Raw genomic sequence first — 142,676 nt, 5'->3', positions numbered from 1 at the left:
CACAGCATCTACAGGGTTAAGTGACCCATACGTCACAATCCCCCCATCAATCAGACAGTATATTTGCTCTCTGATTATCAAATATGGGAAGTCTTTTTTTCCAGAAAATGGGCGCTCTAGAACATTGATTCATTGATGCCACAACCCAGAAATCTACCAGGTTCTGGATCATGGCATCCTAAGTTGCATCAAACACAGATGCAGACAAACATCAGTAAAGCTTACATTTACACTGTGCCTATCCTGTCTATTCTGGATCTTTAGCGTAAAGGATGCCGACCGCTTCTCTAGAGATACCTGTTACAAGCTACAGTAATAGCAATTATCACTACAGAGGAATATCTAATATATTTCTGACAGATGGAAAAGATTTCTGACAGTCAGAAAATACACTTTCTCTCTCTGACGGTCGACAGAAACAATCATTTTCAATTCGTTTTACAAAACAAACCAGTACGACAAATCAGGGCAAACTGGGCTCCTGCATAGGGCTGCACCAGGGAAAGCACTGAAATGCTTCCTCTTAAGGCTAAATGCACACGATCAGGATTTGCGTGCGGAAAAAAATCCGCACCGTAGGTCATGTACATTGTATTCTATGAGAATTTGAAATTCTCATGCACAAGATGCAGGTTTTTTCCGCGCGGATTTTGACCTACGGTGCGGATTTTTTAAATCTGCAGCAGGTCAATTTATTTTATTTTTCCTGACCGGATTTTCTTCATTCACTTAGTAAAATCAGCATCAAATCTGCACGCAAATCCGCACCAATTGATGCAGATTGACCGCACAGATTTGACTGCGAACACCTGCGGATTTCAGTGCGTATTCATCGCACCTGAATGTGCATGTACTCTTAGGCTAGGTCTACACGACGACATTTGTCCCGCGACAATTTTTATAATGGCAGTCTATGGTGTCGCACTGCAACATGCGACATGCTGCGACGCGACAGTCACAGAAAACTCCATCTCAAATGGATTTTCTGCGACTGTTGCGTCGCAGCATGTCGCATGTTGCAGTGCGACACCATAGACTGCCATTATAAAAATTGACGCGCGACATTGGTGCAACAAAATGTTGCAGTGTAGTTGTGCCCTATCTCGCGCGACAAATGTCATCGTGTAGCCTTAGAGGTCATTCAGTTACACCTGTTCACACATGAGGGCAATGCATAATATTTGCTGCATTGTATTTTAACCCTTTCAGGCCCAGAGTTATTATTTTTTTTTTTTGGGCGTTTTCGTTTTGCGCTCCCTGCCTTCCCAGAGCCATAACTTTTTTATTTGTCTGTTCACATAGCCATATGAGGGCTTGTTTTTTGCGGGACAAGTTGTACTTTCCAACGCCACCATTTAATATTGCATATGATTTAGTGGGAAGCGGGAAAAAAATTCCAAATGGGAATGATACTAGTCGTGATACTAGTCGTGATACTAGTGATACTAGCCAGTGATACTAGTCGTGACGCCACTGGGCCTGCGGTAAAGAGTGAGAAGGTCGCGGCGCTGCTAGAGCGCCGCTGCCTTCTCAAACAGCTGATCGGCGGCAGGTCCCAGGTGTCAGACTCCCTCCGATCAGATGCTGATGATCTATCCAGAGGATAGATCATCAGTTTAAACAAAGTGCAGAAGCCCTTTAAGTGAATGAGGCTGAGCTGAGATACCAAGCACAGCCTCTATACAATGTACGGCACTGTGCTTGGAAAGCTGAGAGAAGGCCGCAGCGCTACTCGGATATCAGACCCCCACCTATCGGATACAGATTACCTATATATATTATCAAGGCAGCGGCTCAGCTTTTCCTAGGCCATGTAGTGGCACGTTCATTAGTCATGTGGCTTAGGTCACATGACTAATGAACGTGCCATCACATGGCCTAGGAAAAGCTGAGCCGCTGCCTTCTCAAATATCTGTTCAGTGGGGGTCTGACACCCGGGACCTCCACCGATTAGCTGTTTGAGAAGTGTCCTGGGTGTTGGACCTCCACCAATCAGACCCTGATGACTTATCCAGGGGATAGGTCATCAATACAAAACACTCTCGAAAAACCCATTTAAAGAGGACCTTTCACACTGAGCTTTTTTTTCTCCCTGTGACGCTCTCCGCTGCGACTGGACAGCTCACTGCCAGGGAGAAGGAGACGCCCCCTGAGAAACACCGCCGTCTCCTCCTCCCTGTACCGATGCTATGAATTTACATACCAGGCGGGCAAACGGAAAAGCAAATACAGGAAATAGTAAGCCCTGTAATATGCCCTACACTACCCGCGAGTTATATTATAATGTCCGAACCCGTGAAAGGGCCTCTTTAACCCATCAGATGCCACAGTCAATAGTGATTGCAGCATCTGGCTTACATTCGGAGCCCCCACAGCAAAATTGAAGGGCTCCAATTGGTTGTCATGAGAAAGTTCCCAGGTCTGTCATAGCTGAATGCCTGAAAAGCTGAGCATGAGGAACGCTTCTCAGACAGGCAGTGAAAATCCCATAGACTGCAACAGAATGCTAAATAGATTCCCATAGATCACATGTTCAAGTTCAAAACCATGTGAAAAGAACAAAAATAATAAAAAATCAAATCACCCCATATAAAAATAGACATAACAGGCATTGCTGCCTCCAAAAATGTCTAAACTAATAAAAATATGTTTCCTCTGTGGTGTATATCCAAGCTCTTGGAAGGAAAAACGAGAAGCAAACTAGGCCGTGTCCCGAAAGGGTTAATGTTTGTCATGTTTTGAGTTAGTAATGTGGGCCGGAACTAAGGCACGGCTTTCTCTGTTTCTCGCCGGAAGAACCTTTGTGCTGCACCGCTATTCACGTCATTGCGCGACCGCAGCTGTTGGGCGGGGACAGGTGGAAGAAAGGGGAGGAGTCTTCTGAAGAGCGCTGTTTGACAATAGAAGGCCTGCGGCCGGTGTCCGGTCGGAGACATGAGCACCAAACACGTGACGTGCCGGTGAGTGAGGAGACGGTCCGGGGGGCAGGGGTGCGCCGTGTACTGACCGGAGGAGCCGGGTGCTGTTGTGTCGGTGGGCGGGACTCTGCGCTGTGTGGGGGTGTGTGTGTACGACATGTGTGTACAGGGCTCTAGACTGGCGGAGGGACCCTGCACTGGAGACGGTCAGGGTGTAGGCCATACCTGACCTATGTGCCCCTCTACTGACCACTCATGTGTTTGTACCCAGCTCATACCCTCACCTCAGAGCCGTGGATGTGCTGCCATATCGTGCACGCGAAACCGCAGCCGTATTACATTGATCATGTAGAGAAAGTTACTACTAATCAGGGGCGTAACTAGAAGTGACTGGGCCCCACAGCAAATATTTGTAAGGGCCCCCCCCCAGCGCGCTTCGCACCTTCCTCCTCCTGTGTAAACCCCACTCCTTTGGCACAGTGTAGCGGTATACTGTATATTGTGGGGCACAGTGTAGAGGTATACTGTATATTGTGGGGCACAGTGTAGAGGTATACTGTATATTGTGTGGCACAGTGTAGCGGTATACTGTATATTGTGTGGCACAGTGTAGAGGTATACTGTATATTGGGTGGCACAGTGTAGAGGTATACTGTATATTGTGTGGCGCAGTGTAGAGGTATACTGTATATTGTGTGGCGCAGTGTAGAGGTATACTGTATATTGTGTGGCACAGTGTAGAGGTATACTGTATATTGTGTGGCACAGTGTACTGTAGAGGTATACTGTATATTGGGTGGCACAGTGTAGAGGTATACTGTATATTGTGTGGCACAGTGTAGAGGTATACTGTATATTGTGTGGCACAGTGTAGAGGTATACTGTATATTGTGTGGCGCAGTGTAGAGGTATACTGTATATTGTGTGGCGCAGTGTAGAGGTATACTGTATATTGTGTGGCGCAGTGTAGAGGTATACTGTATATTGTGTGGCACAGTGTAGAGGTATACTGTATATTGGGTGGCACAGTGTAGAGGTATACTGTATATTGTAGGGCACAGTGTAGGGGTATACTGTATATTGTGGGGCACAGTGTAGGGGTATACTGTATATTGTGGGGCACAGTGTAGGGGTATACTGTATATTGTGGGGCACAGTGTAGGGGTATACTGTATATTGTGGGGCACAGTGTAGGCTATATGTGTATAACATAAACATATTTCACATAGAAACTTAGTTACTTGGCTTGGCCCTTCAGGATCTCGGACACCACTTCACCACTTTGGCCGGGGGCTCGGCGGAGCTGATGTTGTGCTTTATCCGAATGAGAAAGATTTCATAATAAGGATTTGGAGAAGGGGCAGTGGGGTCGCAGAGCAGGGAGAGGCTGGTGCTGCTACTAGGGGGTCATACCATGGGGGAGTAATAAAGCCCACCATAATACCCCCCCCAGTAGAAATAATTCTCCTTATAATGTGACAGTGCAAAAATACCCCCTTGTAATGCCCCCAGTTGAGCTAATGTCCCCATAGTGCCCCCATAATGTCCCAGTATAAAATACCCCTATATAGTTCCCCCAGTAAATGCCCCTTAGTGCTCCTCTCCCCCCTTCCTGCTAGTGCCCCCCATAATGTACCAGTATAAAATGCCCCATATATAGTGCCCCAGTAGATGCCCCTCAGTGTCCGGCCTCTGATAGGCTGCCGGCCTAGTGTCCCCCATAATGCCCCCCCATCATGTGCCAGTATCAAGTGCCTCTCTCCTCCCCCCCCCCCCACATGTCCAAGTATCATAGTGCAATCTCCCCCCCCCCACAAAAAAAGTGCCAGTATCAAGTGCCCCCCCCCCCCCCCAGGTGCCAGTATCAGGTGCCAACCCCCCCTTCCCCCCAGGTGCCAGTATCAGGTGCCAACCCCTCTCCCCCCCATGTGCCAGTATCAGATGCCTCTCTCCCCCCCATGTGCCAGTATCGGGTGCCAACCCCCCCTCCCCCCCCCCCAGGTGCCAGTATAAGGTGCCTCCCCCCATGTGCCAGCATCAGGTGCATCCCCCCATGTACCAGTATCAGGTGCCAACCCCCCCTCCCCCCCAGGTGCCAGTATCAGGTGCCAACCCCTCTCCCCCCCATGTGCCAGTATCAGGTGCCTCTCTCCCCCCCAGGTGCCAGTATCAGGTGCCTCCCCCCATGTGCCAGTATCAGGTGCCTCCCCCCCCCCCCATGTGCCAGTATCAGGTGCCAACCCCCCCCCCAGGTGCCAGTATCAGGTGCCAACCCCCCCTTCCCCCCCCCCAGGTGCCAGTATCAGGTGCCAACCCCTCTCCCCCCCCCCCCCATGTGCCAGTATCAGGTGCCTCTCCCCCCCCCCCCCATGTGCCAGTATCAGATGCCAACCCCCCCCCAGGTGCCAACCCCTCTCCCCCCCCCCCAGGTGCCAGTATCAGTTGCCTCCCCCCCCCCCCCCCCCATGTGCCAGTATCAGGTGCCAACTCCCCCCAGGTGCCAGTATCAGGTGCCAACCCCTCTCCCCCCCCCCCCATGTGCCAGTATCAGGTGCCTCTCCCCCCCCCCCCCCCAATGTGCCAGTATCAGGTGCCAACCCCCCCCCCGGTGCCAGTATCAGGTGCTTCCCCCCATGTGCCAGTATCAGGTGCCAACCCCCCCTCCCCCCCAGGTGCCAGTATCAGGTGCCTCTCTCCCCCCCCCCCCCCCATGTGCCAGTATCAGGTGCCTCCCCCCCATGTGCCAGTATAAAGTGCCCCCCGCTCCCCCCATGGCAGTAACAGTCGGGTATTAAAAAAATATATATAAACACTTCTACTTACAGGCTGCGATGCGATGCATCCTCTTCCTGTGTCCCGCCCTCTATGTCCATATATGGAGTCAGTGCTTATATTTCAGAAAAGGTTTCTGCTGGGATTCGAACCCACAACCTGCTGTATCAGAGGCAAAGCATCTAACCACTAGACCATAGGAGACACCTTGCTGCTGACTGAAAAAATTTGAGACTTCTACTGTTATAGCTGGCTAAGTGTACATCTATACACATGACAGCTGCTCATTTATAGAGATATAGCAGAGCTGAGTGTGCTGGGACAGCTGTCATATAGAGATATAGCAGTGCTGGGTGTGTTGGGGCAGCTGTCATGTGTATAGCTGTACACTTAGCCAGCTATACCAGTAGAAGTCTCTTTTTTTTTTTTCAGTCAGTTGTAATGAAGCCTTTATGGTTGTGAGGGTTAATGCTTTGCCTCTGATACACTCCGACTTTGGAGGTTGTGTGGGTTCGAATCCCAGACACATCAGAAGACTTTAGGAGACAGAAAGATTAGATCATATTAGCGAGGGGGCCTGGTCAGCTGCTGTGAAGGGGCCCTGAACAGTTAAGACATCGATAGAACTTGAAAATAAACTGTCACACGCTGCCGACGCCGGGCCCCCTTGGCAGCCCGGGCCCCGAAGCAGCTGCTTCCCCGGTAGTTACGCCACTGCTACTAATGTATTGTGATTGTCCACATTGCTCCCTTTGCTGTCTGGATTCATGTTTCCATCGCATTATACTCTTTTCCAGCAATCCAGCAATGGCGGTCGTGTGTGTACACTATAAGAATAGGAGCCACCCTCTCTAGTGGAGTAGACCGGCACTTTTTCCTGGATTTGCTGGATTGCAGAGTGGTCATAACCATGGAAACGAGCAGTGTAGGATGAGATGGGAAAAATGAATCCAGACAGCAAAGGAGGCAATATGGAGAATCACAATACATTAGTATGTGACTTGTAGTAAACGGGTTAGGGCTCTTTCACACTTGCGTTGTCCGGATCCGGCGTGTACTCCACTTGCTGGAATTACACGCCGGATCCGGAAAAACGCAAGTGAACTGAAAGCATTTGAAGACGGATCAGTCTTCAAAATGCGTTCAGTGTTACTATGGCAGCCAGGACGCTATTAAAGTTCTGGCTGCCATAGTAGTAGTGGGGAGCGGGGGAGCAGTATACTTACCGTCCGTGCGGCTCCCTGGGCGCTCCAGAGTGACGTCAGAGCGCCCCATGCGCATGGATGACGTGATCCATGTGATCACGTCACCCATGCGCGTGGGGCGCCCTGACGTCACTCTGGAGCGCCCGGGGAGCCGCACGGACGGTAAGTATACTGCTCCCCACTACACTTTTCCATGGCAAACAGGACTTTAGCATCCTGGGAGCCATGGTAACCATTCAGAAAAAGCTAAACGTCGGATCCGGTAATGCGCCAAAACGACGTTTAGCTTAAGGCCGGATCCGGATTAATGCCTTTCAATGGGCATTAATTCTGGATCCGGCCTTGCGGCAAGTGTTCAGGATTTTTGGCCGGAGCAAAAAGCGCAGCATGCTGCGGTATTTTCTCCGGCCAAAAAACGTTCCGGTCCAGAACTGAAGACATCCTGATGCATCCTGAACGGATTTCTCTCCATTCAGAATGCATTAGGATAAAACTGATCAGGATTCTTCCGGCATAGAGCCCCGACGACGGAACTCTATGCCGGAAGAAAAGAACGCAAGTGTGAAAGGGCCCTTATCCTGGAATTATCACTGATGTCCAACACCCTGGGCCCCCTGTCGATGAGCTGTTAAAAGAGGCCAGGCGCTCTGTGAATGGGGCTGAGCTGCAACTGGACCATGTGACCGATGTCCGGTGATGTTATGGGGCCTAGTTGCAGGTCAGCCCCAATTCAAGTCAATGGGGCTAAGCTGCAATACCAAGCACTGCCACTATACAATGTACGGCGCTGTGTGTGGTGAGCGCAGAGACTCCCTGGAACAGTTGGTCGGCGGGGGTGCCAGGACTTTGATATTGATGACCTATCCGGAGGATATTTTATAAAGGCCTGATGACTATGCGTCCATGGTCTCTAAACCTTGTTCCACAGTACCCCTGGTTCCTCCTCAGTCTGAATGGAGCGGTGGTAGACCACGTCTGGTGCTGCTTAGTGTTTATAGGACACAGATGTGCCCTTCGTGTGTGACCACTGGGCCAATCACTGGCCAGAGCAGTCACCTGTGTATCCAGATGAGACCTGATGATCATTGGAAGGGGATTCTGGAGGGTACGGCTTCTTTTAATATTTTGGGGATTCAACCCCTTAAAGGGGTTTTCCCATCTCAGACAATGGGGGCATATCGCTAGGGGCCTATCTCCTAAACGGAGCTCTGAAAGTAGTGGGCGGCGCACTAAGCATGGGCAGCTGCCCTCCAGTTATTTCTATGGGGCGGCCGAAAATAACCAAGCGCTGGCTCGGCTATTTACATCTGTGCCATAGAAGTGAATGGAAGCGGTGGGCGGTGCGCTCCCTTTCACTTTTATAGAGAGAGAGCTTGGTGGTGGCCGGACGGGAGTCCTCCAGCCAACACATTGGCCCACTCCGTTCTTGATATAGTCGGGGCGTATCCTAGCGATGTGCCCGCATTGTATCAGATGAGAAAACCCCTTTAAAGCAGTGTGTCAGACCATAATGTATGATCACAAAGGCCAGCTCCATTTTTAGCATTTTCTCTTAGTGCACGTCACACTCCATTTCATTTTTGCTCCTCTGTTTTTTCAGGTATTTCATACATGGCGTGTGTCGGGAAGGAAACCGCTGTCTGTTCTCACATGACATGGCAAACAGTAAACCGTCTTCAATCTGCCGATTCTACCAAAAAGGACAGTGCGCCTACGGATCCCGCTGTAGGTATGGAGCTTGTTATACCTTCTTCTTTTTTTTTTTTTTTTTTTGTGGTAAGTTGAAGTAAAAGTAAAGCACTAACTTTGGGGCCGCAGTTGAGAAAATATTAAAGGGGTCGTGGTAAGTTTTGAAGTTATCCCCTACCCTCGGAATAGGGGATAACTGATCAAATGGGGTCAGATCGTTGGGACCCCCACAGATGCCAAGAAAGGGGGTTCTGTTCCCCTGATCTGATGGCAAGTTAAGAAGAAGGCCACCCTATTCATTCTCTAGGGAAATGCCGGAGATACTGAAGTACAGCGCTCTGCTATTTCCGGCGGTCCCATAGAGCAGAACGCATGCTTGACTTGCAGCTCTATTAGATCAGGTGAATGAGATCCCCATTCTCAGGATTGGTGGGGATAACTTCTAAACTTGGCACAACCCCTGTAACCCCTTAGTGACCACCCATACGTGTTTTTACGGCGGCCACTAAGGGGCCTTAGGCTGGGCTGCTGCTTTTTTATGGCGGCCCAGTCTAAGCGCTGCACTGGTCCCCTATACAGCGGGGACCCGGCTCTCGCAGCCTGGACCGGCGGGAGTGCCCATCCGGGCTGTTTAACACTTTACATGCCGCGGGCAATGGCGTCCGCCGCATGTAAAGTGCTGACAGAGGGAGCAGACTCCCTCTGTCTCCCATCGGCACCCCGCAAATGCGATCGCAGGGTGCCGATGCGTGTGAAAGCTGCCTGGGGTCTGATGTAGGCCCCAGACCAGCCTTGAGTAATTTCCAGCAGGCTGCGCCTCTCTGGCACAGCCTGCTGGTCAATGTTAGAATAGCATTGCCATTAAAATGCAATGCACTATAGGGATAGTGCAATGCACTATAGAGTTTTATTGCAAAAAAGTAGTAAAATGTAAAAAAAAAAAAAAAAACTATATGTATTTGGTATCACTGTAATTGTACTGACCCAGAGAATAAAGATGTTATTTATACCGAAAAATGAACGCCGTAAAATTTATAACGTAAAAACGCAGTGGCAGTATTGCTTTTTTTTCCCCATCTCCCTCCCAGAAAGAGTTAATAAAAGTTAATCAAAATGTTGTGTACCCCAAAATGGCGCCATTAAAAACTACACCTTTTCCCGCAAATAACAAGTCCTCCTAAAGCTATATAGACGGAAAAATAAAAAAGTTATAGCTCTTGGAACGCGACGATGAAAAAAAAAAGGAAGAAAATGCTTGGTCAGTAAGGCCCAAAAGAGTCTGGTCACTAAGGGGTTAAAAGAGCAACGTATTTATTAAAATTTCCAGTGGCCATGGTGAAATCTGTCTTCTGCGTGGACGCTACATATATATAATTGTCTTTTACAGATATGATCACGTCAAGCCTTCAAGCCCTTTAGTTACTTATCCTCAAGATGTCCCAGCAGCCATGGCGGACGCCCCTCCCATGTCAGCATCTGCAGTGGAAACTCCTCCGGTTGTCACCAAGGGCACCCCACAGAAGCGTGAGAAGAAGTCCATTGTTTTGAGAGATCGTGGTACGTACAGTAGTTTATAGTAAGCAGCATCTCATTAAAGGGGTAGTCTCATCCCGACAAGTCCCTTTTGAAATGGAACCAGTCCTGCCGTCTCTGATCCCTGTTCTGGAACCTCCAGTGAGCAGCGATGTTGCTGAGGAAAGTTTGTTCATACACTTTCCCGGCACCGGATTGTGTAAGGCCAGGAACGGATCTGGCTTATGGTTCAAGCACCCGAACGCAAATTGCGGTGCGCAAGGCAGGGGCATTAGCTGCGTGCCTGTTGTTTGTGGATGTGGACCCATTCACTTGAATGTGTCCGCGATCCACAAGAATCAGTCCACACCGCAAAGTACGGACTGAAATCCCACAAAAGCGCTCCGTAGTACTTCTGTGGGCTTCTGCTCCACTCCTTATTTTGCCGATTCACTTGAATAGGTCTTCATCCGTGATATGGAACGCACACGTCCGCTGCTGATATATTGCAGACAGCAATACGGGCACAGGCCGCACACATTCTTATTCATAAGCCCTTACATTGGGCGATAGCGAAACCCTCAGTCCATGAAGAGATCTCTGCCCTGCCGGATTCTGAGCCTTTTCTCCTAAAACCCACATTTTTTTCTTCCAGTTGATGGGAAGATCGTGGTCTGATATTTGCTGTATCTTGTTTTTTTTTTTCTCACTAGATCTATGTGGACAGACAGACGACAAAAACAGAGTCGATCCAGTTGACAACCCACAATCTTGCAGCGAAGCACAAGGCGGCGATGAGTTAGTAAAGCCACATTCTTACCTTGAAGCCATCTGTACTGGATTAGAAGACGTGGAAACAGCCGCCCCTTATGAAGACCCATACCAGCTTTGTCCCTATGCAGCTGCTGGGACATGTCACTATGGGGAAAGCTGTGTCTATATCCATGGAGATGTGTGTGAAATCTGCAGTCTGCAAGTACTTCATCCCTATGACCAGGAACAGAGAAAATCCCACGAAAAGGTGCGTGGGAGGTCATTGTCTTTATTTCAGTTAAAGGTTCAGTAACACCTCAAGGTTAAAGGGTTCCGTCATGAAATACCTCCATAGTAATACAAATCAGGTGCCAGGCGTGCTTTTGTCTCCTGATACCACCGCTTTTCCCCCCAATCCATGCCTGCATTCCTGATAAATCAGTGATTTTTCTTTTATATGCAATTGAGCGGTTTGGTGCGATTAGGACATCACCATTGCATTTCATCGCACCAAAGGCTCTGCTCCTTACTACGCAGCCCTAGCAAGCGTGTTGATCCCCAAAGCTCCGCCGCACATGCGAGAACACAGGACCAAGTGAGATTAAAGGGAACCTGTCATCAACTTTATGCTGATGTCACTGAGGGCAGCATAAAATAGTGACAGAAATGCTGATGTCAGCGGTGTGTCACTCATGAGCTAAAAGTAAGTGGTTGCCGAGAACCAGAATCATAATCATTGCAGCCCAGGCCTTGAACAGAGTCAAATCTTCTTGAGAAGAGTCCTGGTTATTCATAGTCTCCTGCTCTCTCGCCCATCTGCTGATGATTGGCAGTTCTCTCCTAGCCAGAAAGGGAGAAAACGAGGTAGAAGACGGTCAGTCATCAGCGGGTGGGCGGGAGAGCAGGAATTTATGAATAACCATGACTCTTTTCCAGGCCCAGTCTGCAATGATTGCAACCACTTACTTTTAAAGGGAGCCTGTCACCGGGATTTTGTGTATAGAGCTGAGGACATGGGTTGCTAGATGGCCGCTAGCACATCCGCAATGTCCAGTCCCCATAGCTCTGTGTGCTTTTATAGTGTCAAAAAACCGATTTGATACATATGCAAATTAACCTGAGATGAGTCCTGTCCAGAGGTCGCGCTACATTTTTTCCGGAAGAGTAAAAATACTCCTCTGATCATTTTTGAGGAGTATTTTTAGTCGAGGAGGAGTACGTAATTTGCGGTAATTCATATATATAATACACAGGCCTAAATAATGTTAAGATGTTGCTATTTCGGCAAGGAAACCATTACCAGTCTCCTCTATAATGTCTTCCATGCACAAATAGCTAATTTTGACCTTTTTTAATTTTATCTCTCAGAAGACTGAATCCCTACCTTTCTTGAAGCACCAAATCTGTCACGTAGAGATCAGCGCGGTAGACTGTGCAAAACACAATGCAATAAGAATTGAACAGGGATGTCTGGTGGTTGTGGCAGGGAGCAGTGGCTGGCGGTCTGGGACGTCTGGTGGTTGTGGCTGGCGGTCTAGGACGTCTGGTGGTTGTAGCAGGGAGCAGTGGCTGGCGGTCTGGGACGTATGGTGGTTGTAGCAGGGAGCAGTGGCTGGCGGTCTGGGACGTATGGTGGTTGTGGCAGGGAGCAGTGGCTGGCGGTCTGGGACGTCTGGTGGTTGTGGCAGGGAGCGTGGCTGGCGGTCTGGGACGTCTGGTGGTTGTGGCAGGGAGCAGTGGCTGGCAGTCTGGGACGTCTGGTGGTTGTGGCAGGGAGCGTGGCTGGCGGTCTGGGACGTCTGGTGGTTGTGGCAGGGAGCAGTGGCTGGCGGTCTGGGAGGTCTGGTGGTTGTGGCAGGGAGCAGTGGGTGGCGGTCTGGGACGAATGCACAGGGGTCAGTTATAGGACAGTCTTATACACGGTATATTGGACTATTGCACAGTATAGTGTACTTGGCGTCTCTGTACTTTACATCTATGAGCACTGTGGCTTTCACTATAAGGTCTGAAGCACACGACTGTATCCATTTTGCGGTATGCAAATCACGGATGCGGTCCGTGTGCAATCCGCATTTTCTTGTGGACCCATTGATTTTAAGTGGGTCCGCCAGAATAGGAGATGCTCTATCTTTTGCAGCATGGAGATGTGGATAGCACACGGATGTCCATATTTTGTGGATCTGCGATTTGCAGACCTCAAAATGGATACAGTCGTGTACATGAGACCTAATGGAGGCAAAATGGCGGCCCCTATATCTGGGACAGTCTATTGCCTATTTGCCAACCCTCCTTGGTTTCTCTGGAGTCTCCCTAAAAATGTAAGCCCTCTTAGATCCCAGCAGGACACATAACATTGCACCAATCACATATTGTGCCGTCCAATTGGGAGAAATGCATTTAATGTGCTCACCAATCATTAGTCTTGCAATAGTCACATTCACTTCATGTTCTGGACGGTCGGGCTGCGGGTCACTTTCTCCATGTGCTCACCGCGTCCTCTCCAGTGAAGAACGTGCGCCCAAACTCATAGCCCAACACATCACCATCAGCCCCCCCAGTTTCCATGTCAACATGCGCTGCGCCCGACTGGCCTGGCACGGACCCGATCATTTTATTCATCCGACCAGGGAAAGCATGCTCCGGCACATAGTGCCCTGGGGGGAGTCTGTTGGTATCTAGTTGCTATGAGTTTGGGCGCACATTCTTCACTGGAGAGGACGCCGTAAGCACATGGAGGAAGCGACCCACAGCCTAAGACCGCTTACGCCGCCAGGCGCCACCCGGTGAGAATCTCGCGCCGCTGCAGGACTCCTCCTCCTCACTTCAGAGCAGTGTGCCGAATGGTCCGGCTGCCCGCTCAATCCGACCAATAACAAAGCTCCTTGCTGCAAGGAGCTTTGTTATTGGTCATTTCAGGCACAGGCGGCATCGCTGCGCTGCCCGTGCCGCTCACTGCGCTGATGAAAGGCAGGGAAAGTCTAAGGCGTATTGGTACGCCTTAGACTTTTTTTAAGGAGTAAAATCGCCTGAAGACGCGTCTGACGCTTGTACAGGCGTTATTGCGACCTCTGGTCCTGTCCCTGACTCATCTCACGTACAGGACACATCTCGGGTTAATTTGCATATGTATCAAATCGTTTTTTTGACACAATAAAAGCACACAGAGCTATGGGGACTGGGTATTGCGGATGTGCTAGCGGCCATCTAGCAACCCATGTCCTCAGCTCTATACACAAAATCCCGGTGACAGGTTCCCTTTAACTTTTAACTGACAGACCGCTGAAATCAACTCACCTGTCTCTACTTTATACTGCTGTTAGTATTGCCAGCATAAAGTTGATGACAGGTTCCCTTTAAGGCCCCTTTCATACGAGCGAGTGTCGCGCACTGTACTCACAGCACAGCACCGTCCTGAACTCCCAGCACTTATTACGGGGTCGCATATCATTAAATTGATTTATCATTCTATGTAACCCTTACAGTTCTGGAATGTATTGGATAACCCTGACATAATGCTGTCAGTGTTATCCAACACATTCTAGACCTCTAAGGGTTACATAGCATCATAAATCAATATAGTGCTATGCAACCCCGGCAGTGCTGGGAGTTCAGGATGGGTGCTGCGCTGTGTCCACAGCGTGACACTCACTCGTCTGAAAGGGGCCTAAATCTCCCCTGCCCCGTCCTGTCACTAAGGCTGGGGAGGCTGGGCTGGACGCAATTAGGCCCCTTTCACACGAGCATGACTGATTAGGTCCGGGTGCATTCAGTGAAACTCGCACCATTTTGCAAGCAAGTTCAGTCAGTTTTGTCTGTAATTGTGTTCAGTTTTGTTTTGATGCTTTTTTCACTCGCGTGATAAAAAAACTGAAGGTTTACAAACAACATCCCCTAGCAACCATCAGTGAAAAACGCATTGCATCTGCACTTGCTTCACTGAAGCCCTATTCACTTCTATGGGGCCAGGGCTGCGTGAAAAATGCAGAATATAGAACATGCTGCATTTTTTACGCATTGCAGAACTGCTGCGTAAAAAAAAGCTCATGTACACAGACCTATTGAAATGAATGGGTCAGGATTCAGTGCGGGTGCTATGCGTTCACGTCACACATTGCACCCGCGCGGAAAACTCGCTTGTGTGAAAGGGGCCTAAGGAGTGAACCCTTTGACGATGCCCTTTTCACACCAAAAACCTATCAACATCAATGATTTCTCGGGAATGAATTACTATGGAGGGAACCTGTCAGGACAATAATGCTACTTCAACCACTGGCTGCATGAAATCCCAACAGACCCCCTCATTACAAACAATTGGGTTCTACTCTGAAATGCTGCTGCAGCATAGTTTCAAAAGGAGTCAGAAACGCTGAGAAGTTGTTTTGGGGGCAGCCCTCTAATGGTTTCCCTTGGCCTGCTAGGCTTGACTGACCGTTCTCTCTCCATAAACAAACAGGGAGTCCGTCTAGCTAAGCCATGGAGGAAGAAGCCACCCCAGTGACCCTACTCCTTATTCCCAACTTGTTTTTGAACCTTTTTATCTCTGAAACACCAGCATCTAGTAAAACATATATGTAAATTAAAGGCCCCTATATGTTTTGACAGGACCGGCTGACAATCTAATGTGTATCGGGGATTTTGATTGTCGCCCAACAGATGAGAGAGAGAAATTCATGTAATGTAAAGTGGAAAACCACTTTAAAACTGGAGAAACGAACTCTGCATCGGTTCCGAGGTACCAGTCGGCACCGAAGCAGAGTTTGTTTTAAAGTGGTTTTCCACTTTGAAAATCAACTACTGAAGTTATTCAACGAAGTCTCGTGCGACTTCGCGAATAAGTGACTTTGGCTCATCGGAGCCCATACATTTCAATACTGTACGGAGATGAATCTCTGTACAGTATTATTCCGAAGTTTTAAATGAAGCGACTTTGGCTGTAACATCTGAAGCTCGCTTCACTCATCACTAGTTACGACTACCCTACAACCCAGTGGCCATGCTTGCATATTGTAGGAAAAAGCGCTGGCCTCTTGTGGACGGGACCATGGGAGTGCACATAGGCATGTGTGCACAGCAGTCCCAGTCCTAGCAACCATGTATCTGCGCTGCAGCAGTGGCCCTAATCCCTGGATATGAGCAGTGATAATGTGATGGAAAGATGAATCTAGTCAGGAAAGGCAGCAATATGGACAATACATTAGTAAGTCTACATGATAAATGCCATTTGTTGAAGTGAGACAACCCCTTTAAGCCCAAGTGCTGCTCTCCAGGGGGTACAGTTATTGAAATGATGTTACCCTCTTTCCAGAGAGACCCTTTACTGTATTATTTTTTTGTTTTTTTACACTTCGTAGGACCATTCTTTATCACTTATATATTTGCTTTCTCCTCCAGTTGTGCATGGCGAACTTTGAACACGAGATGGAAAAGGCTTTTGCTTTCCAGGCCAGTCAGGATAAAGTCTGCAGTATCTGCATGGAGATTGTGTATGAAAAAGCTTCCCCCTCTGAGCGAAGGTTTGGGATCCTGTCGAACTGCTGTCATACGTATTGCCTCTCCTGCATCAGACAGTGGCGATGTGCCAAACAGTTTGAGAACCCGGTTATAAAGTGAGTGTCACCCTGAGACTTTAACAAACATAGGAGTGGGGTATGGTAGTGACCCTTCAATATTCTTATAAGGAATTAGAGAAACTGTGCTCAGTGCTGCCCCTCTTGTTACACAATGTACTGCAGTGATTATTCCCCAAATCCAGATGTTCTGTGGAAGGTAGCAGCATCAAGAGTGGTCACTTGTTCACTAGGGATAGCAAACCGACCTGAGTCTGGACTAGCTATATAACGATCTTGTTTCCTCATCAGGTCATGTCCAGAATGCCGTGTCATATCGGAGTTTGTGATCCCCAGCATATACTGGGTAGAAGATCAGTGCAAGAAGGATGAACTTATTGAGGCTTTTAAGCAAGGAATGGGGTGAGTGTGATAATTGGGTAAGGCTCTTTTCCCAAGATCAGGATTTGATGAGGATTTCTACCATTTTGCATCTAGTGCAAGAGAATGTTTATGTCCAATCCCATTCACATGCAGGGGGGCGAAATCTGCATGGATTCCACAGCACACTCCACAATGAAAAGCTGCACATTAGCCCCATGGATTGTTAATGGGGCCAATGCTTGCACGTGTTTACAGCACACTAGTGGCCGAAATCGGAGAGTCTGGTTTTCTGCTGTGGATCCTCTTGTAATATACATGTCAGATTTAAAGGGCTTCTGTCACTCCACTAAACTCATTATTTTTTGTCTCCTTAAAATCCTTATGCTGCGATTTCTCAATATATAGGGCTATTACTCAGTTTGGTTCAGTAGTTATATAAAAAAAACTGACTTTTATAATATGCAAATTACCTCTCTAGCAGCAGGTAGGGCGGCTACCTGCTGCTAGCAGCCGCATCCTCCATTCATAATGACGCCCCCTCCTCATGTTGATTGACAGGACCAGCCAATGCGCTCGTCCTCTGACTGGACCTGTCTGCGTTTTAAATCTCGCGCCGGTCTTCATTTGGCGCAGGCGCACTGAGTGGAGGACGCTCGCTCGGCCGCTCCATCCTCAGTGCGCCTGCGCCAGGTGTACATGTGACGTCATTGGCGCAGGCGCACTGAGGATGGAGCAGCCGAGCGAGCGTCCTCTCCTCAGTGCGCCTGCGCCGACTGAAGACCGGCGCGAGATATAAAACGCAGACAGGTCCAGTCAGAGGACGAGCGCATTGGCTGGTCCTGTCAATCAAAATGAGGAGGGGGCGTCATTATGAATGGAGGATGCGGCTGCTAGCAGCAGGTAGCCGCCCTACCTGCTGCTAGAGAGGTAATTAGCATATTATAAAAGTCAGTTTTTTTATATAACTACTGAACCAAACTGAGTAATTGCCCTATATATTGAGAAATCGCAGCATAAGGATTTTAAGGGGACAAAAAAAAAAATGAGTTTAGTGGAGTGACAGAAGCCCTTTAACCCAAGAACAGCCTTTCTACAATATACACTGTTATGCTTGGTACACTGTAAAGAGGCATCAGCGCTCGTCCATGCTCTGCTGCCCCTCCTAAACAGCTAATCCATGGGGGTCCTGGCAGTCCACCCCACTGATCAGATATTAATGACCTATCCTGAGTCAACATACTGAATTATTCTGATACAGATGACAAATACATGCAACCACGTGCAAGAAATCTAACTTGAAATATGCTACAATAGCGCAATCCTAAACATAGAAACCACAAGAGTCAATGAAATAGGAGACAAAAACATGATCTAAGGTGGCCATAGACATGTAGATAATTTACCCATCTGAGAATGAGTGGAGAAGTCTGGGGACAATCTGATGGGAATATATTGTCAATTGAGGGTAAATTGAAAAAAAAATGGACCTTCGTAAAATGATTCCTAGTGATTAATAATTTGTTGCACTGTCATCAACTGAGAGTGTTGGGTAATGTACAAAATGTAAACGTAGTAAATATCTGTACAATATGCGCATATTCTGCAGTACTGTACAAAACACATTAGACCACAGCGATCTGTATAGCAACTTAAAATCCTATAGTTTGCTTTGATGTCCTGTTATGGTGCACTCACTAACTAAAGTGTATCTTTACATCTGGGGCCACCTTTATGTATGCTACAGTATGGCTGCTTTTCATCCCCAGCACTGCATACATCCTGTGGTGTATACCACCATTGCCAGGCAGCGCTTGTTAGAGTATGTGAGAAACTTATGAATCTTTTAGATCTATTTAGTTTAACGAAAATTATATATTTTTCTGTTTTAGTAAGAAAGCATGCAAGTATTTTGATCAGGGACGTGGCACCTGTCCATTTGGGGGTAAGTGCATGTACCTGCATGCATACCCTGATGGTACTAAAGCAGATCCAGAGAAACCAAGAAAACAGCTTGGATCCGAAGGCACAGTGAGGGTAAGAGCTATAGCCATTCGTTTATCATTTTGCCCATTTACACAGGCAGTAAATCACCACCTGGTGGTGAGCAAAAATGCACTACTCACTTTTGCTTCGGTTTAACAATACTTCCTCTATGATACAAAAAGCACACCTATTTCTCTTCCGTTCATTGGGGGATACAGGCTTGACCATGGGTATAGCTGTTGCCACTAGGAGTCGGACACTAAGCACAAAGGTGTGAGCTCCTCCCTTCAGCTATACCCTTCCTACAGGGACTAAGCTTTGCAAGTCTGCAAATTTTTTTCCTTTTTTGATTTTTCTTTTCTTCTAGCGGGATTTCAGGCAGTCCTAGCTGCCTGCACTCCCACCCAGGAGACGGAAGACCAGGGGGTTCCCAAGCCCGCTGAGTCTTCCCGGTCTCCAGAAGTCAAGGAGGACCAGAGGTTCCTAAAGCCTCTGCATCCCGCCAGCCTTCGGATCACCACGGCCACCCACTACAATTCCCCTCTGTTTCCGGTGTAGTGGCCCTCCCCAAAGGGCTGCACACCGAAGGTTGTGATCTGGCTGGAGCCAGGGGGGCAGAAGACACCAGACGCGTGAGTATTTCTGGCCCCCAAAGTGCTCCCCTCCTTCCCCTTCTCAGGTTACCTTGAGTGATTTCCCCCATAGAGGCCTTGTCCCCTCCATGCGTCTTTCTCCTGATGTCGGATGGGGCTTCTTTCTCTGATATCAGGGATAAAAAATTGGAATCTTTCACAAAATCATCCTTTTGAAGCAGTGGGCACAGCACTGCAACTGGTTTTTTCCTCTACTTGGGTGAGCAAAGCTATGGGTGAGTGGGCAAACAATCTACGTCAGGGTCCCTCCTCGGGAGACCCCTCGGAGGAACTTGCGATATTGCCCTGCAGCTCTCCCATGCCAGTGCGTATATTTGTAAAGCCTCTCTGGACATGGCCAGGCTAATGGCCTGCTTGTCAGCCCTTTTGGGGGCTATTCGCCGTACCCTATGGCTCTTCTGCCGGGCGGCAGATAATGCTTCAAAGCGGGCCCTGATGGCCCTCCCCTTTACCGGCAGCAGACTTTTTGGCAAACGCCTGGACAAGATCATTTCTTTTTTTTCAATCAAATCATTTTTATTGTTCAAATAAAGTTGGCATATTACAAGACAGTTTGCGTCACAATTTTTCTGATATTTTCTCCCCACCACAACTCTAATACACAGAATTGTATAAAACATTATCATATGTCCATATATTTGATACATCTTCCACAGTCATTGTACATAATGAATATACCAAGATAAAGACAAAACAATTACAGAGTAATTTGACTGTTAAAACCCCAACAACTCCCACCCCCCCCTCCCCCAACTGCCCAGGACAAGATCATTTCTGACGCTACAGGTGGTAAGAGCACTCATTTACCACAGAACAGGGTTCGTTTCAACAAGTCAAAATAGCGTAAACCTCTTTTTCGCCCCTTTCGGAGTTCTTCCAGCCCCAAGCGACCAACCGACAAGTCTGCCTCGGATCAAAAGTGCAAGCCTTCCTTCAAACCTCACCCTTCCTGGCGTCCCCGTCAACAGGACTCCAAGTCCTATAACCCCAAGACCTCCTCTGCATGACGTGCAGCTTCGAGCGCCCTCCGATCGGGTGGGTGGCCGGCTTCATCTGTTTCGTCATGTTTGGCCAGCTCACATCTCGGATGCCTGGGTGAGAGAGAGGTCACCTCAGAGGGTTACAAGCTGGAATTTAGTTACCCCGTCCCGATTATTTTTTATTTAATTTTTTTCTTTCTCGTCTCCTCCGACCTCTCCCTCTGCCGCAAATTCCTTTTTTCAGGCTATTCACACACTTCTGCTGCAGGGAGTGATCATCCCGGTTCCTGCGCAAGACTGTTTTCGTGGGTTCTACTCTAATCTTTTTGTGGTCCCCAAAAAGGAGGAAACGTTCCGTCCCATTCTGGACCTCAAGGCACTCAACCGCTTCCTTCGGCTCCGCCGCTTCCGGATGGAGTCCGTGAAATCAGTCGTTGCGTCCATGGAACCGGGGGAGTACCCGTCCTTGATAGACATCAAGGACGCTTATTTTCATGTTCCCATCTGCATCAGTCACCAAAAATTTCTTCGGTTCACAGTGGGTCCCTTTCACTACCAGTTTGTGGCCCTCCTGTTCGGCCTGACCACAGCTCCCAGAGTATTTTTGAAGGTGCTCAGTGTTGGACGTATCTAAATTCCGCTCGTATCGAGGGGAATAGAGAGAAAAGAGAAGGGGGGGGGGGGACGCACAATAGGGTAGTAGGTTCGATCAAGATATAAGATAATGAAAAATCAGGAGGCTCACCTTATACGGTTGTGCTAGTGATAGGCACAACACTATTGAAGACTTATGTGAATTTTGACCTATTCACCAGGATTGCAGCCGCAAAGGAAGTTTCTTTCGGATAGGATGTCCAGTCCTCCCGAAGGATGCTTGTAGTGAAGTAGATCCTGCTCAGGCGCAAAATCACTGGTCAAGATGGTCTCTTGATGTGCTGACACAGGCTCCAAGAAGATGGCCTGTGTCCAAACAGAGTCATGGCCCTGCTCCATTCTATGGGTATAGTGGCAATTACATACTTGGATGATATCCTGATAAAGGTTCCGTCATTCTGGGCAACGGCGGACAGCCTGCGCATAGTCCTGGACACCCTGGAACGCTTCGGATGGATCCTGAAACGGCAAAAGTAATGTCTTTATCCATCTCAGCGGCTAACCTTTCTAGGCATGTTACTCGACACCTGCGGCCCTGTCCTCTTCCCATTCGTCACTGCATGCAAGCTCTGGGTCACATGGTCTCTGCCTTCGAAGCAGTTCCCTATGCTCGGTTCCATACCAGGACTCTTCAGCGAGCCATTCTAACCAATTGGTATTGTTCTCCAGCCTCCCTGGATCGACTCATACGTCTCCCTGCCGCTGGACCCTCAGGTGGTGGTTGGTTTCCCCGATGCTGACGTTGGGCCGCTCTTTCCTTCCTCTCCGTTGGATGGTGCTGACAACGGACGCAAGCCTCTGGGGTTGGGGGAAAAGTGTTGAGAAAGCTATCTGGTCAAGGCATGTGGTCATGCGAGGAGCGCTCCCTCCCAATCAACATTCTGGAATTGAGAGCAATTTCGTCTATCTCTGCTTCGTTGGACCGACTATCTCCGGGGATGTCCGGTTTCGAGTTCAGTCCAACAACTCCACAGCTGTGGCGTACCTCAATCACCAGGGCGGCGCCTGGCAGCCATGGCGGAAACGGCTCTGATTCTCAGCTGGGCGGAGAGCCGTATTCCGTCGCTCTCAGCAGTTCACATCCCCTTCGTCGACAACTGGATCGCCGACTTCCTCAGCCGGGAGCGTCTCGATCCTGGCGAATGGGCTCTTCACCCGCAGGTATTTCCAGCCATCTGCGAGTGATGGGTTCGGCCGGAGGTAGATCTCATGGCCTCCCGCTTCAACCACAAGGTTGAGAACTTTGTCCAAGGATCCCATGGCCCTGGTGTACGACACCCTAGTGATTCCGTGGAGTCAGTTCACGTTTCCTTACGTGTTCCCTCCTCTTCCCCCTCATTCCGCGTCTCAGGTCCAAAGGTCTGCCCGTCATTCTCGTGGCCCCCTCTCGTGGCAGTCGTCTTCCCGAATCTACCAACGAACCTGGAAGTCCTGCTTTAGTTGGTGCAAGCGTCACCAGCTGTCTCCCATTCGTTTCTCGTTGCCTTGACTCTTGTCTTTTTACTGCAGTCGGGCATGGACTTGGGGCTGGCTCTAAGCTCCCTCAAAGGGCAAGTTTCGGCTCTTTCCATTCTTTTTCAGCGGAAATTGGCTTCGCTTTCTGCAGGGGGTTGGGCATCCTCCATCAGGACAAAGTAGTCCTTTGCCCTGTTCAGTCCTTCCTTCAGAAGGTTGTCAGCATTCCATCTCAATAAAAAGATCATTCCACCTTCCTTTTGTCCTGCCCCGTCTCATCCTTGTGAGCAGTCGCTCCACACTCTGGATTTTAGTACGAGCCGTTCGCATCTATCTGTCCCAGACGTCATCTTTCCAGCGGATGGATTCCCTGTCATTCCAGAGGGCTGGCTGCGTCTAAAACTTCAGTTTCCCTATGCATTCATTTGGCCATTGTGGAAGCGTACCGCGTCAGGGACCGGGCCACACCCTTTCGGGTGACTGCTCATTCTTCTCGGGCAGTGGGGGCCTCTTGGGCAGTGCATCATGGTGCTTCGGCCCTTCAGGTATGCAAGACAGCTACCTGGTCGTCTTTGCACACCTTTTTCAAAATTTTACAGAGTACACACCTTTTGCGTCTTCTGATGCTTTTCTAGGGCATAGAGTTTTGCAGACGGCTGTTCTCTGATTGGCCGAAGGGTTCTTGTTTATGCCCACCCTTGGGCCTGCTCTGTAATGTCCCATGGTCAAGCCTGTGTCCTCAATGATACGGATGAGAAAACTAGATTTTTGTACTTACCGTAAAATCTGTTTTTATTCTGTTCATTGGGGGACACAGCTCCCACCCGTTCTTTTCTTTCTTTTCTTTCTTTTCTTTCTTTTCTTTCTTTTCTTTCTTTTCTTTCTTTTCTTTCTTCCTGTAGGAAGGGTATAGATGAAGGGAGGAGCTCACACCTTTGTGCTTAGTGTCCGCCTCCTAGTGGCAACAGCTATACCCATGGTCAAGCCTGTGTCCCCCCCCCCCCCCCCCCCCCAATGAATGGAAGAGAAACAGATTTTACGGTAAGTACAAAAATCTGGTTCTCCAAATGGAATTACCTTATGGATAGCACTCGCAGAGCACGCCAAATCTTCAGCATATCCTCCAAGTGCGAAGTTCCAGGAGACTGCGCCCCTTAATCATATGTAACTATGAGGGTTGGTAAGTGATTTCAGTAACTCCTTATACTCCAACTTTATCTATTTTAGTGATCTAATATACTTCACGTTGCAATAGTCTTTTTATTTTCCATTTCATTTCTAAATCTGTCATCTTAAATTCCTTGGCTGAAGTTTTTGTAAAAAGGGCATCTTTCAACAGATTTGTACCTATACAAGCATTTTTTTTAATAGAATTGTCATATCTTTCAAACATCTTTCTAATCGACTAACGATTGCAGGATAGCGTCCATGTCTGTGTAGATAATGGCCGTAAGAAATACTTACCGTATTTTTCACCCTATAAGATGCACCCCCCCCCCCAAAAAAAAAAAGTGGGGGGGGGGGGGAAATAGCAGTGCGTCTTATGGGGCAAATGCTGTGACCGTCCGGTGAATAGGCTGAGAGGGAGGAGGGGCTGGGGGCCGGCATCTGTTTCTGTAATGGCAGCGGGGCCCGTGCAGTCACTGTATTCTACTACACCGGGCCCCGCTCTCTGTAGTATACGGTAATCATATCTAACTTGTGGGTATTGTTAAAGTATTCCAATCATCTTAAATCTAGCGCTGTACTACTTACAACTAACTTCTTGGCAGTGCCATCCACAGATGCCCCCATAACAGTGCCATCCACAGATGCCCCCATAACAGTGCCATCCACAGACCACCATTAGTTCAAAACCCACCAAAAGCACACCTTTTGGTTTAAAAAATTTTTTTTTCTTATTTTCCTCCTCAAAACCCAGGTGCGTCTTATAGGGTGAAAAATATGGTAGTGCCCGATGCTATTGAAACGACTGGGGACATTTTTCTCTTTCTTTATGAATTTGTGGTAACCAATATAATATAGACCAAATGGCTAGAGTGAGGCTGCAAGAGATATTCAAATGAACCGCTTGTATGTCCAGGACATGGATGGCAATTTGCCAGGTGATTGAAACAAAAGTTCAAACAAAGATTACAAAATGTCCTTGCTGTATTCTCATCAAGAGAGGTTCTGCATTCACATAACCTGTAACAGATCTTAGCCGCAACTGTTAGGCAGTGCTCCACTTACTTTTTCGCTTGCGGAGCTTGTCTGAAATCTTGCTCCGCAAGCGAAAAAGTAAGTGGAGCACTGCCTAACAGTTGCGGCTAAGATCTGTTACAGGTTATGTGAATGCAGAACCTCTCTTGATGAGAATACAGCAAGGACATTTTGTAATCTTTGTTTGAACTTTTGTTTCAATCACCTGGCAAATTGCCATCCATGTCCTGGACATACAAGCGGTTCATTTGAATATCTCTTGCAGCCTCACTCTAGCCATTTGGTCACTATTAGGAGTACTCCAGATATATAGGTGTATGAGTGCGGAGCTCACGCACAATCCTATATTTACACATGTATGCATGCATGTATGTATGTTGTATGATGGTACAAGTCATTTAATTTAGTGTATTAATAAAAAAAAAAATTATGCAAAAATACTGTGAGCCAGCCTATATTTCTATTGATTTGATCTCTTTTTTCAGCTGGTAACTGAAAGGCTGAGCTCCAGTGGTTTGCTGGTGGAGCCTTTTCTTATTTGATAATAATATAATATAGACACTCGTGGATATTCACAAAATAAGGCCTTAGCTATTCTTTTCTCTATCACTCCATTATTAACAGCCTCAGATAAGTTCTCTAACTTGATGTTTAAACTTCTGTGTCAGGTCTCCTTTCAGCTTTTTATATACACTTTCATCAGCAACCTGTCTTTTGCTTCCATTAAATATGCCCTGTAGTTTATTACAGTTGCACCTCCTTTGGCTGCTCTTTTAATTATTATAGACCGATTCCCCTGCAAAGATCCTACTGCATCAGATTCATAGGAACATTGGGCCAAGTAGTTTTAATTTTCCCCTATAATAGTTTGCTCAAAGCATTTCAACCTATTTATGTCCGGATCGAATGTGCAACAGGCAGGACGTTCATTGCAGACACGGCTGACTGACATTTGGAATTAGAATGAAGAAACAAAATGCGTTTTCATATGTTATTTGCTGACAAAATCGCCCCACAAAAAAAATCACAGGGCAATATACCGAGCAGTGATCACGGAAAAACATTCATAGGAACGTTATCATTGCTCGCTCATTACCTGCATTTATATGCAGCAATCCTCTCTAGAATACGGGGATGAACGGTTTTTACTACGATTGTTCTTCAGCAGCACATTGTCCTGTGTATGCCCTGCTGAAGAACAATGAGGTGTGGGACAGTGACGGTCAGATCAGCTGGCACATTATCAGGAACTTGTGTTTATACAATCCATTTTCTATGGAAATGCCACTGTTCTGTTCATTTGGGACCCCCTCATTTTCATGAACTTTGGGGTCCCAGCAGTTGGAGCCCCCACCAGAGACATACCATATATTATGTGGATAGTCCCTATGTCTTTATATTGATATAGCCTGAATTTTAAAACCAGCAGATTCTAGATGTCTGCTGCCTGGTGGCAGCTAATATGGGATGTTAGTGCTGTATTACATCTTTATCTCTTGTTCCTGCTCATATAATGTTTGTATTTTATTGCAGTTCTTCAATGCAGTCAGGCTATGGGACTTTATCCAAGATCGAGAAACTCGCAGTGCCCCCACCACCGATGATGAAGTGGCTGAGCTTGGAGATCTGTTCATGCATCTGTCAGGAGCCGACCAGCAAGACGCCTCCTCCTCTTCTTCTACCTGAAATGTGTTTATTAGAGAGTATAGAATAGAGGCTGTATGGGATTAGTGTGATGATGATGATGATGGCTGAACCAAGTGTCCTTTCCTCCAAGAAAATAAAACCGAGCCGCTCTGTGATCTTGTCCCAAGTCTGGGAGTCTCACCCTGTCAGGTTCTTACATAGCCGGTCAATATTTTGTATTTAGTACATATGATAATGTAAAAAGAAAGCTGCCCTGAAGACATCATGTGGCTGTCCACAAATAGGCCCAGGTTAGTGTCTGGGCAATGCCAGATGCTTACTGGAACGGGATGGCGGCAGTAGTGGCAAGTATCTGGCAGCCGCTTGGGTGAAGTGATCTTTCATCTAACAATTATTGCATGTCTGACTGTCCAGTAATGTTACTTGTTTCTTATGTGCCAGATCATATTTAAATTTTCTAGTTGAAATTTCTTAATGCTTTTCCTTTTTTGCATTCTTTTATTTGGTTCATAAGCTTTTAGTTCAAAGCCCTTCATGTGTCTGGGCTAAAATCTTGAGATGTTTTATCTACTGTGAAACCACCACTACTACTGAAAGCCACACCACAGCGATATCTTATTCACAAAATTCCCCCTACCTTCAAAGTACAGTATAAATATAACCATATTAGAGCAATAGACCAGGAACTGTGCTCTGAAGGATCACCAGCATCATTGAATGTAATGGACAATAATTATATGTATCCTGTTAGGAGCTGTGTAAGTGGTACAGATTATTGAGAACCCCAGCATTGACTTCTCCTCGTTAGTCTGAAATATATAGGATAGGTATGTTTTTTTTTTTTTTTTAAAGGTGTTGTGCAAGCCATATATATTGATGACCTGGCTTCCCCGCCGATCAGCTGTTTGAAGAGGAGGTGACGCCCAATGCAAGCAACGCTTCCTGTTCATTACACTGCGTGTTGTCTCCCCTGTTAGTGGTGGTGTGGTATACAACCTGGTCCATAAATATTGGGACATCAACACAATTCTAAAATTTTGGGCTCTATGCACCACCACAATGGATTTTAAATGAAACGAACAAGATGTGCTTTAACTGCAGACTGTCAGCTTTAATTTGAGGGTATTTACATCCAAATCAGGTGAACGGTGTAGGAATTACAGCAGTTTGCATATGTGCCTCCCACTTGTTAAGGTCCCAAAAGTAATGGGACAGAATAATAATCATAAATCAAACTTTCACTTTTTAATACTTGGTTGCAAATCCTTTGCAGTCTATGCATTCCAGACTTCAGGCTGTAATTAACATCACCAGACGCTGGGTTTCATCCCTAGTGATGCTCTGCCAGGCCTCTACTGCAACTGTCTTCAGTTCCTGCTTGTTCTTGGGGGCATTTTCCCTTCAGCAAGTGAAATGCATGCTCAATCAGATTCAGGTCAGGTGATTGACTTGGCCATTGCGTAACATTCCACTTCTTTCCCTTAAAAAAAACTATTTGGTTGCTTTTGCAGTATGCTTTGGGTCATTGTCCATCTGCACTGTGAAGCGCTGTCCAATGAGTTCTGAAGCATTTGGCTGAATATGAGCAGATAATATTGCCCGAAACACTTCAGAATTCATCCTGCTGCTTTTGTCAGCAGTCACATCATTAATAAATACAAGAGAAGCAGTTCCATTGGCAGCCATACATGCCCACGCCATGACACTACCACCACCATGCTTCACTGATGAGGTGGTATGCTTAGGATCATGAGCAGTTCCTTTCCTTCTCCATACTCTTCTCTTCTCTTCCCATCACTCTGGTACAAGTTGATCTTGGTCTCATCTGTCCATAGGATGTTGTTCCAGAACTGTGAAGGCTTTTTTGGATGTCGTTTGGCGAACTCTAATCGGGCCTTCCTGTTTTTGAGGCTCACCAATGGTTTACCTCTTGTGGTGAACCCTCTGTATTCACCCTGGTGAAGTCTTCTCTTGATTGTTGACTTTGAGGCCTCATGCACACGACCGTTTTTTTTTTTACGGTCCGCAAAAACAGGGTCCGGGATCCGTGACCATTTTTTTGTCCGTGGGTCTTCCTTGATTTTTGGAGGATCCACGGACATGAAAAAAATGTCGTTTTGGTGTCCGCCAGGCCGTGCGGAGCCAAACAGATCCGTCCTGAATTACAATGCAAGCCATTGCAAACGGATCCGTCCCCCATTGACTTTCAATGTAAAGTCAGGAGTCCCTTTTATACCATCAGATCTGAGTTTTCTCCAATCCGATGGTATATTTTAACTTGAAGCGTCCCCATCACCATGGGAACGCCTCTATGTTAGATCGTGAAACTCAAATCCGACAGTATATTCTAACACAGAGGCGTTCCCATGGTGATGGGGACACTTCAGGTTAGAATATACTAAAAGAACTGTGTACATGACTGCTGCCTGGCAGGTGCTGCAGGGGGATATCCGCAACAAATCTGTGGTAGAATTTCTGCCCCATGTGGCCGTACTCTAAAAGGTGTTGTTCGTGATATTTCAAGTTCATGTTGCAAGTAGGGATGAGTGAATCGAATACAGATGAAACATCCGAAATTGATTTGCATAAAACTATGTTCCAATACTGTACAGAGCAGGAGCTCCATACAGTATCAGAATGTATCTACTCCGACGAGCGAAGTTAATAACTTCATAAGTTAATATGTATTGTAAAAATACATTTCCCGAACTCTGCTTTGGTTCCAAGTGGTACCTTGGAACCGAAGCAGAGTTCGGGAAATGTTTTTTTACAGTACAAATTAATTTATGAAGTTATTACCTGAAGTCTAGCGAAACGTCCCAAAGCAATAACTTTGCTCATTGGAGCCAATAGATTCTAATACTGTATGGAGCTCCCTAGTTGCAAGCAGAGAATATACCAAAATAAAACAGCTCTTAGGCTACTTTCACATTAGCGTTTTAGTTTTCTGGTAGAGATCCGTCAGAGGGTCTCAATACCGGAAAAAAAAGCTCCAGTTTTGTCCCCATTCATTGTCAATAGGGACAAAACTGAACAGAATGAAGTGCTCCAAAATGCATTCTGTTCCGTTTAGTTGCGTTCCCATACCGGAGAGCAAACCGATCCGTCTTGGCAATGTTACAGATAATACAACTGGATCCGTTCATAACGGATGCAGATGGTTGTATTATCAGTAACTGAAGCATTTTTTTGATGGACCCTGCCGGATCCAGCAAAAATGCTAGTGTAAAAGTAGCCTTGGGCGTCTTTCACACAGGGGTTGCTGGTGACGAGCGGAAAAAGATGTGGGTGCATTGGGGGGTAAAATGCGCGATTTTTCCCCGCGAGTGCAAAGTGTTTTAATGCGTTAAACACAGAAGTTCGGGTTTGGGATCGGTGTTGTGTAAATTTTATTATTTTCCGTTATAACATGGTTATAAGGGAAAATAATAGCATTCTGAATACAGAATGCATAGTAAACTAGGGATGGAGGGGATAAAAAATGAAACTCATCTCATCCACTTGTTTGCGCAGCCCGCCTTGTCGTCTTTCTTCTTCTTTGATGACCTGGGAGTAAAAGGACCTTTTGGTGACGTCTCTGCGCTCATCACATGGTCCTTGTGATGAGCGCAGTGACGTCACCAAAGGTCCTTTTCCTCCCAGGTCAAAGAAGACGAGCCGGGCAGCGTGAACAAGTGGATAAGGAGAGTTTAAATTTATTTTTTTAACCCCTCCGACCCTAATTTACTAAGCAATCTGTATTAAGAATGCTATTATTTTCCCTTATAACCATGTTATAAAGGGAAAATAATAAAGATCGGGTCCTCATCCCGATCATCTAGCAACCGTGCGTGAAAATCGCAGTGCATGCGCACTTGTTTGCGGATGCTTGCGATTTTCACACAACCCCATTCACTTCTATGGGGCTTGCGTGGCGTGAAAAACGCACAATATAGAGCTTGCTGCGATTTTCACGCAACGCACAAGTGAAGCGTGAAAATCACCGCTCATGTGCACAGCCCCATAGAAATAAATGGGTCCGGATTCAGTGCGGGTGCAATGCGTTCACCTCACGCATTGCACCCGCGCGGAATACTCGCCTGTGTAAAAGAGGCCTTACCTGAATAATCTGCAGCTGCTTGTGTTGGGCCCTGCTATTTCCCACCTTGCTGCCTCAAATTTTTATGCATTACTCATCTATTTAACCATTTTAACAGCTGTATATCATCCCTTCACCACCTGTTTGTAACAGCTGTTAAAAACACAGATGAATGTCATTGGCCTTTTTTTAATTTTATTTCTCTTCCTCTTACACTTCAAAGACATACTGACCGGGAACTGAGATTGTGAGCTCCAAGCAATGATACTTTGCAATGCTTTACAGACATTATGTTAGCGCTAAATAAGCGAGTAAAAAAAAATAAGCTATCAACACTTCAATGAAACATCCTCCCCTTTCTGCAACCAGTCCTGCTTTCACTTCACCAGTGCATACGGGTACCGTGTCTCATGTTCTCAGCCATCGAAGCAGTTCCCTATGCTCAGTTCCACACCACACCCCTCCAGCTAGTCCACAGCATCCTTGGACTGCTTGAGTCATGGACCTGCATCAAACTTGACAGACTCTCAGATGATGGATGATGTTGATGGCCCATTTCCCCGCAATGGTTCGTTGTTACAATGGATGTTGTCCTTCATGGTTGGAGAGAAGTGGTCAGGAATCTCAGCGGTTTTGGTCTCCTGAAAAGTGATCAATATCCTGGAAAAGAGGGCCATTCTTCTGTCTCTGTGGCATTAGACCAACCTATGAAGAATATCCTGGTCTGGATTCAATCCGACAGATCCACAGCAGTGGCCTACCTCAACCACCAAGGCAGCACCCAGAGTCCGGCTGAATTGGCTCTTACCTTCAATTTGTCAAATCTACATCACAACACTATTGGCAGTGCGCATTCCTGGTGCGGACAACAGCATCACAGATTTTCTGGGCAGGAAACCTATATCTGGGCTAGTGGGCATTTCATCCGTAAGTTTTTTAGGCAATTTGCGACAGGTGGGGGGGGTCATCCAGACATGGACCCTTGGTACAATCGGAAATGTGATCCTTTCGTCGCTCGATCACCAGACCCACTGGCATTTGGGGATCTTTCCCACTTCCCTTCTTCCACAGCTTCTCTGGAAGATCAGGGCAGAAGGCCTCTATGTGAATCGCATGGCTCAGGCCTGACCATACCACGCATCTCAAACCCTGGCATCTGTGTTGATCTCCCTTTCTGGTAATTCATAAGGATAAGGTGGTCCTTTGTCCAATGCCACTTTATTTTTACCAAATGTGGTCTTTTCATCTCAAAGATATTGTTTTGCCTGCCTTTCGCGCTGTCTCTATACTCTTCTAGTTTGAGCAATTTACATCTACCTCTCAAACATCCTCTTTCAGACGTGCGTACTGTTTGCTATTCCAGAGTTCTATGAAGGGACTTTCAGCATCAAAAGGTCACGCATCTCTTGATGCAATTGTGCACAGTGCTAAAGGCCTTGAACCCCTGTTCTGGATTACTTCCCATTCCACCCAGGCAGTATATGCCTCCTGGGCTGTACATCACCGTTGCTGCGGCTTGGTCATCCTTACACACCTTCTCTAGATTTTATAGGGTGTACACTTTTGTATCCGCAGGCGTATCACTTGAGCGCAAAGTTATGCAGGCAGTGGTTTGGTGACTGCTTCGAGCCTCTTGATTTGTTTTTGCCCTCCCGTGGTCTAGCCTGAATCCCCCAATGACACGGATGAGAAAAGTATATTTTTGTACTTACCGTTTATCTTCCATTCATAGATCCAGCCCAGTTATTTTTGTTGGTTTAAGCCTCCGTTTGGGGGCTTGTCCAGTTCTGGCTTCAGGTTTACAAACTGTCCTAGCTTAGTCCCTGTAGGAAGAGTATACCTGATGAGGAGTTCACTTTTTTTGCTTAGTATCTGCCTTTTTAGTGGCAGCAGCTATACCCCATGGTCTTGCCTGTGTCCCCCAATGACCAGAAGAGAATTTTACAGTAAAAATCAACTTTTCCCTGCCTCTCCTCAGTGTCCCCTAGCAACCAACTAGTTAACAGCCATAAGACAGATGCCATCCTGTAGAACAGCAATTAACAGTGGGGTCCCTCAGACCATCAAAAACATTTTTTTGTGGCCAGTATTCATGGTCTGTTAAAAATATATGTATGAATATACCTATGGACTCAATTTTTCTGTGTCATGTGTGTATAGACAGACAAAAAGATCTTTCTCGTGCATGGCATTGGGGGACACAGCACCATGGGTATATGTCCAACTACCACTAGGAGGCGACACTAGACATAAAAAAAAGTGTTGGCTCCTCCCCGTTGGGCTATACCCTCTCCACAGACACTAGGCAGCTCAGTTTTGTTCTAGTGTCCATAGGAGGCAGACCTGACCTGCTTTTTTGTGCAGGTCATCCTGTTACTTTTTTATTTTATTTTTTCTTCAATCATTTTTTTTCTTTCTCTGCAGGTTTCGGCCTGCAGCAGGGGTGGCTCCATCGTGTTCCACTTTAGTTGCCCCCCTGCGGGCGCGTACTCTGGTACCTGGCAGCCACCCAGTCCCCACTTGTAACTGCTTCCGCAGTGGAATTCCGGTAGACCCACGGCTCCCGTGTTGAGTCCGCCGAGGGGGTGGTCATTGCTGCGCCTGAAGACATCAGAAGGTAAGTAGAGATCCGGATCCATTGTGGGGGCCCTGTAGTCAGTCCCCTTCTCCTTCCCCAGCTCCCTCCCATGGCCTCTTAGGATCTGGGGCACTTTGCTAGGTGGTCCACCCACTTTATCTCCCCTATCACCATGAAGGGGGTTATTTTGGGGCCAAGATACCTGCAGAGAGGCCCATGTCTCTTCTGGGTCCGGCACTTCCACGGAGGTTGCAGCATTAATGGAGGTCATTTTCGGGTGTTTTTTCTGAGAGGGCTTCCTCAATTCCCCTCGGCCCTGTGTTCCTCCCGGCTTCAGGACGCCTCCGCGATCGCAAGCGTCCGTTTCCGGCTGCACTTTCCTAATCTAGGCCCCGGCTTTTTGGCCGACTAGGCCGCAGGTCACGTGGGGCGGAGCCTTTTCTCCGCCCTCTCCTGGTTTCCCGGGCTCTCTCATTCTCCCTCCCTCCGTGGGAGGAGCCTGGGAGGGGCCTCTGCTCCTTGCCCAATCCAGCATCACGTGGGGCGGAGCCTTCTCTCCGCCCACTCCTGGCTTCCCGGGCTCTCATTCTCCCTCCGTGGGAGGGGCCTCTGCTCAGCTCCAGCTGCCCTGCTCTGTCAGAGGGGCGGTTCTTCCTCCGGCTGCCGGCTTCTTTCTCTTCACCGGGTCCATCTTCTCCTGCATGGGGCGCGCTGACACAGCTCCTGGGGTCGGGTAGGCAGCCTCTGGCTGATTTGCTCTGCAGGCTCCCCCCCCCCCGCTCCTTCCTCTCAATTGCTGCATTCTCCTGCAGCCCTGCCACCTGATCTATTGCTGCTGCTGCACCTCTTAGGAACAGTGGCTCCGGGGACAGTTAGGTCAGCCCTGCTGCTCTATGAGGGCCTCCTCTCCCAGCCTCCTCATCGGATCGCCACGTATTTCACGTGCGTCCGTTGTCTTACGGAGGTTTCCATGTGGTCGGCTTGGATACCCCCCCCCCCTTTTCCACCCTTTTGTGTAGGTCCCCCCTGAATGGGCTCCCTCCTTTTCGAACCATGGGAACCTGGCCTGACTCGCCCAATCCCCGGCGGAGTCGCTGGAGCGCTACCTACGAATTGCGGTCTCCTCTCCCCCCTAAGCTCACGTCGATACAGGGTCACGCAAGGAGTAGCCCACGGACCAACCTCTGGTGGTCTTAACTAGCTTCCACCCCTCCTCGGCATCCTTGGGTCTCCCCAGGACAGGCCTGAGGCTGGTGACGAAGCCTTCTCTGTCAGTTGCCTCTGGGGACACCTCTGCACCGATTCTCTCGGAACAGAGCATCAGGCGGTCTTCCACCATACAGAAGTCTTCTGTGAGGTCAAGACAAACGTGCACGGAGGAACCTACCCTAGCCAGGTTTCGGTGTCCCTCTAGTGGACTTTCGGATGGCGCTCTCCTACCTGCACAGGTAATTACCGCACTGGTAAGCCAGCCGTCTCCGTGCTTAGCAACTGGGACACCTACGTGGTGTCTCTGTACGTGCGCCCTCGTAGGCTGTACACGACAGACCTTCCTGGTTCCCCTCACCAGGGGCTATGTTCCAGGCAAGCTGATAATTCAGGCAAACGCCTCTTGTAGGGTTGGTAACCCTCCTCGACCTCTAAAGGTTCTTTTGTAGTAGCCTGTATCAGTGAATACAGGCCGGCTTTTATTGCCGTGGCGATTAGTTCCTACACTTACTCCAGATGCTGTAGCCATTAGTGTCTAAAGCTATGCTCAGTGGTAAGACACTTGCTTGGCATGTAGTGTTCATGGGTTCAGAACCCTTTCCAGGCTTTCCCCTGGTTGGCTCTATGGTGTTCCACGTGGCACTATTTCCCCCTGCCGGGTGAGATATACAGGCTGCCTTCAATTGCCGTAGTAATTGCCCCTGTCTGTTTCCAGCCACCTTGCTCCCTTCATAGGTAGAGTTCCTACACCATCTCCTGATGCTGTAGCCAATACCCCTGGCGGGCTCTATTGTGTTCCATGCGGCAACATTTCTCCCTACGGGCGAGATATAGAGGCCACTTTCAATTGCCATAGAATTGCCCCTCTCTGGGTCTAGTGGGCACCAAGTTGCCACCTTGATCCCTTCATAGGTAGAGTACCTGCACCATCTCCGGATGCTGTAGCCGTTACTCCTTTCTGGCTTTATGGTTTACCATGTGGCATTTTCTCTCCTTTACCGGACGAGATATTGAGGCCTCCTCCAATTGCCGTGGCCATTGCACCTACCTCATCATAGTGTGCACCAAACAGCCATCTTACTCTCTTCTTAGGTAGATTCCTGCAACCGTTACGCCTGTCTGGCTCTATGGAGTACTATGCGGCCCTGTTTCCCTCTGGTGAAATAGAGGGCCTCCTTCAGTTGCCATTGCACTTACTTAATTGTGGTGTGCACCTGTCGTTCTTTGTGGTACCGTGTGGCCCTATTTTCCCCCTCCCGAGCGGAATATAGGTAGCATTGCTAACGCGGTAGCCGCTGGACTTCTCTGGTCCTAGGGGGCACCATGCGGCCACATTGCTCTAATTTTAAATCTAGTACCTCTACCATTTCCAGATGCTGTACCCATTGCACCTGTCTGGTTGTATCTCTGCACTACACAGCCGTATTGCTACTTTACCAGGTTGTAGACCTGTACCCTCCAAATGCAGTTGCATTTCCGGATGCTGTGGCTTTGTTTCCACTCTCCTTAGTGTGCAACATGCTGCCACTTTAGCTCGGTTTTAGGCGTGTATTTTTAGCCCACGTGCTGGGCCCTAGGGTGCAATCTGTGGCCCATACAGTTTCTGTATTACGGGGTGCTTCCTTCCCTGGACTCTATTCTATACTCCAGACATCTACTGTCGTGCTCTATGGTCTTCTTGTGTTTTCTCAAGGCACTGTCTACAACAGGCCTTCCTGGTTCAGCATGTACACGGTAACCATATCTGGCAGGGGTGGGCCAGCCCAACCCCCACCTCCACCTTGTCGGTCTACTGCTACTTCTGGTGTACCCAGTATATGGCTGATCTGTTCTGATCTGGTGGGTGGTCCACATACAACCACGCTCCCTACACCATGGCCAGGTGGTTGTTGGCTTTCGTGCTAGGGTTGCTCTTGCCATCCCTATAGTACTTCTGTCTGCGGCACTCCGCGTTACCCCATATCATAAGGAGTACCCGCGTTGTTTTCTGTTACAGGGCGGACCACTCCTGGTGGAGTACAGTCATCTCCACTGGATCTTTTTCCTTGTTGGGGTACGAGCTTGGTGAGCTCCGGCCGCTGCAGCGGTTTTCGGCCATCACTGGATGTCCTCCGCCACACAGAATCCTTCTGGGGTCACCGTTTTTTCCTCGTTGGACGTCCTTCCTAATGGTCAGGGACGGAAACACTGAGCGCCACACACCTGCCTGGTAGGTGAATTTTCTGCTGATTGCTCTGGCATCGGACAGGGTTCCATAGTTCCTTCTGGGTCCGGGTGTTCCCTTATATTCTCTGCTTAGTTGTACTATATGACAGAGGGCAGTTCCCTTGGACCTTGCTATTGTCTGCGCCTGTCAGGTACTTTCTCCCCCTGGGAGTCTTCTGTGTGTCGGTCGCAGCTGGTTTCTACATTTCGTGTAGTCACTCCCAGTTTCTTTGTAACGACTTCGCCATTCCTTTGGTGTTTGTCGATTTAGTGGTACAACCCAAGCCGCTGTACTTGTCCTCTCCGGGACAATGTACATAGATTGCTAGCCACTATTCTTAGAATGGTTAGTTGTCCATGACCAATCCCTTCCCATGTAGCGGTTCTTTAAATTTTTTCTTGGTTATTCTGCCTTTCGTTGTCCTCTGGTGGTTCAGTTCCTGGTTCCTTGTGAGCCCATACCGGGTACTCCTTTCTGGAGTCCCTGTCCCCGTTCATGGACCACGCAGATTCTGTATGATAATCGTTGTTTGTAGAATCTTCCTCCTTAGATTGTTGGGAGTACTCTCATTCTCCTCCCATGCCTCTCAGTCCAGTGTGTCCCTGCTGAGATTTCCTGGGCCTGCATCTCCATGATACTTCATTTGGCCGGAGTTTCTCCGGTCTTGCGCTTTTCAGCGATATTTTGTTTTCAGAGGCTCGTTCCTCGTCTCCTGGTTGTGGGATGCAGGTCTTATCTTATTTTTATTTATTTTTTTCCTGGCCTTTATTTGCAACCCCCCTCCCTTTCCAAGGGTTGGCGGTTTCCCTTGGCGCCTTTGGGGTTTCAACCTTTCAATAGGGCGCTTAACTTCATCACCTGCCTTGCGGTGGGGGGGGGGTCCTGCTCACTTCTTTGTGAGCCTTGCTATGGCTTCTATCACTCCAGGGTGTCCCTGCTGAGATTTCCGGGGCCTGCATCTGGTCCCCTTTTTTCCCTGATACTTCTTTTGGCCAGAGTTTCTCCAGTCTTGCGCTTCTCAGCGATATTTTGTTTTCAGGGGCTCGTTCCTCGTCTCCTGATTTTGTGATGCCGGCCTCATCTTTTCTCTTTTCCTGGCATTTACTTACAACCCCTTCCCTTTACAAGGGTTGTCGGTTTGCGTTATCGTCTTTGGGGTTTTTTCCTTTCAATAGGGCGCTTATCCTCATCACCTGTTTTGCGCTGAGGGGAGGCCTGCTCCCTTCTCATGTGAGCCTTGCTATGGCTTCCCTCACTCGTTTGGCCTTCAATGAGTCCATCTTCCCTTGGCCTGTCAGTGCTTTTGCCTGAGTCAATTAGAATGTTGGGTAGCTCCATTACCTGGTGCTGTCCTTCTTTCTCTCTCCAGCCTTTGGCTGAGCTCGGTGTTTCCCTTTTGCCGCCTTCTTGCATTTGGGTCCTTCTCCCAGGCATTTTTCCTGGGGTGCGGGCAGTCTTCGCTGTTGCTTCATTGGGGTTTCTACCTTATTATGAGGCTTCTTGCCTATTCTGTGCTTTCCCCCTGTTGGGTCACATGGTTCTCCCGCACCTGTATGCCCAACCGGTGGCATGGCTGTCCTTTTCCCACCCTCGGGGACTGCTTTGGGACGTCCCATGGTGCTGTGTCCCCCAATGCCATGCACGAGAAAATTGGATTTTTTGTACTCACCGTAAAATCCTTTTCTCGTAGTAGGCATTGGGGGACACAGATCCCACCCTATGTTGTTTTACTTCCGCTTCTCCGGGCTGGTCTCTTGATCTTTCCCGGTACGGGAGTTGTTGGTTCCTTGCCTTTCTTCTCTCTCCTACTGCTTTTGGTACAAACTGAGCTGCCTAGTGTCTGTGGAGAGGGTATAGCCCAACGGGGAGGAGCCAACACTTTTTTTATGTCTAGTGTCGCCTCCTAGTGGTAGTTGGACATATACCCATGGTGCTGTGTCCCCCAATGCCTACTACGAGAAAAGGATTTTACGGTGAGTACAAAAAATCCAATTTTAAGCGCCCCCACCCCCTCCCCTCCCCTCCCCTCCCCTCCCAAGCCAGTCACCAGCTGAAGATGGAAGAGATCAGCAGGAGACGTTCATGAGTCTTCAGCATTTTCTGCAAGATCCTGACACGAACAGTGAGGACAACTCTTTCTGGTTTACTTTCATCCATTTCTAGATTTATTGCTAAAGCTTATAAAGTAATTTAGTAGTGGAATCTGCTGTCATTATGTCTGCAGTGACTGGCAGACCAGCATCAGCCACTGAAAGCAATCTCCGAGATACTCTCTCTACATATTTCACTCTCACCACAGAAATACAAGTTCTGTTTGGCCCACCCAAACATAGTAAACAGTTTGTAAGGCTGATAAAGGACATCTGTCCATCCAGTTATCCTGCATTTTGATTCAGAAGAATTTCTCATACAGACTATTCATTACGAGGTGTGAGCAAAGCCTTAAAAAGGGGTTATCCAATAGTACAAATTCCCCCCACAATGCCCAGTCCCCTCCGATAGACGATACTTACCCTGTCCCTGGCAGCCATCTCTCTGGATCCCTGCACAGCCATTGCATTAAAACTTCCGGGGGTTTGGCATCTGTGCAGGGATCCGAAGGGATGCGGCTGCCAGGGATTGGGAAAGTATCGTCTATAGGAGGGGCCCCACCATTGTGGGGGGTATTTGTACTACGGGATAACACCTTTAAAGGGAACCTGTCACCCGGACATGGGTTGCTAGATGGCCGCTAGCACATCAGCAATATCCAGTCCCCATAGCTCTGTGTGCTTTTATTGTGTAAAAAAAAATAATCAGATTTGATACATATGCAAATGAACCTTAGATGAGTCCTGTCCCTGAAATGAGTCCAGCTTGAAGGAGCCCAGCACCGCCCCGCATCCTCAGAATCTCCTCCTTGCTCCCTGACATCAGAAAGCTAGAGCGCCGTAATCTCACGATGCGCGAGCTAGCGCATGCGCAGTGTCGTCATAGTGTTCCTTCCCTGTGCTGGCATCAGCCTCAGGGAACGAACTGCGGATGCAGGAGGATATTCTGAGGATGCGGGGTGGGGCAGTGCTGGGCTCCTTCACGCTGCACTCATCTCAGGTTAATTTGCATATGTATCAAATCGGGTTTTTTTCACACATAAAAGCACACAGAGCTATGGGGACTGGGTATTGCGGATGTGCTAGCGGCCATCTAGCAACCCATGTCCTCAGCTCTATGCACAAAATCCTGGCGACAGGTTCCCTTTAAGGTCCCTTGACAATTTAGCAGGCGACAGTCGGAAAGGAAGCATTCCTTCCCAGCAATCACCTGCTCATCAGTGAAGGAGACTAGCAGCGATCTCCTCCACTGTATGGGGGGGGGGGGGGGGGGGGGAATCACTAAGGTCATCACTCGTCCCCATACAGAATAATTGTTTGCCGACACTTGTTAATCGGGTAATTGTTGACACCTTTACACTGCTGACGAGCATTCCTATGAACACTTGTCCATGTAATGGGCCCTTTATCCATTAAGATGACCATATACATTAGATAACTGTTGGCCTGGAGGCAGTTGTCTGACAGCAGCTTTCTCCCCTCTTAGGACACATGCATGGTCGGCCTAACCAAGCATGCATGTGGATGGGGTGGTTGGGATTGCTGTCAACTGAAATAGCCGATGTATGTTCCGGGCAACACAGATTTATGTATTTGTGTTACAGTTTATCTAGAAAGTTATGGGCATTAACCCAATGTGTGGCCATAGGGCTGACTTGTGTTTTTGTGTAAATATTAAAAATATTTTAACAAGGAATTGATTGGTATTTTATAATAAACTATCTAAGCCTAGTACCCCTCCTATATAAGAAAACGTGAACTTAGTGTCTCAGAGGTTACAGCCGGTCATGATGGAGCAAAATGTAGCTGAGTGATTACTATATTATAACACTGGGATGAGACCATTAGTGCCACTCGTATATAAATCCATTAATACTCTCATACCATGCTGGAATATGACCATTTAGTGTCCAGTTATTACTATGCAATTTTAAATTAATTTAGCGGTGTTATTAATCCAAAAAAAGGCTGATTGGGGTCGTGATGTACTTTAGGTTGGTGTCACATACAGCTTTTTTATGGCAGTTTTTTGAGCCAATGCCAGAAGTGGACACAGCAGCAGTCCTTCCTTTATATTAATCACTCTTCCAACCCACTTCTGGGTTTAGCTCACACACATCAAAATGCTGTGTTTGACGCTACTCTTAGGCCTCTTACATACGGGCGTCATGTATTTGGGCCAGATAAGATGAGGGTGCGTTGCGGGAAAATGCACGATTCTTTCGCGCGAGTGCAAAACATTGTAATGCGTTTTGCACGCGCGTGAGAAAAATCGGCATGTTTGGTACCCAAAGGTTAGGTGTTGTGTAGATTGTATTATTTTCCCTTATAACATGGTTATAAAGGGAAAATAATAGCATTCTTAATACAGAATGCATAGTACAATAGGGCTGAAAGCGCCCTCCTATTCCCTGGTATCATCCCTAGGTCTGGCCGAGATCCCGCGCCTGCGCACTGCTTCGCCGGCTGGCACATGCACACTAGTTGAATTGATGCCATACCCAAAATGGGCATTGCAGTGTGCATGCCCCGGCCCAGCGAAGCAGTGCGCAGGCGCGGGATCTCGGCCAGACCTAGGGATGATACAAGGGAATAGGAGGGCGGGCAAAGGAAGAAACTGGGGGAGGAGTAACGGTTAAAAAGGCAGGACACCTACACACTGAAGGCCGCCCCTGGGCAATTGCGAGTGTTCATTTGCATATAAAATAAACGTAGTTTTTCCTGCTTCTGGATGTCTAAAGAATATAACAAAGGTACCATTAGAATCCTGTATAGGTGTGCTACAGCGCCATGTACGTGCTGTATATGGTCATATAGTGGTGACAGACTGCCTTTAAGATGGCGTGCCTGCTTTGTGGTGCTTTTCAGGAAACACTTAGGGGGACATTTATTAAGGGATATATGCCAGAATAGTGGCCTATTAAAGTCACAGATTTAGTTGCCCAACTTTTTTGTGGCAAAACCTGCAACTTTTACACCCCTTTTCAGAAGTGGCCAGAAAATGGGGTGTGCTGTGGGCAGGCCGGCCCGGCTAATGTATCATTCTCCACTGTTTTTGTGGTGAGCACTGCCACCGATCAGTGGTTTGAAGAGGCTGCGGTGCTCTGGTAAGTGCTGCAGCCTCTTCACAGCATACAGAGCACAGCGCTGTACATTGTATAGTGGCTGTGCTTGGTATTGCAGTCCTTCTCCATACGTTTGAATGGGAATGAGCTGCACCTAAGCTATGTGACCAATGAACATGATGTCACTGGCCTAGGAAGAGGCTGTGACATTCACTGGAACACTACGGCCTCAGTGGGGGCACCAGGATAGGTCATCAATAACCTACTCCTGGAAAACCCTTTCAAAACAGGAAATGCCAAACTGTTAAAATGTGAAACACATTTAATTTATTAAAACTGGGTAATCAGGACAGCTGTAGTTTAAAATAAATGCAATAAGAGAACAGAGACTAATTAAAACCCAAAATAAAAAGACTGTGTACACACTGATTCCCATATCTAGTGCAGATTCCAACATGTGCATATAAACACACAAATCGTATATACGCACACTGGTGATGCTCTGCAGACAGACCCTTACTGTAATATGTCTTCCTGCTGCAGAGCATTCACTACATTACAAAACCAGTACCAGAGTGAAGCAGGTTGTGCTGTGTCGGGTATTAGCAGTCTACTCATGGGAAAGTTCAATCTGTTTTCTCCCTCATTTCCAGAACTGTGCAAAGTAGTCCATATTAAGGAATCTCCTTCAGTTTTGTTTTGTTTTCATTAAATTTTTCTTATTCAATGTTGACCGTTCCAGGCGCATCAATGAGACCTTGGCACCTATGTAACACATAACGTCCTGTAACAAATTCATTAGAGGCCAGAGACGGCTAGTTCGTGGCTCAAGAGGTGCATGGTGTACAAATGGGAAATAGTACTTTATCCTCCACTTCATTTGCCATCATATCCACAATGACTGCTCCAGAAATGCGATAATAGCAGCATTTTCTTCGTGATATCAAAATGAACGTGAGGAGACAAAGCGCTTTCAGCTTATTAAAAAAAAAAAAAAAAAAAAACTCGTAAGAAGACCCCGCGCAAGGGACCTGTGCAGACAGTCTCTTCAAAAAACAGGCAACCGCGGGGACGTCAATGTACAGGAATTAATGTCTTCTGTGTGGGTAGCTCGGTGCAGGGAGGGCTCTGAAGCACTTCGGTTGATTTTGGGGAGAGAGTGTTGTAACAGCTCAATGGAGGAGAGGATCTAGAAACAACCATAAGATTAGGAATCAGTATAGATCATATAATGTACGGATCCCTTTAACCTTAAAGGAAATTTGTCACCACAATTCTGGACCATCGTCTGCAGTAATACATGAGTAGTACTACACATAAGGAGTCCAGACTGCCATTTTATTTATGGTACCACTGTCAGCGCTGAAATACAGTCTGGACTGCTGTGCCGTGCTAACACAATGGGGAGGACTCCGGTGGATGTGATCTGGGACCTTATATTCAGCACTACCCATGTCTTACTGCAGATAAAGGTTAAAGAGGACCTTTCACCGATTCTTACCCTATGAACTAACTATACAGACATGTGGAGCGGCGCCCGGGGATCTCACTGCACTTACTATTATCCCCAGGCGCCGCTCCGTTCTCCTGCTATGCCCTCCGGTATCTCCGCTCACTAAGTTATAGTAGGCGGAGATACCAGTCCCTAAGTTATGGTAGGCGGAGTCTGCCCTAGCGCTGGCCAATCGCAGCGCAGAGCTCACAGCCTGGGAGATTATTTTCTCCCAGGCTGTGAGCTCTGCAATGCGATTGGCCAGCGCTAGGGCAGACTCCGCCTACCATAACTTAGGGAACGGAGATACCGGAGGACATAGCAGGAGAACGGAGCGGCGCCCGGGGATAATAGTAAGTGCAGTGAGATCCCCGGGCGCCGCTCCACATGTCTGTATACTTAGTTCATAGTGTAAAAAGGTCCTCTTAACTTTCTGAGGCAACAAAAATCAGTCACAATGATCTGCTGTATTTAGTATCACTGCTTCTCTTAGCTGCATAAATAGACATATTTTCATAGAGTGCCCAAATAATATGCAGTATTAACCCAATATGCAGTAAATCCCCCCCCCCCCCCAAAAAAAAACACCCCATGTAAGAGCCCACATAATAGCGCTATATAGGTCTCTCATAATGTTACAACTCAATCCCTAAAAGGAGATGAACTACTACTACTGAACACAAAAACTAACCAAGCATGCTCACAACCGGGATCCGTGGTTTGCGGACTGCAAAACACTTATGGCGTGTGCATGAGGCCTAATACTTAGGGTGAACAATGAATGGATCCTGCACTGTGGTAAAAGATAAAACTTTGCTTTTATTAATGTAGTCCATATTACAGGAAAAGATGGACACTCTTCTGATGCATGACGACATTTAGTTGCGCGACAATTTTTATAATGGCAGTCTATGGTGTCGCACTGCAACATGCGACGCAACAGTCTCAGAAAAATCCATCTCGAATGGATTTTCTGCGACTGTTGTTTCGCAGCATGTTGCAGTGCGACACCATAGACTGCCATTATAAAAATTGTCACGTGACATTGGTGCGACAAATGTCGTCGTGTAGACCTAGCCTAAATAATAGATAGAGTGAATGTGGCAGTCTGGAGGTTTTAGCCTCTGTACCAGATCTATCCACTACTTAGTAACATATGAACAAAATAAAAAACAAAGTTGGTTTAAAGAAAATAATAAAAATCTGTAGCTTACTTCTACATTTTTCCTAATGCTTAGAGTGCCTGTACATGGTATAGAGTGGACAAACCACAGGGTAAGGGCTCATGCAGACGACCTAATATTTAAGTCCGCATCCGTTTCATAATTTTTGGATGTGGACAGATTCATTTCAATGGGGCCACAAAAGATATGCTGTTCACATCCGTACTTCTGTTCCGTGGCTCCAAAAAAAAGATAGAACATGCGGACAAGTATAGGCATTTCTATCATAGGGCTGGCCGTTCCTTTCTGCAAAATGGGGATCCGCAATTTGCACACTGGCAAACACATGGTCGTTTGAATGACCCCTAATACAGTACCGGCAAAGTGCATTAGATTAGACAAATCTCACGCAGACTTTTCTTTTTTATTAGGTGCAGAAATGTATCTGCCATGTGGGTTTTAAAACCTCATACATTTTATTTTGTGTGCGGATTCTACCTTTTCAATAAAAAGGGCGATATCTGCTACAAAACCACATCAAATCCACACTAAACCCCCACCACTAAAACAGCAATAGATAGTGCAGTATTATGTGCGGATAAACCTAGTGAAATAGGTTACAAGTAATGGCTTCCTAAAGTCTGCTACTGAGATTTATAATCCCAAATCCACTTACTTGAGGAAACAGGGGTCTATCTTCCTTGACTTTCTGCACACAGTCTGCTACCAGCCTCTTCATTGCTTTGGGACAATTCTTGTACAACTTACTAAGATCTGGCACTAAACATCCCCTACCAACAAGGAAGATGATCTGGGGGGGGAAAAAATACTTTGGTAAACAGATCAATTTATTCATTAAATAAATGCAAATAGATGCAGTGACATTAACAGGTTAACGACATTGTCCACAAGCCTTCGCATTGCTGAATTCACGTCACCCAAGTTATGCAGCTCCGGCTTTAAGATGCCCATACACATATAGCATATAGTAAAATAAATAAATTAATAATAATACCGGTAATAATAATAATAATAATTAAAAAAAAAGAAGTTTCAAGAAAAATAAATAAATAAAAAGATAAAAACTGTGCTAAAACAATTTTTTTGTCACCATCTGTCACGATACCTACTCTCGGGTCACGTCACTGGGGTGAATTATACTAGTGAGCTCATCAAGTTACCACATAAATTCCCACCCACCTATTATAGATGACGGAATTAGGCTAACTTACTCCCCCAGATTCTAACACCCCAATATTTTCTATCACACTAGCTGCCACCACCTATACTATAAGGCAATAGGAGCCTATACTCAGATATTCTCTCAACCCAAATTTAACACTAACACAAGTTATCTATATGGGACCTAAAATCCTCTGAAACACTACTGGTAACGTTATTGCCTCCGAAAGAGCAAGTTCTATAACAGGGCTTGACAAATTTCCTTAGGAATCTAGGAGCCAGCTAAAAAAGTTTGGAGCCTTTTTTTTTTCCTACCTTATAAAGCCTTATTTTCAGCGACAAAAATAATATGGGCATTAACATATACAACGGCAGTGTACAGAATCGCACACATATATACAGCGGCAGTGTACAGTACCACACACACATATACAGCGGCAGTGCACAGAGTAGAGTTGTTGCGATACCAAATTTTTGATTCGATTTCGATACCATAAACTTTTTTTTTACACTTTTTATTTAATACGGTAACTATTTCCCTTCCTTAGGGGCCAGAACCTGGGATCTTTTCATCCCTTGTCCTATTCACCCTAATAGAGCTCTATCAGGCTGAATAGGACTTCACACTCTCCCTGCTGCCCTGGGCTTTGTGCACACAGCATCAGGGATGTTACCATGGCAGCCAGGGCTTCAGTAGCATCCTGGCTGCCATGGTAACCGATTGGAGCCCCAGGATTACACTGCAGGGGCTACGATCAGAAGCTGCCACTGCACCACCAATGAGGGGGAGGGGAGAGGACCCTGTGGCCACTGCCACCAATGAGGGGGGGGAGGGGAGAGGACCCTTTGGCCACTGCCACTAATGAGAAGGGGAGGGGACCCTGTGGCCACTGCCACCAATTATTTTAATACTGGGGGTTGAGAGGGGCGGGCGCACTGTGCCACCAATGATTATTTTTTTTTAATCAGTTTATTTTTTTTATTGAAATAAACATTATCACATGAACATCATCAAGGAGTTCGTATTTTTTTTTTGTATAGTTTAAAATAAGTACAACAACTTACAAAGATATTGGTGTACGCAGACACCCATGACAATTATGGGAAATAAAGATTCATGTGAATATTACAACATTTAAATGATTGAAGTATTGTAACATTGTATTCAATAACACAATAACACCCTTCCCCCACCCCCACCCCATCTCAACTTGAGCAGAGACATCAGTGTCTGTAAATTTAAGGATAGTAATACAATTGGGCACCTAAACAGTTCTGCCTAGCTAGAATAGCCCAGCCGGTCAAACATTATACAGTAACTATGTGGTTCCCCTGGAGAGGGAGTGTAAGAAAGACATTTGTCCCCGTGTACAATCTTGGACTAACGCCTGTGAAGCTAGTTGCGCTGACTCAACCCACCCCTGCCATAAAGATAGGAACTTATTTGGACATTTTCGGTTAGCATATACTCCCTTTTCTAGTCTCAGACTTACATTCATCCAATAACAAACTCTTGTTTTGTGGACGTGGCCTCTCGTATCCAGTGTTCAGCTATCAGTACCCTAGCCTAGAACAGGAGTCTATAAATACAAAGGGAGTTCCTGTCTCCCAGTCCCGGAGAGTCCAGTATCCCCAGTATATAGACTCTAGGGGTCATCGGGTAAACGTATCTGAGTTGCCGTCACTATAATACTTCTGACATCCTCCCAATAGGATCGCAATCGTGAACAGTTCCAAATCATATGGAGCAATGTCGCATCCTCTTCCCCACATCTAGGACACTTTGAATCTGAGCGCACATCAATTCTGAAAAAAAATTGTGGGGTTCTATATACTCGATGTATAAGGTACAGTTAGATAGTCGCTGGGATTCACTAACCGTCAAAGAAGGAGTAAGGGCCAGAATATCTGTCCATTGTTCCTGGGACAATGTTCCAAGATCCTTTTCCCATTGGACCCTTGCCTTAATGGTAGTAGAAGAGGAGGAAGTATCAATAATATGTCTATATAGCAAAGATACAAGGCCCTTAGTGGAAGAACCCTTTAATAACTGTTTAACCACAGTGGGAGAATCAAAAATCCGTACACCCTTGGGAAATTGCGTCTGAAACGCATGTCTCAATTGTAAATACTGGTAGAGCCACCAATGATTTTAATGGGGTGGGGGGGGCACACTGCGCAACTAATGATAATTACCCCTTAATACAGGAGGTGGGTACTGGCAGCAGAACAGTGGCAGTTCACCCCTCAGGTGCCTCACCTGAGGTGTTAACTGCCGCTGATCGCAGCTCCCCGTCAGAGGCAGGGTGCCGGCTACGCGATTCTGCTGCCGGCACCTGCCTCCTGTATTATGTGTTATATGGGTCCGGACTTTAAGTAGCAGGCTACACAGAGCGGCGCCCAGAGATGTCCCAGCACTTACTATTATTCCTGGGCGCCGCTCCGTTCGCCCCATTACAGTCTCCTGCTCCATATGCCAATTACTATCGGAGCAATGGGGAGGAGACATCAGCTTCTCTCCTGGGCGTTACTTCTCCCTGCACCGCTATTGGACAGCGCTACAGCCAGGGAGAAGGAACGCCCACATGATGCGGACCCATTGCGTCCAACCTACCTCCTCCGCTCCCCCGATGCCACCCTGTCCACCCCGCTATCCGCCCCCAGGTAACTCCTTCCCTGCCAGACTGTCCAAGAAGTCCACGTAGAGGCGGCGGAGTGCCGGGAGCGGCCCGGATTACTGGGGGGCAGCCATGTGAGGGCAAATACCCAGGCGTCAGGACAAAATTCCAGATCGCCATGGCGACCTGGGATTTGTCGAGCCCTGTTCTATAAGACCACAAGGAAGGGACTTATCAATTTCTTAATTTAATACACAATAGTGCAGTGCAATACAAAAAGAAAGTGTCAGATAAAAGATAAAAATATACATACAATAACAATGCAGTAAAACAGATCAAATAAAAGGGATAAAATAAAGAATATTGGCCAACTGAAATGCAGCAGTTATATTCCGGCTGTGGGGACAGCCAAAATGGGGGGGATCCCCAAAATGGCTGACAATTACCTGCTCCCAAACACCCATTTTTATCCCCCCTCAGGGGTGGGCTGTGAGGGAACCTCCCTCCTTTCGGTCTGGCCTTCTGGGATGTCTGATATTATTCAGGTTTTTGCCCCACCTTCCCACAAGGCTGACTAATGTGGCAATATGAATCACAGTGATTTCTCGCGTATGACAGGGACTGCGGGTACAGGTACGATCCCATAATCTGAGTCGCCTCGTCCCGGTCATACAGACACCAAATATGATCGAGTTATGAATTCCAGAAGGCCAGATCCTGAATACCGAAAAATGCCTCATGTTTAGTATGGCGTGTATAGACTCTCCCCGAAGCCCATGTCAGACTGAACACAATTATTAGGGTTCTGAGGATGTGGGTGTTAGGAGGTCGGAGTTATGGCTTCTGATATTATTTCATTCATCTATTGAATGGGTTAGACCACCCGCTGGTCTAGCAGACAACATGTCTGGGGTTGCTCCGCATTTTTAATATCTCCCTTCCAGGTTTTCATTAGTGTGCCCAAATGGCTTGTAATTAGCAGGCCAGTGTTAAATAGAGCTTCCTCTGAGAAGGTGGAGTGTCTCACCTAGTTTTCAGACTGGCTGGCACCTGGAGGTACAATTTGCATTTACTTAATAGATCCACAGCCACTGCTATACAATTAGCTATTGATAATACGTTTAGGAAAATATGAAATCTATCTATATATCCATCTATCGGTCTATTACCTCGGATTTTGTTACACCTTACATCACAAAAAGTGCAACACCAAGCGATAAAAAAGGCGTATGCCCCCCAAAATAGTACCAGTCACCTCATTCCGCAAAAAATGAGCCCCAACATAAACAAATCGGGCAAAAAAAATAAAAAATATTACTCAAAATGCTTTTATTGTGTTAAAAGTGAAAAAAAAAAAAAGTATACATTAGGTATCGCCGTGTTCATAACAACCAGGTCTATTAAAATATCACATGACCTAACCCCTCAGGTGAACACCAAAAAAAATTATTTCTTGTCACCTTACATCCCAAAGAGTGTAATACCAAGCGATCAAATAGTCATATGCACCCTAAAATAGTACCAATCAAACTAATCTCATACCGAAAAAAATAGCCCCTACATAAGACAGTCCCCAAAAAATAAAAACTATGGCTTTCAGATTATGTAAAACTGAAATAACCAACCATATTTGGTATTGTCGCGTCCGTAACAACCTGCTCTATAAAAAAAAATACATGATCTAACCTGTCAGATGAACATTGTAAATAACAAAAAATAAAAACGATGCCAAAACAGCTATTTTTTGTTACCTTGCCTCACAAAAAGTGTAAAATAGAGCAACCAAAAATCATATGTACCCTAAAATAGTACCAACAAAACTGTAGTTTCCAAAATGGGGTGACTTGTTTGGAGTTTCTACTCTAGGGGTGCATCAGGGGGGCTTCAAATGTGACATGGCAACTTAAAATTATCCCTGTGAAATCTGCCCTCCAAAAACCACATGGCGCTCCCTTCCTTCTGCGCCCTGCCGTGTGCCCGTACAGCAGTTTACAATCACAAATGGGGTGTTTCTGTAAACTACAGAATCAGGGTAATAAATATTGAGTTTTGTTTGGCTGTTTACTGGGGAAAAAAAATGGATTAAAATGAAAAATCTGCCAAAAAAGTGAAATTCTGAAATTTCATCTACATTTTCCTAATTCTTGTGGAACAACTAAAGGGTTAACAAAGTTTATAAATCAGTTTCTAAAGGGAGTAGTTTCTACAATGGGGCCATTTTTGGGTGGTTTCTATTATGTAAGCCCCACAAAGTGACTTCAGATCTGAACTGGTCCTTAAAAAGTGGGTTTTGGCAAGTTATTACCACATAAAGTGACATTTCAGATTTCCAAAAAAACAGCCTGGTCCTTAAGGTGAAAAATGGCAGGGTCCTGAAGGGGTTAACAAGCAGCATGTGTAAAATGCACTTACCTGGTCTCTGTCCCTGATGTGAGAATACGGCAGTTCTCCAGTCATCAGTTCGTACAGGACGATACCGTAAGCATAAACATCGGACTGGAAACTGAACGGATTATTATCCTCCATTCGAATCACCTCTGGAGACTATGAAAACATGAAAACAATAAAAATCTCACAGAGCAGCCTTCTTTGAAGAATATCAATAGCCAAGCCTATATACAAAATGGTAGGTAATGCTGCATTACTGTACAAGAAGTGTAAGCCTAGAATGTACCAAACTCCAATTCGTAAACTGGATTCTCAATATGTAGTGGACCATAAAATGTCCAATATCACAGCAACGCTACTCCACCCATGTGAAAGCCGCATCCAGCTACAAGTTAATTACATTGCAGCTGAGGCCAGTGATTGGCTGCAGCAGTGCACATGATGACAGATAGAGGACTTTTAACTTTCGGTCCACCGAAGACCGCAAACAGCCAGGACAGGACTCTGTGATGGAACGGACTGCTGCTGAATAGGTAAGTGCCATTTGTTCTTTATGCTAAGCATTTTCGGGGCCATAAATAAAATTGCTTTGAGGCTCAGACATCTCCTTTAGGCCTCATCCACACGATCGTGCCAATTTTTGCAGTCCTCAAACCGCGGATCCGCAAAAAACGGAAGCCGCCCGTGTGCCTTCCGCAATTTGCGGAACGGAACGCCCATTGTAGAAATGCCTATTCTTGTCCGCAAAACGGACAAGAATAGGACATGCTATATTTTTTTGCGGGGCCACAGAATGGTGCAACGGATGCGGACAGCACACAGAGTGCTGTCCGCATCTTTTGCGGGCCCCATTGAAGTGAAAGGGTCCGCACCCTCGGATGTGGACCACAACAATGGTCGTGTGCATGAGGCCTTAAGGGGTGATACAGGATTAGGTAATCATTGCAGCAATCTGTCCACTGGGTGTGTCAGGTAGTTCAGGGGTTTTCAGAGTCTTTAATATTGATGACCGATCCTCTTGGTTGCCTTCTCACACAGATGATCGGTGGGGGTCCCGAGTGTAGGACCCCCAATGATCAGATATTGATGACCTATCCAGAGGATGTGTCATTAGTATTAAAGTATTGGAAAACCCTTTTAAAGCCTCATTCACACGTCTGTGTCCGTGCTCAAACCAGTGAGCAGGTGGTCAGTGATGCATCCGTGAAGCTGTCCGTAAAGGATCCGTGTTGGGTCCGTGTGTCATCCATGTTTCACTGAAACTGAACAGCTGAAAAATTATTTTCAAAGCATCTCTTCCTAATGATCCGTGAAACACGGATGCAACATGGGTGGCATCCGTGGTTTTCATGGACCCATAAACTATAATTGGCGTGATGGATCCGTGAAACACAGAAGAAATACAGCATGCATCCGTGCTAAAAAAAAAAAACGAACCCACGGACCGTTCTAAAACACTGATATGTGAATACATTAAAATGAACGGGGACGTGCGCTGTCCGTGGAGAACACATACAGAACACTGACGTGTGAATGAGGCTTAACTTAAATGGAGGAGAGCTGCAATACTAGACAACCTATCACTGTTTCTATAAGAAAACCTACAATGTTTCTCTGATCTTGTACAACCCCCTTTAAAAAGAACCTGTCACTACTACTAGCACGTCTTAGTAAACACTTGTATTGTTCACGATGTACTTTTGGACCATAGACGAACATATTTGCCATTCCTCTGTTATTCCAACTAGAAACGTATAAACATCCATCAATACTTAGGGGGTATCCCTGCACACTCACAATGTACAATCAGTGCTGATCGTATCAGACTGTAAGGACACCCCCCTTTAACAAGGGAAGTTGTAACACCCAGCTGTCAAATTTTTCCATCAATATTCAGGAGGAATAACAGACGAACAGCAAAACTCTTAGGTCTAAAAAAGGATACTCCAAAACTATTATTTCACGGGCAATGAAAGTATGTACTAAAATAGACATCCAAAATATTTGATCATCTGGTACCTACAGGTCTCATTGACGCAGAGTCACCAGCGACCTCAGTAACCAACTGTTTGCACAGACACATAGCTGTGGTTCATCAGATTAGAACGTCATTTTACTTTTGTTGATCTGCAGCTCCTTTACAGAGTTATGATACTTTTTCCTAATATGCAAATTGTGCTAGGAGGTTGTCACTTTTGCTCTTGCTACACCCAATCTCAGCTCCTTTCTGTGGCCAACCCTTCCTCACTGCTTTTCCACTGCCTGGCCCTGTCAATCAAAGCAGCCAGGAAGGGGCTGGCCACAGAAAGCAGCGGAACTTTTAAAAAAAGTATCATAACTCAAGGATGGAGTCTCCAATCAACAAAACAAAAACAGGACTTTAATCAGGTGAATCACAGCTATGTATCTATGATAGGAAGGTCGCTGGTGATCGATTCCCTCTAAGGCTCCATTCAGACGTCCGTAACGTGTTTTGCAGATCCAAAAAACACGGACAGCGGCAATGTGCGTTCCGCATTTTGCGGACCGCACATTGCTGCCACTAATAGAATATGCCTATTCTTGTCTGCAATTACGGACAAGAATAGGACATGTTCTATTTTTTCGGGAATGGAATTGCGGACCCAGAAGTGCGGGTCCACAATTTCGTATCCGGGCAGCACATGGTGCTGCCCCATAGAAATTAATGGGCCCGCAATTTCGTTCCGCAAAATGCGGAACGAAATTGCGGACGTGTAAATGGACCCTAAAAGAACACAGTGATCATGAGCGCATGTTGAGTCATCCTCTGGCAGCGAGCCTGTACACAGGGCACCACTCTATAAATGTGTTCTAGTGTCAGTGCTACTTTTCCATCATTTACCATCCACAGGATTGATCCAGTCGGCTGCTCCACCTGCTGGGAACCAGTCCATCGAGACTTGACTGTGGCCAGTCCGAAATCTCCGATTTTCACTGTTAACCCTTCATGCAGAAATATGTCTGTATTACAGTAAAGGATCAGCTGCTCTGTTGTATGAATCCTGGTCCAATACAAGGTTTACAGCGAGAACATTTCAGCAAACCACAGGATCCTATGTAATGCCAGCCATTATTTCACTTCAAAGAGAAGAAGCTGCAAAAAGGTCATGTGACCAACGGACACGACATTACTAGCCGAAGAAGAGGACGGAGCGCAGCAGCCACACCTACCAGCAATTCTCTTTCTGGAAGGACAAGAGAACCAGAATGTCAACAGAAATTTGGTTTGCTTCGTTGACTGGCCTTGTGGGGTACTCTTCAGGGTTTATCATCATGGAGACCAAAAAATACACACGAGTACTGTATGCCAAGAAACACTACTCTTGGTTTCTAGGAAGATTATTATGCAAATTCGTATCTTCTGGCATTAGATAAGATATCCCCTCTTTTCTTTTTTTTGTCAGGCAAGCTAATTTGCGTACAATTGGCTTTCTGGGAAAGATATTCAAATTAGCTTTTCTTCAAAAACAGGAAAGAGCTTTTTTTTTTTCTCATGCCAGACAAATTAAAATATAAGAATTTGCATATTCTCTTGTTAGAAACCAAGAGTAGTGTTGCCTAGCATACAATATGCATATTTTTTGGTCTCCCTAATGATAAAGAGCACCTCAAACCCCACAAGGCCAGTCAAGGCAAATTTCTTGAGACATTCTGGTTCTCTTGTCCTTCTATAAAGAAAACAAGCTTGCATGTTTCATTCAGAGAAGTATAAGCATGGTAGGATGTTCTAGTTCTCTTGTCTCACTTTCAGTTGGGTGTTACTTTGGAGGTTTGATTGAATTGCTCAATTGTCTGCTTTTGCTATACAAATGGCCTATGTCTGCTTTTGCTATACTGATGACCTATCCTCAGGTGAATAGGAAGGAGCCATCCCATTAGAGTGAATTGGGAAAGCAGAGCTATAATTGCACCTGCTCACTGTTGCACGGCAAGCATGTAAACCGTAAGGAAAACACTCATATGGGTGATGCATTATCTTGATACAGCTAATTGGCAGGGGTGCCTTCCAGGCCTTTAAAAATGTTCAAGTAGTAAAACTAGGAGAATAGCTAAGCCAGCCTCATATCTGCAACTAGCTCTTTCAGGACAAAAGCAGATTGAAATGGGTTTTCTAGTAGTTCTTGGGGGGAAATCTCTTGGTGGGTACTATTTCTATTAGGGAGACCAGTTGATATACATGATGACTATTGTTGGCTAGACAACGCTCCTCTTGATATCTGGGGACAATATATGCAAATTATCATGTGTAACATTTGCTGGCATCACATAGGCTTAGGAAAGCTAATTTGAATAGGTTTCCCAAAAACCCAGAAGGACATCTCCTGGCTTACAATACTGCACAAATGTACTCCGCATACTAGGTCCTCTCCATAATGAGAAAGAGCACCCCTTAGACAACACACATATTGTTAAGAAACAATAAATAGCATACTAGGCTCTCTCCCTCTCAAGATTTGCCCTAAACGAACCACAAAAAGTTTGGCTTCATGTGGATTTAAACTTTTTGAGAAGTTCGGAACGAATCCCGAACTGGTTTGCTCATTCTTAGTCCTGTCCTCTGTATTTAAGCCCTGGACAATCCCTTTAATTACATTTGCATATATGGAAGATACATCAATCAATACCAGCTTGTGACTGGCATAGATTTCAGTAATCATTTACGTGAGAAAACCGGAGTAGAGGGATGATAAATTCCCCCAAAGTGCTTGGTCTTGTTTAGTGTTGTAGTCATTTACTTTTTTTTGATAAAACCTTCCCTGAGGGCAGACTTCCCAAAGACCAGTTGAGATGCATACGGAGTCTATGTCTATAGGTTGGACACAAACACCAAAGTGTAACAGTCATTTCATTTATTTATTATTTTGGGATTGTGTACGGGAAGAGAAATGGAATGTTTCTGTAACCTACTACCCAAGTAAATTTATATATTTCTATGAAAAAATTGGCTCTGAAGTATCCCTTAACAGTGCTCTCTAAATGAGTATTGCTAAGGAAAACCAGTCTCCACTGTTCAGCACAGCACCTCCCTCATATGCATCGCTAAAACTATATATATATATATATATATATATATATATATATATATATATATATATATATGAGGATGTCCATCCCCATCATCTGTAGGGACAGGAAGTGAGAAGTTTAAAAAGGTTCCCACCCCCAATCTCCAGTGTCTTCCTGTCCCTACAAAGATAGGGTGTGAGCTCCCATAGAAGGGGGACGAAGAAAGAAGATAAGGAAACTACCCCTCTGGGGGACCTTTTTGGGGTTAGAGCTGGTCAGGGGATCCCTGGTCTCCCCTCAGCTCAGATTCAATAGCCCTGCTAGCTACCCCTCCGGGGGTTCTCTAGCACCTCTCATCTCACCTGTTGGGCCGCGGTGGATGAGATGCGGATGCTGCTTCCCCTCCAGTTGGTCTCGGCGGAACGCTTCCTCCTTCACCCAGGCGGCACACGTGATGGGAGTGTCTGATGTCCCTTCCGGCATCGGCGAATCCAGGATGGCGGCGCCCTGCTGGGACTCTTGAGTCTGCCCCCCTCTCAGGGGGGCGAGTCTCCTGAAAACGGAGGAGAAGCGTTGCGACTGCAGAGGGAGGGCACGTAAGGTAAGCCTCATAAAAGGGCAGAAACCACTCCAGGTTAGATCTGCGATTCCTACTATGGAGGCCCTGATGTCGTCCAAGACTGAACCAGTCTCTGACACCTCTGCCCAGGGGCATGCAAGTGTTACTTTCAGTTTTTTTTCTTGGCAGGGGAAAAAGACGCAGGTCAAAAATGCCTGCCTGAACCTAGGAAAAGATCGAAGAAGTGTGCAACCTGTGGGGAAAAAATTGCAGGAGGCATACAAAAAACTATGTTCTGACTGTATAGCCAGACTACTTAAGGAAGAGCAACCATCCTTTTTAGCGGATCTCAGAAGCATGATTCGGGAAGAGATGCAAGAGACAGTGTCTTCCTTAACCCATCCCACTCCAATCTCTTCTCCTGCTCCAAAAAGAATGTGAATGCATGTAGAATCCGATTCAGATGAACACATGGAAGGTCCATTATATTCTGAGGGCGAGATAGGAGACGACAAAATGTCCGCCCTCCCAGTTACTTCGGACGATCCCAAAAAGTTTCTTTGGAGGACTTGGACCCTTTACTTTCTGCAGTAAGGGAGACTATGGAGGTAGAGGACGTGCAGCCATCTAGATCCATACAGGATGAGATGTTCGGCAGCTTGAGAGCCAGAAAAAGAAAATTATTTCCTGTTAATTCTAATTTAAAAGAAATACTTTTAGAGGAATGGGAGGAGACAGAGAGAAAGTTAATTATCCAAAGGGAGTTCAAAAATAGTCTGTTTGATCCAGAACATACGAAATTGTGGGACGTCATCCCAAAAATAGATGTTCAGGTGGCCAAAGTGGCAAGAAAAACATCTATTGCCTTTGAGGACTCTTCACATTTGAAGGATCCTATGGAATAGGAAAGAGCCTGGGAATGCTCGTCCTCTTTAATTAACACCAATATTGCGGCGAAGTCTGTAGTCAGAGCGATGGGGCTGTGGTTGAATCAGTTGGAGAACCACCTTAAACTTAAAACATCCAGGGAAGATATTCTGGATTCTGTTCCCCTCTTAAAAATGGCTACAGCCTTCTTAGCAGATGCTTCAGCAGAGTCTATCCATTTGACTGCAAAAAAAAATAAAAAATGGCACACTAGCCAATACTTCCAGAAGAGTTTTATGGCTAAAAAAACTTGTCTGGCGACATGGCCTCTAAAAACAAATTATGCTCCATTCCCTTTTCGGGTTCTTATGTCTTCGGGCCGGTGTTGGACACAATTCTAGAGAAAGCAGCTGACAAGGAAAAAAGGGTTCCCAGAAGAAAAGCCTAAGAAAACCCAGTCCTTTCGTTGAACTCCTAGACAGACACAGAATTTTTCTAGACGAGGAAAGGGTAAGACCGGTAGGTGGAGCTACCCTAAAAGTGGGAAAGGCAGAGGTTTCTTACTCAATCCGAATACCACCGGCAACACTGGAAAACAATGACACCAGACCAGTAGGAGGAAGGCTGCGGTTTTTCAGTCACAAATGGACTCAGAACACACAGAACCCTTGGATACTCCAGATGACCCAAAAGGGCTACAAAATAGAATTCAGTTCCCTTACTCCTTAAAAGTTCTGCCTAACAATTCCTCAACCTCCTTGAAATGTCAGATGGTGCAAGACATGCTGAAATTATGCAACATGAAAGCCATAATACCGGTTCCAAAGTCGCAACAATGCAGAGGCCACTACTCAAAACTGTTTCTGGTAAAACAAAACAGATGGATCGTTCCAGACTATCATAAACCTGAAGTTCCTAAACAAGTGGATCAGTTATTACAAATTCAAGATGGAATCAGTCCAGACAGCAACCCCTCTCATCACACCAGGGGCATTAATGTGCACAATCAACCTTATGGATGCGTATTACCAGGTTCCCACACATTCGGACCATCATCAATATCTCAGGTTCACAATAAAAATAGACGGGTTAGTGTATCACTTCCAGTTTCAGTGTCTACCCTTCGGGATTTCATCTGCCCCTCGCATATTTACCAAGATAGTAGTAGAGATCATGGCCTATCTGAGACAACAGGATATAATAATCATACTATATGTAGACAATTTTCTTTTGACAGCAGAATCACAGGAACTCCTGAAAATGCATCTTCAGACAACTCTGAATCGACTGTACGATCTAGGATGGCTCGTCAACCTAAAAAAGTCAGATCTCCAGATGGATTACAGGAAAGTATTTTTGGGAACACTCCTAGATTCAATAAGACAAGTCTCCTTCCTTCCAACACCCAAACGCAAGGCTTTTATAAAATAAATATCTTCCTTCCAGAAAATAAGAAGTTGTACTATCAGGGAAGCAATGCATGTGTTGATGTGTTGTGCATAATGACTTCTTGTATCCCCATGGTTCCTTGGGCTCAAATTCGTTCCAGACCTCTGCAAAATCTGATAGTCTCCAGCTGGAACAGAAACCAGAATACCTTGGACAGGAAATTTTTAATACCAACCAGAATAAAAAAAATACTCTAGACTGGTGGATAGACCCAGTCAATCTTAAAAAAGGAGTATTCTGGAACAAAAGTCCATTCACGGTAGTTACTATCAATGCCAGACTGAAAGGCTGGGGAGCCCAAGTAGAGAACCAGTTTTTTCAGGGGGATCGGTCGGCGATGGAGAGTCAAAGATCTTCAAATGCAAGAGAACTGGCAGCCGTTCTGAAAACCTTAAAGATCGCAAGCCAGAGCCTGAGGGGAAAACATTTAAAAATCTTATCAGACAACATGACCACAGTCTGCTACCTCAGACACCAAGGGGGAGCTCAGAACCCTCAACTTCAGATGATTGCGGATCAAATTTTCCTCTGGGCCCAAAACAATGTTCTGTCAATTACGGCCTACGGCCTTCGGCCTCTTGCACACAACCGTATGGCTTTTCAGTATTTTGCAGTCCGCAAAAAATACGGATGACGTCAGTGAGCATTCAGTTTTTTGCGTAACGAAACAGGTTGCCCCTGATAGAACAGTACTATCCTTGTCTGTTATGCGGACAATAATAGGACATGTTCTATCTTTGAACGGAGTGGATTGTTCCAGACTATCATAAACCTGAAGTTCCATTGAAATGGTTCCATATACGGAACGCAAAAAAAGCGAATGTAAACGGGAAATAAAAAACGTTCGTGTGCAAGAGGCCTTAGGCCTCTTGCACATGACCGTATTCATTTTGCGGTCTGCAAAAAAAATACGGATGACATCCGTGGGCATTGCATATATTGCGGAATAGAACAGCTGGCCCCTTTTAGAAGGGTACTATCCTTGTCCGTAATGCAGACAATAGGACATGTTCTATTTTTTTGCGGAACGGAAATACAGAAACAGAATGCACACGGAGTACCTTCATTTTTTTTTTGTGGACCCATTGAAATAATTGGTTCCGTATAAGGTTCGCAAAAAAAATGGAACAGAAACAGAATGAAAATACGTTAGTGTACAAGAGGCCTTACACTTAAGAGGGGTGGAGAACATTACGGCAGATTTCCTAAGCAGGAAAAAATTCTATCCAGGAGAGTGGATGTTAGACAAGCAGGTGTTTCAGGAACTTTGCCACAAAAGAGGGATCGCCTCAGGTCGATCTCTTCGCCTCCAGGGAAAATACTCAGACAAATTATTTCTCTCTAGACTCCCTAGGAGTGGATGCTATGTTGCAGAAATGGAATATGAACCTTGCATATGCCTTTCCACAGATTCTACTTATCCCAACAGTTCTAAGGAAGATCTGCGAGAGCCCGGGGAAGATCATGTTCATAGGACCAGCTTGGCCAAAAAGAAGTCGGTATCCACTTCTAAAAAAGATGGCGCTAGAAGAGCCAATATCGCTACAGTTAATACCGAACCTACTGTCCCAGGGACCTCTACTTCATCCAGACCTAAAGAAGTTGAACTTGAAAGCATGGATCCTGAGAGGCAGATGCTAAAAATGGTTTATCTGACACTGTTATTTCCACCCGACAGAAAAGCCATAAGCCGGTAACATCAGCAATATACAATAAAACGTAGAAAAAAAATCGGTTCCTGGTTATCAGTAGTACACCCAGATTGTACTTCCCCCTACTGTAGCTCAAATATTAGATTTTTCACAAAAGGGATTTGATCTAGGACTAAGACCTAGTACATTGAAAGTACAGATTTCTGCTTTAGCCACCTTTTTTGACTATCCATTAGCTGAACATCAGTGGATTAACAGATTTATAAAAGCTATAAACAGATTAAGACCCACCTTGAGACAAACGGTTCCACCCTGGGATCTTTCACTGGTACTTAATGCCCTATGTGAAGCTCGTTTTGAACCTCTGGACTCCATATCCCGAAAACATTTATCATGGAAAACCGCCTTTTTAGAGGCAATCACTTCTGCCTGTGGAATAGGGGAGATACAGGCCCCATCTATAAAAGAACCTTATTTAAGAATCTTGGAGGACAGATCAATTCTAAAATTAGATCCAAGCTTCCTGCCCAAGGTGGTAACATCTTTTCATAGAGAACAAGAAATAATCCTGCCCTCTTTTTGTGCCTCTTCTAGAAATCCACAAGAGAAGCGTTTTCAATGCTTAGACGTCTGAAGGACTGTCCGAAAATATCTACAGGAGACAGAATCTGAAAGGAAATACTCAAACCTCTTTGTCCAGTTTGGAGAAACATGTAAAAGGAAAAAAAAAAAATCACCAAAAGGACATTAACCAGATGGATCAAACAGACTATTCAGGAGTCCAATCGTCTTCAAAACAAGCCCTGTCCAGTTTCTATTAGGGCTCATTCTACCAGGGCGGTAGCCACCTCCTGGGCAGAGAGAGCATGCGCTGCAGTAGATCAAATTTGCCAGACAGCAACTTGGTCTAGTTATAGCACCTTTTGCAGACACTACAGGTTGGACTTACCGACTAGTCACAAACTGATCTTTGGTCGGAGGGTCCTTGAAGCTGTGGTCCCTCCCTGAGAAATTCATTTGGTAATTCTCCCCCCATGTGCTGTCATGGGGGACATCCTGGAAATCAGTAATTAGTCTTACCGGTAATTGTTTTTCCAGGAGTCCAACATGACAGCACTTCTACTACCCTGCCTTATTATTGTTTGTCAATTTAAAAAACCCTGGAGATTGAGGGGGGGGGGGGGGGGGGGGGGGGGAGGACCTTTTAAACTTCTCACTTCCTGTCCCTACAGAGATGGGGATGGACATCCTCCCATGTTGGACTCCTGGAAAAACAATTACCTGTAAGGCTACTTTCACACTAGTGTTCGGGTGTCCGATAGTGAGCTCCGTTTGAAGGGTCTCACAAGCGGCCCCGAACGCATCCGTCCAGCCCTAATGCATTCTCAGTGGACGCGGATCCGCTCAGAATACATCAGTCTGGCAGCGTTCAGCCTCCGCTCCGCTCAGCAAGTGGACACCTGAATGCAGCTTGCAGCGTTCGGGTGTCCGCCTGGCCGTGCGGAGGCAAGCGGATCCGTCCAGACTTACAATGTAAGTCAACGGGGACGGATCTGTTTGAAGATGACACAATATGGCTCAATCTTCCAACGGATCCATCCCCCATTGACTTTCAATGTAAAGTCTGGACGGATCCGTCTGAACTACTTTCACACTTAGAATTTTTTCTATGATATAATGCAGACGGATCCGTTCTGAACGGATCCCAAGTCTGCATTATATGAGCGGATCCGTCTGAGCAGACATCAGACGGACCCGCTCTGAACGGTAGTGTGAAAGTAGCCTTAGACTAATTACTAATTTTTTCATAGAAATATACAGTCACTTAATAAAATATATTACTAAAACATTCATTGTCACTTCCCCTACACATTACAATAAATTAATTGACAGTTACACTTTAAATATGCACATAATAAAAAAATGGATTTCAATAATCAGACTGGACTCCGTGGCGTATTCAATACCTTTACCCCCTACACAGTCGAGGTGGCATTTCGCTCCAGTAAAGGATACTGTTTGACTTCATGTCTCTGTGGATAATGTTCTTTGCATGTAAATAGCTGCAAGAGAACAAAGGGCTGTTCAACATCAAAGAAAGAAAGAATACAAAACAAAAAGGAGTAAGTTGGCTTGTCCTCCCCAAACCGGCTAAAGTTTGTTCAGGTTATTGTGCAGACTGGATTGTGCTTTATACCGCACGCTCTTGATCACTGTGCTGCAGTGACACAAGCTCCGACAAGTCCCCTGCCTGCTGGCGCACACACAGCAAAGCTGACATTTAGCCCATAATCAGTAAATATCCTTCCTGGCAGAACACATGACGAGCCGTCGGACAAGAAAATCAAGAACTGGATTCACCAAAAACTGGGATCCCAGAGCTTTAGTGTGTGTGGTCCAAGTGAATGCATAGGAAACTAGGGGATATCAGTAGTCACCAAGGAATCAAATGTGCTGAATATCTGAATTCTTTCCTTACATTGCATTATGTGTACTGACAGATGGGGCTGTTCTGCTGACTGTTGTGACCCCTCAGGAGCTAATCAATACCTAATGGTTCATCTCCCTTGTAAAATATCATTAGAACACATAGAAAAGCATTTACCCAATCCCAGAAGATCACTTCTATAGCTTCCCAAAGGAATCGCTTGTCTTTTCCTAGAATTTAATTGTTTTAGTTGAAGGAAGGTAAAACTCCTATCCTTGCACTGATGACCCTGAGCAAGGGGGCAATATCATACAATCTCTCTCCTGGGCAGGTATCTCCGACAAAGCTACAATTCCAAGGCAGCGGCTGTCGGGGCATGCTGGGAGTTGTAGTTTTAAAACAAGCCAAAGAGCCACAGGCCGAAGACTGTAGAGCCAACACGAGACCGCGGCGCAGTCTGGAGGAATACTTACTCCATGCCTTGTGCTGTCTGTCGGGCAATGTCTATGAGCTGGAACATCTGGAATTTGGTCTCCTGTACATGCAGATGTTTGTAGAGACTGCTTCCCTCGCACCACTGTGTGACAATAGCCAAGTTATCTTTTGTCATGTAGCCCATGAAAAGCAGAATATTCACATGCCGTGTTTTTCTGTTGAAATAGAAAAGACTAAATAAGATACCGCACAATCTAATACATCTAATCTAAAATCTACAGCATGCAGACCGTTCTAATGTGGACACAATGTGTGAAGGGTTTGGTAGAGATCTCAAAAGAATAAACTTGTAATGGAGTACCAGCATGGGTTCATGAGAAAATCAGTCCTCTCAAACTAATCTGATCAGCTTATATGCGTTGTCCGGATCCGGCGTGTACTCCATTTGCCGGAGGTGCCCGCCGGATCCGTAACAACGCAAGTGTACTGAAAGCATTTGAAGACTGATCCGTCTTCAAAATCCGTTCAGTGTTACTATGGCACCCAGGACGCTATTAAAGTCCTGGTTGCCATACTAGTAGTGGGGAGCGGGGGAGCAGTATACTTACAGTCCGTGCGGCTCCCGGGGAGCTCCAGAATGACGTCAGAGCGCCCCATGCGCATGGATCACGTCACCCATGCGCGTGGGGCGCCCTGACGTCATTCTGAGCGCCCCGGGAGCCGCACGGACGCTAAGTATACTGCTCCCCCGCTCCCCACTACACTTTACCATGGCAAACAGGACTTTAGCGTCCTTGCAGCCATGGTAACCATTCAGAAAAAAGCTAAACGTTGGATCCGGTAATGCGCCGAAACGACGTTTAGCTTAAGGCCGGATCCGGATTAATGCCTTTCAATGGGCAATTAATTCCGGATCCGGCCTTGCGGCAAGTGTTCAGGATTTTTGGCCGGAGCAAAAAGCGCAGCATGCTGTGGTATTTTCTCCGGCCAAAAAGCGTTCTCCGTTCCGGAACTGAAGACATCCTGATGCATCCTGAACGGATTTCTCTCCATTCAGAATGCATGGGGATAATCCTGATCAGGATTCTTCCGGCATAGAGCCCCGACGACAGAACTCTATGCCGGAACAGAAACAACGCAAGTGTGAAAGAGCCCTTACAAAGGCTGATTATCGGGTCAATTATCAGGAATGAACAGCCTTGGTAAGACTCCCTTCCTGATAACTGCCCCGTGTAAAGGTGCCCTGATTACTTCATGAACGAGCAATCACTTGTTCATTGGGTGTAAACCTCACTGAGGCAGATGCCTAAATCATCACTTCTGGGGAGCAAATCGTGCTGTCTAAACAGCAATCTGCTGCCCTCAAACAAAGAATATTTATAGGCAGTAGATATCACTTGTCCCCGTAGAGTGGAGGTGATTGCTGCATGAAAAAAGCAGCTTTCACCTCCTGTAATAAGCAGGCAATTACACGGAACCAACTGTTCACAAAATTGCCTGCTGTGTCGGCCCATGTAAAGGGGCCTTAAAGGCTATGTACACCTTTGGGGGGCAATTTCTTTTTTATATTGTATTGTACTCATTTTCAGCTAAAAATACTTTCTTTAACTGGTCTTTATTAAAATATGAAGGCATTTTTTCTGTACATAGCCGAGATTGCTTTAGAAGCAGCCTCTGGATTTTCTCTCTTTTCCGTCAGTTGGTGAGCTGACAGGCTCCTTATCTCTGCTCTCTGACATTATAAACACTCATTTTAGAGACAAGGTTTGTTAGATGACCTGCACAAGTGAAAGTACCAGTCACAAAGTTAGAAAACAAGTTAACGCTTTGTGACAGAATAGCTGAATATTTTTAATAAAGGCCAATAAAAAATATTTTTTGCCAAAAATGAGTAAAATGAAGGTTGTACATAGCCTTTAGGTTCTAGACTGCACCAGGGTGAGCAGTAGATAATCTACATCTTGATCTATACAAGAATTTGACACTGTGTGCAGGAAAGATTGGTACATAAAATGAGAATGCTTGGACTGGGAGAAAATACAAGGAGTTCTTGGGCAAGGGTGGGCCGAGATGCACCACATTTATTAGAGACATATCCTTTAATAATTGTGCCACATCTTTCACGAGCCCAAGATAGATTAATACCAGTGTCAGGCAGCTGCCAACGAGCTATATACGATCATTGAGTGCATCAAAATGGGCACAGATGCACATCAGGAGAACATAGTATTTCCACCTTATACCCCATGTGTGGTTTGACCACTAATTTGTAGAGCTGCAGTGGGTTCAACGGTGGGCAAATAAAAGTAATAACTGGAATAGGTGGACTACAGTACCCAGAAAGAGGATTTAGTTTAGAAACAAACGACTGAGGGGAGATCTAATAACTACGTATAAATATATCAGGGGTCAGTACAGAGATCTCTCCCATCATCAAATTATACCCAGAACTGTGACAAGGGTGGTCGGGCAAGAATTATTTTTCCAAAGATGAAGATGGCTTTTGCCTGATTTGATTTCTTGCCTTCATCTGATTCAACATTGCAGGATAAGAGGATGAAATAAACAGACATAAGTCTTTTTTTTTTTTGCCTTATAAACTATGACATCCAGATACCCAATCTCTTTTCTAATGTTGCCTTTTTTTAATCACAAGTTTACAGGCCTTATGCACACAAAGGTAGATTACCGCTCCATTCGATGTCCTAGTCTTTTGTGGGTCCCAGCTGTACCTTTGTGTAGCTCTGCTTTCATACAGAGGCATAGACAGCACCTTCAGCTCGTAAATTGCTCACCTGAGAACGGCAACTTCATTTCTAAAGGCCTGCAACTGTTCTGGAGTTGGATCTGTAACTTTGAGAATTTTTACTGCCACATCACCTGAAAGAGAGGAGTTTAAATGATGTCAGAATAATCCAGATGTGCAATATGGATCACAGTTCTTCCCTATAAAACTAAGGGCCAGATTAAAGGGTGGCCAGCGGAGGCTCACACCTCTGCAGTCCGCTTACCCCTTGCTCTTTGGAGGAACTGTGGGAGGGAGGTCAGGGTTCCCCTGAAGCTGCTGCCTGTCTGTGTTAAGTACAGGCAGCAGATTCAGTGGAATCATGTTTCAACAAGTCACTCAATAAGCCCCTGTCACCCACGTTCTACCCTTGAATCTCTCATTCCCACAGTGGTGTCCTCCCTTTGTCCTATCCCACCATAGAGCCCCTGGCAGGCTTTTCCAATACCCCTTTCTGTTCTTTCACCCCAGAGAAAACCACTGGTATATTTTCCCCTGCCCCTAGTAACCCCCACCGACACAATCATGACTGCCCGCAGCATTTACAATATAGACTGTGGACCGACTGCAGCATTTATGCCGGTTCCATCAAAACGCATGCAAACTGATGGCATTTGTCAGACGGATCAGGATCCTGATCCGTATGACAAATGCATTGAAATGCCAGATCAGTCTCTCCGGTGTCATCTGGAAAAAATGGATCCGGCATTTATTATTTTTTTCACATTTTTTGCGGTCTGAGCATGCGCAGACCGCAATGCCGGATCCGTTTTGCCGGAACACTCTGGCATTAATGCATTTCAATGAGAAAAAATGCCCGGCATTCCGGCAAATGTTCCTGATCGGTCAAAAAGACTGAACTGAAGACATCCTGATGCGTCCTGAACGGATTGCTCTCCATTCAGAATGCATGGGGATAAAACTGATCAGTTCTTTTCCGGTATAGAGCCCCTAGGACAGAACTCTATGCCGGAAAAGAATAGCGCTAGTGTGAAAGTGCCCTAAGCCCTGACAACACTTCTCAGTTTAGTACAATTTGAACACATCACCCCTTTATGTTAGGAGACTGAAATATCAGAAAGTAAATCTGTGACGTACAGTCAATAGATGGCACTAATACCCTCACTGTTTTTTAGTGGCGTTCTTCTGTATTTTTAGATTTTTTTTGTCATTTTTGAAACGCAGGACACAAGCGTTTTTGTTGATTAGGTGGCGTATTTTGTCTTTCTGACCCCTCTCCAAAAATATAGCATGCTGTAGGTCTTGGCATCTTTCAGGCATTTTGCTAACACTTCTCTACGGAAAAACTCCATGAAAGGTACGCTGGTGGTGAGAGACACTGGGGCAGATTTACGGTTAAAAATGCACACGTTGTTTGGCACAATTTGTACCAATAAAAACTGGTGTAAATGTGTTGCACTGCATTTATCAAGTGTTTTAGACCCTTTTTACGCCTCAACCAAGAAGGAACTGGTGTGCCTTAAATGCACCTCCAACTTTCAAGATTTCTCACATTTTTGGATCCTAAAGGAATTTACACTTTTTGTTTTGGATGTCCCACCTCAACCATTTGACCCCAATAAATACACAATAAACTCATCGACTATCTTTTATGGTAGCAAGTATTGTGAGAACAGTCAAGGGTGCGACCATGATTCCCCCAATGGTTTTATGGAGCTGTAATAACGGCGTTCATAGAAGTCTATAGGGCTCAGTGTCCCTCCATATGCATAGTAAGGGACTCCAGCTCACCTGCTGTCCTGGCATCAATCGTGCACGGTTCTGATCCGATTCCAGACCTCTTAGAACAACCAAACTGTGAAGCCAGCACTGATTAAAATCGTGATAATCCTTTATTTGATAATACGGCATTGCACACACAGTAAAGCACGGCGCCCCCCCAACCGTAGACGCATTTCGGACAATTTACACGTCCTTAGTCATTACAGTGACTAGGGACATATAACTTGTCCGAAATGCGTCTACAGTCGGGGTGCTGTGCTTAACTGTTTGTGCAATGCTGTATTATCGAATAAAGGATTATCAAGATTTTTAATCAGTGCTGGTTTCGTCTTTGGTTGACCCTCCATATGCTCTTGATTTCATGCATTTTTCTGTAGCAATCTGTATATAATATGAAATCTGCCCCATAGGACCTGCATAAGCTGCACTGAATAATAGGTGGTAATGCAAGATCTGAAGAGAAAATTTGCACCACCCTTTAATGCCCAGCATCAGGACACCTCTTGCCTTGCGGCACATACGCGTATGAACACCGGTAGTTCTAAACGCAATGACTTTAGACTTGTGTGTGGTTGTGTTGCCCCTCGTCTGCCCAGATAACGCTCTCCCTAGAGCAGAAACGGTTAACCGATGCCAGGCTCCTCTCCAGCCTGTTATTATCCGGCAACTGTTTACTGTCACATCTTAGTATTTTTGGCAAATTACATAGAAACCAGGCCAAGGGATCATTGCCTTCAGGTTTATATATATATATATAAACACAAATCTCCCTGATGCACAAGCCTCATACCCTGAAGACGTCCTTTCTTATAAACAGCATTTTTTGGCCAGCCTCAGCTAACCGCATCATGAATTAAAGAATTTGCCAGTTTGTTGGTTACGACTTTCACCGGGGTGTAGTGAAGCAAGACAAGCAGCGTCTTCATGAAAGACTTCTCTCGTATTAGCACCCTCCCAAACGCCAAGTGTGTGCGATACAGCTGAAATATTAATATGGAAACCAAATCAAATAAGGAATATGAAGGACGACTGCAGGTCATACAGTCTGGAATTTAACACTTTATGCCAGAGTACGTGATGGGCGACACTGAACGGTTACGACAAACCCATTCTATCACTGATTGGTTTGTGTCCCCCACATACATAAAAAGGTAGGCTACACTAATACATTAGGACTGGGGTCATCACCTCCAGATGTTCTGGAACTACAATTCCCAGAATGGATCCACTTCTATGGGAGTTATGAGAACGGATGAGCAGGTTGGCATGCTGAAAGTTGTAGTTCACACTAGTGGAGTATTAAAGTGAAATGTGCATCAAGGGTCTTGCTCTTTGGTGCTACACACAGAGCTCAATAGGTTTCAGGTAAGTTATTGTTAATGGATTTTCGAAGACTTTTAATATGATGGCCTACCTCTGGATAGGTCATCGGTATCTGATTGGTGGGGGTCAGACAGCCGGGACCCCCGCAGTTCATCTGTTTGAGAAGGTACCAGCACTCGCAGTAGCGCAGAGCCTTCTCTCAGCTTTTCCTAGGCCAGTGATTTCACCGTACTCCGGTCACATGAATGGGCGCAGTTCAGCCCCATGGAAGTGAATGGGGCTGAGCATGCGATACCAAGCACAACCACTATATAATAGAGGGCGCTATGCTTGGTGAGCAAGGAGAAGGCCTAGGTGCTCATAGGAGTGCAGGTGCCTTCTCAAACAGCTGACTGGCGGGGGTCCCGGGTGTCAGACCCCCACTGATCGGATACTGATGACTAAGGATGAGCGAATCGACTTTGAATGAAACATCCAAAGTCAATTCGCATAAAACTTTGTTTCAATACTGCACGGAGCGAGCGCTCTGTACAGTATTAGAATGTATTGGCTCCGATGAGCCGAAGTGATTACTTCGCGAAGTCTCGCGAGACTTCGCATAATAACTTCATAAATTGATTTATACTGTAAAAAAACATTTCCTGAACTCCTCCAAAACATCCAAAGTTGATTTGCTCATCCCTACTGATGACCTATCCAGAAGATAGGTCATCAGTATTAAAGTCTTGGAAAACATTTTCAAGTTATTTAGCATTCCTCTTTCTGCTGGCATGCCCTTCTGAGATAGTAGAAAACTTTCAGCAGTCTATGGGTCCTCAATTTAACCACTAGCGCTGTATGGGTACGTGTGTGCCACTTTATGGCGTGAGATACAAACTCTTGTGGCTTGTTAAAAGGGTTTTTAGAGTGCTTTAGGCCGAATGTACACGGCCGTGAGTGATCCGTGGTATGCCGGCCTGGATTCCTGCTGACAGCAGGAGCGCACGGCGTCATTGGTTGCTATGACGCCGTGCGCTTCATGCCGCCGCTGCACTACTGCACTCAAGTGCCCACTGCGCCGCAGGAGAGAGGAGGAGCGTAAACGGGCGGGCAGAGGCACACGGATGGCGGGGTTATGAGCCGTTGGGGAGGTCCGGTCTTGGGCTCGGAAGATTGAGGCGCCGCCCTGGGCACTTGTTCATTTTTGGCTGAAACAAGACTCCGGTATATGCAACAAAGGTACCGTTTTAAACTTCTGGGTGGCACATATAACGCTATTGGATCTGTCTAATAGGCTCAAATGTGGTGACAGACTCCCTTTAAAGACTTCAGTTTTCCATCAATGTACAGCATTTTTCCCATATCTGTATACAGATCATTATATTTTCTGGAGTAGAACATTGACGACCTATCCTCAGGCAGAGTCGTTTCGATCACAATACAAAAGCCCAGCGCCGTACAGTGGCTGTGCTTGGTACTGCATCCCAGGCCCATTCTCTTGAATGAGAATGAGCTGCGCCAAGGTTATGTGACTGATAAACCCAACGTCACTGGCCTAGGCAGGGACAAGGCGGCCACAAGCTGTTCAAACAGCTGGCGGGCGGCGAGCAGGACCCCACCCACCAGATCCTGTGGATAGGTCATCAATATTTCACTCCCAGAAAACGCCTTTAATTATATCTTAATATCTAACAAGATCTTTGATAATCATTACACTAATCAATGTGTTTGTCTGTAAGAGATAAGGATGCATGTGCTCCTATTAAATTTTACTTTTAAACATAAAACTTTCCAAGGCAGCATAAAAACAGAATTAACATGTACGCCGGAATGACCAGCAGGTTCTCCATTTCCTTCTGAAGACTGAAGATGTATGATGTCATTCCTATTTCAAGGGCTACACCCAAAGTTACAGTCATCAGCCAAAACTTTTTACTTCTCTCTGTGCAAGTAAAGAAGCAATGCCTAACTGGACGGGGTACAAGTCAATTATCAGAGGGAACAAGACAAACTATCTCATATGATAAACATCGCAAAAGTAACTGAGAGCGCCATGTGTTGGCTACGGATATCAGCTAAATCATTAATAAAATACAAAATAGGCTGTATGGCTATACTTCCCTTATGCTACACTAGAAAAACATGGTTAACCTCATAGTTATACTGTATATTAACTCTGCTATTTCCACCAGTCCCGTAGAGAATGCTCGCCCTGATGATCCACTAGGATTGGCGAGTGTCCCAGCAGTTGGACACCCACTAATCAAATATTTATTCTCCATCCTTTAAAAATGGCACAACCCCTTTAAAATGACCCGTTGCTCATATCAAGTTTTTTTTATTTTTTTATATTAAAAACTTTTTTTTTCTTAGAATTAAAAAAAAATTCATGTCCCCATCTATATTTAAAATCAATCCTAAAATCACGCACTGGCTACTAGGCTGAAAATACATTGCTAATGGAATGATACCGTGCTGCTTCAAATCAAAAGGTGCTTGCAGAGGGACTCTTCAGTCCAAGTGTCCTATAGAGAAATCTGTGGAATGTAGGACGTTCAGTCCAATGATCGTGACAATCAGTGCAACAGTACAGAACATCCTTCTCAGCCTAAAATAAAAATATCTCCAGATTCCGTTATGCAACGTTTGGGTCCAAAAAAGGACCTTTATCATAGAAATTAGCTGGTAATCCTAATGATTCCTTTTTTGTGGATTTAATGTGCAACTTATGGATAATTGACGTCTCTGTTGAAGGGCTGTCATTTGGCAATGTATGTCTTTTGATGACTGCACAATAAAAAGATTTATACCAAAAAGGGACCTTTATCAAGCTAAGTTATAATGAATAGACAGAAACGAGCCGCTGCAGGCGTGCTGAGGGTATCCCCGCAGAAAACCATATAGAACCTGTATGCCTCAATGCTCCAACCATATCTCATCTTGTGTCTAAGCTAGAGGAAGCCCAACAGGGTCCTAGAGTTTTCACAATAAACTTATCCTTTTCCTCTAATACTGTAATCACTCACTTATATCATTCCATTCACACACAAAGTTTCATTCCATTCCAACAATTTCTTCTTCGAGGGTATTTTTTTATTGTTTTGTCAATGGAGTATGTCCAGAGTAGCTACACCTGCCACAAGACAATGGGCAGGAGGGACCTCATTGACTATTACGGGAGATATTTCTAGGCATGCTCTGTGACCTGTGCAGAGGTCAGGAGGGAGTAGATACGCTGTGATATCGCCTACTGTGAATGGCGAGCCCTGTGTTATCTACACAGAGGTGTTATCTGTCCTTGTAATCCTGTCCGTGATAGAGCTCACTACTGAAAAGTTATCCGTACAGAAAAGGAAGTGTCAATATATTATTAGGCTTAGTGGTCAGTGTGAAAACGTTTTATAATATACCGTAGATAGTGACAAAAAAAAATATCAAATTCTAAAAATAAATAAATAAAAAAGCAACAAAATTGTGAGTTAAACTATAGGATATTTTCTCATGACACATTCTCTGTAGCTATTTTACCAAACTCCTGATATATCACGTCACACGTCAGAAGTTGCGATTGGTGGGAGTCTGGGTGCTGATAACCCCCATCGATTGCTAAAATAAAGGGGCAGAGTGCCCAGCTTTGCGCTGTGGCGCTAGGTTTGTTCATCTCTCCTTGATGAGCGTTGTGGACTATGAATTTGTACAGCCCTCTCTCAGGGAGCTGAGCAGAACATATCAAGATGTTCCAGTACATTCAGTCCTGTGTACAATAACAATCACATAATGGGGCAGGTCACTTCCCTGCACAAGTTCAGCTCACTCCTCCTCTGCTGCTCCACTTCTCCGTCTGATAAATGACGACATCTCCAATAAGGAAATCTGCAGCATGTGAAAATGCTCTTGTCCTGAACCAGTCTAAGCCTTAGGTACATCCTCATCTACAGCTGGTACAGTGGAAGATCTTGGCAAGCTACTGACTTGTAGCATCTGTTAGACGTCTGCTTGCACAGTGAAGCCTGTATGCGCTTTGTCAAGACGTCCATGACAATGAACAGTTTATCTCGGGTGACGAGTGCGGACATGCATGAATTCACCACCTGCATTTTAAATGTAGCTCTTACAATACACACGCCGCCATGATTAAAAGTGAAGGTGAGCTCCTGTCACGCTTCAGATAACGTACATTAAACAAATAGCCTTTAAAGACTGGTTTTCAACTGGTATATTCTGCTGCCTGCATCGTATTTCATGGTTAGAATGGGATTTGATGGGCCCAAGAAGGATCGGTGTACATATGAAAGTATATGGCAACCCCATAACCTGCCACAAAGTGTCACATATCTAAAGCTACTTTTTAAAGAAGCTGTCTCTCCAAGTCAAACCCCTGTCCACTGGGCATATGAAAATCAAAGGGGGAAGGGTTCCTGAGTGGAGGACCCCCCTTTATGTCCCAGAATAGAGCTGCGTGACCAAATTCTACCATCATGGAAGTCCTGTCCAGTACATGGTCAGCCCAGGTTATCCCTAAATGTAATGTATGGGCACACATTAGTTTGAATGGGCATTGGGATATAGTACATTTTAGGGGAGGGGTGTGCATCGTTGCCAACGGTCCCAAGTTTACCAGGACTATCCCTGATTTTCCTAGGCCGTCCAGGCAAATTTGCAGTGTCCCGGGCCAAAAATGGGCACGTCTAATGAAAACCTCAACAATAAGTGGGTGTTTCGGTGGGAGGGGGGGGTTGGGTGTTCCATGCCCCGTTTTTTCCAACTGAAACGTTGGTAAGTATATGTGTGGCTGCCTGTAGCTTGCCCAGGCAGGATCAGCTGAATAACGGGGATGGGGGGGGGGTGTCCAGTATAGTAGATTTATGGTGCCATGTGACAAACATAAGGGTAGACAGAAGTCATGCGGCCCTCCAGCTGTTGCACAACTACAACTCCCAGCATGCCCGAACAGCCTACAGCAGGGCATTGTGGGAGTTGTAGTTTTACAACAGCTGGAGGGCCGCAGGTTGAGCACGCCTGCTTTAAAGGCATCAATATGAATACTGTTTTACTCACATTAATATTTTGGCTGCATTATATATTACTAAAGACAGGATTTTAGGCCTTTGTCATGTGGCCAACAAATCCAGATCTTGTTAAAGGTCATCAACTTTTCACAAAACTTTTGATATGTCATAGAGACGTATCAAAATTTATGATCGGTGGTGGTCCGAGTGCTGGGAACCCCCCCAAACAGGAGAGAGAAGCACGCACAGATCGTGCTCTCCCTCCTTGCCGCACGAAACGGGCTCCATAGAAGTCTATGTCCCTCCCCCCCCCCCCCCCCCCCTCCCCCCCCTCCATTTTCGGCCGGTCTCGATTTCATCCTATGTAGCGAAGAGCGAGCGCATCGATATGTCACCAAGACCTGTGATTTTTTTTTTTTTTAAATAGGTACACTCCGAGGGTGTATTTGCATGTGCCGGTTTTGCAGCCTTTTGTTCTATGAGGGATTTTGCGCAAATGGTGGCAAAGTATGTCACAAAACCAGAAAGGGTAAATGCACCTATGTTTTAGAAAAAGTTTAAAAAAGGATTCCTAATGAAGTCAACCAACTGGAGCAGGGCCAGCGTCAGCACCCGGCAAACCCAGACAATTAGATGAGGTGAATTGGCCCTGGAGATAAGTGGGGGGCAGCGGCGGTAGCAGCAGAGAAATGGGAAATGAGCGCCTTCCATTGTGGAAGCGCCCATCTCTCTATATTTATCTGTATGGCCGTACTCAGGACAGTGATACAGTGATGCTGCGGCGGAACAGGGGAGAGGTGTCTCCCTTCCCCATTCCTCTGATAGGCAGCAGGCACTAGCCCATCAGAGGGCGGGCAAGGACCTCCTCGCACCACCTGAACTGGGCAACGTATAGCGTGGAACACAGGCCGGAAGTTGTCTGCATCACATCACTGCCAGAAGCATGGAGGCAAGTACAGTGTTTTTTTTTTTTTTTTGCACAATGCTGTTGGGCGCACCATGGAAGAGGAGCACTATAGGGGCACTACATAGAGGCATTTTTTACTGGCAGATTATAGGGGGGCACTATGGAAAAAGGGAGCACAGAAGCACTATGGTGGCATCTACTGGGGACACTTCAGAAGGGGAATTGTATACTGGCACATTATGGGGGATACTATGAGGGCATCTACTAGGGGCATTTTATACTGGCACATTATGGGGGATACTATGAGGGCATCTACTAGGGGCATTTTATACTGGAACATTATGGTGGCACTATGGGTAAGGGGGGAGAAAAGTACTATGGGGCACTATATTTTATACTGGCACACATTATGGTCGCACTATGGGGACATTAGCTCAACTGGGGGCACTAAGAGGGGGTTTGTACTAGTTAGCATGTTTGTACTAGTTCACATCATTAGGGAGCATTTTTTTTGCAACAGCACACATAAGGGAGCATTTTTTGTACTGCACTCATTTTTAGGACACATTTTTGTACTGGCACACATTAGGGGCATTTTTTGTACTGCGCCCATTTTAAGGAGACATTTTTGTACTGGCAAACATTAGGGGGCATTTTTCCACTATCACATTATAAAAGGAGAATTATTACTACTGGCATTATGGTGAGGTTTAGTTAATAAAAAGTGAACAAAAAGGTGTATTATGCAAAAATGGTAAAAACCACAGCTGTCCCGTTTAGTTTATATATAATCATTTTAACACCGGCATGAGAGCTGAATAAAAAGAGTCGCTTACTACACACATCACTGCGTGAACTCCGGCCCATACTGACCTGGTAACCTTTCTTCAGCAGCTCGGGATAACAAAAACTAAACAAGTTTAATATTACAAAAATATTTTTGCTCTGGAGAGCGTGTGATGACTAGAACCCGGACGGGCTGTTTACCAGCTCATTCATTCTAGTACTTCCTTTAGGGTGCTGCCACACTTCTATTTGGGGGAGGGGGAAGGTGTTTTATTAGCTTGTGAAAAAATATCATGAAATTTATGCATTTTGTACAAGCATTTTTTTCAGGATGGTGTTTTGTAGTCACACAATGGTTTAATTCCGACTTTTTTCCTATAGGGAAGTCTATTGAAAAATGCCTGGGAAAAAAAAAAAAAAAAACGTAGAGCATGTCTCCTAAACACCAGGAAACAAATGCAATGTTGGTAGGGCACTTTAATTTTCTGTTGGCCAGCATGTAACATTTGGACACAGCATTTTTTGTGCATAAAAGAAAATGTGGCATTTTTTTTGGGGGGGGGGGGGGGGGACTTATCCGGATACCACCATTAGACGTTCAGAGGCACTGTATAAGCTGCAGGTCTTCAGACCTGGTTCAATACTTACCATGCCATTTGCCTTTATATACTGTTCCAAAAGATCCCGATCCTATTCTGGAAGACAGCATTACCTCGCTTGCTTCTATTTCCCAGTAGTAACTGGAATCTCTTTGCCCACGGGAGCGCTGTAAAAACAAATGTTGTATCTGTGACTGAGCAGCTCTCATCATACTCGCCTCTCCAACCCGCCATTGCTTCTGCTCCAACAATTCAGTTCTCCCACTGTCCTCCGTATCCGGTCCCTCTCAACACAAAAAGGACTGCTCACCCAATCACCGGTTGAGGTGGGCCGCCGCGGTGGTCAATGACTGGCTAAGCAGCCATTTGTTGCGTGTTGAGAGGGACTAGGAAACAGAGTCCGGAGGGGAACAACATAAGCAAAGAAGGATTTATTTATTTTTTACAGCATTTTGAGCAAAAAAAATAAAAATAACATATCAGTCAGACTACCCCTTTATTGTACTCACTATTTTATTTTTCTCCTGGCTGCTGGACACTGCAGATTTCTCTCTGTGCGTTGGAGCTGGAGTTTTGGACTGGGACCATCCTGTAGGACTCAAGTTATTCGGACTCCCTGACAACGACAAGTGGGACAATTAGAGCCGGATTAAAGGGCAGGAGGAGGACACGATAAGAATAAAACACACATTGTGTTACCTGATTCACTATGGGTCCTTACAGCATCCTGCAACACAAACCACAGAGTTTGATTAACCAAAAGCAATGACACCTCCACGGAAATGGAAGTGGGGGGCATAGGATGGCATGCAATATGGTACAGCCACTTTTATAACTGAAGAAAATGAAGCTAAAGCTAAAGATCACTCATTATCTGCCTGTAATACACAAACATACATACAATTCAAGAACCACAAAAAAAAATAAAAAAATATAAAAATGAAGAAACATTCACAGAACTCACTGTCCAAATGATTATCAAACTTCAAAACAAGTACCGGCCCAACGTTTTGGTGATGTTTTTTCCCCTTTGGTGGTTTATCAGACGTCCAGCCAAGAGATTAGTATATTAAGCTTTACAATTACAATCTGACGATTACGTAAATTCTGGTCACATACTGATGGTCGCCACATGTTATTTAAGCTCCATTATTCTAAACACCTTGTTATTCCAGTATGTTAAAGGGGACCCGACACCAAGATATTCGATATGTAACCAAGCACAGTACTTTATCTGTCCAAGCATGTTGTCCTCAAAGGTGACCTGGTCTTGATTTTGTGCTCCCGCCATATGCTAACGAGTGGTTTAAAGTCAAGCAAGTTGGTGGCTTTTACAGTCTCTGAATCAAGTTTGCCACATTCAGATCCAGCCTCCTGCCCCTGGATTCAAGTGTCAGAGCTGTGGTTCCGTCATGCCCCTCCACATCTCGCGCAGGCGCGGTTTTCCTCCGCCACGTCGCCTGCACAGTGAAGCTCCTGGCTTCAGAGTTTCACTGTGCATGCGCCAGATAGTGTGGACTGTACCTGCGAGAGATGTCGAGAGCCAAGGGATGGCGTACCCACAGCTCTGAAACCTCAATCAAGGGGCAGGAGACAGGATCGGAGGGCGGCAAGCTTGACACGGAGGCTGTAGGAGCCAGCATCCTTGACTTGAAAGTGCTCATTAGCTTACTCCAGGAACGCAGAAGAAATAAAGATTATTTTCTCTATGTACTTGAAATACAAAACCAAGACAAGGGCACCATCGGGGACAACATGCTCGGGCAGATCAGGCTAAATATCGAATATCCTGCTGTCCGCTCCCTTTAAATGCTGCACACAGACACACTTTGCATGCTGTAGTAACAGGCTTGCTAATGTTCGGATCTCTTCATACATCTCCCCAAATATTACCACAAAATATATTAAAATCTAGCTACCATGCAAGGTAGTCAGCCCAAATGTGAGGTGACACCAAGTTGGATAGTGGTCATCCAATCAGATTGACTAGACTGCTACCAAGCTCCAGAGCCAAAAAAATCACCATGCTGAAAGACGTATAAGGACCTCCATAAGTAGAAGAGATGCAAACAAGGTCAGCACAAAACAGTGCAATCTGCAGGAAGCAGGTTATAGAGGAGGAGATGAGCAGATGGATATATAGTTTTTCGGGGTTAAAGGTTTTACTCAATCCTTTCCGACAAAACTATACATGAATCTGATCACCTCCTCCTGCTCCATAACATGCTGCCTGCAAAGTTCAACTTTAAAGAGTCAAATCCCAAAGGTCACTACAAGAACTAAAACCACAAATACCTACTCTGCCCCACAAACAAAAACGTTGCGATGTGGACCTCGGAGAAGTATTAAGCCAGTTATTCTAGTCGGAGAAAATGAAAGATGAAGAAAAGATAGAGGATGTCACAGGGTTCAGAAGAAGAACGACAGATCTAGCTAGGATGCTTTTACACGGGCTGAGCGAGTGGGCAATGATCAGGAAGAATGTGGTTAGTTACATGCAGCCATGATCGGGGCTGAATGATCGTTACTATGATTGTTCATCCCCCATACAGATTCCTTGTTTGTGGACAGCATATCCCTGTTTAAACAGGGTGATGTGCTGCCAATAAACAAGGATCTTATGAGCTGCAAAAAAATATGCGATCACAGAGCGATCAAGCATTTGCTTGTGCGTCAAGAGATGGCATATTTACACAGGACATTAATTGTTCCACTCCTCAGCCAGTGTAAAATGGCCTTTAGAGTAGGATTTATAGTCTACATTGGAGATTTAAAGGGGTTGTACGAGATCAAAAAAATGCAGCGGCTTTCTAGTGAGAACCATTCACTTGGATAAGGCCAAACCGCAATACCAGACCACTGACACAAATGGCGCTATTTCTGGAAGAAAGCAGTCATGTCTTTCTTCCCTGCAAAGGTCGACAAATATATCAGGTTCTCTAGATATTATGGTAGAAAAGAAACATTACAAAAAAAAAAAAATACTAACTCAGCTCCTCTTTAGGTCTGTCCACTGCAAAATGTTTTTTTAATGGATGTCACAGTGTAGTAAGAAAAAAGGGATTACCTCTATTATTCTGCTGTCCACAGGCATTGTTGTGCTGACCATGTGGACATTGGGTGTGGACGTGGACCTCTGTATCTGAGAAAGTGAACACTCTGAAGACGGATTTGGAGTTGAGAAGTTGAAGACATGAGGTGTAGAATATCTGTGCTGGGAGCTGGATAAGAAGAAAAACATATAAAACCCAAACACAACACAGGATAATGCTTTTTTTTTTTTAGCAAGAGTCATATAGTCCACTGTCACTTACTTTATGTACTGCCCCTGGGTCTTATTCATCAGCGCGGCCCCTCAGCACTTTTTCAACTCTTGAGGGCTTGCTGGGGCTAAAGTGTGCCAGGGCTGCCTAGCAAACTATGACAACTTTTAGCACAGAGCTAAGCTCACTGTCTGCAGAGCTGAGGAGGTGGGCTGCTTTAACCACTCATATCTGATCTGTCTTGTTTGAAATCTGAAGTCAAAGTTTTAAAACAAGATGAGAATCACTGCATTATCTCACTACATTGGCGAGTAAAGCGGTTAGAAATCAGGTCGGAAATGATAGCAGGTGAAAGTGAAACCATGTTTTAGATGCTTTCACTCCTGACTGACTTCTAACAGCTATAATCTCCCGACGTAGTGGAGATATGCTGTGATTTTGATCTCGTTTTAAAGCTTAGACTGTCACCTTTCAAATACTAGAACTATATCTACAGCAATTCCGGAATCCAGAATATGTTAAAGCAGCCTCCCTTCAGCTGTTTGTGACCTGAGCCAGTCTGAAGGGAGGAGAGTGAGTGGGGGGTTTAATGGATTGTAAGAGGTTAATTCAACCCCGAGGGTTTTCCCTCATTCATGCACTTGAGGGGTATACACTGGATGGCTTTTTTTTTTTATTATTATTATTTTTTACAAGCAGATTTGTATTTATATTAATTATATCATCGACCCTTGAAATGTTTTATTACTTTGTACTTCTTGAGGGTGCTCAATCAACCCTGACTTGTGACCCAGGGAGCAAAGGTTGCTCCACACACACCTCTGCATGTTTTTATAACTGTTGTGTATTACCTGATGAAGGGACCCTCCACTTCAATAAACATCAGAGAAGTAGAAAATATTTTTTTCAAAACTTTCAATTTAAACCCGGTGTGCGTCTTATAGTCCGAAAGATACGGTACTTTGTAGGTACATGTGTAGTTTTAGCTTTCATGTATGTTGATTCAATGTTATCATTAAACTGTGTCAAAGGCATGTAAGGAAAAAAATAATAATATTCCCCATCCTTTTGGCTGTAGTTAAAGATCCTCATTACTAAAAGAGGAGGCTCTAAGTGACCAAGTGACAAAGATATGAATTCAATATGAGACAATATGGCCAACAAGAAATACCGGTCAGCAAAATCAATGTTCAAAACACTGAAGGTGGGACAAATGTGGAGTATAATCTTATGAGCTGACAGGACAAAGACTGATCAAGTTTTAATTTTGGCTGGAGGTTTGCGGTAATGTGTGAATGTAGTCTGCACAGCTGTAACTACACTTTAAATGATGGATACTCCCATGTCCTATGATATGAAATGAATTTACCTTGCTGAGCCACGGACTGATTCTCGCATACGCCGTATTGAGGGCATTAAGGCGTGCTGCCAACTGAATTATTTGGGTTTGGAAACAATCTGGTGAGGGATGAAACACAAGTAACTGAGAATAAAAACCTGAAAAAGCCAGTTTCTGTTACAGTGCCCCCCTAGATACTGCAGACAGAGCTAATCCTAATTTTAAGGCCGAATGCACAGGGCCGTGTTTCCGCGGCCGTGAGCGGTCCGTGGTATGCCGGCCTGGATTCCTGCTGACAGCAGGAGCGCACTGCGTCATTGGTTGCTATGACGCTGTGCGCTTCATGCCGCCGCTGCACTACAGTAATACACTCGTAAGATCTATACGAGTGTATTACTGTAGTGCAGCGGCTGCATGAAGCGAACGCGTCATAGCAACCAATGGACGCCGTGCACTCCTGCTGTCAGCAGGATCCAGGCCGGCATACCACGGACGGCTCGCGGAATCCACGGCCCGCGTGCATTCGGCCTAATGGGAATGTTGAGTGAGGTTGGAAGGGCTGTCGTCCAGGTCTCTTCAGTCTGACATTGGTGCAGCAATGCCATACAGAACTAGCCTGTAAAAAATGTATACCGCACAGAATACCTTTATACGGATGCCCCTTGTATGCCTGCGCAGTGCATCTGGTCGCAGTGTACAATGGGAAATCCTCCAGGCATATTCCCACGACGGACACTGCAAATGGCAGCGCGATTGCCCAGTAATACATAACCAGGCCAGTGCATGAAATAACCAGAAAAACGACACATACAGGCATCCATCCCATTGGTTAATTCTACATTATTTTCCTCATTTTAATAATATGAGGTATTTTTTTTTATCTGCCTTGCCCAAACTGCATGGGTTAACGAGCAGCTTCAAATGTCCCCCAATTTGGTCAGATAGACCTGACTTATCCTGGTGGCTAGAACTACACACTAGCAGAGCAGCATACTTCAAAACCATGGCAACGGGAGGACAATTTACTTACAGTTTATGTGTGCGTTTGTTTTTGTTTGTTTTTTTTCGAGGGGTTTGAGGAGGTTTTTAAAGGGGTTCTTCGAACTTAAAACAAATTCCAGACTTTTGACTTCTTGTGGAAGTTAGTCTGGTCAGCACCTGTCAGAGGAATCGGCAGGACTGGACGGAGGGCTAAGTACTGACCAGACCATCTTCTCTCAAACAGGTCAGAAAGCGGCCAGACTTTTTTAAAAGCCCAGAGAACCCCTTAAACCCCCACACACATACTTGTCCGGGCTCTTTGTGTCAGGTGACCAATTGTAATGATGCAAGGGGAGATGGTCGCCACCACGGCCAATTATTGGCTGCAGGTGATGTCAAACCAGATGTTTACAGTGAGGGAGGCCAAAGGAGCACCGCAGACCGGAGACAGCACTGGGAAGCAGGTAAGTAAGCTCCCCTTTACAGGTTGTGCCAACCCTCCCCCCCCTCCCCTCCCCTTTTCTTGCACAACCCCTTTAAGTTGAACAATGGTGTATACCACGGTTTGGGTGGTCTTTGTGGAGTGGATGGAGGTTAAAAGAAGAGATAAACAGTGCCCGATGACAGAACCACTGGAATCCTTTTAGACTCACGGAGTAGAGAACATGTGATAGAAATTAATGAGATAATTATTTACATTCTAGATACAAGCGGCGCTGGCGAGGTTACACAGCCCATGCCCGGGAAGAACTCCCTTTGCGTACTTTCTACTCCAGCATGATGAAAGCCTTGGGTAATTAGTTGGATGAAGGCCCTGTTTATGTCCTCTGCTCATCCCACTGTCATCTCATTTACAATAATAACTTGGTTTAAAAATAGAATAAACTGGTTCATCCAGATGTTTCCAAGTGTACTGGAATTGCTACTCATCCTATAAGCCGGAGCGTGCCCGTGGAACGCACACTCACAGTAACTGTCGGATATTGCTCCAGTCCACACACATGATCGGGACCTTGGTACAGCAGTGCTCGTGAAACTTGTACCCACACGTCTGACACCGGGAAACCATTCAGCAGAAACTTCTGGCAGATGTCACAGAAGGCCAATTTCAAGAAAGTCTTTCGTACCTGGGGAAAATAAAGGATAAAAATCCATGAGCGTCTGGTTTCATCTTACCCCAAACTAAGTTTTTATTGTTTTCATATTTTTGGGCATGTGGAGGGACTATGGAGAACTTCGCCATTCTGAGCCAGAACTTCAAGCGAGGCCCCCATTTTGGTGGACCCAAGCCATCTCTAGCCATTCAGTAGATTAGACTGCCTGGGAGATGCTCCAAAAACCTAAATCTGACCTGTTTAAAGTCTTTCCAACTTAACCCCTTGCTGCAGCAAGCTTCGGCCTTCACGATGCAGAGACTTTAGTTGTTTTTTCACTGGTGCCCTCCGAGAGCAATAACTTTTTAATATTTATAGATGTAAGAGGGATTTTTTTTTAAAGGGAAAAGTTGTGGTTTTCAACTATACCATTTTGAGGTTAATAGAACTTGATCAAGTTAAAAAAAAAAATATAATAATAAAAAATCAGTTCTACCATCTTTTGCGTTGGCACTGGCCCGATGCAGCATAAACTAACAGGTTACCTTTATTCTACGAGTTAGTAGGATTATGGCATTATCAAATATGTACAGATTCTTATTTTATTTTTTCCTCATTTTTCATTTCATGAAAAAATAGTTTTCATGTTGCTGCACGTTAACGGGAACAGAGCCGCAGTACCTCATGGCCACATCCAGCGTTAGGCCCCTTTCAGACGAGCGAGTGTCGCTCTCCGGACTCGCAGCATTATGTTAGCGTTATCCAATAAATTCCAGAACTCTAAGGCCCCTTTTACACAAGCGAGAATTCCACGCGGGTACAATGCGTGATGCGAACACATTGCGACCGTACGGAATCCAGACTCGTTCATTTAAATTGGTCTGTGTACATGAGCGGTGGTTTTCACGCATCACTTTTGTGTTGCATGAAAATCGCAGCATGTTCTATTCAGCGATTTTCACGCAACGCTGGCCCCATAGAAGTGAATGGGGCTGCGTAAAAATTGCATCGCATCCGCAAGCAAGTGCGATTTTCACGATGGTTGCTAAGAGATGTGGTTTGTTTTATCGCGCGATAAAAACTGAACGCAGTTGCAAACAAAACTGAATGGCTTTGTTTGCAAAATCGCGCAGTTTTCACTGAATGCATCCAGACATAATCCGGACACAAGCTCGGTCTGCAAGGGGCCTAAGGGTTGCATAGCATCATAAATCAATATAATGCTATGTGACCCTGGCAGTGCTGGAAGTTCAGGACGGGAGTTGCGCTGCAAGTCCGGAGGGTGACACTCGTTTGTCTGAAAAGGGGTTTTCAGAGATTCTGATACTGATGACCTATCCTCAGAATAATCAGATAAGAGGCTCGACACCCGGGACCCTCGCTGATAAGCTTTTTGAGGAGGAGCCACAGCCCTTTCGCAGCTCACCAAGTACAGCGCCACACATTGTATAGTGGCTGTGCTTGGCATCACAGCTCGGCTCCATTCATTGAACGGACTGAGCTGTGCCTTGGCATCTGCCCGTGGCCTCTTCAAAACAGCTTATCAGCTGAGGTGCCTGGAGTCAGAATTCCATCGATCAGATACTGATGACCTATTCGGAGGATAGCTTATGATTTGAAACACTTGGACAACCCCTTAAACAGGCGTATAGACATGGCAGATCCTTCAGACCTTTGTTAGGCCCTTGGCTGCAACAGTCGCTATTTACCAGGGCATCTAAGGGGGCTAATCAACCAAGATCAGAGGCAATTCCAAAGCTGGCCATTTGAGAGGATGTCTGGCTGCATATTACAGTTGGAACCTGCCGTTGATAGCGTGGGTGCAGCTCCTGTGCCTGCGCCATCCGAATGGGCATAAGTGTACACCCATTGCAGTAAGGCACCTCTAAAATGCAGAAAGGGGTGAAGGGATATTGCCATGTCATAAACTGACCGCATATCATTAGGATATGCTACCACTTTAGGACTGAACACCAACCAACCATGAGAATGAGCGGTTGCGCTGCTGATTCAGGGTGCTGCTGTGCGGAGAAAGTCTGTGGAGGCTGCAGTCCCAAGTATATCCAAGCAACAGAATAGGAATTTTTCTAATACTATTCTTTAAGGTACTGTGTCATCATGCTGCATTTCAGTGCATTTGGTTTTTTGCCCACTTCTTATACACACACACACACACACACACACGTCACCTTATATTCTAAGCTATTGCTTTATTGGAAAAGGGGAATATGTATTACAGGACAAACAGGAATAAAAAATATATACGGTATATAAAAAAATAAATTAAAAAGAAAAACATTGGTTGATGGAAACGAGAAATCAAAAAAAGTAAAATGAAAAACACAGCATAAACAAGGACATACTTACAAAATTATGGGTTGTGAGTGGGACATGATCCAAGAAATCCACTTGCAGCTCTGCCCCTATTAATGACATGGCGTCTGTGCTCCAGTCCAAGCCGCTGTTTTCTGATGGAACGTACAACACAGTGAGGACACAGAGCACGTAAAAGTGATAACACGAGAGCACAATGGAAAAATCACAGGGACTGAGCAAACACATGACAGGAAAGGCTGTTCAGGAGGCATCAGGATATCTTACGTTCCGGCAGCATTCAGTTTTTGTGACCGGACACAAAACCGCTGCAAGCTGCGGTTTTTGTGTCCAGTCATAAAAACTAAAAAAAACAAAAAAAAAAAAAAAACAGATCCAGCACGGAAAACTATTTGTCAATGGTGGCGAATCCGTGTTTTTGTTTTTTTTTTTGGAGCCTAAAAGACCAGATACAACCCATTGACTTTCATAGAAAAAAAAAAAAAAATCAGTGACCGAGCAAACACATGGCTGTTCAGGATTTCTTTATCTCCATGTGGTTTTAGAAGAATTTGTGATTTTCACTTCATCTATTTACAAAGGAACAGATTCTCAGACAAATTCACTTTATTCTGTCCGCCCAGTTCGTAGTTTACGATCTATCAAGCTGTGAGTTTTTAGATTTTTTTGTTAATAGTGGTTAATTCCAATAATTGCTGAGTTTTAACCAAACTGTCATCCCAGCTATTAAGAGGGTCCCAACCGTCTCAACTGCCCAAATCTCCCCATCGCCAGCCCACCAATCTCTAGAGGGGGGACCGCTATACCTCTAATTCTTAACAGCATGGCCATTTGCCCCCCGACTCCTGAGGGCTGACCACTCAAATGCAACCCTTCTAAGAGTCCAGCCACTTGCCCAATAATTCTACCGAGGGAAAAGTCTCCCATGTCTCTTGGGTTTCTTGGCCGACTGTCCCTCAACACTCCACAGGGATGGCTGGAAACTCAGTCCAATTTCTTTTTTTTGTCCTAGACCACACCATTCTGAGAAAAAACACTTCTTCCACAGCTCCTCTATCTGGAACCTACATTGCAGCTCAAACTTATGCTTTAGTCTCATTAGTGTCACAGACTCCTTTAAAAAATCAGGAAGAAAAAAAACTGTTCAGCATGCTGCGCCATTTTTTCTGGTAAGGCTACTTTCACACTTGCTTTGTTATATTCCAATATTCAGATCCGGCAGAGGATCTCAATACCGGGATTAAACGGATTGGTTTTGATTTTGCACATTAGGATGCATCCGTTCCGTTAGGATGTGGTGGTGTGAAATCAAAACGGAAAAAAAAATTATTTGTCACTAAATACATTGAAAGTCAATGGGTGGCATCTGGTCTTTTCGGCTGGTAAAAAAAAAAAGGATCCGCTACCATTGACTTGCGTTGTTTTTTGTGCTGGATCTGGAGATGTGAACTAAACCGCAATAGTTTCGTCCATCAGCCATGTCCCCTGACTCTACATACACACTATTTTTGGTCAAGTGTGTATGTGTTATTAATAGGGAGCGAGGAGAAAGCCACAGTTAAGACCGGTTTACACTATCCGATTGTTGTGGACAAACGTACCTACAAACACTCATTCCCGATAATCTGCCCATCTAAAGGTGGCACCCATCACCCAATGAACGAGCAGGTGAAACAGTCGATAATTTAGGAGTCCACATGAATATTTGTGGACAGCAGATCGTGGTGTCTAAATGGCACTCCGCTGCCCAGAAGCAATACAGCTGTATGAGGTCGAGCGATCGCAATAGCCATCACTCATCCTCATACTGAGGAGGTGATGGCTGCATGTAAATACAGTAAATACGGCTCTTCACAACCCCCAACTGTCGAGAAGAAACAATTCCTTCCAGAAAATTGTGTGCTCGATTGCTACATGTTGCCCCCTCCACATTCCTCTGGTGGACGCTTATTTCCAGCGACAAAAGAATCAGGTGAAAAAATGCAATTCCAGTGATCCCTTTTCTGTGAGCTCCTCCATCAGATCAGCATTTGGTCCTGCCGAAAAACGGCAGGTTTGGGTGAAAATGAGCAAATGTGTATAGGGGGGGCCTTTACTTTTTTTTAAATACGAGGAAACAAAAAAATAAAAAAAAACGGTGAGCCACATTGATGCTGCATGTGAAGCCTTAAATAGATTCAAGCACAGCCTCAGGTGAGGTACTAGACTGGCCAGCGCACACACAACCCACCATGTCCTGGCCCGGGGTACTAGGGATCGACCGATTATCGGTCGATATTCAGGATTTTGTACATTATCGGTATCGGCATCTAACCTTGCCGATATACCAATAATGCGTATAAACAGTAAATACTAGTGAGCGCTTCCATTATGGGGAAGAAGTGCAGCAAGCGCTTCCGATACTCACCCTCCCTGGTCTTCTTTGTTGGGGCCCGCACTGCACTGTCCTGACCCCATACAGCGCCAGGACGTAGTGCTGTCAGGTGACAGCACAGGCCAGAAAACACAGTGGAGCGAGACGCTGGACCCGGAGATGAAGAGGAGCCGCAGCGCAGGAGGGGTGAGGAGTTTTTTATTTTATTCATCTGAGGTCTGATAGGGGTTAATAAAGGTCTGATCTGAGGTCTGATAGGGGTTAATAAAGGTCTGATCTGAGGTCTGATAGGGGTTAATAAAGTCAGTGAGGAGGGGGGGATGGTGTGGAAGTTGGCATTTGGCACTAGTATATTATAAATGTAAATAATAAACTGACTACCAACTAAGGGCTTTATTAATTTATAATTTACATTTATAATATACTAGTGCCAAATACAAATTTCAACCACCTCAGTGACTAACAAGTAATATATATTATGATATATAAAATATCAGTATAAATTATCGGCTATCAGCCTGAAAATTCACAGATTATCGGTATCTGCTCTAAAAAATAAAAAATAAAAAACTCAACATCGATTTGTGAATTTCTATGGAAGATTTTGAAAGGCAGAGCTAGAAAGTCATTGTATCTGTTGGCTGACAAACACAGCAATCTAAAAAATCCCACAGGAATAAGTTTTGTGACTTGTCCCCACCTACAGAAACCTAGTATCTGATTACCTCAACCATAACAAAACTTGCACTGGGAAACGTACCAGCAACTGCAGCCAGGCTCTCAGCAAGAGTATGCTGGGGTGGGGGGGCCTCTTCATGCAGAAACACTTCACGTGGTTGCACAATTTACAGTAAGGATTGTGACACCCTTCAACAAGATAAACTAAAGGCATAAAGGAATATAACCTTAAAGGGGTTGTGCGGCGATAGTACATTGCTGACTTAATCTCAGGATGTGTCATCAATAGCAAATCGGCAGGGGGTCCGACCTCCAAGCCCCTTGCCGATCTGATTTTTGAAAAGGCTGCTATTTAACTACAAGCCGTCTAGCGGAGGTGCAGGGTAATTACAACTTCTTGTCACATTCACTTGAATCAGACAGCGGAACAATCAGTGAAGAGGTCGCAACACTCAAAAGGGCTCCGCAGCCTCTTCAACAGCTGATCATGGGATGTGGGGGGAGCCGTTGGTTTGTAGACCCCCCGCAAATCTGATATTGATGACCTATCCTAAGGATAGGTCATCAATAACTAGTACTGCACAACCCTGCTATTGATCTGATATTGATGACCAATCAATATAATAAACTGCACAATCCTTTTAAAAAGGGTCCCCTCACACACAAGATACTTAACTTGCTCCCCGGCCAGGAGTGACACGGGTGTCGGGGAGCAAGGTAAGTACTGTATATTGTGTATGGAGCCTGGGCATACCGGGGGGGGGGGCATTTCAGGAATCAGATAACCCCTTTAAGTCTCCTTTACACTGGCCGACACCATTAATTCCCAATAATTGCCTGCTCATCAGAGGAAGTGAGTGCTGCATTTATATGCCGTAATCATCTCCACCTAGTACCCTGCGTGATAAGAAGTGTGCGCCAATGAGCTACCTACCTTCCGCTGCTTCCCTTGGCACAGCATGCATTTCGCGCACACAAGAGAGAAACTGCAGCCGCACCCCCCCCCCCCTCACCCGACCCCGTAATATAGAACAGATGTAAAAGGGATTAACTGTACACTTTAAGAAACATTGTTTTTTTTATTTATTTTTTTATAAAGAGAACCCTGTAAATATTGTATTCCTCACAAAAATTTTGCGCATCTTTTAACAAATTTGCATTGTTCAGTTCATCTGTTATTCCTCCTGGAAATGTATGAAAAATTAAGTCACATCTTCCTCTCCCGACTCCGCAAACATATTCTGTGCACGGCCATTCATGTATCCCTTTTCAATGGGGAAAGATGAGAAGATGGCAGCCAGACACCTATGGCAGTGATCTATCTCCCAGGAGGATTAGATGAAAAAAATTCTAATTTGCCCAATCTTTTTCTCCCACCACATCATCTGTCAGTGGAGTCAAGAGCTCACATTAGTTTGCGTCGGTCTGTCCTGCTGAAAATAGCAGGTTCAGTCGACAACAGACTAACGTGTACAGGGGCCCTTAGATGTGTTGCAACCAGCAGAATTGTGAATGCAGCTCTGGAGGCAATATACAGAATTCTAATTTAATATTTAAAGTGTTAATCCTGCGTGTAATTAATTCCTATACATTAAAAAGTTAAAGCAAAATCTCTAAAACATCAAAATGTTCTACACATACAGAATAAAACCTGCACTAACCAAACCTGAAATCCTCGGGCTCTTACCCTTTAGTATCTTGCAGAAGACGGAAAACAGCACAGCATTCTGGCTGGAGGCCTCGCACCTTCAAAGCTTTCATAAGACAATCATGTAAACTCATGCCACTCCGTACGTTAACCTGCGAGAATCAAACGTAAAAACATTAATCTGGGAGCAGCGCAAACATTTCTTCTTCTACAACACAATGATTCTGAGGACAAAATACAGCACCGGTCAAAAGTTCATGCACACCTACACACAGACGTGGCTTCCTTTACTTTATTCTTTTTGAAGAAAAAAACAAAACAAAAAAAAAAACATTGAAACTAATAAGTAATAAAAATAAGAAAAGGTAATACAATTCACAACTATCTTATATTTTAGTTTCATCAAAGTAGCCCCCATTTGCATTCTGCCAACCAGCTTTGGGGGAAGGAGTTCCCATGTAGTGGGCATTGTTACCTACTTTGCTTGACTCTCCAGTCCAACTAATCCCAAACCACCACTATTGGGTTTAGGTCAGGGGACTTCGGAGGCAAGATCATTGGACACAGCACTCTATCACTTTCCCGCACAGCTTGGCAGGGTGTTTTGGGTCACTTTCCTGTTGAAAAAGTAACGGTGGTGGAACTAAATTTGTGACAGAATGTTGTGGTAGTCATGATGGAGCCATCAACACTGTATAAGTCCCCAAACATGTCACCAGCAAGTCACCTCTACACATCATAGTCCTCCCTCACGCTTCACAGTGGGGATCACACATCAAGACATCACACCAAAGGATGAACTTCCACTGAGCTGATATTCAATGACTCTCTTCTTTGGCCTGTCATTAAAGGGTTAAGACCAGCCATACCCTTGTTGACACTGTACACCGGCATTAGGCCTCATGCACACAGCAGTGTCCATATTTCGGCCCACCAGATTACCTTGTGTGTGCATTTGGTTAGGATAAAGAAAGCTACCACACTCCTCGACTTTACTTGATGGCCTCCGGCACCAGAAGTGGCAATTTGAATGGAGTCAGAAGCACAGCCCCACACAAATGACACAGGCCATGCTGAATTACTCTTACTTAAATGGGAGCCAAGCTGCAGTTACCTAGCATGGCCACTGCACTCGGGATGGAGCTGTGCTTCCGACATTCTGAAAGATCATTAGTGTCTGATAGGTGGGGTCCGACCCCAGGGACCCTTGGCAATCAGCTGTTTGAGAAGGCACAGCTTTGCCTAGGGCATGTGACATCACGTTCATTGGTCACATGGCCTAAGAGCAGTTTAGTCCCATAGAAGTGATCGGGGCTGGGCGTGATACCAAGCACAGCCACTATACAATGTACTGTGCAGTGCTTGGCGAGCACGGAGAAGACTGCCGTGCTCACGCCTTCTCAAACAGATGATTAGCGGGGGTCGCGGATGTCAGGCCCCCACCGATCAGATATTGAGGACCTATCCAAAGGGTGTCATCAGCACGTAACCCTCTTAAAGGGAACCCTATATCAACTTGGAGCTCAACTCACGTAGGTAGTGACAGACATGCCGATTCCACTGGTCTGCCACTCATCAGCCAATATTAGGTGGTTTTCAAGAATCTACTGTATATGTTATCATAGTCACAGCTACCCATGAGCTCCTGAATATGAACAGTGTACAATGTGATGGAAAAATGAATCCAACCAGCAAAGGAGGCAATATGGACAATCACAATACATTAGTAAGTGCCTTGTAGTAACTTTCTCTACAGGATAAATGTCTCATTTTCTGAAGTGAGACAACCCCTTTAACAGGGGACTCCTACTAAGATAATTACCTAATAGGGTATTTGAAAATGGGTTTTATGAACTGGACAAGCCCTTTAAAAACGTTAAACTCTCGTGACACAACCATGACAGTAAAATCACTGAATGAAGCTTTTCATTTTCCTCCCCGAATCAGGCAATAAATAACGTCGTGTCGAGTCTGTGTGCTCGTTCTGGAGAATAAGAAAATCCATACATTATGGCAGCGGCGGCCGTCTTATAGGTGATCACTCGAATGTTTGTTATTCTTAATGCTGTTAGATGTGGCGCTGTGTAGACGTGGACTTTTCTCATTTGGATCCAAGTTATGCTTTCACTAATATTTATCTTGGCCGACAGATCTGGAAAGTCGGTGAGCTGCTTGCATGGAGCACACAGCAAGCCATTGACAGCGATTTCTCCATCTTTCTGTCATCGCTCATTTTTGGAAAAGGTCCAAAAATAAAAAAATATATAACTTTGAAAGATTGGTGGGAGGACTGCATAAAAGCACATACATAGCCGAGATGATAACATAATAGACAGACAGTGAAGAATGTGCCGGGTCTATAGGGAACGGTCAGACCAAAGAATATAAAAAGTTGGTCTGGTTCAATTCCTACCATTTACAGTACGACATGTGATTAAAATCTCAGGTCCTTAAAGGGATTTCACTACCGATGGACAATCCTCAGAATAGGTCATTAATATCTGATCAATTGGGGTCTGACAGCCCGCACCCATGCCGATCAGCTGTTTCAGAGTACCTCGGGCACTGGCAGCAATGAATGGATAGTGTCAGACCGTCAGGTAACACCCATCTGTACCTTCAATGCAAACTGCTAGCAATTCGTAACTTCCAGCAGGAATAATAGAAGAATGACGCCATAAGAATGGATGCTGCAGAATTGCTATTACGTGGGGGGGGGATGCAAGTAGTTACTAAAATGGACATGTCAGGAGAGGCGACTGGTTCTCTAGGGCCTGACAGAACACTTACATTGCACATTATTACTTTTGCTGCCGTGTACAAAATGCACATAAAACACACTAAATCGGGAGCTAATAATAATAATCCTCAAGTGAACTTAAAACACAAATGACTGCAGCACAAGTCCTAGAAAATGAGGAGGAACCAAAACCTACATCTGTAGGCCAGGGATTTACGGAGAAGAAATCCCCGACATGTAACCTCCCTAGAGAAGCAGGTGCAACGTCCCACGAAGCAAGCAGCAAAACCAACTGCTCTGCGTCATACCATCGCCCACACAGGGGCGAAATAAAAAACATGCCTAAGGCTACTTTCACATCTGCGTTTTCCTTTCCGGCTTTGAGATTCGGCAGAGGATCTCAAAACCGGAGAAAAAAACGCTTCAGTTTTGTCCCCATTCATTGTCATTGGGGACAAAACGGAACAAACCGGAACAGAGTGCACCAGAATGAGTTCTGTTCCGGTTTGTTGTGTTACCATCCCATCCTGATCCGTCTTACAAATGCATTGAAATGCCAGACCCGTCTTTCCGGTGTCACCCGGAAAAACGAATCAAGCATTTATTTTTTTCACATGTGCAGACCGGAAGGACGGATCCGGCACTAATACATTCCTATGGGAAAAATGCCGGCATTCAGGCAAGTCTTCAGGTTTTTTAACCGGAGATAAAACCGTAGCATGCTGCGGTATTATCTCCGTCCTGATCGGTCAAAAAGACTGAACTGAAGACATCCTGAACGGATTGCTCTCCCTTCAGAATGCATGGGGATAAAACTGATCAGTTCTTTTCCGGTATTAAGCCCCTAGGACAAAACTTTATGCCGGAAAAGAAAAACGCTAGTGTGAACAATATACAAAAAAAGAAAGTATATAAAATATATAAAAAAATAAATAAAAAGATACTGTATAAATAAATAATTTTACACACACCGTATACAAGAAAAGAATGCTTATACCGTCAGATGGGTGTGATCACATCTACATTCCTGCAAGCTAATTTACCGGTATATTATGAACCAGCAAGTTAATGAGGGAAAAAAATTCCTATTCTCCGCATCATCTACCACCACAAAGAGACAATATATCATCAATTACTTATGTACGGACAGAACCTGCACAGCAATGCAGTGTAACAGAAGTATCCAGCGGATGAGCCGCCACCATTTTCATTATTTCACACCCTACATTGGGATCATGCACGACACGTGCACAATGATCACAACGACACAATGCTAAACCGCCATAAGTGTGCAATACTGTGACGAGAAACATAAAGAAGATTAAATGTGTCAAGAAAAGGCTGGGCACTCACTATATCTGGAGTAAGTGGTACTTTATTAATCCAACCATAAAATCTGAAATATATGTGTAACAAGTCTGGCCAGACTAAAAAGTGATAAATAATAAATGAATGTACAATGTACGATACAATAGTGAAGTTAAAAGTATAGGTTCTCCAGTAAAATTCGATCTTTGAGGATAAATATAGTTCTCGATCCATTATGCTAAAATTTCAATATTTTTTCACAATTATTTTAAACATTTGTGGAAATAATCACATATAATTGCCGCGACAATAAATGTTCGTAAATAATTTCTAATTAGTCTATGCGGTTTGTGCAGTATCCATCAACAAATCGAGACTGTCTTTCAATTGTGAAGTTGAATGATGTTATTTAATTCGAACTATTACCCCCCATCACAAATACTTAGTTTACCGCTATGCAGTGTGTCTACTCACAAGCCAGATCAATATGGCAGGAATCCGGTGAACAGTCCGCGGCGTCCCGCGTGGTGGTTAGACCAGATCCCCCACTACTGCTTACTCACGTGAGTATCGACTTCACCAGAGGTTAGTAGTATACGATTCTTTATAGTTTCTACTGGGATATCAAGGGCGTCTCGAATATAGTGTTCTCAATCGTCTGCTTTTGGCGAATATAGCTTTGTATCACTGGCGCCAGTGGCTTCCTTGCGTATTTCCGGTTCTCCGAATGGCACACGCTTGTACGATCTGATTGAGTTTTTTTTCTCTCTCAGAATATTCGTAACTGTAAATGCCGGTGGTCTTTATATTAAGCAGGAGGATCCAAACCAAACGTGTTTCGGGGCTCTAAGTGGCCCCTTCCTCAGTGGTTAAAGAAACTATAAAGAATCGTATACTACTAACCTCTGGTGAAGTCGATACTCGCGTGAGTAAGCAGTAGTGGGGGATCTGGTCTAACCACCACGCGGGACGCCGCGGACTGTTCACCGGATTCCTGCCATATCGATCTGGCTTGTGAGTAGACACACTGCATAGAGGTAAACTAAGTATTTGTGATGGGGGCGTAATAGTTTGAATTAAATAACATCATTCAACTTCACAATTGAAAGACAGTCTCGATTTGTTGATGGATACTGCACAAACCGCATAGACGAATTAGAAATTATTTACGAACATTTATTGTCGCAGCAATTATATGTGATTATTTCCACTAATTTTTCTAAATATTTATGTGAAATTTTAGCATAATGGATCGAGAACTATATTTATCCTCAAAGACCGGGTTTTACTGGAGAACCTATACTTTTAACTTCACTATTGTATCGTACATTGTATATTCATTTATTATTTATCACTTTTTAGTCTGGCCAGACTTGTTACACATATATTTAAGATTTTATGGTTGGATTAATAAAGTACCACTTACTCCAGATATAGTGAGTGCCCAGCCTTTTCTTGATATATTTATTTAGCTTTATAGATTGGGTGAATCTGTAGGCGGAGAGCACCCATCCGGGGAACCCGACCTAGTAGTGCTGCCTTTTTTTGATTTTTCAATAAAGAAGATTAACGTTATTCATCTCCCAAATTATTTACTCCTCACTTGATGGCAATTTCAGATCTGTAAGAGTTTAGAGACTAACCCAAAATGTTGCAACTAACAAAGGCATACAAATACAGCATTCTACTGAACACCTTCCAGCGGAGGCCTTCCATATTAAAACCACCAGTTAATGTACACCAAATGCTGTACACCAGTAAATTTGACCGAAAACCATGCTTATTTTTCTGATTTACATGAAAGCAAACTGCTATTTTACCCACAAAGATGGACGTGAGGCAAATAAAACTAAAAGGGCACCCGTCAGCAGGATCAACCCTATTAAACCAGCAATAATGTCTGGTAGGACCCACGCTTCTGATTAAAAACATCTTTCTTCCCTCTGTTTTGTTACTGCTTTTAGGAGAAATGGGTGTTTGTAAAAATATGCAAATTAAGGCTTAAGTGCACTGAGGTCAGGCCTCAGCAGCTCGGTGCACCCTTGCTCCTCCTCTCCGCTTCTCTGGACACTCCACCTTCTACCTGGATGCCTGGTCTTGTCAATCGAAAGGAGGGGGAATGTACAGGGAAATAGAGCAAAGGAGCCAGGGTGCACATAAAGTAGGGCCCGCCCTTGGCGCACTTAAGCCTTAAAAGGGTTGTCTCACTTCAGCAAATGGCATTTATTATGTAGAGAAAGTTAATAAAAGACACCTACTAATGTATTTTGATTGTCCATATAGTCTCCTTTTCTGGATAAACTCATTTTTCCATCACACTATACACTTCTCGTTTCCATGGCTACGACCACCCTATAATCCAGCATCGGTGGCCGTGCTTGCACACTATAGAAAAAAAGCACTGGCCTCTCTGGTGGCCAGGACCGTAGGAGTGCACATTGGCTGCTTTTTTTCCTATAGTGTGCAAGCACTGCCACCGATGCTGGATTATAGGGTGGTCGTAGCCATGGAAACGAGCCATGTATAATGTGATGGAAAATTTTGTCAAGCCAGCAAAAGAGGCAATATGGACAATAACCATACATTAGTGTCTTTTATTAACTTTCTCTACATGATAAATGTCATTTACTGAAGTGATTAAAGGGGTTTTCTGATCTCAGACAATGGGGGCATATCGCTAGGATATGCCCCCATTGTCTTATAGGTGCGGGTCCCACCGGTGGGACCCGCACCTATATCGAGAATGGAGCCCCGAAAGTGAAGGAGGACGCACTGCGCATGTGCAGCCATCCTCCATTCATTTCTATGGGGCCGCCGAAAATAGCCGAGCGCTGGCTCTGCTATTGCTGTCTGCGGCACGCTCCCATTCACTTCTATGGGAGGGGCGGGGATTAGTGCTTGGTGGTGGACAGACCCCGGGAAATCTGGGGTGCTCCAGCCACAGCGCTACCCGCTCCGTTCTCGATATAGGTGCGGGTCCCACCGCTGGGACCCGCACCTATCAGACAATATGCCCCCAATTGTCTAAGATGGGAGTACCCCTTTAATTTGCATGTTCTTAACACACATCTCTACGGATCAGCAGATAGAGGGAAAAAAAGGCACGTTTTGTTTTTAATCAGCAGAGTCAGCCCCATCAGGCATTATGGCTTGTTTAATAGCGTTGAACCTGCTGACAGATGCCCTTGAAGGGACAACTATCCCCAGAATGGGCTCCCGAAAATGAAGGACAGAGCAGCATGCACTCCATTCACATGTATGGGAGTTCTAAAACCGCCCAGCAAGCTTACTCTTATTTTCAGAAGTCCCATACAAATTAATGGAAAGTAGCCACGCATGCGCTGCTGCTCTCCCTCAATTCGAAAGTCCCGTTCTGGAGATAGGTGTGTGTCCCCAGAGGTGGAACCCCCCAACTGACATTGGTGGCAGACCCTAGCGATATGTCGCCAGTGTGTGGTGGGCCAACTCCTTTATAAAAATAAAAGTCCTGACAACCCCTTTAATAGTCAAGCATATCTACAGGGGGTGGACAGCACAACACACAGGATGCTAGATATCTGCGGTTGTCAGCAGGTGAATGTAAAGAAACTCACAATAAACAGGAGCCTTCAGATCTCATGATTTCATGTAGGAATGGATAGAGGAACGCTGCTTCTCACACTGGAGTCTCCCTTTAAGGCTGGGTTCAGACCTGAGCGTATTTGATATGCGCGTTTAACGTGTCGTTTGTGTCGCGCGTTTTTGTCCATAGTCAACGCACGTATTACGCGCGTTTGTGTGATTAACAGCAGTGTCCTATGGCGGCAAACGCGCGACAAAACGCCCCAAAGAAGCTCAAGAACTTTTTTGAGCGTAGGGCGTTTTTCAGCGCGTTCAAACGCGCTGTAAAACGCTCAAGTGAGAACCAGGGCCATAGGGAAGCATTGGTTTTCATGTGTTGAGCGTTTTACAGCGCGTTTGAACGCGCTGTAAAACGCTCAGGTCTGAACCCAGCCTAAGAGTGCTGATCTTTCAGATCAAACTGTTAGCTCTCCGTTTTAGTGACCTTGTGGTTATAAGAGAAGCCACCTGTTACTCTGCCTGCAAGTCAGGACCAGTACGAGAAGCAACATCAAGAGTGGAAATTATCAGAATGTGTTCTCACAAGTATTTAGGCCTCATTCACATGTGACAGTAGTGATAAAGAAATGGCAAGGCTTTCTATGCTAGTTTAGGCTGCGGGTAAACTGCCGCTATGAAAACGTGGCGTTCTGAGTACAAACTCTCCCGCACAGCGATGCACACACCGACGAGGCTGCGGCGCTCACATGATGGCTAAGGCCCCTTCAAGCAGATGAGCGTCGCATGAGCCAAATGTCAGACGCCCCCACCGTTTGTTAGCACCGCATGGGACAACCGCACCAATGTGCACCACTGTGCCAGCTCACGCGAGTCCGTAGCCAATACTGGCACACATGCCAACAATAAAGGAAGACTGAACCGTTAAATGGTTTGTCTCACTTCAGCAAATATCATGTAGACAAAGTTAATACATATCGATTCCTTTTTCCATCACATTATACACTGCTGGTATCCAGGGGTTATGACCAGAGCAGATATGAGGCGGTCGGGACATGAGCTGCTCAACGTGTGCCTATGCGCGCTCCCGGGCACCAGAGAGGCCGGCTCTTTTTCCTATAGTGTACAAGCACGACCACCACTGCAGGGTGGTCATAACCCCTACATACAAGCAGCGTATAATAGGATGGAAAAATGAATCAAGCCAGCAAAGGAGGCAATATGGACAATCACAATACATTAGTAAGTGCCTTGTATTAACTTTGTCTACACAATGAATGCTTTTTCCTTAGGTGAGGCAACCCCTTCAATTGCTCAAATTTCACCTTGCAGCACAAAATCGCAATTTGGCCAGAGGAAGTCACAATTCTCGTGCAGTGTCACTCCTCTATGAGTAGGGGACTCCTCTCTAAGATGCCCGTATGCTCCAGTAGGCCTTAAGGATAAGGCTTGTCTTCATAAGATATCAATATTGCAAAATCTTAGTACTTACAACAGTTCTCTGCTTATTGGGAAGGTAGACTCTGATGGTACTGCTCGCCTTCGAGGGGTCACCAAGCTTTCCGTCATCAGATGCTCGCCGCCGGTATGCGAACTGTTGCATAATGGTAGGTGACATGCAGCTAGATCCCTCAAACACCGAGTCCTTCAAACCAAATCCATTGCTGATCTTCATCCATGCTCCCTGAATATGATCCATTGGAATTTAACGGTGCGTGAGGAAATCTACACACTGACATAAAAAATAAAAAAATAATGGTAAATCATCAGTCATATCATCATTTAATCATCCGATTCAGTTCTGTATTTTTTAAAATGCGCAGATTTCTGTCCTTAAAAAGCGCTGTGACAAGAGGCCGCATGAATGAACGTTCGCCACTTACCATCGTTCGTGCGGCCACAGATTTGTACTGCCGAATTCACAACTAAATTTCTTTATTTGCCTTCAGTCAAGGTTTTAAAAATACTTTCCTCATCGTCCTACTGCAGCAATATAGGCATTTTCATCCCTATGGTGCTGCCTACGGACTCCAGGAAAGCAAAATTACAGGGTAAGAAAATGTACGCTATTTGGCCGTTCTATCACTATATCTGTTTTGGGGAATACGGTGTTAAAAGCAGTATAGCTCCCGCAAGGGTAGTTTCCCAGCTTTCCCACCCTGCTGATTGGCAAGGCGTCATGACCCAGAATTCATGGCCACTCTACAAGTGGCGGACCACAGATGTCCTTGTCTTACATGAATGGCCATTTCGGGAATACACTGACGCTCCTTCACCAATTTGCTGGGGGGGAAATGTCGGGATGGGACCTAGGGCAATCAGCTAGTGGTTGCCACATTTTGAAAGGAGTTTTCCTTGATGGGGTAGGATTATTAGGATTGGTTTCTGAGAACTTGGGCAATGATCCTCCTTCCTCAAGTCCTACAGGCAAGGTTGAGGAGGTGCTAACTTCAATAGGTTTGCACCTCCTCAACTTTTCTAGGACATGTGGAGGGGGATTCTTTCCCAAGTTCTCACCATCCATCCTAATCGTGAACGGTTAGGGTACCATCTCTCCAGGGCTCAAATAGCAGCTGCATGGTCTGCCGCAATGGTACAAACATCTTTGGATCAGGCTCCATCTGTAACCCAAATACTAGGACTGATGTGCAGCCCAGACTGCACATTTCAGAAAAGAGGTGATGTCATTTTGCACACGTCGCTATGTGCAGTGTTCAGAGCCAAGTCAGCTTCTCTGAAAGTTCCTTAAAAAACTATCGCAGAGCCTGAAGGAGCGCCGTCATATCAGTCGCACATTCACATTCCTCACTTCTTCCTTCCCGATTTAATTTAAGAAGTAAAATATCTGCGTCCAACAGTCTACATGCGAGAGAGCAAAGCACTGGCAAGAGTGCGGACCCCACATAATTGCAAAAAAAAACAAAAAACTGCCCCAACCAGGCGGGCATTACACCGAATGACGACCATCAATTGCTAGGAGCAGCTTCTCCTATACTTCATGATGGGAACGTACTACTAAGTGGACAACAAGAACAAAAAGTTAGAGCCAAAAACATTCAAACCACCATTAGTCCATAACTCCTATAGCTCAGGTATGATCTTTTTTTCTCATTCACAGCACCTTGGCATAGTATGGGTAATTACAGGGCAGCTAGGAACATGTATAAGCATTCTTCGCTACAGAGAACCATTCATCTCTGTGTTGCTATGCTAATCCGTAAACCATAAAAGACTCTCCGGGACAAGCGGAGCTTTATCTCACCTTTTACCAGCAGTGTTACTATAGTAGTAGTGGTTTTAGGCTCCTTTCAGTGAGGAGCACAGATACATAGTAAATGCAAAGCAGATCAGTGAAGGTCTGCCCGCTGTCACCCTAAATAATCACTAGGACGAGGTCCCCATGCCCTTTGTAGTTCACATCTGAGCAGCAATCACAGAGAAGGAAAGGATCAGCAAGCTTGCAGAAGAACTTTCTATTACAATCTATGGAATATGTGGAAACAGTTGACTAAGTGAGAGTAAGGGTTCTATGAGTGTTTTATACTGATGATCTATCCTCAGGATAGGTCATTAGTATCTGATCGGTGGGGGTCGGACGCCTGGGACTCCCACCGTTCTTCTGCAGTGAGCGCCACGGCCTACACGCAGCTTACAACCTACGGCGCTGTGCATGGTATAGTGGCTGCGCTTGGTATTGCACAGCTTAGCCCCATTCACTTGAACAGAACGGAGCTTTGCCTAGGCCATGTGACGTTACTGGTGTTGAAAGAGGTCGCAGTTCTCACTGGAGCACCACAGCCTCTTACAACAGCTGATTGTCGAGGGTGCCTGAAGTTGGACCCCCACTGATCAGATATTTATGACCCATCATGAGGACAGGTCATCAGCATTAAAACACCTGGAAAATACCATTTAGGGCCCATTCACACGTCCGCAATTTCATTCCGCATTTTGCGGAACGGAACTGTGGACCCATTCATTTCTATGGGGCAGCTCCCGGACAAGGAATAGCAGACCCGTGCTTCCGGGTCCGCATTCCGTTCCCGAAAAAAAACAGAACATGTCCTATTCTTGTCCGCAATTGCCGAACGCACATTGCCGCTGTCTGTGTTTTGCGGATTCGTGGATCCGCAAAACATGTTGCGGACATGTGAATGGAGCCTAAGGGATATTTTGTTAATAAATGAAACAATTACCAGTAAGTCTGTAATGTACGTGCACTACACCAAGAAGCCACACAACATGACACAAGCCTTGCTGAGTGCCTCTTAAAGTGGTTGTGCAGTATTATAAAGGGGTTTTCTTGGACTAGAAAAAGATGGCTGCTTTCTTCCAAAAACAGCACCACAGCTCAGCCTCACTGACTTCAAAGGGAGCTGAGCGGAGAGGGGCTGTTTTGGAATAAGGCAGCCAAGTTTTTCTGCTCCTGGACAAACTATTTAAATCCTAAATACCCCCTTTAAGAGTACGTTCATGTGGCAAATATTATGCCAGAATAATCCACCCTGGAATCGGAGGCCATCCTTTGATTTCTGACATGCATATTCAGTCATACACTCTGTGAATCCACCCGTGAGTTTAGCCCGATTCAACTGGGCTAACTCGTAGGTGGCAACCCACCACGACTTCCACGTCATTTTTTTTCCTCTTTGACGTGGCCTTCAAACCAGCTCTGTATGAATTACGGTGTGGTGTCTGATGAAAATCGGCAGGAGGCAGATTGGGAACATTTTCCACATGGATTTCAGGTGCAGATTCTGCTCCAAAATCCCACTCTAAAAATCTGTCACGTAAACGTCCCCTAAGGCTACCTGCAAATGCTGAAGCGTCTTCCCAGTTTTATTTTCCCATTCATAATACAGTACCAGCAAGGTGAATGAGATTAGACAAATGTATACTTTTTTTTTTTTACACGCAGAAATTGACCTTCTATGTGGATTTTTAAATACGCAGCATGTCTATTTTTTGAAGACCGCAAAACACAGTCGTCATGTGCATGAGCCCTGACGCTGTGTTTTTTTCCCCGCTGAAAAGTCTGCAACTGAAATTAAAAGGAACAGTCGGAGCACGTGCATCCTAGCCATCTCAATACGAGTCTAAGGACGTCTAAGAGTAGACCTCAATTTAAAGGGAACCTGTCACCGGGATTTTGGGTATAGAGCCGAGGACACGGGTTGCTAGATGGCCGCTAGCACATCTGCAATACCCAGTCCCCATAGCTCTGTGTGCTTTTATTGTGTAAAAAAAAACGATTTGATACATATGCAAATTAACCTGAGATGAGTCCTGTGAGTGAGATGTGTCAGGGACAGGACTCATCTCAGGTTGATTTGCATAAGTATCAAATCGTTGTTTTTTTTACACAATAAAAGCACACAGAGCTATGTGGACTGGGTATTGTGGATGTGCTAGCGGCCATCTAGCAACCCATGTCCTCAGCTCTATACATCAAATCCGGGTGACATAAGACAGGCGTGGTGATGTCATCAGTCTCAGCCCCTACCCTGAACTAGGATTACAGAAGTTAGATCACATACACTTTGATAACTGCCTCAGATTGGAGACTACTACGCTCTTCTCGCTCCTCAGAAAGGGTCTTCAGGAAAACGGAGGCAGCTCCCCTCTCAGCTCCCTCTGCCTCCTGACATTTTAAAGGTTATTCCTCCAACTACACAACTCGTTTCACTGAGGAATCGAATGAATTCAATGCGACCCATGAGCCCCAGATATTACCAGATATCCTTCATGTGATTGCCACATGACAAAAGGCACAGCCATAGAATGCACAAATGTTTATTTTGGCACTAAATGCCACCCCCCTCACCGTGGGTCTCCAGGGACAGGTCAAAAGGACAGTATTATAAATAGGCCCGGCCAGGGGTCTGTCATGTCCAAAGTAAACAGGTTTGAGAGAAAAGTCAGACATGAGCAGGTTTTCTCCTGCTCGCTCGAGAAGCCCGAGATACTGAAACAGAGAAGCAAGCAGCGGGAGGTTACGTTCAGGCGGCGGTGTTGACATTGAGGCCGGGACGTTAGCATTTCACAATCAGGTTATATATTGCTTTTCCCAGAACAGATTTCTCTGTCAAGTGAAAAAACAAAAGGATAAAAAGTCTAATAAAATTATTTATACACAGAACATCTCCTCAGCTGAAGCGACTAATCCCATTATAACCAGCCTTCTACTGAGGACTGGACTCGTCTTGGGTTACGGGAGATTTGATTAGCAATTAATTGAACTCTAATGGAAATAAAAGCGCATTTCATTAACGGCAAAGAGGTCTTAGGCCCCTTTCACACGGGCAAGTTTTCCACTGGGAATCACCGCTTGTACCATATATTTTAGGAGGGATTTCTTATATGTTGGGACATTCAGGACACAGTCGAACAGCAGTAGGGCTTCTGGAGAATTTTGAACGGGGACCCCCGTGACTTCCTTGATTGTTTTGTGGACAAAAGTTCCAGAAAGGGCATGGCCGCTACAATTCCACCACACGTGGATCATCGTGCCTTCCTCCGTGAGACACCTCCAGCAACGATCAGACACGGTCGGGAACCATTGGCTGAGTAACGCTGGTACTCTATACCCATCTAGATACCATTTTGCAGCTCGTTTCTTGAGCTTTGGCAGAAATTGTTGATTTGTGCCATAGGAGGAAGCATTTGTTCCATTGGGCTGGGGTATAGCGATTACCCAGATCCCGCTCCCAGGCCTGACAATATGGAGGAAAGCGTGAGGATCGTCGGTGTATCAGCAGCCTGTACACAGAGGATATGGGATGTAGGACCGCTGAGGGAGAAACACACATCTGCTCAAACTGAGTTTTTCGGGCTAGGGTGTGAGTCTTGCTTAAAGAGGTAGAAATGCTGAAGCTGCAGATACTCAAAGGAGTTACGAGCTAATGGGGTTTCTAATATTTGGCGTGGGGCCGGAGAGGACATGCCAGAACTTGATCGGGCGATGAGCGGTGATTTTCATGCATCACTTGTGCGTTGCGTGAAAATCGCAGCAGGCTCTATATTGTGCGTTTTTCATGCAACGCAGGCCCCATAGAAGTGAATGGGGCTGCGTGAAAATCGCAAGCAAGTGCAGATGCGGTGCGATTTTCACGCATGGTTGCTAGGAGACGATCGGACCCGATCTTTATTCATTTTCCCTTATAACATGGTTATAAGGGAAAATAATAGCATTCTGAATACAGAATGCAAAGTAAATTAGGGATGGAGGGGTTAAAAAATAAAATATTTAAACTCACCTCATCCACTTGCTTGCGCAGCCCGGCTCGTCTTCTTTCTTCTTCTTTGATGACCTGGGAGGAAAAGGACCTTTGGTGATGGACCATGTGATGAGCGCTGTGACGTCACCAAAGGTCCTTTTCCTCCCAGGTCATCAAAGAAGAAGAAAGACGACAAGCCGGGCTGCGCAAACAAGTGGATAAGGTGAGTTTAATTATTAAATTTTTTTATTTTTTAACCCCTCCATCCCTAATTTACTTAGCATTCTGTATTAAGAATGCTATTATTTTCCCTTATAACAATGTTATAAGGGAAAATAATAAAATCTACACAACACCGAACCCAAACCCGAACTTCTGTGATGTCCGGGTTCGGGTCCCAAACATGCAGATTTTTCTCACGCGCATGCAAAACGCATTAAAACGCTTTGCACTCGCAGGGAGAAAAAAAGACCGAGCCAGGTTTTCCGCACATCACCCACAATGCCCGTGTGAAAGAGGCCTTATAATACCAAGGTTTCATCAGAGAGACCACACCTTTCATAGTGAGGCCACCAAGGCGACTAGGTGATTACCCTGGACCCCGCTTCTGGAAAACCTCTGAATCTTCCATGGGCAGCCAGACATTTCCGCTAGAGCAGAAATGTAGCACTACATGGTTGCCATTCAGATGATGGAACAAGGATGGTACAAGACCACCAGAACAGTAGCCACTTATACAGCGTGGCTCTTTGTTCTGCCTCATAGAAGGGAGTCTCCAGCAATGTACCCTCCCTCCATGACATGCATATGCCTAACTGGACTAATGGACAGAGGTTATTCTTCATAAGAGAACCCCTTTAAAAAGGGTTTGTGTAAAAGTATGTTCTTATTGAGTGGCTGCGTCCACCTTAATGTAAATGCCATATTACTTTTCAAACTTTCTCTCATTAATGTTACTTCCTTGAAAATCTTAATAAAAAACATTTGATTTAAAAAGGGTTTGTTCACCTTCAGGGGCCTTTCAGGCCAGACCCCCACCACCAGACCTGCAGAGGAAAGCATATTTACTGCTCCTCACCACAGAGTTCCAGCTCCTTCGTTCCCCCGCTGAAGAACTCTGGTCTCGTTTCTCAACATCCGGTTTGATGTGGGCCACAGGAGCCAATGACTGGCTGCAGCGGTGAAGTGTCCTCCATGCGTCATGTAACCAATTGAAGTGATTGATGGGGGAAACTTCACTGCTGCATCCAGGCACTGGCTGCAGCGGCACACGCGACCCCTGTCAAACCGGATGCTGAATAGCAAGACCAAAGCACGGCCGGATAAGAGCCAGAACCTTGCAGCACAGAGCAGGTAAGTAGGCTTCCCACTGCAGGCCCAGGGATATGGGAGGCTCAGGTCTAAATGCCCCACATGGTCAAGCAAAAGATTTATACTATGGCTCCTTTGAAAAGCTAAGGGAGAATACCTTAGTACATATGGCTCCATAGTAAACGACTGCCACTGCCACCCAGGCTCCATGTGCATAATCATGCAATAATTTCCATGATGACCCCATGTGGAAACAACCTGATCCTGGGTTATGGATTGTCCTATGTAACTGCACCAGAAAAGTCCTGGAGTTATTGGACACTTGGGCCACAGTCAAATCGTGGACAATAAGGATAAAGCACAGTTGCAAAATTGCAACAATTTTGTGAACATGGCTGATCAAATACAACCGCTACTGTACTTCTGCTGCACTTTTCCCAGAAAGTTTCAGCCTATAGAACAATGTGCAGGTAATGAGCTCGCACCGAGCGCAGGTGGACTGCTGGTGGATCTACTCCAGCCGCTCCTTAGGGCCATGTGGAGATAAACTGTTTATGTAGCGCTGCCTGTACAAACTCACATGCAGCTTCCACACCAATGCCAACAAACGTGTTTATAGACGCAGTTCCTTTATGCTGCTCGTAGGAGCAGGAACAGGTGACATCACGGTGACTAATGTCTCCAGAAGAATAAGCAGTTAGTGACAACGGCACAGAAATGAGGCACCGCTAAAAGAGGCTGTATCATCAAGAAAACCTCTACCCATATGCCCTACCAGCATTATGTAACCCCTCCACCCCATGCCATTCCTCGAGAACCCCTTAGACGGAGGAGAGAATCTAGATTCTGTATCATACGGCTGCACATTAAAAGGGAATGGGTCTTCAAAAATGATCCATTGTTTAAATCAAGTTTATATGCTAAATATATTTTAAAGGGGTTATCCTGGAAATAATATTGATGATCTATCCTCGGGATAAGGGTTCGTTCACACGAACGTATTTTGCGTTCCATATACGGGCCATTTTCTGCGTTCCGCATACAGTCCGTATACGGGTTTTGCGGATCCGCAATTTGTAGACTGCAAAAAACAGCACGGTCGTGTGAACGAGCCCTAAGGGTACATTCACACGACCGTGTGTAATCCTTTCCGTTTTGCGTTCCGCAAATAACGGAACCGTGTGTCCGCATTTTGCGGACAAAAGACTTCCGTTTGTGTTACGCATGTCTTCTGTTTTTTTTTTATATGGTCGTGTGAATTTACCCTAAGTCATCAGTATCAGATCGGCGGAGGTCCTTGGACACCCGCAGATCAGATGGTGGGAGAGGCTGGGCTCTCCGTCACATCGGTCACATGGCCTAGTTGCAGCTCAGCCCCATTGAAGTGAATAGAGCTGAGCGGCAATACCAAATACAACCGCTAAACTATGTACAGTGCTGTGCGTGCAGCAGCTCCCGGGAACAGTTTATGGGGGGGGGGGGGGGGGGGGGGGGTTACCGGAACTCAGACCCCTGACTATGTGTTAATGATGACCTATCCTCATAACCCTTTTAAAAAAAAATATTTTCCACGTCACTATATTAGGTTCATGCACATGACCATAGTGTGCATCCATGTCAGATCCACATGTTTTGTGGATAGCACACAGACCTATTCATTTCTATTGGTCCATGTGCTGTCCGCATCCGTAGGTCAGTTCCACAAAATATAGAAAGTGTCTTCGGGTACTTTCACACTTGCGTTGTTGGATTCCGGCAATCTGTATGCAAACGGATACCATTTGTAGGCGGATCCGTCTCACAAATGCATTGCAATACCAGATCAGTCTCTCCGGTTGTCATCCCGAAAAACGGATCAGGTATTTATCTTTTTCACATTTTTAAAAGGTCTGCGCATGTGCAGACCGCAAAACCGGAACACTTGGGGCCAGATCCAGCATTAATGCATTTCAATAGAAAATAATGCCGTGTTCCGGAATTTTGTACGGCGAAAGTACCGCAGCATGCTGCGGTATTTTCTCCGTCCAAAAACCGTAGTGACTGAACACCTCCTGATGCATCCTGAACAGATTGCTCTCCATTATCTGATCATTTTTTTTCCGGTATTGAGCCCCCAGGACTTATTCTTGACTATTCTCCACAATATGGACATTTCCAGTGATGGGAGCGGAACGCACACAGAAGGTATACGCATTTTTGCAGACCAAAATACAGATACAGTCGTGTGCATGAGGCCTTAAAGGGAGTCTGTCAGCAGGAAATTCACTGATAAACCAGGCACGATGCCTTGTAGGGCTAGCTCTGAATGTAATGATAACTTTCACTTAGTGATCGGCTGCTTCATTCTGGAGAAACTGTACTTTTAATCCATATGCAAATGAGCAGTTAAGTGCACGAAGGGTGGGCCCAAGCCCCTCTGCGCACCCTTGCTACTCCTTCACAGACAGAGCCAGGTACCTGCATAGTCATATCGCCTAGAGCGGTCAACCAAAGAGACTGGAGAGGTACTGGAAGAGGCAGCAGCAGAGGAAAGGACACAGAGTGGCTTGCACTGTAATGTTATTGATGACCTGTCGGAAACCGCCAAGTGCGTGAAGCCTCAGTATAAAGGCTGAACCCCGACAGCATCATGCACATAGTAGTATTACAACTTGTACAGACACCCACAGCCTTCTTTGAAACCAACAGTACATCCCTATTCTGCCGATTACATACAGAGATTATTTTTGTGGTGTTTGACGGCTGAGGACAGTGACTGGCTGCAGCGGTCACATGCCGTCTGGCGGCACATCCCTGATGCAGTTTGTAAACAAGCAGCAGCAGGAGGGCCAGCCCAGTGCGCTAGAGAAAGCGGTGAATATAGGATGATGATTTTTTTTTTTACTTTAGGTTACTGCAAGGCTTGTCCGAGAGTCTTCATTATCTAGGGAAACCCCTTTAAGTGAAAGTGCTGCCAAATGGAATCCTGGAGCAATGGTTAGTTACAGCGTGCACTGGTGCCCTGAGGGGTCCTGTCCACGTGTGTACCAGCTGGGGAAGCGGGACTGACGCTGCAGTCTTTTAAGGCCGTGTCCAGCTGTCAGGGTCATCATTCATCTGCTGTCACCTAACAAAGAGGTTACACGTTATACTGAGGAGGTTTACTAATACATCAGGAACTCTGATACTCGAAAAGAATGGTGCAAAAGGAGTAGCCTCAGAGTATAAGCAATTTCTTAAATATCTGCAATAATAAGATCTGATTAAGGCCAGAATCAGACGACCGTTCTAATTTCCGTCTGCAAAACACGGACGTCCTTATAGCGTCTTTCCCCCATGCCCATTCACTTAATTCCCAGACGGAAACCGGATGTTTGGAATCGCACCATGCACTTTAACGCGTCAGCACTGTCGTCTGAATCAGGCCGTATAATTTTCCGGAATACAGTGCCATCACTCGCCCATAGGCTCCCATTGGATATGAACCAATATCACGCAGGATACTTATTTCGGCACCTTGCCTCCGTATGAAATCGCGCAGCAGATTTCGCTGCCCTAGAAAAGTAAAAACAAGGTATACTTCTGTATACTGGCTCAACGGAAGCCAAGGAGACTTTTTGATGAGCGAATAGGGACCTACAGATTCCAGACTAGATTCAGTCAGGGTCACACAGTATTATAAATCATTATAAGGGTTCATGCACACGACCATAGACGTTTTTGAGGTCTGCAAATTGCGGATACGCAAAACACGGATATGTGCGTTCCGCATTTTAAAGAACGGAATGTCCTGCCCTCTTATAAAGCGGTCCCATCCTTGTCCAACAAGAATAGGACATGTTCTATTTAATTATTTTTTTTGCAGGGCTGCGGAACGGACATACGGATGCGGACAGTACATAGGTGCCTTCTCCGCATCTTTTGAGGGCCCATTGAATTGAAAGGGTCTGCGTCCAATCCACAAAAAAAAACAAAAAACGTGGATCGGATGCGGACCAAAAATACGTTTGAGTGCATGAGACCTAATGCTGTGAGATCCTGTCTGAGGAGTGGATTTGGTGCAGAAAGGAACAGAAATCCACGTGGAAATGTGTGCATGATTTCTGCAAGACAGGGCTAACCAGTGTTTGGTCACGCACCACTGACTCCAGCCGTGACCACAGATGGGGCATCAACTTCAGGTCACAGCAGTAACAGTAAGGAAAGGCCAGCTCCAGACAGGAGCCATGGTTATGTAGCATTTATCAGATTCAATTTTTTGTAATACTTTTTTATCCAGTGGTTTTGTGCTGTTGTGTAGGAGGAGCGCGTTGCATTCTTAGCGGAGCGTTGTGCCACAATGGCCCTAGGTGAACCTGACCACACAGGTATGAAGGTCAGGAGCCAAGATCAGTCAGCTCCAATTATTCTCTTTTCCCCCTCTGTCCATCCAAGAGCGCTTCAGCGGGGACCAGCAACGACAAATCTTAAGTCCGCACAGAACCAGATATGTCGCCAGTCACATTTCACAAACTAACATTAGCCATGCTCCTGGAATAGTAGATGAAACTCGGATTCAGCGAGGAGGGGGCTGGGGCCTGCGGTCATAGCTAGCATTACCCAATACAAGTCGTAGTATTTCGAGTCTATTTTAGGCTGCTGTGCTCATAGCGCCAGGAGGGAGGCACCAAGGGTTTAAGTACAGAGGCAGACACTTTGCACGGAGAGAAATTTGCTAACTTACACTTTATTGCAAATACGCAAAGATGTTGGTGCTAATAAAACGGCGATGGCGTTTTAGAATCTGTAATACGATCGATAATCGCTCAGGCTTTCTGGTTTACCTGGAAAAACTCCATGATCTTTAGGCATTTATATTATGGAAATGCATAAACAGCCCAATATAATAAAGCAAGGCGCAAAGGCACGAAATGTCTGCGACTGAAAAGCAGTTGTGTTCATCTGAATGGGAAGGTGCGTTCACTTGCACCTGGATAGGTCATCAGTATGTGATGGGTGAGGGTCCGACACCCAGGACCTCCACAGATCAGCTGTTTGAGAAGGAAGCAGTGACTGCAGTAGCATCACGGCCCAGGCACACCTGCTGAGCCGCCATACCAAGCCCTATACAATGTACAGCGCAGTGCTTGGTAAGCTGCGCCAAGTCTGCGGCGCTCACAGGAGCTGCGGTGCCTTCTCAAACAGCTGATCCGATGGGGTCCCGGGTGTCGGACCCCCACCGATCAGATACAGATGACCTATTCAGAGGATAGGTCATCAGGATTTAGATCTCGGAAAACCCTTTTAAAGTGAACCCGTCACCTTTCCCGACGTCCATTTTAGTAAGCACATTTCTAAAGAAGATGTTACAGCCAAGCACCAATTCTCCTTCCAATGCAAAATAAAGTGCAATTTGCATTCATTCCTGGAGCGCAGAGCCTCTCTACTGATATTTTAGCCACTACCTGCATTCCTGTGTAATCATTCTTGAACATCTAAACTTATTCCTCCTTGTTGTGCTGTTCCGTTATTATTCCTGCTAGAAGTTTGTGAATGAACTGCCAGGTGTTACCAGTTGTGGGGGCTGTCCCTGCAATAGGACTCTATACAATGACCGCTGCCAGTGTCAGACAAACCCCCCAAATGGGACCTTTTTTTGCAGACTGCTAGTAATTCTTAAATATCTAGTAGGAATAACAGAGGAACGGAGTTATATGAAAAGATATTTCAGAATTGTTAATAAATGGAGAGTGCAAGTAGTTACTAAAACCGACATGTCAAAAAAGGCAACAGGTCCTTTTGAAAGAGGATCTGTAAATGGAGTATGACACTGGGGTTACATTGGGTGACCGTGACCGGTAAAGAAGAAGGCCACCAGGCAATAACTGGCCTTAAAGGGAACCTGTCACCTGGATTTTGGGTATAGAGCCGAGGACATGGGCTGCTAGATGGCCGCTAGCACATCCGCAATACCCAGTCCCCATAGCTCGGTGTGCTTTTAATTGTGTAAAAAAACTGATTTGATACATATGCAAATTAACCTGAGATCTGTTACTAACGTTTCCGGAGCCCAGCCACGCCCCACATCCTCCGAATCTCCTCCTTGCTCCCCGACATCACAAAGCTAGAGCGCCGTAATCTCGCGATGTGCAAGCTAGCGCATGCGCAGTGTCTGTATAGTGTTCCTTCCCTGTGCTGGCATCAGCCTCAGGGAACGAACTGCGCATGCGCTAGCTCGTGCATCGCGATATTACCGCGCTCTAGCTTTGTGATGTCGGGGAGCAAAGAGGAGATTCGGAGGATGCGGGGCGGTGCTGGGCTCCTTCACAGTGGCCGTGGCTGGGCTCAGAGTCAGATAACGCTGGACTCATCTCTGAGGCATGGAGGAGACAGGACTGTCAGCAGATTTGTACCTATGACACTGGCTGATCTGTTACATGTGCTCTTGGCAGCTGAAGGCATCTATGTTGGTCCCATGTTCATATGTTCCCGCATTGCTGCGAAAAATTATGTTTTAATATATGCAAATGAGCTTCTAGGAGCAACGGGGGCGTTACAGGCTCTGCTCTCTCTGCAACTGCCTCACCCTCTCCACTTTATTGCCTGGGCCTGGCAGTAAAATCATCATCACACCCGGCCCTATCAAAGTGCAGAGGACGCAGCAGTTGCAGAGAGAGCTGAGCCTCTAGGAGTAAAGGCAACACCCCCTCGTTGCTCCTAGAGGCTCATTTGCATGTATTAAAACCTAATTTTTCTCAGCAATGTGGACACATATGAACATGGGACCAACACAGATGTCTTCAGCTGCCAAGAGCACATGTAACAGGTCAACCAGTGTCATAGGGACAAATCTGCTGACAGATGCCCTTTAAAAATGAAATGAACTTGCCCTAATAAAAGGGAAACTTGCCTGCAATAAACGTTATTTGTCAGCATCTAGAAAAAAGGCTTGTGATCTAGAGAAAGCTTCGCAAATGTACTTGGCACGCACATTTTAACCTTTAAAGCAGTCTAGTTTTCAGTGAGGAATCTCCAGAGACAGGGCGGGAATCGCTAAGAACAGCAGCTAGAGGCCTAGCAATAACGGCAGCACTCCACGCTTCACGTGCCTGCAGCAGTCCAGGGTCTCCTCCTGTAAGACCATGGCAGGACACAACATCTGGGTGCCCAGCGTCCGGCTCACCACTTCCATCTCCTTCCCTGATCTCTAGTACTGTGAACAGCCGGGAGGGGCAGGGGGAGCAGATGTCCCGATTCTCTCCCCCCCCAGCTGTACAACAAGCTGTCCTCCCCATCTTGAAGCCCCACTGCTCTATTTGCCTGTGAAACCACCCATGAAATGGTCAAGACTGACTATCTACAGGAAACACTCCCGTCGCTGTCCCAGTGTCAGCGGTCATGTTCTCAGAGGGTGTCGGTGGGCCCCACCGCATGCTTCACTATACAAATAACCGTGGTGAGACTACACAGGGTTGACTTTTCATTTGCCTTCGGCCTAAAATAAACGTTCCCTCGCTATCGCGTCAGAACAGCCCTTCCTTCACGGACAAACTCTGAGAAGGATCAGTACGAGCACCAAGTACAACAGCCGCCCCCAAGTATTGACTTTGGCCCAGCCGTGGGGCAGATTTAGGTCTAAAAAGGCAAGACTTTTTTTTTTTTGCTCATAGCGACCAATCACGGCACAGCTTTCATTTTTCAGCTAAAGAATAGGAAATGGAAGCTGCTCTGTGATTGGTTGCTATAAACAAAGATGGTCTCCCTTTTAGGCTGTCACTAACATTGACTAATAGTGTAAACCACCTATTGGGTTAGCTTGCTAGGGATGTCACATATGAGTCGACCACGCCGATCAAGGTACAAACAGTGTCCTAAACATTTAAGTGTGGTCGAGGTATGCATGCCAGTTTTTAAGAGGCATTCAGCCTCAAATCTCTGCCATAGTCTTTAACACCTGATTATTAAAGGGGTTTTCCAGGAATTAAAAGGGTTTTCCGAGACTTTTATACGGATAAGGGTGCATTCACTCGACCCTAAGGCCCCTTGCAGACGAGCATGTCCGGATGCGTCCCAATGTATTGCGGCAAACCCGCGCGAGTAGAACGCAATTGCAGTCAGTTTTGACTGCGATTGCGTTCCTATGTTCAGTTTTTATCGCGCGGGTGCAATGTGTTTTGCACGCGCGTGATAAAAAACTGACTGTGGTACCCAGACCCGAACTTCTTCACAGAAGTTCAGGTTTGGGTTAGTTGTAGTGTAGATTGTATTATTTCCCCTTATAACATGGTTATAAGGGAAAATAATAGCATTCTGAATACAGAATGCATAGTACAATAGCGCTGGAGGGGTTAAATTATTATTATTTTTAACTCACCTTAATCCACTTGTTCGCGCAGCCGGCATCTCTTTCTTGTTCTGTGAGGAATAGGACCTTTGATGACGTCACTACGCTCATCACATGGTCAGTCACATGATCCATCACTATGGTGATGGATCATGTGACGGACCATGTGATGAACGTAGTAATGTCATCAAAGGTCCTATTCTTCACAAAAGAAGACAAAGATGCCGGCAGCGCGAACAAGTGGATTAAGGAGAGTTAAATTATTATTATTATATTTTTTTTAACCCCTCCAGCCCTATTGTACTATGCATTCTGTATTCAGAATGCTATTATTTTCGCTTATAACCATGTTATAAGGGAAAATAATAATGATCGGGTCCCCATCCCGATAGTCACCTAGCAACCGTGCGTGAAAATCGCACTGCATCCGCACTTGCTTGCGGATGCTTGCGATTTTCACGCAACCCTATTCATTTATATGGGGCCTGCGTTACGTGAAAAACGCACAGAGGAGCATGCTGAGATATTCACGCAAAAAGCGTGAAAATCACCGCTCATGTGCACAACCCCATAGAAATGAACGGGTCCGGATTTAGTGCGGGTGCAATGCGTTCACCTCACGCATTGCACCCGTGCGGAAATCTCGCCCGTGTGAAAGGGGCCTAAGTGTTTTGCAGTCCACAAATTGCAGATCCGCAAAACACGGATACTGGCAGCGTGCGTTCAGCATTTTGAAGACCGCACATGGCCAGCGCTATATAGAAAATGCCTATCCTATGCACCCTAAGTCGGTATAAGTCATCAGTATCTGATCGGTGGGGGTCCAACACCCGGAACCCCCGCTGATCAGCTGTTTGAGAAGGTACCAAGACTCGCAGTAGCGCCACACAGACTTCTCTCAGCTTTTCCTAGGCCAGTGACATCACGTTCATCGTTCACATGGCCTGGGCGCAGCTCAGCCCCATTGAAGTGAATGGCTGATGTTGTGTCCTCCGGATAGGTCATGAATATCTGATTGGTGGGAGTCAGACCCCCAGGACTCCTGCTGATCGGAAGTTTCAAGGGGCTGCAGCAATGGGACGAGTGGACACGACATCACAGGCCGCAGGCTCCAACACCTATTTGTTGGGGGTGCTGGACATTGATCATTTCTCCTGAGGATAGATCGCCATTGGACCCGTCACCTTTCCAGACATGTATAAATACTTGTATTCCCCATAAAATAATCCTGGAGCAGATTTTTGCTTTTTTTTGGTTATTCCTCTGGAATAATAAACTGATTACTGAGTGTTAATGTCATCCCCTTGTCAAAGGGGTGTCTCCCTAAAGTCTGGCACTGGTAGCAAGGAATAGACAAGGTGCGAGTGTCTAGGGACCCACCAACAACCGGAGGCATAACAGGTGTTAATGATGCAATGTAGACGCTCCAGAATTGTTACAAGGAATGCAATTATTTAATAAAAAAAGAGGAGAGGTGACAATCTCTTAAAGGGGTTATCCTGGGAAAAAAGAATCCCCTATCCTCGGGACAGGTTATCATCACATCGGCGGGGGTCTGAGTCTCGGCACCACCCGCAGATCAGCTGTTTCACCAGATCTCTGACCGCAGCGGCTGTGGTTGGTATTGCAGCTCAGCCCCATTACCTGAAAGGGGCTGAGCTGCAACTAGGCCACGTGACCGATGTACAGTGACATCACGTGGTCTAGGAAGAGGAAGCAGTGCTCATGTAGCGCCCCGGCCTCTTCGAACAGCTGATTGTCAGGGGTCCCGCGTCTCAGACCCCAGCAGATCTGAGGATAGGTCATCAATATCTTTTCCCAGATAACCCCTTTAAGTCATGGAAAACCTTGAAAATTCACTAGAGCACAATGGAATGAGGTCTTACTTCCACCTCCCCAAAATTTGGGACATGTATATATGTAATGAATATACTAATTGAATGTGTGCCATCACAGTGTAAGGCCGAATCCACACTGCTGTAAGCGTTTTGCAGTACACAAACTGCAGATCCACACGGTTAGAGGCCACTGACTTTAATGGGTCCATGCTCCACATGTTGTGGCCAAGTATAGGACATGAACCATCTTTCGCAGTGTGGCATTGCGAATGCACACAGAAGCCCTTCTGTGTGATTCTGCATCCGTCAACGGGTCAACCGTATGTATTTTGCAGTCCACAAAAAAAATAAAATTATAATAATAATAATGCGTGCGCATTCCGTATTTTGCGGAACGGAACAGCTGGCCCCTAATAGAACAGTTGTATCCTTGTCCACAAGGCGGAAAATAATAGGACATGTTATATTCTTGAAATGAATGGTTCCGAGTACTGTCCGCAAAAAAACAAAAACACAACGGAACAGACACAGGGCTCATGCACACAAACGTATTTTCTTTCTAAGAGACAAGGGTACCGAAAAAAATGCATAATTCAGAAAAAGTTGCCAAAATAAACTATTGTTCCCAAAAACAGATATTGCCACATAATGGTGCAGGCCAACAAAGCCACGCCTGACAACCACTGGAGGGAGCGGCCTGGTCGCATGCAGCCAGACGCAACCCCAATAGATGAAGGCGCCTAGGGGTATTGTTAAGGCTACTTTCACACTAGCGTTTTGTGCGGATCTGTCATGGACGGATCCCTTCAGATAATACAACCATCTGCATGCGTTCAGAACGGATCCATTTGTATTATCTTTAACATAGCCAAGACTGATCCGTCTTGGCCACCAGATTCGTCCCCATTGACGTTTGGCAAGCAGCGTATTGGTGTCCGTCTCCAAAGCGGAATAGAGACTAAACTGATGCATTCTGAGCGGATCCTTTTCCATTCAGAATGCATTAGAAGGCAAACTGATCCGTTTTTGGACCGCTTGTTAGAGCCCTGAACGGATCTCACAAACGGAAAGCCAAAACGCCAGTGTGAAATTAGCCTAACACCTTGACAAAAGGGAGCAAGCTAAAAATGACCTACAAAACAAGCCAGATGAAAAGACGGACATGACTGCAGCCGACAGGAAGCTCAGTGTGTAAAGAGGGATGGCCGACTATTACTAAATACAATTACACAACAACATTAGCAAAAACAATACAGGTAACAAAAAGAGAGGAGTTTCACTTCCATTATGCTCGACCATTGACGCTTCTCATCAGTTATCAAACGTCTTTCACCTGTGAAAATCTCAAGGGAACGGAGGGAGAAAGACAAACGAGAGGCACCTCCACAGCGGGATCATCAGGCATCCTCCTTCAGGTTCAGAAATCTGCCCAAAATCTGAACATCCATTAGAAGGGGCGATCCGTAGGGCCCTGTGCAATGTACATCAGGATCTCCAACTTATGCCACTATACACCGTGATATACATTACCCTTAGGTTCCCATGTTAAGATATTTACTGTACTATACTACGCAACAACAAAATTATATACAACATCTATCTAATCAATACCAGCCCAACGGAGACTAGTACTAACGGGTGCCGATAGACACGTTTCATGTATACACCAGGAGCCTTCCCAGCACATACATCAAACGAACATTGCAAACACCGCATAAATTCTCCCTTACACCCGATACTTTGAAGCGCATCAGTGGTAATCCTCTAAGAACACAGGAAAGCTTTCCAAGGTTGATCAACCTCATGTCATGCTGACCTGGTCATCCGTAGGACCCACAGTCACTCTGCTCAACCAACAATTCCTACAAAGCAGTCCACCGCACCTACAGTCCACCAAAAGCCAACCTATACCCTCAGGCCGGAATCACACATTTAGGCTCCATTCACACGTCCGCAAATGGGTCCGCATCCGTTCCGGAATTTTGCGGAACGGGTGCGGACCCATTCATTTTCTATGGGGACGGAATGGATGCGTACAGCGCACAGTGTGCTGTCAGCATCCGCATTTGCGGAGCGCGGCCCCGATCTCCAGGTCCGCAAAAGATAGAACATGTCCTATTCTTGTCCGCAGCTTGCGGACAAGAATAGGCATTTCTATAGGGGTGCCGGGCGGGTGTGTTGCAGAGCCGCAATTTGCGGGTCCGCAACACACCACGGACGTGTGAATGGAGCCTTAGGGCAGTTTTCAGAGCCAGACACAGGAGTGAATACTAGAGAGAAGTAGCATCAGGCTATCCTTTATGTTTTTTTTTTTTTTTTTGGGATCAACTCCTGTGTTTGGCAAAAACAGCAGAAAGTTTATTTTGAGGAGCTCTGAAAGGATCTATTTATATAGAAAATAGGACGTACACTACAAATGCCAAGACTTAAGATCACTGTACACACTAGTAAGCGATGGCTAGGGTATTTATATTAGGGCGAGGGCACGCTTGGCATATACACCAGAAAGAGGTCCTGGTATATGTGCTACAGTCACTCACACAATGGTGGCCAAAGAAATGGCCCCGGTCTCCACTGAATATACTTTTTGATTTTGCGGTATGGAACAGCATAGTAGACTACGCTATACCATAAAACATAGTAAATTCAGTTTTTTACTATGTCAGTCCATGGGCAGCCCATCAATGCCTATACAGTGCCATACATTATAGCCTTCTGTTGGAGGTATACATTTGGAGAATTTCTCAACATGTACATAAAAACATACCTTTAAAATGTGATGTGAACAGCGCCGTATACGCCTCCAAGTCAATAAGATTAATCTCAGGTTCTAAATAAGACAATACAATAGAGAAGAAAAAAAAAGCAGACCGCAGAGTCTGTAATAAAAGTGTATTGTCTAAGCCCCCTCTATGATGATGGTTTTAGACTGACAGCAGACAATAGAGGGGAAGTGGTGACATATGACAAGGTGAAGTAAGAATACCAGTGTGAACCGACACACCAGCAGCTGACCACATCAATCAGAGGATCACCTTGGGGAGGATCCTGCACCCCCAGCAGTGCAGCGCTAGCCATTAGTGGCTGTACCAATATACATAAGATAGGTCATTAATAAACCCTTTACACAATTGTCCCATTCCAACAATTCATCCCCTACACACAGGATAGGGGATAATGTCCGATGAGCACGAGTCTGACTACTGGGGCCCCCCGCCAATCACTAGAACAGGGGCCCGTGTTCCCGCTGTTTCAATAGAGCAGCAGACATGATCCATTTAACGCTAAAGGACTGTCAGAGATGGAGTAGAAGTGCTCGGCTATCTGCAGCAGTCCCATGGAGCTGAATGGAGTGGTCAGATACTCCTCCCCAATAAGGCATCCCTATCCTATGGATAGGTGTTAAAGGGGTTACCCAAAGTCTAAAATAACTCCCTAATGCCGAGGCCCCTTTTATGGATTATACTTACCCGCTCCCCAGCACCCGTGTCGCTCCTGATTCTCGCATGGCCGCCACTGCATCAACCCCGTCGTGGGTGACACTACGCAACCATGCGGGGGAATCAGGAGCGACAAGGGTGCCGGGGAGCGGGGCAAGTATAATCTGTTCGAGGGGTCCTTGCATTGAGGGGGGGGGGGGGAATGTTTTAGACTTTGGATAAGCCCTTTAAGTTGTTGTAATGGGACAACCCCTTTAAAAGGGCATGGAAACCTTCTATTTACTAAGAGCTTGTTGACATTGGCACTAAATATTCCTATTGTTCTGCCATATTCTAGGAGTAGAACGGCCGCCATGACCGAAGCTCTGGTCCATTGCATAATGGAAACAAACAGCACCCAATAGATCCCATTGAGTATAATTGGATCGGTCGGGTTTTCGTCAGGGAGCCCAACGTGTCGCACTATTGTGTCCTGCTTCTCTAACGGAATCTGTGATGGAGGCTTCACAGCAGATGCAGCACAAGTCAAGTGCCTCAACTACAAGAAGTTCATCCCGTACGTATGTCAACTATTTTGACGAAGAAAATAGATCTTTTCTTTCTACACAAAGGTCTACGGTTGGGTTCACATATGCACTTCGGTCGGACAGACTGACGGAATTCAATGTATCCAGCATACATGCCAGCATTTGGCCAGACTCACGGACATACTACACGCAACATTCTATGTCCGGCCGAAAGCTGGCATGTATGTCAGCAAGCGACCGGATCCGATTATACAGAAAGGGGATCTGGCAGTGCACAGCGATATCCAGCCATGCCAATAACAGGCACCGACTAACTATAATCAACCACACAGTCCAAAACAAAGTGAATGATGGACGAACGATCTTAATAAATGGCAATGTTAAAGGGGTTGTATTTACAGTGTATTATGTAGAGAAAGTGGCCGGGACCATGGGAGCGCACATAGGCTGGTGCTTTTTTTTTCCCTATATTGTGCAAGCACGGCCACCGCTGTTGGATTGCTGGGTGGTCTGTAAGCATGGAAACAAGCAGTGTATAATGTGATAGAAAAATGAATCCAGCCAGCAAAGGAAGCAATATGGACAATCACTATACATTAGTGAGTGCCTTGTATTAACTTTCTGTACATGATAAATGCCACTTCCTGAAGCGAGAGGACCCCTTTAAGTGCCGAAGGAAAGATGTGAACACCCAACAGGTTTGCATTTTGCTCATTTTCCAGGTGACCAGCAACATTTTTACAAGGGTCAAACACTGAAAACGAGCAGTCGTACCCGATGGATGATACAAGGTCCATAAATAGAGGATAATGCAGAGTTTTGGAAAGATGGCGCCATATTATAAACAGTAAAAACTGGTATTTGGGAAAGGTTCTCCTGCCTTCAAACAATGGGACCTGAATCCATTTTTGGGTATAAGCCCTTAGGCCTCATTCACACATCCGTGGTGACGTTCATGACAAGTTGGTCAGTGCTTCATCCATGAAGGATCCGTGTTTGGTCCATGTGTCCTTCACGTGCACTGCTAGGCTGAAAACCAGTTTCCAGATCATCTTCTACCAATGGTCTGCGACAATCACTGACAGGGCATGGATGCCACCCGTGGTGGGCGAGTGGTTTACACAGACCCATAGATTTCAAAAGGCGTTTGGTCCACGTTTGTAATGATGGTCAGCGTTCCAGTCCGTGTTTGTAATTAAAGTCAATAGTTTTGCAATGCGACATGCCGCGACGGCAACAAGACGTTTGCTAAAAATTTCCATCCAATGATTATTATTACAAAAAAAAAATTTAAAAAAAATTTGTTCAACTTTTTTGCGATACATGTTGCTGGACCCTTAACTGTAAGAAACACGTTCTGAAGACTGACACATGGTATGGAGGGGTTTCAAGCAAGAACTCGGATATAAAGGGAATCGGGGAAGAAGAATCGAGATATAAAGATGCCACCTTGTTGCACAGCAGTAAAAACCCTTCAACTAACATTTATACAAAATGTCAACCGTTCATTGTACGTCCTATAACATCTCTGACGCACAGAGGGCGAGCGCACAGTGTTTACTTGGGACAACATCCAAAGCACGTGTTCTGTGGAAAGTAGAAGAGCTGGAATCAGCTGCTGCTCCAGAGGAATGGAAAGCTGCACATCTGGCGGGTAGTGTCCTGCCATGAAGTCTACACTTGTGTTCACTCCGACATATGGAAGGACACCGATTTCGGCTTTCTAGACCGCTGCCTGTAATCTTGGCAGAAATCTAATAGCAATCAGTATCCAAGCAAAATTAAAAAAATAAAAAATAAAAATAAAAAGCTATTTAGAAGGAAAACTAAAACTGCAGCTTCATAAATTAAAAAAATAAAAATAAATTTAAAAATCCATAATCATTTTACCATTTTAGCAGGCCACGATTAGTGTATGAAAATCAGACATCATATAGTAGATGACAATCTCTTTCTAGAACCGGCCCCGCACCTCTCACAGATCCAGAGCTACCACATTCATTGCTCTTTAAGGCCACAGCTTCTAACAGTAGATCCGGCTGGTGGCCGCTGAAGGATGGTGGACAGTGAAATAATAAAAAATAAAAAATAAAACACAGCAGGCGGCACTAAACAGATTTTATTGAAGAATTCAATGGCTTTACTATATTTCTAATTATATGTAATCAGAATTCAGATTCAGGTGGTGCTTCGAAAAATGTAGACATTTTTTTATGGGACAGCCCCTTAAATTCACTTTTTCCCCCCCCCCGTACTCTAAGGCCTATTGCACACGACCGTATGGCTTTTTCAGTGTTTTGCGATCCGTTTTTCACGGATCCGTTGTTCCGTTTTTTGTTTCCGTTGTGTTTCCGTTTCTGTTCCGTTTTTCCGTATGGCATATACAGTATACAGTAATTACATAGATAAAATTGGGCTGGGCATAACATTTTCAATAGATGGTTCAGCAAAAAACGGAACGGAAACGGAAGACATACGGATGCATTTCCGTATGTGTTCCGTTTTTTTGCGGACCCATTGACTTGAATGGAGCCACGGACTGTGATTTGCGGGCAATAATAGGACATGTTCTATGTTAAAACGGAACGGAAAAACGGAAATACGGAAACGGAATGCATATGGAGTACATTCCGTTTTTTTTGCGGACCCATTGAAATGAATGGTTCCGTATACGGAACGCAAAAAACGTCCAGTAAGGCTCCATTCACACGTCCGCAATGTGTTTTGCGGATACACGGAGACACGGATCAGCAAAACACGGAAAGCGGCAATGTGTGTTCCGCATTTTGCGGACCACACATTGCCGACATAATAGAATATGCCTGTTCTTGTCCGCAATTGCGGACAAGAATAGGACATGTTCTATTTTTTTGCGGAAACGGAAGCGCGGATGCGGAAGTGCGGATCCGCAAATGTGGATGCGGACAGCACATTCCGTCCCCATAGAGAATGAATGGGTCCGCATCCTTTCCGCAAAATTGCGGAAAGGATGCGGACACATTTTGCGGACGTGTGAATGGAGCCTAAACGGGAAAAAAAACGTCCGTGTGCAATAGGCCTAAAGGTAAGTCCACTCAAGTCCTGGCAAATTCCTATGCAGATCTCGCAGTTGATCAGCAGTGATTGAACATCAAAACTACAAGTATACGACCGTTGTGCGAGTTTTGCGGTCCGCAAATCACGGATGGCGTCTGTGCGCGTTTCACAATTTGCAGAACGGCACAGACAGCCTTTAATATAACTGCCTATTCTTGTCCGCAAAGTGCAGACAAGAATAGGACAGGTTATATTTTTTTTTGCGGGGCCCATGGACCGGAGCAACGGATGCGGACAGCACTCAGTGTGCTGTCCAAATCTTTTGCGGACCCATTGGAGTGAATGGGTCCGCATCGGAGCCGCCAAAACTGCGGCTCGGATGCAGACCCAAACAACGGCCGTGTGCATGAGGCCTTACATGCAGATTTTCCATGGATTCCACCCCTATGAAGGAGTGAAATCCACACCATGCTCATATTTCCATGTGGAAAGCATCTGCTACATGTTAATGAGGTTTTCCAAATCTACATATATCTGAATGCATGCGCTGTGGAATCGGCAAGGCAGAACTGCAGGAAACCCCTGTGTGAACATACTCTGAGAGCTCATGCACACGGCCGTTGAAGTTTTTGCTGTCCGCAAACTGCGGATCCCACCCGTTTGTCCCCCATTTTGCGGAATGGATTGTCCTGCCCTCTATAGGACACGTTCTATTTTTTTTTTACAGGGCCGCAGAGCAGACATATGGGTGAAGCGGTCCGCATCAGTCCTGCCAAAAATGCAGATTGGGTGCGAAACAAAGAACACGTTAATTCAAATTATTTGTTTTGGGGGGAAAAAAACTGCACAAAAAAGCCATAAAAATACATGCCTTATGGAAAAAAAATGCATGTGTTTTCTATGGGGTTTTTCCAGGGGTTAAACAAAAAAAATAAAAAAACTTTTGTTAGAGAAAGAAGCCTTTCAACGGCAAAGACTGACGCAGTGTTAAAATTATCAGGGAGAGGCCTAGGCTCTTTTAGGCTGGCTCTATGCAGTGACATATGTCACGCGACAAAGTCAGAAATGGGCCCCCCAAAAAAGTTGCTGTGATTTGGTTGTAAAAACACATCCAAGCCACAGAAAAGTTACAAGTGATAAATGCTAATGACCGCCAGTAGGGTTATCACACATGCGGGGTAGGGTTACGAGCATACCAATGTTAATGGGTTTCTGTCAGGATAATTGGAATTTTTGGCAGCAAGAACAGAGCAGTCTGCAGCACTACGCCTGTAGTCAGAAACACCAGAACCCTAAGGCCAGACACACACAAGCAAGTTCAATGCAAGAAACTCGCAGCGTAACAGTGTGAGGTCCCCCTAACAGGATCACACCGCATTAGGGCTCTTTAACATAAACCGTCTGCAATGCGCGGGAATCGGCACTGTGAATCTAGTATTGCTGCGCAGGCGCATGGACTTAAATGGGTCTGTGATCCGCAATATACGGCAAAAGATAGGACATGTCCTATCTTTTGTGGTGTGGGGGCACAGACAAAAAGTACACAGGCGCTTCAAGCGCTCCAATCCATGCCTCCTCTCCGCATCTTGTGGATTGCGGACCCATTCAAATCAAAGTCGTTTGCACAATATGGGCAAAAGACAGCCTACGGTCGTGTGAATGGGCCCTTATACTGATTTATAATGCTGTGTGCCCCTGTGAGACCTGGAGTCTATTGTATTACACTGACAGCATTAGGTCAGTGTAATTCAGTATATTCCAGGGCTTTCACAGTCACACAGCATTATAAATCAGTATAATGCTGTACTATCCAGTCAGAGGAGGGGAGGTCACACGCTGAGAGTTTCTCGCATTGAACTCGCTCGTGTGTCTGTCCTTTTGCTCCAATTATAAAATCAAGTCAACAGGTGTTTCTCAGAACTTAGGCCTCTTTCACACTAGCATTTTTTTTTTTTTCGTTTTGCGGGCCGTTTTTTTCCGTTCCGTATACGGAACCATTCATTTCAATGGTTCCGTATCCGTTCCGTTTTTGCGGAACCATCTATTGAAAATGTTATGCCCAGCCCAATTTTTTCTATGTATTTACTGTATACTGTATGATGCGCCATACGGAAAAACGGAACGGAAAGACAATGACAACGGATCCGTGAAAAACGGACCGCAAAACACTGAAATAGCCATACGGTAGTGTGAAAGAGGCCTTAAGCTGGCATTACTCGGTTATAAACCGGAGCAGTAATGCCAATGTGCAGAGCCACTCACGTGGTTGAACATTATAGTCCACAGCATGTCTGGATGACCCATACTACCTGTACAGAACATGAAGGCTCGTCGCTGACTGTAGGAAGAATAAGAGGGTCCTTCTATTTAAATTTTGCAACGGCCAATCGGATACTGGTCTGAAACCAGTGCCATCATGGGGGCATTACCAACAACACACATGGCATTATCCAAAAGCACTATGACTATTTCTATCAGCTTTTGACGCCCTTTTCACAAATTACCTACAAGTTCACTTCATTGACAGATCCGATTAAGCAATGAATGGATTGGATGAAACAGAAATCACTTCATGACCTGCTAAACTGAAAAAAAACACATTGGATGAGCTACCTATAAAGGAATGATAATGGCCAAATAGCAAGAACCTGAACAGCTAAACCGCGCACTGTACGGGTCGTGTGAAGACAGCGGGGTCATTGGGGAGCAGCAGACCATTCTTATACTATCTCCGTGCGAGTGTCACAACTCTACAGCTCTTCACAGCCCGCTGATTGCCTTCTACCAAACAAAAACTTAAAGGGGTTCTCCGGGTCTTTCATAAAATCCTGGCACCATCTATTTCTATGTTACTTAAGGGCCCTTTATCCGCCAGATCAGGGATGCTCAACCTGCGGTTCTCCAGCTGTTGTAAAACTACAACTCCCACCATGCCCTTCTGTAGGCCGATAGCTGTAGGCTGTGCGGGAATGATGGGAGTTGTCGTTTTGCAACAGCTGGAGGGCCGCAGGTTGAGCATGCCTGCGCCAGATAATCACTAACTACAGTTCATAGGAACCACACTAGCAATTATCTGCCAATGTAATGGTGCCGCCGAATACCCGACGAATTAACGAAAAGCTCCTTCGTTGGGTAACTGAAAATCGTTGTTTGTCGTCTAAACAACCTCTGCTGCCGGCAAACCACGAGTCTGTACCGGGATGAGCAATAGCAGGAGCCACCACTCATCCTCATAGTGTGGAGGAGATCGCTGCATGTAAATACAGCGGTCTCCTTCACCAACGAGAAAGTGATCGCTTGGAAGGAAGCTCGCCTGCTAAACTGGCCAGCGTAGAGGGACCTTTACCAGTCTGTTGCGCCACCAACGCCACTGTCTCTGCTGCGCTCAGACTGACTGCAGGTTCTTCCACTCGGGCCCGAGCGGGATGTGTTCCCAAGCCTACCCCTCAGCTGCGTACACTGTACATGACCAGGAAGACTCAGGAACACCTCCGGTCAGGACTTGAGCGGAAGAGCCGGCAGCCAGTGTGACAACAGTGGAGACATCGGTGTGACGGAAGCATGTTGACCAAACTCTCTTTCCAACACAGGACGGATAATGAGGATTAAATCAAAGGCCTGGAGAACCCCCTTAAAGGGGGTTTCCAAGATATTTTTACTGATCTGTGGGAGTCTGACACCCGGGACCCTGCCCATCAACTGTTTGATAACGCACCGGAGCTTGCAGAGGCACCGCAGCCTTCTCTCTGCTCACTAAAGACAGTGGCCTACCTTGTACAGCGGCTGTGCTTGGTATCACAGCTCAGCCGCCTTCACTTTAATGGGGCAGAGCTGTGGCTAGGCCTTGGTGCACCTAGGCCAATGAACAGGACGTCACATGGCCTCAGGAAAGCTGCTACTGCCAGCATCTTCTCAAACAGCTGATCAGTGGGTTCCCGGGTGTTGGACCCCCACTGATCAGACACATCTGAATGTGAACCCAAATGGTGCACACAATAAAAGGATCTGTTAACACTAGACTAAAGTTGATGAAAACGGCAGTGTTCAACCGTAACGAACATTTGATAGACAGTCATTAAACGTTAAATTTCACCTATTTTTGAAACTAATTTGGCCACGTTTGAAATTCTTGGCCAATGTTTGTATGAAAGACCTTTCGTCCACAAAATGATCTTTCTTTGGGCGCATTCATACGACAGTGCCGTGTTTTGCGGTCTGCAAATTGCGGATCCGCAAAACACGGATGCCACCCGTGTGCATTCTGCAATTTGCGGAACGGGCAGCCCATTACAGAGATGCCTTCTCTTGTCCACAATCGCGGACTAGAATAGGACATGCTCTATATTTTTTGCAGGGCTGCGGAACGGAACAACGGATGCAGACAACACACGGTGTGCTGTCCACATCTTTTGTGGCCCCACTGAAATGGATGGGTCCGCACCCATTCCGCAAAACTGCAGAACGAATGCGAACTCATTCTTGTGGTCGTTTGAAAGAACCCTCCCAGATAGATAGTTTGTCCTTGGCCCAGTGTCATTGAACAGGTATGGCCAACAGCCAAAATGGAGTAAACCTGCATGGCTGCGTCCACTAAACGATCGCTCACCAAATCATTTGTTCAACGGTTGACCAAATATCAACCTACTTCTATCTAAGAAGTATGGCTGCCTTAAAGGGGTTTTCAAGTTCCCTTATACAATGTCCATCATTCATCTCATCCTACTGGAGATCACCGCTGGCATGGCTATTACGGGAAGTCCCAGAGCGATGGGACGAGGGCACATGCGTAGCTTGCTCTCAATTATCTTCTATGGGACTTCCTAAAATAGCCCAGTGTGGTCTCTCAGTTATTTTCAGAAGACCATAGAAGATCATCGAGAAGACGCTGCAGCATGTTCTACGGTTTCTTGACGATTTTTAGGTTTCTTTTGACTGAATCTGCAATGGAGGCTCCTAATGGAGATGGGAATACCACCTTAGGCCTCTTGCACACGAACGATACGGATTAGGTCCGAATGCATTCAGGAAAACTCGCACCATTTCGCAAGCAAGTTCGGTCAGTTTTGTTTGCGATTGCGTTCAGTGGTCCAGATTTTTTTCGCGCAGGGGAAATGCGCATTGAAGCGTTTTTCACACGCGTGATAAAAAAAAATAAAACGTAAGGTGTACAAACAACATCTCTTAGCAACCATCAGTGCAAAACGCACGTGCTTGCGGATGCGACGTATTTTTCACGTAGCCCCATTCACTTCTATGGGGATAGGGCTGCGTGAAAAACGCAGAATATAGAACATGCTGCGATTGTCACGCAACGCACAAGTGACGTGTGAAAACAACCGCTCATGTACACAGACCCATTGAAATGAATGGGTCGGGATTCAGTGCGGGGCGCAATGCGTTCGCATCACGCATTGCGCCCACGCGGGAAAACTCGCTCGTGTGAAAGGGACCCTATACATTCCTGGAGAGGCCTCTGGTTCGCACAATGGACTGTAATTGGGGTATATCAGAACTATTCATCCCTTTAATAGCTAAACCTAAACCAGGTAAAAAGGAAGGGATTACAAGGAGGTTTTACAGTTACATTGAACCTATTCAGTCTCGGAAACCTCTCACATTCCTGTCTGGTATACAACCACATGAGATGCATCGCAAGGTGGCTACATGTTCAGGCACAGATCAATGTCTGAGAAATACATTAAAAAAATAATCTACATACACACGCCAGACAAAACACCAATTGTATAGAATAACGTAAGCAGCGTGTTCGCCATGAGCCGAGTCCTTCCCAATTTTCAGATAGCATAGTGACATGTCAGAATTTTTAATCAGGGGGTCTGGGTAGTGAGACCCCCAATCAATGAAACCAAGAGACAAAAGTGCTTCAAAAACGTTCTATTGATCTGTACACGACGGGGATGTTGAGCAAACGTGATCAAAGCCGTAGAGGGGCGTCACTCAGCGCAACGCTTCAGCCCCTGTGCTGGCAATGGACACAATGCAAGGTAATGACAGCCTCGCTCCATTGAAGTGAACAGGACGGAGCCGTCATTACCCTGCACTGCCATGTAGATGGTGTGCAGGTAAACCATGATGAAGCTGCGGTCCCTTCAAAGAGCTGATCGGTGTGGTGCCGAGCACTGGCCTCCACCGATCTGATATATGTAATATGGAAAGCATATAAAGGTGATGGGACTGAACTGCAATACCAGACACAGCCTATGTACAGAGGTGGCACAAATCTTCCCTAAGGCCTCTTTCACTCAACCGTTTTTTTTTTCCCGTTTGGTTCCGTATACGGAACGCAAAAAACGGCCCGCATTCATTTCAATGGTTCCGGAAAAAAAAAAAAAAACACACAACACGGAATGTACTCCGTATGCATTCAGTTTCCGTATTTCCGTTCTGTTAAAAGATAGAACATGTCCTATTATTGCCCGCAAATCACGTTCTGTGGCTCCATTCAAGTCAATGGGTCTGCAAAAAAAAAAAAAAACTTAACACATACGGAATGTACTCCGTATCCGTTCCGTTTTTGCGAAACCATCCATTGAAAATTTTATGCCCAGCCCAATTTTTTCTATGTAATTACTGTATGTGCCATACGGAAAGCTATTTTCTAGCACATCTCCTACCAATGCCATCCATGTAGTCTCAGTGGGTTTATCCCTGACCCATGGACTTCAAAGGACGCATTTGGGCCGCATCACGGACCAAAGCAGTGTGCGTCTCCGTGGTTCTTCCACTGACCCACTGATGTGTGAACACATTAAAATCAATGGGTAGGCGTGCTGCCCGCCCGTGATTCACCAACGTGTGAAAGAGACCCTAATCCTGGAAACCCCTTTAATGCGAGTAGATAATTCTGGTCATCTCCGGATAATCGCACCACGTAGTAGAACATATAGCATCCACTTTCCTTACATTGAAGGGCACAATAAGGCCAAGGAAGTGCAAAAGAAACAGGACGTCGTGTCAAGGAGCAGGGAGGAAATGTATACTAATAGAAGGATCTCCTATAGGAAAGAACATCTTGTGCCATACGTAAATAGCTACAATTTCCTAATTTCTTAAAGCAGGAAAGCAAAACACTACAACTGGCAAAGAAATGGTGCCTCCACGCGCGGCAGATTTTGGTGCAGAAAATTCCTGTAACCGATTAGCCATTCCATTCATCTGAATGGGGCTTGCAGAAATCCAGCTGCTTGTCGCCAAAATAACCCTTAGTCTGTGCCACAAAACCACATGCATTTTTTTTTCCTATAACACATGCATTTTTATGGATTTTCAGGGCAGTTATTTCCCCCAAAACAAATGGGTGGTCCGCATTCAATCTGCATTGGAGGTGGACCCATTCACTTCAAAGGGGCTGCAAAAGATGAAGACAGCACACCCATGGGCTGTGTGCATCCGTATATCCGTTCTGCGGCCCCGCCAAAAAATAGAACTGGTCCTATTCTTGTCCATTTTGCGGACAAGAATAGTTTTTTTAGTTTTTTTACTGCGGGACGCACATGGACCGCATGCGTATTCTATGGACCACAAAATGGATACGGTCGTGTGCAGGGGACCCTAGATCTTTACCGTCTAAAAACAAGCTGTGCACCCGTGGTGGCGAGATACGATCGAGACTGGATTCCAGCCACTATATGACCAAAGGAAATTCACTCACTGCAAGCAGAGATCTTGAAATCCCTATTAGAACGTTTCAGATGTTGGCTTAGTTTCCAAAAAACGGAAGCCAGCTTTAAAATGAAATGAGAGGACACGGCTAAGGAAGTGTCTAATGGGGCATGCGTCACCACCTAAGCTAATTAGAAGATAAGGGGCGCTCCCCCCCACGAGTCCACCCCCAACCATTCCACAATGAAGAGGGCATACGTTGCCAAACAAAACACTTCCTGTTTCAAAGGAGTCATAGGGGCGGTGCCAGTGTCAGCCGTCACGGGCACCTCAAATGCAGAGTTATTACAAAACCTCAGAGTGCTAAAATTAGATCTGAAAATTATTCTTCGGGAAGCACATCTTGAAGAGGCGTCTTCTCTCCTTACCGTCATCTCTTACGACACGACCAGGACGTCTCTAAAGGGAAATTATTACAAACAATGGTAACCAAGAGACCGCATGCAAAGCAGCTCTGTACATAGAGATGCCCGGGGCAGAGCCCTGCATAAAGCTTTACTGAAAAGACAGACATCAGTCTGCGAGACAGCCGAGTGACATACCCACATAAAGCCGGCAAAGATGTCACACGCCGGCAGACAGATGTGTAAACCACCTACACAATGTCTTGCAGGTTTCTAAGGAATAAGCTCTGAAGTGACAGTATATAGAGAGGGAAGTTCTAGACAGACGTGATATAGGCGCCCGCCGACACGGCGAGAGAAGCGGCTGCTTTACGCCTCAGTCACTACTTATCTCCAGGACAAACAATACCATCTGAAAACGTCCAACTTCTAAAGTTCTGCTTGCCCCCAACAGCACAATTTGGGCGACGTTCTTCCAGATAGCATAGATATTACATGGTGAGCTGTATGGTTTGGCGGTAAGAAGTTACGGATATTGGTGCATTATTATTCCTTACGTTTGAATGAGTCCGTTCAAACATCTAAAAGCAGGGATCAGCCACCTCCGGCACTCCAGCTGGTGTGAAACTACGACTCCCAGTGGGATCCATTCACTTCTATGGGAGTTCATAGAACAGGCCCACAAGGTTGCATGCTGGGAGTCATCGTTTCACTGCAGCTGGAGCGCCAGAGGTTGCCGATCCCTGATCTAAAACAGGCAATCTATAGCTTGTATCCAATACAGATGCATAACAGGGTGTTCACACGACCGTATTTTCGGTCCGTGTCCGATATACAAAAAAAAAAAAAAAAAAGTAGACTCATTTCAATGGGGCCACAAAAGATGCAGATGGCACACCGTGTGTTTTCTGCATCCATATGGGCGTGCTGCAGCCCCGCAAAAAAAAAAAAGAATAATATATTATTATTATTATTAGAATAATAATAAAGAAATACCTATTCTTGTCCATTTTGCAGAAAAGAACAGGCATTTGTTACATATAGCGAGAAAATGCCGGATGCCCACGGCCGGTACCCATGTTTTCAGGATCCACGATTTGCTGACCGCAAACCGGATACAGTCATGTGAATGCCGCCTAAGCTGAAGCACCTGGAGGCCCAATGCATAATCTATAATAGTCCCACCCTATTCCTCCCAACTAGTATTTGCCATTTCTAGTACTGGTCTACTCATTTAGGCCATACGCCAGCGCCCCCGCTAATTATAGCGCTGAGACCACTGGTTCCATAGGTTCTCTTACCTGGTTCCAAGCACAGCTGTAGGGATGACCTGGTCTTGGCATAAATGGGTAATGACCGTATCACTTTTCTGGGGTCTACATGTTTGTTCCAATAGAAGGGCTTTTTGACCAGTTATGATAACCTGTCTCCTCTCATGGAATCCCCTTCGAACAGTCAAACTAGAGTCAGGCTGTCAAGAGTGGGTCTACCACCCCGATGGACTCGGCAGTACCGTATATTACATGGTCACCCAGACATCTGAATGGGCACTGTACGTGGACGCTCGTATAGTCTGTCACGTTACAGCAGCCAGATCTGCAAGCGATGGGTACGGGGCCAATGGAAGCAGACAAGTGCGGTCTCGGTCACTTCCATGGACTACGAATGGGGAGGCAGAGGACAGATATGACCCCTTTTCCATTCAAACTCTTCTGTTGTGCTGTAAGGTACAGGCTCGCAACCCCCATTCTAGTAATCGGTGGGGGTCCCTGCTATCAGACATGTATCGCCTATCCAGGGCAATTGAAGAAAAACCCCTTTAAACATGTCTAAAGTCAGGGGGCGTCCTAAAGCTGGGATAAAAATCAATTACAAGGACATGGGGGTCCTGTCCCAGGATAGGAAGTCATCGCCCATAGATGGTCCCTCTGTTTCTGCTTCTCCTAAAACTGAAGAACTTGCAGACAAAAAAAAAAAAAAACACACACCTTAGCAGGGGGCATTTATTTTATAGTACGTCGAAAGCAGCGGACTGAAGGTAAAACCTAGGAAGTTCTGAATCAGGGGAGGAGGAGGGAAAGACGTATGTACATGATATCCAAGAAGCACCCGGACCGGCCAGAGAAGCAGGCAGCTTGGCAAAGAGAAACGAATATTTGCCCGAGACCAAAGTGAAGCTCAACCGAACGCTAGGGTTACCGAGCGGCGATCAATAACGCGCAGACGGCCGCCCATCTGACTGCACAAGATCCCGAGCCGCTCTATGAAATCACTGCACTGTGGAAGAACAGAAAGGAGTCCGACCCACTCTCCTCCACCAGAAGATTTAACATGTTTATACACAGGGTTAGATCTTGGCACAAAATTGCTGCACTTGAAAAATAACATTTGGACGCGGCAGATTCTTGGGAGTTGTGTAACTTTCACAGAATAAAAATACAACATGAACAGAGGGGGGGGGGGCACGTTCTGTGCGGAGTAAACCAAACAATAACGTAATAATAGCTAAATATTACAAGAAATAATAATCATAAAGACTATAAAGAATAAATATGAAATAACAGAATAATATCAATATTATTTATCTTATACTTTTTAGGATAATTTCACACTAGTGTTAATTTTTTCCGGTATTGAGATCCGTCATAGGGGCTCAATACCGAAAAAAAAAACGCTTCCGTTCTGTCCCCATTCATTGTCAATGGGGGCAAAAACGGAACTGAACAGCACGGAGGGCTCCAAAATGCATTCCCTTCCGTTCTCATACCGGAGATGCTGCGGTTTGCTTTCCGTCCTGGGATGCAGAGCAAGACGGATGCGTCATGACACACAATGCAAGTCAATGGGGACGGATACGTTTTCTCTGACACAATAGAAAACGGATCCATCCCCCATCGACTTTCAAAGGAGTTCATGACGGATCCCTCTTGGCAATGTTACAGATAATACAAACAGATCCGGTCATAACGGATGCAGACGGTTGTATTATCAGTAACGGAAGCGCTTTTGCTGAACCCTGCCGGATGCAGTAAAAACGCTGGTGTGAAGGTAGCTTTATTCTATGATTTTGCATTATTAGGTTTAGAATTAATACTAATACTAATAATACTACACAAACATGCACACAATAAAAAAATAACAAAAAGCCAATTCTAAATCCTTGCGGTTTTTTTTAGTTTTTTTTTTATGATCACCATGCCAACTCCTTCAGGAGACATCACCCAGCTTTCCCAGGTCTCCGATAGGTAAATCTAGTTAATTATGCACGCACGTGACCACCTCTCTATTGCTACATAACTAGGCAGCAAAAAATAAAAATAAATACACAGGATACACTTTTTACTTCAGTCTGGAATACAGTCACACACATGAGGGCTGGGATATCTATGTCTTGTGCGATTATAGACCAGGGCGGACAGCTCAAGGGACTACAGTTTTACATGACGAGACCTCTCTGCACATTGTGCTATTTATGATAATGAGGCAGGAAAGCAGAACAAATGACTGTAAAATAAACAGGGTCACAGGCAGACACCCCATGTCTTCTGCCCTGACAGCATCTTCATACCATCTCACCATCCACATATCCTGCATCTTTATAGCAAGTGACATAGTATCTCAGTCTGACCTGTGCACCCCAAAATAACAGGGTACAATGTGCCACCTATCGCCACCATCCATTTCCCAGCACCCAACAACACTGAGCTCTTTATAATACAACATACAGCTCTTACCCTGCAAATACTCCACTCAGTAGTAAATGTTCCCCAACATACTGCACCCTACATCCCATGTCACTGAGACCACAGCCATAAACGATGCTGATACTACACAACCTGCGCTCTACCAGACTACTACCAATATCCACCACCAAACTCTATTGCCCTATATATCCCAACACTACACTGCTACAACCACGCTGCCCCCTGCCACCCCTACAACCATGTTGCCCATCCCCCCACAACCACACCGCTCCCCCCAACACCCTACAACCAGACTGCCCCTCCTGCACCCCTAAAAACCACAGCGCCTTTTAATACTTCCCCTAAAACCACACACTGACCCCCCAGCACCCCCATAACACACTGCCCCCCTATAACCACACAATGATTCCCCCCAGGCCACCCAAAACCACACACTGACCCCTCCAGCACCCCCACGCACTGATCCCCCCCCCATAACCACGCACTGACCCCCCCCCCATAACCACGCACTGACCCCCCCCCCCATAACCACACACTGACCCCCCCCCCCCATAACCACACACTGACCCCCCCCCCCATAACCACACACTGACCCCCCCCCCCATAACCACACACTGACCCCCCCCCCCATAACCACACACTGACCCCCCCCCCCATAACCACACACTGACCCCCCCCCCCATAACCACACACTGACCCCCCCCCCATAACCACACACTGACCCCCCCCCCATAACCACACACTGAGCCCCCCCATAACCACGCACTGAGCCCCCCATAACCACGCACTGAGCCCCCCCCCCATAACCACGCACTGAGCCCCCCATAACCACGCACTGAGCCCCCCCCCCATAACCACGCACTGAGCCCCCCCCCATAACCACGCACTGAGCCCCCCCCCCATAACCACGCACTGAGCCCCCCCCCCTAACCACACACTGAGCCCCCCCCCCATAACCACACACTGAGCCCCCCCCCATAACCACACACTGAGCCCCCCCCCATAACCACACACTGAGCCCCCCCCCATAACCACACACTGAGCCCCCCCCCATAACCACACACTGAGCCCCCCCCCATAACCACACACTGAGCCCCCCCCCCATAACCACACACTGAGCCCCCCCCCATAACCACACACTGAGCCCCCCATAACCACACTGCCCCCTATAACCCTACACTACCCCCCAGCACCCCCATAACCCTACACTGCCCCCTATAACCCTACACTGCCCCCCTATAACCCTACACTGCCCCCCTATAACCCTACACTGCCCCCAGCACCCCCATAACTAAACTGCTCCCCTATAACCCTACACTACCATAAGTACACACTGCCCCCCATAACCACACACTGACCACCCCCCAGCACCCCCATAACCCTACACTGCCCCCCTATAACCCTACACTGCCCCCAGCACCCCCATAACTAAACTGCCCCCCTATAACCCTACACTACCATAAGTACACACTGCCCCCCATAACCACACACTGACCACCCCCCAGCACCCCTCCATGATGCTCACAACACGCCTGAACTAAATAACAACAACTGAAACTGTTCTCCGGGACTTCTCTGAACTCACAGAGCAGCTCCAGCCACAAGAACTGCGAGGACTGCACTTCCAACAGCGCGGACAGCCGCACACCCTCCCGCCGCCACTGACAGGTACCTGGGAAGTATCGGAGAGCGGCGCCCGGAACACTCAGCACATATCCTGCGCGGGACACAGCAGAAGAACGGGCAGCACAGCAGAGAACCCCCGCAGCCAGGCGCTCAGTCACTCCCGAGCCTCAGTCCCCGGCGCTCGGAGCCGCGCATAGCGGTAAGGATTGGAAGGGGGGGTGGCTTGGACGCTTCCATTAGTAAACATCACTAGAGAACGGGGAGGTTCAAAACGCTCAACTCAGGAGTTGATCTGCCGCCCAGCCCCTCTTCATAGTACAGTCCCCCGTGCCTCGGCCTAATGGCTCCACCCGCCCTCGTCATCAGGTCCGCCCCTCTGCCAGCTAGCAGTTACGACTTGAAAGCCACTCCCCCGACTTGTTGATTGGCTGAGATGGAAAGGTTGACAAGGCTTAGGTCTTGACAGTAATCCCGCCCACATTCTTTATTCCCGCCTCCCTGCGCCTAGCTCCGCCCAAATGGAGGAACAAGAAATGTTTTTGAACTGAAGTTTCCCTCCAGTGACAGGAGAAATCTGTGCAGTGCTCTGGGTAGTGGAGGCGGGGCAGCCGCACTGCACACCAGTGGTGAGCAGTTATAGGAGACGCAGGCTGCACCTATCACCTGTACAAGACGTTGAAATGATCACTGACTAATCATGGTATATTGCACTTCTAAATGAAGCATGTAAACAGTGGTCGTGAACCTATGGCACAACTCAGAGCCCTCTCTGTGGGCACCCGCACTCTGGAAAAAGTCTAATGCAGTGATGGCGAACCTTTTAGAGGCCAAGTGTCCAAACTGCAACCTAAAGCCAACTTATTTATCACAAAGTGTCAACCCTGCAATTTAATATGAATACCAATATAGTATCTTCCATGTACTTTATCATTTAGCTATAATAGCCTGTCTGTGCCATTCATAGCATGCCCTGCGCTGTCTCTGCCATTCATATCATGCCCTGCGCTGCCTGTGCCATTCATAGCATGCCCTGCGCTGTCTGTGCCATTCATAGCATGCCCTGCGCTGTCTGTGCCATTCATAGCATGCCCTGCGCTGTCTGTGCCATTCATAGCATGCCCTGCGCTGTCTCTGCCATTCATAGCATGCCCTGCGCTGTCTCTGCCATTCATAGCATGCCCTGCGCTGTCTGTGCCATTCATAGCATGCCCTGCGCTGTCTGTGCCATTCATAGCATGCCCTGCGCTGTCTGTGCCATTCATAGCATGCCCTGCGCTGTCTGTGCCATTCATAGCATGCCCTGCGCTGTCTCTGCCATTCATAGCATGCCCTGCGCTGCCTGTGCCGTTCATAGCATGCCCTGCGCTGTCTCTGCCGTTCATAGCATGCCCTGCGCTGTCTGTGCCATTCATAGCATGCCCTGCGCTGTCTGTGCCATTCATAGCATGCCCTGCGCTATCTGTGCTATTCATAGCATGCCCTGCGCTGCCTGTGCCATTCATAGCATGCCCTGCGCTGTCTCTGCCATTCATAGCATGCCCTGTGCCATTCATAGCATGCCCTGCGCTGCCTGTACCATTCATAGCATGCCCTGCGCTGTCTCTGCCATTCATAGCATGCCCTGCGCTATCTGTGCCATTCATAGCATGCCCTGCGCTGTCTCTGCCATTCATAGCATGCCCTGCGCTGTCTCTGCCATTCATAGCATGCCCTGCGCTGTCTCTGCCATTCATAGCATGCCCTGCGCTGTCTGTGCCATTCATAGCATGCCCTGCATGAATGGCAGGAAAAGTCTAAGGGTACTTTCACACTAGCGTCGCTGGATTCCGTCAATCTGTATGCAAACGGATACGGTTGTCATCCGGAAAAAACGGATCCGGTATTTATCTTTTTCACATTTTTTAAAGGTCTGCGCAGGCAGCAAACCTGGATCCGTTTTTCCGGAACACTAATGCATTTCAATGTAAAATAAAGTGGTCCGGAATTTTGGACAGAGAAAATACTGCAGCTGTGGTATTTTCTACGTCCAAAAACCGTACAGTAACTGAACTGAAGATCTCCTAAAGCATCCTGAACGGATTGCTCTCCATTCAGAATGCATTAGGATCAGTTTGTTTCCGGTATTGAGCCCCTAGGACGGAACTCAATACCAGAAAAGAAAAACACTAGTGTGAAAGTACCCTTAGGAATATTGGTACACCATAGACTTTTTCCAGGGTGCGGGTGCCCACAGCAAGGGCTCTGAGTGCCGCCTCTGGCACCCGTACCATAGGTTCACCACCGCTGAATGTAGGCAGGCTATTATAGCTAAATGATAGATTACACGGAAGTTATACTATATTAGTATTCAGGGTAAATTGCCATGTTGGCACTTTGCGATAAATAAGTGGGTTTTGGGTTGCAGTTTGGGCACTTGGTCTCTAAAAGGTTCCCCACCACTGATGTAATATAAGGGCCTGTTCATACTTCTGAATCCGCAGGCGGAAAATTCTGCTGGTGGCTTCGTAGTGCCTGCCTCTTATTGTTTCCGATGGGAAGCTCCAAATTGGGACATGACACTTCTTGGCACAGTGTGCGGGCAATTAAGCCGTGAGTGGGTCCACGGCGTCCAAATTGAACAACAGCATCAAAATCCACCGTGTGAACGGGACCTAAGGGTATTAGAAAAATCCTATGTGGCGGAAATCCTAGGCTGACCCCTGGATATCTGCCACGGATTTGCACTGCAGCATGAATGAATGTGTCAAAACTGGGAGCGTTTTGCTTGTGGATTTGAGGTGCAGAATCCACAAAGAAATCCATGCAGAAATAACTTAGTGTGAACATACCCTAAAACTAGGGTATTTGTGAATAAACTATGGCAGCCTGATGTTAGTAATTAGAGGGGTTGTCTCACCTAAGCAAATGGCATTTATCATGTAGAGAAAGTTAATACAAGACACTTACTAATATACTGTTATTATCCATCTTGCCTCCTTTGCTGGCTGGATTAATTTTTCCATCACATTATACACTGCTCGTTTCCATGGTTACAACTACCCAGCAATCCAGCAGCAGTGGCCGTGCTTACACACTATAGGAAAAAGTGCTGGAATATGTGCACTCCCACGGTCTCGGCAACCAGAGAGGCCGACACTTTTTCCTATAGTGTGCAACCATGGCCACCGCTGCTGGATTACAGGTTGGTCGTAACCATTGAGACAAGCAGGGTATGATGTGATGGAAAAATGAATCTAACCAGCAAAGGAAGCATAATGTACAATCACAATACATTAGTAAGTGCCTTGTATGAAAGGGGTTGTCCAGGTTCAGAGCTGAAACCGGACATATCCCCTTCTTCCCCCACTCAGCCCCTCTGACATAAGCGGTGACAGTACCCCTCCCTCTACGGGTGGACTCCGGACACTCAGAGCCCACCTTCTCAGGATAAGACCTATGGAAAGCCCTGATAAGACGAGTGAGTGGCCTTAATGTCCGCCACTGGGACCCACATCCTCTCCTCAGGACCATAACCCTCCCAATGAACAAGGTACTGGAGAGAACTGCGGATAATGCGAGAATCCACAATCCTAGAGACCTGAAATTCAAGATTACCATTAACAACAATTGGAGAAGGAGGCAAAGAGGAGGGTACAGTGGGTTGGACATAAGGTTTTAATAGGGACCTGTGAAAAACATTATGGATCTTCCAAGTCTGAGAAAGATCAAGACGGAAGGCAACGGGATTGATGACGGACAAGATCTTGTAAGGCCCAATAAACTTAGGACCCAACTTCCAGGAGGGAACCTTCAGTTTGATATTCTTAGTAGACAACCACACCAGATCACCCACATTCAGGTCCGGACCAGGCACACGTCTCTTATCCGCTTATATCTCTCACTCATCCTCTTCAGATTACCCTGAATCTTTTGCCAAATAAATGACAAAGACGAGGAAAATCTCTCCTCATCAGGTAAACCAGAAGACCCCTCTCCAGAGAATGTCCCAAACTGCGGATGAAACCCAATGTCACGGCTGTATGTGAGCAACAAGAGCATGCACAGAAAATAGAGCTACTGACCGGACCCAAACTAGGGAGGATAAAGGGTGACCCCTGTCAGACCCTCAAAAGCTCTCCCTATGCTGCTAAGCCCATGCCCGGATCCAAAGGGTGGAAGGAGGCATGCCCGCGTACCTAAGACTGATGACCACTGTAACCCCTACAATAGTGGAAGGGGCACGGCCACCGGTGCCCTGCTCAGTATATGGAGGGAACCGTGGTCGCCTCGGATCCAGTCAGAAAACACACAGATACACAGCAATGTCTGCACACTTAGCTGAAGGGCTGCAGCCGCAGTGAAGACGGATCCAAAGACAGGCTGGCAATATCCGGAGTACTTGCTGCAGCAGAACACAGGTCCAGTGAAAGGATAGCATACAAGGGAAGATACTCAAGCAAGAGCTACAACCCAAATGAGAAATATAATCCACACCTACAATAGGAGGAGGGGGAATATAAAGGCAGGGGAATCAAACGGAGGAGGAACAGCTGGGAGGAAGGAAACAGAAAACTCCTCCCAGCTCTAGTAGTGACATCATCACAGGGGTGGAGAAACAGAGCTGTGAGAACGTCCCAAAGCTCTGGTAGTGACACCCATATGCACCAAAAAATGGTGACTTATCCGAGGACTCCTGGCGACGGTTATTTAAAGCAAACTCAGCAAGGGAAAAAAAAGAACACCAATCCTCCTGATTCTCCACCACAAAACAGCGCAGATATGTTTCCAGATTCTGATTGACGCGTTCGGTCTGACCATTCGACTACGGGTGAAAAGCAGAAGAGAACGACAACCGAACCCCTAAGCGAGAACAGAAGGCCTTCCAGAATCTGGAAAAAAATTGCATGCCCCTATCAGAAACGATGTCTGAAGGAATGCCATGCAATTTAACAATATGATCAACAAACGCTTGCGCCAGCGTCTTAGCATTGGGTAACCCAGAAAAGGGAATGAAATGCGCCATTTTGCTAAAACGGTCCACTACTACCAGAATCACAGTCTTCCCGAGGAACGAGGCAGGTCCGTAATGAAGTCCATGGACAGATGCGTCCAAGGACGGGAAGGAATGGGTAACGGGAGGAGAGAACCCGATGGCCGTGAATGAGGGACCTTGGCACGAGCGCAGGTCTCGCAGGCTGCCACAAAACCCTCAACCGTTCTTACGAAGAGCTGGCCACCAGAATCTCCAAGCAATGAGATCCACTGTGGCTCTACTCCCCGGGTGCCCAGCAAGGACAGTATCGTGGTGCTCCTTAAAAACCTTGTGTCGTAAAGCGAGAGACACAAACAACCTCCCAGGGGGACAAAGATCAGGAGCCTCTGCCTGGGCTGCCTGAACCTCTGCCTCCAAATCAGGATAAAGAGCAGAGACGACCACCCCTTCAGCCAAAATGGGACCCGGGTCTTCAAAGTTCCCCCCTCCCGGAAAACAACGTGACAGGGCATCCGCCTTCACATTTTTAACCCCAGGGCGGAACGTAACAACAAAATTAAACCTAGAAAAGAACAAAGACCATCTGGCCTGTCTCGGGCTCAGACGCTTGGCCGATTCCAAGTAGGCCAGATTCTTATGGTCTGTAAACAGGGTAATAGGGTGTCTGGCTCCCTCTAACCAATGGCGCCATTCCTCAAAAGCTAATTTGATGGCCAACAACTCCCTATCTCCCACATCGTAATTTCTCTCTGCAGAGGAGAGTTTCCTTGAGAAAAAGGCACACGGTCGCCATTTGGCAGGAGAGGGACCCTGAGATAAGACTGCACCCACACCCACCTCAGAAGCGTCCACCTCAACAATAAACGGTAGAGAGACATCAGGTTGTACCAAAATGGGAGCGGAAGCAAAACTCTCTTTTATAGTAGAAAAGGCTTCAAGCGCATCTACCGACCACGAAGAAAAATCTACCCCCTTTTTAGTCATATCAGTGAGTGGCTTAACAACAGAGGAATAATTCAAAATGAACTTTCTGTAATAATTACCAAAACCCAAAAACCGCATCAGCGCCTTCTGATTCTCAGGAAGCTCCCAATCAAGCACAGCTCTGACCTTCTCAGGGTCCATGCGAAAACCAGAAGCGGAGAGAAGAAAACCAAGAAATTTAATCTCCGGAACTGCAAACACACATTTTTCCAGTTTAGCGTACAATTTATTCTCCCGCAGAATCAGTATCACGGTCGGCGTGACTATCACATACGTGACACAGAGGGAGGGAACAAGGAAGGCCCTGCCCAAGTGAGAGGGAAGGTGGTGACCCCTGACTCACCTAGCGGCTGGCACCTGGCTGCCCTGACGTCCCTAGACGGGTTCCTCACCCGTACGCCGAT

At 46.0% G+C, this 142,676-nt stretch overlaps 2 protein-coding genes across 2 annotated transcripts; one reads left to right on the top strand and one right to left on the bottom strand.

The window, feature by feature from the left end:
• The first annotated feature begins 2,820 nt into the window (after nt 1-2,820).
• MKRN2 (makorin ring finger protein 2) lies at nt 2,821-26,613 on the top strand. The gene is made up of 8 exons (XM_040407748.1): nt 2,821-2,960; nt 8,496-8,624; nt 9,972-10,141; nt 10,810-11,117; nt 16,241-16,455; nt 16,708-16,818; nt 18,669-18,813; nt 26,240-26,613. Exons 1-8 carry the CDS (start codon nt 2,935-2,937, stop codon nt 26,390-26,392), a joined length of 1,257 nt encoding a protein of 418 aa, XP_040263682.1. The 5' UTR covers nt 2,821-2,934; the 3' UTR covers nt 26,393-26,613.
• Nucleotides 26,614-41,889: 15,276 nt separating this feature from the next.
• Nucleotides 41,890-136,572, bottom strand: RAF1 (Raf-1 proto-oncogene, serine/threonine kinase). The gene is given in 21 exon segments (XM_040406795.1): nt 41,890-42,768; nt 44,911-45,045; nt 50,447-50,578; nt 53,286-53,404; nt 61,994-62,040; nt 62,879-63,055; nt 65,636-65,720; nt 76,021-76,138; nt 76,481-76,587; nt 76,671-76,698; nt 78,271-78,330; nt 79,039-79,192; nt 80,604-80,652; nt 80,655-80,692; nt 82,523-82,614; nt 82,616-82,681; nt 85,016-85,116; nt 88,429-88,430; nt 89,722-89,834; nt 98,781-99,013; nt 136,363-136,572. Coding segments are annotated over 20 exon segments (1,971 nt in total). The 5' UTR covers nt 98,988-99,013; nt 136,363-136,572; the 3' UTR covers nt 41,890-42,627.
• Between the last annotated feature and the right edge of the window lie 6,104 nt (nt 136,573-142,676).

The sequence above is a fragment of the Bufo bufo genome, chromosome 9 (assembly GCF_905171765.1).
Source record: "Bufo bufo chromosome 9, aBufBuf1.1, whole genome shotgun sequence".
Taxonomy (NCBI): Eukaryota; Metazoa; Chordata; class Amphibia; order Anura; family Bufonidae; genus Bufo; species Bufo bufo.
The sequence above is the reverse complement of the archived record's forward strand: the minus strand, read 5'-3'. Positions and strand labels throughout refer to the sequence as shown.

Bases quoted from the DNA above. Each gene is read 5' to 3' on its own strand.
- MKRN2 (XM_040407748.1), top strand. From the start codon at position 2,935: ATGAGCACCAAACACGTGACGTGCCG. The intron at 10,142-10,809 runs GTACGTACAGTA...TTTTCTCACTAG, and splicing joins CATTGTTTTGAGAGATCGTG to ATCTATGTGGACAGACAGAC. The intron at 16,456-16,707 runs GTGAGTGTCACC...TTTCCTCATCAG, and splicing joins TTTGAGAACCCGGTTATAAA to GTCATGTCCAGAATGCCGTG.